At 37.0% G+C, this 130,895-nt stretch overlaps 1 protein-coding gene across 1 annotated transcript; it reads left to right on the forward strand.

The window, feature by feature from the left end:
- The first annotated feature begins 724 nt into the window (after positions 1-724).
- Positions 725-113,404, forward strand: BMT2 (base methyltransferase of 25S rRNA 2 homolog). Its single transcript, XM_010374626.2, has 5 exons — positions 725-1,038; positions 17,311-17,452; positions 37,019-37,189; positions 103,035-103,149; positions 110,201-113,404. Exons 1-5 carry the CDS (start codon positions 879-881, stop codon positions 110,828-110,830), a joined length of 1,218 nt encoding a protein of 405 aa, XP_010372928.1. The 5' UTR covers positions 725-878; the 3' UTR covers positions 110,831-113,404.
- The last annotated feature ends 17,491 nt before the right edge of the window (positions 113,405-130,895 follow it).

Here is a 130,895-nt window from a genome sequence, read left to right on the forward strand (position 1 = left end):
AGGTGGGAACTGAACAATGACATCACTTGGACTTGGGAAGGGGAACATCAGACACTGGGGCCTATCATGGGGAGGGGGGAGGGGGAGGGATTGCATTGGGGAGTTATACATGATATAAATGATTAATTGATGGGTGCTGACGAGTTGATGGGTGCAGCACACCAACATGGCACAAGTATACATATGTAACAAACCTGCACGTTATGCACATGTACCCTAGAACTTAAAGTGTAATAAAAAAATAAAAAAAATAAAAAAAAAAAGAAAGCTTGTGTGCTTGAGTTCCCTGAAGTGTAACGTCATCTCACAGCGCACGTAACTAAAGGGAACCTACATGTGACAAGGTGCAGCCGAGGTTCAAGCAGAGTACCCTGGCCGCATCGCAACTGATTATAAAGCGTAGGGGGGTGGAAATAATGGAAGACATCAGAAAGCCGGGCGGTAAAAAAGCCCAAACTAAGCAAGCTGAGACGCGCACGCGCGTTGCTCACCGCTCGTCTCCCGAAGCCGGGCCACAGCGCCTGCGCACAGAATCCGGTGAGGGTCGTGGGAGAGACGAGCAACCAGGCCTAGCGCTCCCACTGCCTCAGCCTCCCTACCCCCGCAAGCTCCGCCTCCTCCAGCTGCTCGCCTTCCCAAACAACCGGGTTCGCCGCCGGCGCTTTCTGCCCATTGGCCCTTAACCTTTTCCGTTTCCGCCCAGCCCTCAAAATCCACCAATCAGCTTGCACTTTTGGGTGAGGTTCCACCTCCAAAGCTGTCGCTCCGGCTCCTCTGCCTCCTCCGGCTGCTGCCTCCGCTGCTCCCTCCTCCTACCCCACCTCCTCTATCAGGGGAGCGTCTGCGGGGGCTTGAGGGGCGGCGGCGGCGGCTGCGATATGGAGCTAGGGGCCGGAGGCCGAAGTACTGCTCGTGGGCAGAGGGCCGGGCCCCCGAACACTCCGCCGCCCCGGGAGCAGGAGCGGAAACTGGAACAGGAGAAGCTCTCCGGTGTGGTGAAAAGCGTCCACCGGCGGCTCCGCAAGAAGTACCGAGAAGGTAAACAGCGCGCTGAGCGAGGGGGGAAGGGGAGGCCTCATCAACCCCAACCCCTTGTCACCTCTTTCCTCCTCCAAAGAGGCCACCATTAAAACCTAAGGGATCTGCACGTCCCCCAAGCCGCTGCTGCTCTCCCGGGCCTGGTCTGAGCCCCCTAGTCCGCATCAGACGCGCTCCTCCCCGCCCCCTTTTCTTCGAGGGCCCTTCGGGAGAGTTCTAGGCCTGTAAAGGAATTGAGTCCCCACCCCCTCCAAGCCCCTGTCCCCAGCCGGGGTGCTGAGGTTGTTGTCACGATACACACAAACACATACACGCTCACGGAGGACGTGGGGGTCGCTTTTTCCAAGAGACGCCGAGGTAAAACAAGACAGGTAAAAATCCCTTTGTAAAAGATGGAAAGAAACCTGAGTTGTCCCTCCTTTACGCTTGACCTGCCAGCTGTCCATTTGCTTCCTCATCAGACCCCCTTCCTAGTACTTCATTCCTACAACCATGCAGAGCCTTCCTCGCGTTGGTTTCCAGGGCTGCGAAGTCAGCAGGCCTTTGAGCTGACTGAACTTAACATTGTTAAAAGGGGGACGGGCTACACCCGTGGCCCCCCCTCCCGTTTCTTAAATACTTGGTCTTACTGTTTATTTAGACGGGTGAGGAAGAGATCTGGACAGGTTCTGAAAATACCGTTTAGATTGGAAGCCCCCTGAAGACACGTGCCGATGAAGCCCACCTTCGGCTTCCATGGATGGGGTTCCGGTGAGAACCTCCTCTATGGAAGCTCATAGAGGAAGAAGCCTTAGTGGCTTTTGCCTGTACCTGAAGAGTGTTTATAGTTGGAGTCTACAGTTATCCTTGATATCTTTAAATATAGGCTTTTGTACACAGCTATTTTATAAGATTTTGACAGTGAAAATTCTGTGTTTTCATAGGCTCAGGACAGAGACTTCTCCTAAGTACCGAAATGAAGAAAGCTTTCCACTGGTTCTCATTTTAGCTTAATTGCAAACTGAAAAGTCAGCAGTCTTCTGGTGTTAGTCTTATACTTAGTTAATAATTTAGGATTAGAAGGAAAATTATGGCAGTGAAGGAACACAGACGGGTGAGATCATGTTACTGTTGATTTTTACACACGTTTCAGCTACTCTAGAAAGTTAAAACTAAGTATCCTTTGTTCTTTTGAATGTAGTTGATATGTTTCGTTTTTCAAACTTTAAAGGTTTCTTTCCTTAGTAAATCAAGCTTAGCTTTTAATAGAGGCTGCTTAAATAATCATCCCCAAATGCGGCTTGTAGTTATTGTTTAACAGATAGCAATAGAAAGAGTCTTATCAGACCTACTTAAGAGGTTGAAATATGTTTTTTGAAAGAATGCTACCCAAACCCACAATTTAGTCAATAAAATGAGTAGTTACCATAGCAACAACTGCATCATTCTTGATATTCAAAGAATGCTCTTACATAATGGCATTCACTGTAGATTTTATGTTATTTGGAGAAATTAGGAAATAAATGGACACACTTTCCTGCAATTTGTCCTGCTATTTTGTACAAATTTAAGTGCATCTTTTTAAAGAGAGAAATGACTAGCATAGAATTCCATTTCTATTTTTACCTTTTAATAATTTCATTATTCATTATTCATTTATTCATAAATGAATAAGTTCCACTCAAATTAACACACTAATGTGTCATCTCTTAAAGTGCTGTTTATATGTGCTTAGTTCCCACATGTTTAAACATGTTTTAAGCCTGAATATTAACCACAGGAACCCTTGTTTATAATGAGAATTGGAAGTTACCAGATCTAGAATAGATACATGGAGTTCGTAAGTGAATGATCTAGTATGCTTCTGGGGAGTTAAAGTCCTGGCAGTTTAAACATTTGAATGAGACTATTCTTTAGGCGTTTTAATACCCTGAATTTCACTAGTGATCTAGACTTCTCTAGGCTTTGCTCGAATGATATACAAAGCCCCATCAGTGAATTAGCAGAATAAGTGATCCTAATGAGCATGTTCCTTCTGCCTTTATTTCTGACATACAGGCTAAATATTAGTGGTAAAAAAAAGCCATCTGTGAAAAACACTGCGCACATAATAATACTAAGGAAATAATTTTTAGTGTTTTACTTTGAGGACTTAGTATTGTGCTAATGGTCCCCAATCTGTAAACATATTTTACAAGTTCATTTGCAAGTCAGCGGTTATCGTAATGTGAAGCGTGCTTAAGTGCTAGATCAGTCTCAGAGGCCTGTTGAATCAGTAACATACCTGAACTATAGCACCAATAACTATGGAAACTGTACTCCTTTTATCACAATTTCTCTACCAGCAAATGCAGTGAAAATTCCAGCTTAGGATCTTGGAGTTTTAGACTAGAAGGAACCTCTTAGCATTTAGCAATGATTCCCAAACATGGCAGATCAGCAGATTCAACTGGGTGCCTCTTAAAAAATTCCTGTATTCTACCTCAGATCTATAGTTTAAGATCTCTATTATTAGGAACTAGAAATTGTCAGCCAGATTTTAGAGTGGTGATCTAATAGTTTCTTCATTTTACAGATAAGTGAGCTGAGTCCTAAAAAGATTAAAATAACTTTCTTGATGCTTTGGTAGTTCATTGTTAATACTATACATATTTTCTGGGAATAATATAAGTTTCCCACCCCCAACTCCAAACCTAGTGTTAGTGACTCCAAATGTTAGAATAGGAGGGAAAATGGGAAGCAGGAAGTGGTCCTAGAATTTGCATTAGGGGAAAAGATATAAATTGATGGGAATGGATGATCCATAGGCTAGGTATGATTAGCTGAGTTGGGGCTATATGAGAGGAGGGTTTTCTGGGGAGAGATGGCAGGGAAGGAAGTAAGTTAAGAGTGGAATAAGGAGGCAAAACAGTCATTGAATATTAAGGACAGGAGCGAGAACTAGATAACGACTGGGAGGTTGGAGAACAGAGCCTTCTTTTCCCTTATCGCTATTAGTGGAATTGAAAATAAAACAGGAAAAAGAATGAAAATAACTTTTGTTGTTCTTTTTTGCTGTGATAAGAAAAGATTTTTTTCCACTGTTCTCCGTCCGTTTGCCCAACTGATGCTAGTTGATGATGATGAACAGGCTTGGGTTGGGGAAGGATGGACAGGGTTGTAAAGAGTAGCAGGTAGGCTTAATGCACTCTTTTCGTTTACCACTTTTTCACTCCCCACTTTACGGCCTGCCCTCTGTCACCACTTAAGAGACTCTGTGCCAGTTTGTCTAAAGGTAAAGTGAGAACTAGAGATAAAGGTGTGTTCCAGGCAGCACTCGTATCTGAAGCAGTTACTAAAATGAAATGATAGGCAGATGCCTAGCAGTGGTGATGCGAAGGAGTATTTCTGGTGTCTGCCATTGATGGTTAAGAGTTAGTCTTTTAAAGTGAGGTTATATAAATGGAAATATGCTTGCACATATAGGTGTTTTCTGTCTTTGCCATACATAATTTTTAAAATTTGACCTCCATGTAAACCAAAAATATTTTAAATGTAAAAGAGTTATAGACAGCCTTTTAATAAAAAACTAGTTTTGCTTTTCAAACAGGGACTTCATTATTTGATCAGATGAGCCTGACAAATATGTATCACATCAAGAACTGAAGTAGAGCCACGTGTGTTTTTGGTTGTCTTTGTAGGATTTTTTCCATAATGGTATTCACATGAACCCGTTCCTGTAATGATAGCTTTTATGCCTGGCATTTCTCTTTCTAAACTTAAAGCATTCATGTAAAAATTCCAAGAAAATGTAAAAGTCTGCAGTTGTCAGGAGTAAAAGTACACTTTTAATTCCATTTCATTTTAATTTTTTTAACCTATCTTATTAATATCTTTGGGACATTTTATCAAATTACTCAATTCCTTAATTTACTTGTTCTGCATACCAAACAGATTTAAAACAGTTTATCACATAAACACCTGCAGCTTATAAATCACAAAAAAAATAAAAGTATGTACTAAACAGTTAAAACAGGTATTCTTAAGGTCATGGAATTAGGGGGTGATCTTAACAGGTGAATTAGAATAGCAATGTAGGATAAACTGAAAAATATATTTGTGATTGACTATTCTGCAGCAAACACTTAAAATGAGAATTGTGGGGGAAGGGGAAAAACCTTTGTATTAGAATAATTTTAAACCAAAAAGTCTAAAAATAAGAGAATGAATGTAATGTTGGTGTTTTTCCAGAAACAAAATTTTAAATTTGTTTTAAAAATTAGAATGAGACTCCTTTTAATTGAACTTTTCTTATTTCTTTTTTTCCTCAGTGGACTTTAAACATAGCTGCTTTAAAATTTTGACCAACTCCAAGACCTTAAGAAACTTTGAACAGATTCTTTTCTCAAGTGAGGTTTTGCTGTTTTCTTTTTATGTTGTTCTTATACTTATTCTGATACAGAATCAGAAAGCTTTTTGTGATAGAATATTTGCCTGATCAGTGAAATAAATAAGGTGAAGATTGTCCGCAGAAGGTCCTGTTGAGTTTGCACTAGGAGGGTTTGAACTGCCATTCCCAGTAGAAGAAAAAATAATGAAGAGTTCAGTAATCAGTAATACTAAAAGATAAAGGGACCATTTATATAGTCAGTTCAGTGAACTACATGTAGGTATACAATGTACATTAGTATTTAGCTGTTTGATTTTGTTATTATTAGTGTTCTTTGTAACAGGTTATCGTTTTAGGGGCTTTTTGCAGTTGAAAAGATACACTAGAAATCAAAAGCATTGGTGCAGATTCCTTGTTTAATGGAAAATAAACCCACAAACATAGCGGTTCTTAGCCTTGGTTCCATATCAGTGTCATCTTTGGAACTTTGTGGAACACAGACATCTGTATATTTAAAAGCTCCCAGAGTACACAGTGGACAAAGAGGTTGAGAAACACAGCTATTGTAGTAGGAGGAATCTGGGAGAAAGGAGGCTTTTATACTAACCTGATCTAAAGTTAACAATAGCTTAAATAACAGTAGTGATGATGAAAATAGAAGAAGACAGACTTTGAAGATCAGAATAGGCAGTTTTAGTGAAAATAAAGAAGGGTCAAAGATGATGCCAATATTTCTTTCCTGGGAAAATGTAGATAGCTATTAGCATACGCTTTGGAAATGGTAGGGGTTGGGGGCAAGAGGAACAGGGTCGTCAGGCAGATTGGCTTGTTATAGGGGTAATGGTAATGATTTAGTTTGCAATGTATCCTTTGGAAGTTTAGGATTTGGAAGCCCTCTGTGGAGGTTGAAGCTTTGAGGCAAGTAAACTGCACAGTGGGGTTATAATATAGAACTGAGGACAGATCCTTGGAAGACACCAGTAGTTAAGAGTTTGGAAGAAGAAAGTGGAACCATCACAGAACACAGGGAATACTCCAGGGATCGGGTGTCTGCTGTGCTGGGTACCAACACAGTAGTAGAACTATATCTGCCGCCATTTATGCATCATTTACAGTAGAGTGAAGGTGATCATAGTGACAGCCTAAAGTCCTCAAGAAAAGGTAAAATAATGTTTACTATAATATTGCTTAAGAAAATATTGATTTGCTTTGATTTTCGAAGAATCCCAGTCTTTCAGAATCAAATCAGTATTTTCAGTTGGTTTTGGTGCATTTGTTTTCTTTAATAAGTATGTATCATGTTTGCAGCTTTAGAGCATCTAAGGCAATGGTTCTTAAAATGTTAGTGGACTCCAGAATCTTCCAGTGAACTTTTTAAAATGCTGATTCTTAGGTCCCCAGAAAGCAATTTGGTGGATCTGAAATTTGGGGCCCAGGAATCTGCATATTTAATGTCCCTCATGTGATTCTAATTCAGGTGATCATTAGAACACTTTCTGAGAAAACATTGAACTAAGATTTTTCTGTTGCAAAGAAAAGCAGGGTACTTTACTAAAGGATGTGCTTGTCCTGGGAGTTCAAATTGTTTTTCACATTCATTCCTTACTCATGTGTGCTTATGAAATACTTATTTCTGTCATAAAAATACAGTATACAGAGTAAAACATCAGTTGAGATAACTGAATGAGTTAATGATTTTTCAATAAGAGGGTAGTCTCGCTACACCTCTGTGTAAAGAGCTACTTGTTTTTAAGGCGCACATCAAGAAGTTATCTTTAAATTTCTGCATTGATAGTTTTGACACATTTTTATATTAGTTTTCCGTCTTTCGGTAGCCATTTCTATACTGTCTAAATAAGTCAGGCACATTTGTCATATATTTCCTGTTGTAATCATCTCTTCTTGCAGTATTCTTGTAAATTTACTAGAGCAATCTCATACATTGTCCACATTTGACAATTAAGTTGAGACTTTCCTGTTTTATCATACAGTACTTTTGGAGCTCCTGTTTTTACTAGTCCTGGCTAATTAGCAAAAGCAACAGGATCCCTACCCTCTTCAAGTAATGAAAATAATAGTAGAGGCGTTAACTATAGCTACTCTGTCTTTATGTCTTCAGGGTAGCATTAAGGATTGGATGACTCCTGGGCATTATCCTTGCCCCTCTTCCTTCTACACCAATTCAAGTAAAATTTTCTCAAATGTTCATCTTTAAATCAGAAGTAATGATGTACTGGAAGTTTAGCAGCATAATGTTTTCAACTTTAAATGTAGAGGATTGTGGCTTAGAGTCAGATCTTCAGGCCTCTTTTGAAATGACCTCTTCGTGGTTGGTCTTTTAGGCCTGTTTATTATAGTGTAAACTCTTGAAACAAAGATCTGGGTTTTTATTAATCATCACAATCCCATCCCCACAAACACAGTTGTGTACAGCACCTAGCACAGAATCCTACATAAGGTCCCTACATAAGTACCCCTCTTACCTTGTGCTTCCATAGCATGATTGTGCCTACCTTTATGGTGTTAATAACTTACCAATTCATTTGTCTATCTGCTAAACTTAGTTCCTTGAGTAAAACTCGGCCTTTTTTCTCTGTAGCCATAGTACACAGCACCAGGCCTTGTAGATTTAAGGCACACACACAAAAGAAGCTAATATAAATATTTCCAGACAGTTGAGTTTTATCTTTTTATATTCATAAGTTTAAAAATTTTGCTTGTGGATACCCATCTTTTCTAATTTATGCTCATGTCTTCTTAAATTGAGTATATTAGATTAATTTTACCCTTTTTTAAATAGTCCAAGTTATTCTGAATAGCATTCTGTTTTTCTATAAATATCCCTACAGTCATTATGGTATCATTATTTGTTCTCATAAGGATGTTGTAGTGGGTATAATGTATGTCTCTCTGTATGTTGGTAATAAAAATGGGAATAGTGAGCTGGGCACGGTGGCTCATGCCTGTAATCCCAGACTTTGGGAGACTGAGGTGGGTGAATCACGAGATCAAGAGAGAATGAGACCATCCTGGCTAACATGGTGAAACCCCGTCTCAACTAAAAATACAAAAATTAGCTAGGCGTGGTGGCACGTGCCCGTAGTCCCAGCTACTTGGGAGGCAGAGGTAGGAGAATCTCCTGAACCTGGAAGGCGGAGGGATGCAGTGAGCCGAGATCATACCACTGCACTCCAGGGGTGACAGAACGAGACTCCATTCTGAAAAAAGAAAAAAAAAAGTAATAGTTTTGTGTATTTATTTATATTTACAGATAAAAATTTTGCAACCCCAGTATATCAAGTCTCTTAAATTTGAAGTGAAATTTATACTGATTGTAAAATCTAACATCTGACAACCACTAAACTATACTGATTTATTGTGCTTTAAGTGTAGATACACTAATACCCATTGCTGTGGTTATTTTAGAATAGATGGTTAATCTTCATACATTTAGAGCAACATTTGAGTATTTCCATTTATATAGAAATTAGGATAAGACTTTTTAATTGAACATATGAAAATCAAGTTCCAAAAGGCTGTTCATAAATCCTTTTGTTTGAAAGTTGAACTAAGCAAGTGCTCTGTGTGGTCATAGACCCATCTGTGAAGTTCACTTTCACAAGGGAATAACATGTTGGTGACATGGGTTATGTTTTTTCTTGATTTCTTTCCATCTCCCTTATAGGATGTGTTCAGAGACTTGCATTTTGGAGTATTTTTATCATTGATATGTTTATAGTAAAAGGCTATTCCAAGAACAGAAGATATACCATGAGTCAGTGTTTGTAGATATTAAGTTTAATCCATACATTGTTTTGTTTTTGTTTTTTTAATTAAATTGGACTCTTAAGGTTGTCCCAACCCCCTTGCTCTCTATATGATTTTGCCAGGCTTTTAAACTCACAACCTTGCTATACACCGTTGGTTTTAAGCCATAGCTACCCGTTGGATTCATCTGGGGAATGTTAAAATAAATGACCAGTTGCCACTCCAGACCAGTTAAATGAAACTTCTGGGTGATTCCAATGTGCAACCAGAATTGGCAGCCAGAGTTGAGAACCACTGCCAGAAATCTAACAAATAATGCAGTTGCACAGACTAAATAACTGCATTTGACTGACAAAAGACCATTTGTTTGTGGTTAGTAGAGTCTGTGTACTTTCCTCTATTGCAAAGTTTTGCTCATATCCATAAAAGTTCATGAATTAAAAAGTTATGAAGAGAAGCAGAGTTTGTGGTTAGGAGCATGACTTTAGCTTTTGACTACCAGGTTTGTTGTGTAACCTTGGAAAAGTTACTTAATTGCTGTACTTCAGTTTCCTCATCTATAAAGTAAAATATATGTCTCAATGGATTGGTATTATAATTAAATGAGTTAATATTTGAAAAGCACTTAAAACAGCATTTGGCACATAGGAAACACACTAAGCTTGTAAAATGCAGAAATTTAAAAATAACAGCTCTTTTGTCTGTAGCTATACTGCTTCAATGCATTTAAGCACTATGACATTAAAGATTGAATGACTCCTGTAATTTTTACCTAGACTGTTCTGTAGTTTTCTTAGTATTAAAATGACTGTCTTTTTCTTTTTCTTTTTTTTTGTCCCTTTTGCTGTTTGTGTTTCTAAGTTTTTATATGAAAAGTCCCACATTTTTAGCATGTCAGATTATTGGTGGTATTTTCTTCCCACATTAGAGAAGTGACTATTCATAACATGTTGGCTATAAGATGCAGGTTTTCAAACTTTGTGTTTTCTGGTTACTTTTTGGTTCTTAATTGCCAAACACCTTGGATGTTTTTTATCCCACTTTTAGATGTGTCACTGTATCAGGTGCTCAAGTGCTGAGAAGACTGGTCCGTGTATGGCTTAACTATGTGAGACAATCTAAATTCCGACATTTTGTTTTAATGCCTTGAAATGGTAGCTGAACTTGTTTGCACTTAGTCATGATTTTCTTTGCTTACCTTGTGTTAGAGAAAATGACCGTTAAAGGTACTTTGAACTTGAATTTGGTAGTCTGGTCATCTACAGATAAGGCATCTTAGGTCCCGTATTTGGCAATATGCCTAAGTCAGAATCAAATAAATTGTTCTGAATTTCTAAAAGTTTAAGACTTTTGATACTCTTTTTTTTGCTTTTATAGAGAATTTGATGGCCGTCAAATTTAATGAAATATAATTTTAATTTTGTAACATATACCATGCTTGTAGCACATCATTTTAAAAAATTTTATTGAGGTGTGATTCATGTACAGTAAAGTATGTCTGTTTAAAGTATATAATTCCATAAGTTTTGACAATGCATGCATCTCTGTAAAACCATTACCACAATAAGGTATAAAACATTTTCGTCACTGCCAAAATTTCCTCATACTTCTTTGCAATCAGTCTCTCTCTATACTCTCAGTCCCACATGTCTTTTCACTATAGATTCACCTCCGTTTATTTTCATTTCTTAGCTATTGTGAGTAATGCTGCAATGAGTATAGGATTGCAGATATCTCTTTGACATACTGATTTCGTTTCCTTTGGATAAATACCCAGAAGTGGGACTGCTGAATCATATAGTAGTTTTAGGAACCTCTATACTGTTTTGGCTGTACTAATTTACATACCCAACGTAAATATACAGGATTCACTTTTCTTCACATCCTCTCCAACCCTTGTTATCTCTGATCTTTTTGACAATAGCCATCCTAACAGATGGGAGGTAGTATCTCATTCTGGTTTTAATTTGCATTTTCCTGATGATTAGTTATGTTGAGCACCCTTTTACATACCCATTGGCCATTTTTTGTGTTGTCTTTCGAAAAATATCTATTCAGGTCATTGCCCATTTTTTTGTCAGATTATTTGTTTTTTTGCTATTCAGTTGTATGAGTTTTTTTTATCTTTTGGATATTAACCCCTTATCAGGTATATGGTCTGTAAATATATTTGTATCTTAAAATGGCGTCACGCGTACACTTGCTAACTTTTTTATTTTCTGTGCTTTGTATGTTTTAAAAAGGAGAATTAGGATAGAGTTATTGAGAAAAAATAATATTTTTATATACATCAAGTATATAAAAATCAAGTGGTTCTGGCATGTAAAAATGCATGAACCTTAGCACCACCTATTCATTTTTTTCACATATAAGTAATTATGTATTTGGTAGTGTTACTGTTCATTTCTCCTTGAGCTAATACATTTTTCAAAAAGATCTGTGTACTGTTATTAAATAACTTAATGGATATGACTGGACTGTCAGCTACAGGTTTTTCTTTTGACAGTAACACAAAATGGAAAAGCCTTTTTTTATAAACTTAAAACAATGGTCTCTAGAAAAATGACGTTGAATTTATTGCTTTTCTGACCTTGGAACTCTTACTTTGAAAACAGTAACTATTTTGAAAATTTTAAATTGTGCTTTTGAGTCACTGCTACTTGCTGACAGCCATCAACTGTAGTTTGAATTTTATCTTAGAAACTAATTTGATTTGTTTATACTTTTGGCATTTATTTTTTGAGCATGAAGAAAATTTAAATATTTTGTCCTCCATTGACTGAGCACCCTAATTAACTTCTCTAATTTATACAAATTATAAATCAAAAGTAGTCTTTGCTTTTCCATTTATACTTTCTATTGGGAAAATCACACCTGGTTTTAATAGACAATATGTATAAATGAGTGACAAAGTACGATAAGGATGGCAAGTGGGAGAGGTGTAAGATGATAAAATGGGAGGCAGATAAACCCTCTTGAAGAAAATATGAATTCAGTTACATTTTGAAGGAAAAAAGTGCTGTAGCAGATGGCAGGAGAGAGGTTAATTCATAAAGAAAGAATAGTATCAACTCTAAATAAATAGTTTAGGGATTCCATTGGTTCACTTGAGTTTGAAACTGTTTTAGAGCTGCACTTCTGGATGTTATGTAGAGCAAAAATACTTTAAATTCATTTCCTTCTACTTGTTTTTTTACAAAGGCAGTTGCAGTGTAATAATATCTTAATCACAAAGTTATTAAAAATGGAACCCTTTTTAAATTAATGAATGTGCTATTCTTTCCTAGTTGCCGCTGTCTTTTTATTAGTAGCTCTTAATTTATTTTTTACTTGTGACATATGTTTTTGAAGGTGAGTTTAGTCAATGCAGTAGTTATGGTATAATCTTGATATAAGATTCAGAATAATTTGGTTCATTGATTATATTGAACTTGATTTGGCGACTTTAAGTTAGCATCACTCATGTTTAAAATTATGAATTTGTTTTTTTATATGGGTGTTTAAAAAAATTTAAATGTTATGGGATAACAATAAATAGAAGTCATGTTAATGTGACCGTTTTCTAGAATTTTGTAAGACAATTTAAGCTGTAGAACGTGTATTTTTAAATTGTGCTTTCTAGAAATAATTTGTGAATTCCCTGTAGTTAGTCAAAGTAAAATGTATGTACTCCATTGCAGATTTTGTTCTCCACGCCTCCCTTTCCCCTTGTACCTATCTGTCTTTTTCTCTTTCTCTCACTTTTACTTTAAAACACATGTATTTTTTTCTAGAACGCTTATAAGAAATTAGTAAGAAAATGGGTTATTAATCACAACAATTTTGAGTCATTCACAGATGCCATTATATTAAAATAAATCACAAGGCTAATTATTAATTCATTGAGAGTTCTGATTGAACTTGAAGACCTAAATGTTTCTTATACTATGTTGACTAGACCTTTCATGCAAACTTCAAGAAGTTCTAGCTCCTGATTTACCTTTTAATAATGAAAAAATATTGTCCTTTTAAATAGTATATCTTTTAATTATTAGTTGACCTAATAACCAAGTGATAACAAATCCTTAAAATTGAGTTTTAATATTTACATATGTAGTTTGAGTTGGTAGAGGAGTTTTAAATATGTATACTGGGCACTGGTGGACCCTAATTTTTTTGGATTTTAGAACCTGAATCATAGATTACTTTGAAAAACTTTGCTCAAAATTGAAATACCATTATTTTAAATACTATAAAAACAAAAAATGGGCCATTATGAAAATGCTTATCTCATTCTGTTTTAATAATTTCATTTATTTTTAAAATTACCTTAAGCTTTCAGAGGTATTTTGGGAAGTGGAATTTTCTCATAACTAAAGGCCAGCTATGTTTTTTGTTCAGTTTTGTAACCACCAGACTTTTAACAAAATGTGTACACAGTAGTCAGAGTTTGAAACATTTTTGTTTTATAAATAATATGAAATAAAAGTTTTGGGTCCAGGATGCCTTACATAGGATATAGGGAACATATCAGGTTCATATCTCTTTTATAGCATTTACCACATTTTCTTTACATGTCTTCTCCCCTTTTTTTTGATACCAATGCCTGCTCATTAACTTTAATTATTTTCTGTAGCATTTAATATAGAGTATTTTTTAAAGAAAATCTGTTCAAAGAAGGAAAAGTATATACAATTGCGTCATCTACTGTCAGTTATATATTTAAGTATACTTGACTTTATGAATCACATCAGTTTTCAGTGTCAACACACTTTGTGAGAGTCTGCAGACTCTTCAGTGTTAATGAAAACATTAAATTGAAGTTGTCTGTGGTTCATCTGAGTTGCATTAGCCTACCAAGTTTGAATTCTTCCTTAGAACTTCAGCTAGGTAGGTAGACATAAAATTTCATAAAGTGGTATTTCAGAGAATTGTGTTGAGTGTGAAAAACTCGAGGTCTTCTAAAAAGTTGTAGGGTAGTAGGTTTCTGTATATTTTCAGTTCTTTGCATCTTATAGCTAGTAGAATAATTATAGAGTAAATTGAGTTTCAAAGTATATGGTGACATGGCAGAGACTCTTAAGAATTTGTAACACTTTTGTTGCCTCACATTGTACACCCTTTGTCCTCACCCATGGTAGATAGACACTTTGAGCTCAGAGTCAACAGCCCTTACATAGACCCACTTTAAATGAGTGCTGCTTTTTGTGCTCTGCCTTTCTCCCACACTGCTGGAGCCCACTGAGATTGTCCCCTTATTCAGCGGCTAAGTGCAGACTAGCAGTGCAGATTGTTAATAATTCTCAGTTAATAGGGGATAAGAACTTAGAGATAAATGGCGTGGCCTCCCATTCTTTAGGTGCACAATTCTGGACACATTCAGTATGCTTTTCAGTTTGCCAATAGCAGCAAACTCAGTAATGCATCCTTGTATTAGTTTTTTCTCCTTCCCATCTTTCTGTCTACTTCCTCACTCATATTTCCTAGGATTCTCACCCAAATAAACTACATGGACCCAGTTCTTTGTCTTAAGTTGTACTTTTTTTTTTTTTTTTTTTTTTTGATACAGAGTTTAGCTCTTGTCGCCCAGGTTGGAGTGCAATGGTGTGATCTCGGCTTACTGCAACCTCTGCCTCCCAGGTTCAAGCAATTCTCCTGCCTCAGCCTCCCGAATAGTTGGGATTACAGGCATACACCACCACACCCGGCTAATTTTGTGTTTTTTAGTAGAGGCAGGGTTTTACCATGTTTGTCAGGCTGGTCTCAAACTCCTGACCTCAGGTAATCTTCCCACCTTGGCCTCCCAAAGTGCTGGGATTACAGGCGTGAGCCACCACACCCAGCCAAGTTGTACATTCTGTAGACTCCAAGAAGTCTTGCGGAAAGGAAAAGAAAATGTGTTTGTGTTAGGCATAGCTTTTCCCAGGTATATGTTATCATAGAATTTTTGTTTGAATGACTCCTATTAACAGCACATGTAATACATTTATGTATTTATTTATAATGTGTATATTCTATAGGACAGTGAAACTTAAAAGTTCGAAAAAATGCCTTCTAGACTTAACGATCCAACATAATTATTGTATAATTAAAATTATACAATACCTTAATGAATGATTTAGTTTCAAATTTGGTGGATAAAGTCGGAAATAGTGTTATGAACCATCATGGGTTTATGAGTGTCATTAATTAATTAAAATATTGTTTCAGACACCTCGCTTTCTGAAGTTCTATTTAGAGACTTGATAAATAACTACATCTGAAAGATGTCGCTAAAACTGAGGAAAGCAGTAGTGTGTTTAGATTAATATTCCAATACAGCAGGCAGACCCTTAAACTGTTTCTTAAATAAACTTTGGTATGTGGTATTCTCACAGGAGCATTTGTGTATACCTTCTACTTGAACAGTGAATCTGCCTCAAACTTCACCCTTCTTTCTTTTTCCTTGGACTTGTGTTTTATTAATAGTTATTTTATCACATAAGGTCATTTTAAAATGAAACTGCTGGAAAAAAACATAGGAATTCAGGTCAAACTGCTAAAAAAAGAACATTGGCCATTATATTAAAATAAATCATAATTTATTACGATTTAACATGATCGAACTTGAATACCTAAACATTTCTAAAACTGAGGAATTTTTATTTGAGAATTTAGAAAACTTGTGCCTGCTTTTTTTAAGTTAATAGTTATTGCCAGTCTGATATGTAACAAATTGAGAGTCTAGTCGCTACCCAAATGTTAGTGATTAATGGAAATATTTGTATACGAGTACATAGCCCCCTCAAAAATAATTCTCTCAGGTTTAAAATCAGTATTCAGACCAAGACTCAGACTGATGTATAGCCATCTTAACAATGTGTGAGAGGGTTTGTTTGTATCCTTACTCTTCTTTCTTGATCAAATTAGAGGGCTAATAGTTTGGTTTTCAACTCAGTACTTATTAGACTAGACCCTAAAATACCCAGTAAATGGGATTAATTGAAAGTTTTTCAAATTTGAATAGTTAAGTATTTATTATTACATTTGAACTATTTTAATTCCTTTTCTGTTTAAAAAAAAAAACTTTCAGTGTAAGAATTCAATAATCTTAAGTGGAGGAAGAATTTTAGTATAATTATCTCCCACATTTGGCTGTTCTATTTATAGTTTTAAGTTTAATCTGTCCCCAAATAATGGCCTACATTTCATTATGGGGCATGAGAACCTAACTTCTATGTCCAAGGACAGTGAATGAAACTACCCTGATAAATTTTGTTTACTCTTTTACCATTACACTTGCATTAACGTCCTTTATTTAGTGATAACATTTTCCTACCTTTATCAGTCATCACAGTGATGTTTCCAATTTCATATTGTGATGACTGATTTAATTTTATTTTAAAAAATGTAGTAGCTGAATGGATAATATAGTCAGCTTATAGTTTTTATATAGGACATTTTTTAAGGCTTACAAGCTTTGGAGAGGCTTCCAAAGTAATTTCCTGCAAGGCAATTTTTGACATTTTTGACCTAGAATTACAAATTTTTAAACTACATTATGCCTAGAGCAAGTCCAAGTGTGTAAATAGAAATATTTATTTGATTGCTTAATTTACATTGTCATCTTACCTACCAACCCCTTTTTAATAAATGTAGAAATACAAGAAGATAACAGTCAATAGAAACACAAGAAAATAACAGTCAAGAAGCAGGTTTATGTGTTTATACTCAGCTCCTGCAAGGTCATATTGCCCAACAGTGACAGGAAAATTAATTCTTGAGTAACTCAGCTGTAATTGTTTCTTACCAGCATGTCTTTGGATTATTAACTGATAACTCATATATACAGTATCTGCTTATATTTTGTCAATTTTTCCAGCTTCACAAATCTGTTATCAATCATTCATTTATTTATTAAATAATAATAATTAAAATGATGCATCCCTTTACATAAAGGAACTTTTAAACATTTTTATTTTTATGTAAATATATATTTTTATTTAAGTATTATTTATACAATATTTAAACATGTAAACATTTATTTAAACATATTTTAAATGTTTAAAATTTTATGAAGTTTTACTTTATAATTTTGCTTATATTTATCTTTAAATAATTTCGGATTGTGCTGAAAATTATTTCAAGAGTCTGACATGTTTCATGTAAACTTAATTCCTTTATCTGTTTGTTTTTAGTGGGAGATTTTGATAAGATCTGGCGAGAACACTGTGAGGATGAAGAAACTCTTTGTGAATATGCTGTTGCAATGAAAAATTTGGCAGATAATCATTGGGCAAAAACTTGTGAGGGTGAAGGTCGTATTGAATGGTGTTGCAGGTAAGTACTTTTATGAATTAACGTTTTTGGTTTCTAATGTATTGTTGTAACTTTTTTTTTTTTTTTTTTTTTGAGACGGAGTCTTACTCTGTCACCCAGGCTGGAGTGTGTGGCGTGATCTCGGCTCACTGCAACCTCCACCTACCGGGTTCAAGCAATTCTTCTGCCACAGCCTGCAGAGTAGCTGGGATTATAGGCGCCCACCACCGCGCCCTGCTAACTTTTGTATTTTTAGTAGAGATGGGGTTTCACCATCTTGGCCAGGCTGGTCTCAAACTCCTGACCTCGTGACCTGCCCGCCTGGGCCTCCCAAAGTGCTGACATTACAGACGTGAGCCACCACACCTGGCGGAAACTCTTAAATCCAAGTGATGCTGTGTATATTCATAGTACCAAAATAGAATACCAGAAACACTATGAAAGAGATCCTGTCTTTTAAAACAACTTTTCTCCCTTTTGCTTCACTTTCCCTATGTCTATTTCATTCACCTTTTTAAATAAAAATGTTTTTGGCATATTTGTTCTAACTTCTAAAAAATATGGCTTTAAATGCATTTAATACATACAATACGTTTAAATATAATGATTTAATATTTGACTCCTTAATAAGTTATGGTGTAAAACTTTCTTTAGATAATTATATTTAGATTCAAGTAAAAGTTCTATAAAGTCTTAAAACATCTTAAAATGTTTATAATCTTGAATTTCTGATGTATGATTCAGGGTATTCCAGCATTTATATTGACTTTGGATAATGTTTATTTTCTCATAATATAGATTCTAATGTTAAAAATATCAGAAAATGAAATAATGCTGATACTAGTTCTCTCAATGTGGTAAAATTATAAGAAAGGATAAGTATATTGACTAAACTTAAACATGATTTCCCTGAAAAACTACTTATTGGGTACTATGCTTATTGGGTGGTGAAATAATCTATATACCAAACCCCTGTGACATGCAATTTACCTATATAACAAACCTGCAAATGTAACCCCCCTGGACCAAAAAAAAACAAAAACAAAAACTAGAGACTAAATAAATAAACATGAATTCCCAAAAATAAAGCATTGTCTTTCTCATGGACAGTAAGTTTATGATAACTTCTGGTTTACATTTTCTTTCAATTTTTATTCAAAAATTTTTACATCTCATTTTAAAACTGTAATAATGCATTCATTCAACAAATAATTCAGAGAAAAATATGTATTTAACTTAGTTATTTTATTTAATAAATAATATTTAGTAATTGTCTACTTTGTACCAGTCATCATATTATAGACACTAGGAGTACAATAAAACTAACAAAATCCTTGCTCTCATAGAGCTTACATGCTAGTGGGGGTGAGTGGCCAGAAACAGTATGTTGGTTAAATTTATGCTAGTGCAGACAGTGGTGAGCGCCATGAGAAAAATAAAGCAAGGAAAACTAAAACAGTTTTAAGTAAGGTAGGGGAAGAGGGTTTCACTGTTGTGATGTGTGCCAGTGATATAAAGGAAATGAGAGAGTAAGCCAGCCCTACCAAGTCTAAAGATCTTGAAGTAGAGGCATGCTAGCATGTTTCAGAAATAGCCAGGAGAAAAGTGTGGCCAGAGCAAAATGACAGAGGAAGAGAGGTAGAAAATAAAGTAATGAGCAGCTAGATTTTGTAGGGTCTTGTGAACCATTTTAAAGACAATGACTTTTACTCTGACATGGGAAGTCATTGGCTGTTTTGACAAAATAAGTGATAGGATTTTATTAACCTTCTGCAAGGTGTCAAGAATTCTTAAGAATTAATTTCTGTGTTAAGAATAGACTATAAGAAGAGCAAGGGTGTCAGTAAGGGAACCCAGTTAGAAAACTACTTCAATAATCATGGCATGAAATTATAGTTAAACAGTTGGTGAACGAGATAGTGAGTTGACAGGACAGTGTACCAGGATTAATGCTCAAATAAGTATAATGACTCAGAGAGGAGCCAGGGAGGTGATGGGGCACACATTTTAGTGATTATGATGATATGTAAGAGAATTGAAAATATAAGGTGTAGTGAGAAAGTGGTATCATCAGTGGATTATGGAGTCAAAGAATAATGGAGTTAAGGAACTAAAGAAAGGTGCCAGAATAATAGGAAATGGGATGATTGGGGTTAAATGTTTTTATTTGAGTTTCTAGAGAGAAAATGGTTATAAATCTGACCGTTCTACAAAATATACATTTTCTCCCTCAAGAAACACAAAATGAGGCATACTACTGAACCAAATAGTTCCCCGAAACAGAAAGTGGCAGTGTAATCCAATCAGGAAATCAGTAGTGTTGCTGTTTAAGATTATCATTGTTGGATTTTAGCAGTAGTGCTTTTAAATTACTATTACATTACAGCAGGCAGGCCCTCAAACTATATCTCTTAAATGAACTTTGATATGTGGTATTCTCAAAGGAACATTTGCGTTTACCTTCTGCTTAAACAGTGAATCTGCCTCAAACTTCTGTCTTCTTCCTTTTTCCTTGGATTTGTGTTTTATCAGTAGTTATATTATCACATGAGGTCATTTTTTATGTAAACTGCTGAAAAAATCATTAGGAATTTAGGTCATACTGTTAAAAAAAGAACAGTGGCAAGATATGGTTAAATTTATTATTTTTTTTTACTATCAGAAGTAATACTAAGAGAAGTTATGTAATGTCTTTGAACATAAAACTAGGTTGGGGGAAAAGACTTTGAAACAATATTACATTTTGAAACTTGAGTTTTATGTAATTATGAGCTATATGCAGTTTTTTTCTCATTTTGGTAATTCTAAAAGCAATGTCAGTTTGAAAGCTAAAGTGGGCTTTAAAAAGGGTTGCACAAAAGTTTGTTTCTTGTTGTACTTAAAACTTATGGGAATATGTTATATGAGGTAAGCCTTACTGACATCCTGCTAAGGACAGAATAATAAAATTTTATACGTAATATGAAGCATTAAAAGCCAGGAAAAAAATGCAATATACAGGTATATCTTTACCTTCAGTAAAGGAATTTGCCCTTTTTAGCTCTTTTAAATACAGAGAAACATATACTATAAACACACTATTTCCTGAACTATTTGAAAGTAAATTGCAGATAACATTACATTTTATCTGTAAATCTATTAGCATACATCTCCTAAGAATTAGGAAATTTTTCTACATAACCACAACGCCATCGTCATATTAAGACAGTTAACAGTAATCTTCTAATTTTCTAAAATATTTACTTCATAAGATCAGATTTTTCTCACTGTCTTCAAAATATATTTTAAAATATATATATATATATTTTTTTTTTTTTCTAAATCCAATCAAGTCTCATACATTGGTGGTTACAATTCTTTAGGTTCTAGGGGTTTTTTTGTTTGTTTTTTTTGATAACATTGAGGTTTTAGACAAATGTCAGTTAATTTGTAGAATATCCACATTCTGCGTTTTGCAGTTATTGGTTCAAGTTGGTTAATAGTGTTCAATATTCTATATATATTTACTGATTTTTTTTTTCTTGGCTTTTTAATCTACCAATTACCAATAAAGATGTTTTTAAGATACCGTTTTTCTTAGTTTTTCTGTGGCTCCTTAGGGATTTAATTTTCTGTTGAAGTTCTCTGTTTTTATCCATTTGGGTTGTCTTTTTCTCTATTTTAAAAAAATAAATTTATAATAGTTATTTTAAAGTTTTTGTCTGCTTATTCTAACATGTCTTATCTGTGGGTCTGTTTCTTTTGGCTATTTTTTTCTTTTGCTTATGGATCATTTTTTCCTGCTTTATGTGTGGCAATTCTTTTTTTATACTGGCATTGTGTTTAGAAGAGATTGGCATAAATACCATTTTTCTCCAGAGAGGCTTGCTTTTTTTGCTCTGACAGGAAGCTGGAATGAAAGACTGAATACTTTGATACCATCAGGAGTTGAGCTGTATTGGAACTGGATGACCGCTTTAGATGGTTTCAATTCACTTCTGGTTTCAAGTGCTTTGATAGTGAATGAATCCTGTTCTGTGTATATTACAGGTGCAACCCTCTTGCAGGACATAAACCTAATCTTTTTCTGCTTTTTAGTCCCACTTGCAGCCTCCAGTGCTGTTGCTGCCTTCACATACTCATAAATAGACCTGTGGAGGAAATCAGGAGGAGAATGGGGAGAATTATCTCTACATTTGAATTTCTTAAAGATTTCAATCTGTCACACAGCCAAGCAGTTGTTAAAAGCTCTGCCGTTTCCCTTTAATCCATCAGAGTATTTCTTCCCTAGAAGGCTTGATTCTCTGCAGCCCAGGTACCATTTCAGCAAATGCCTCAGTTCCTGTGATCCCTTCTCATTTTGGAAGGACTTGTACTTGTCTGTTATTTAGTTCCTTTAGACCCCTTTGCATTCTCATCTCTCATGATTTCTTTTTAATATGTTGTTTTTTAAATTCTATCATATGAGCTGCTCTGATAATCTGTATCCTAATTCCAAACTAGTTTTGTGTCCTGCATTCAGGTTTATCTGATTGTTTTCTCATGGTACCAATTATTTATTTCCTCAGTCTCATTTATTTCCTGTAAACTGAAAGTTGGGTCTGAAGGATTGATTCAGGTTAGATATTTTTGCAAAAATATCTATTAGATGAAGCTTTATACATCATTTTGTGTCATATTAGTAGATTTTTATTGTGAGGTGTACCGCCGTTGGAGATACTGAATGTTGTCATTTGGTTAAGGTGGTGTCTACTCAATCTTTCCATTGTAAACTTATCCCTTTACAATTAACGAGTAATATGTAGAGTGGTATTTTGGCTTGTGGAGCAATCCTCTTTCCTAACAGTCTTTCAACAAACAGTTTTACTTCCATTTGTTAAATAATATTTCATTTGGGGTTACAAAATAATTATTTTAAAAATTGTATTTTTTCTTGACATTTATTAGCTGGCATTCTTTTGTAAATAAAAGTTTTCCTTTATAAACAGTGAATGATGATTACATGTTATCCAGAAAAGCAGAATAAAAAAATATATGTAATTCTGTTTAATTACCAGTTTTCACAAAAGCAATTGGAATAATAGTCAATTACAATTAGGATAAGTGGGTTGTGGGTTTTGTTTTTTTTTTTTGGAATGTCACAGTAACATCTTGGATTTTTATTCCATTTTTCATTGTTAGTCTTTTTTGGGGGGTAGGGTGCTCAAATAACTTCATATTAGGCAGCAGGAGCCCAGTTAATGTTTGCTTCTGTGTTTTACATCACCTGTGAGCACTTTTTTGCTCTCTAGTACAAAGATAAGTCTTTGCTTCTCCTCTTTGAGACCTGGAATCAAACTCTTTCTTCAAGGAGTCCTAGTTTCATTTAGTGGGAAATGGCATTTGAAAAGTAACATCTGGGCACTAGATGCGCACAGGGTGTGCTTTAGTCTGCATCTTTTTGGTAAAGAGAATTAGAAAAATATATAATATGTTATAATATATAGTGTTATATATAAATATTCGATCAACTTCATAATTTGTATTTTCCACTTCAATTTAATATACAAGATTTTTGCTTAACAACTTTGTTTTATGTTTATATTTATTTTTGCTTAACTTCTCTGTTTTTTATTTCTCTTCTGTTACCCAGAAGGACTTGGTTCTGAATTACAGTAATACATTAGCCTTTTCCTACAATTTACATAAAATGATTTAAAAATTGCAGTACTGATCTTCTAAAAATAAAATAACTGAAATTTAAGATTTCTTTGCAGTTCTTTTGTCTTTAGAACATATCCCACCAAGGATCAGAATATATGCTTAAAAATTGCTTGAAATTGTTCTTTTCTGTATGGTTATAATACCAATTTTGCTATACAGTTGATTTCACTTTATTTTCAATTTTGGGGTTTTTTGTTCTTTAATTTTGGAGAATATAAAACATTTATATGGTTCAAAAGTCAAACTTTATAAAAAAGTATACTCAAAAAAGACTCCTTTTTATTTTCTTCATTTACACCTGCCTCTGTTACCAACAAAGCTGGTTCCCCCAAAGGTGGGGTCTTTCCCTGTTCATTGTCACGAAACCAGTACACAAAACCAAAAGTGAGTATCAAGTAGTGCAGGCTTTATTTGATAGCCATGGAATTGAGAAGCAGGAGCATGGCTCACAATTCAACTTCTCCACTAGTGAGAGGCTAGGTGGTTAAAATATAGGGTTTTCAAATGAAGGCATTGGACGTTAAAAGCAAGAGGATTAATATTCATGTCTTTTCTAGAAATGGGCAGTGAACGTTCTAGAAATGGAGTGCCACCGTCCTTTTTGTCCTTTTATGGCTTCTTCCAGTTGTTATGATCATTTGCCAACAGTCATGGAACTGGTGGGAGTACCATTTCATTTAGCATGGAAATGAGATTGTAATGAAACTTGAGGTCTTTTCATTAGGTCAGCTATCTTGGTTCTAACCAGTCTCAGCTGGTCTTGTTATTTCAAAGGGAACTTTTTATTACAGGTGTCCTGTTTCTTAAAGATAAGCAGAGTTGGGGCAGGGTCAGAATTCAACTATGTCATATAGGCATTACACCGGGTAACACCTCTTATGGGTAACCATTTTCATTTGTTTCGTTTTTATCCTACCAGTGTTTGTTTTTGCAAAAATAAACATTCATACCCATGTACATATGCATATGTACATATATCCACCTTTTCTTATCCCTGTAGGTGGTAGTGTGTTGTATACTGTTATATACTCTGTACCTTTTTCACTCAATATGAGAATCGCTGTATTTGGTAGAGGTCAGAAGTCTTCAGAGAAACGGAAACAATAGGATGTGTCTGTTAGTATGTATAGTAAGATTTATTATAAAGAATTAATGCATATGATTATCGAGTTTGACAAGTCCTAAGATCTGCAAGGTGAGTGGGCAAGGTGGCAGTCCATGAGAGCTGAAGGTATAGTTCCAGTCTAAAGGCCAGCAGCCTCTAGACCTAGGAAGAGCTGATGTTTCACTTTGAGTCTGAAGGCGGGAAAAAGCTGGTGTCCCAGTTCAAAGGCAGTCAGGCAGGAGGAATTCTCTTTAATCATTCACGAGAGAGTCAGCTTTTTTGTTCTATTCAGGCATCAACTGATTGAATGAGGCCCTCTCACATTAAGGAAAGGCAGTGTGCTTTATTTACATTCTAACAATGTAAATGTTAATGTCGTCCAAAAACACCCTCAAGGAAACACCCAAGATAATGTCTGACAACTGATACCTAAAATTAACCATCGCAGGTATACAGATATATTCCTCATTTTCATAACTTGTTTACAAGCTTTTGCTGTTACAAATGGTGCTGTAATGAATAACCTTGTGTATGTGCATTTTGTATTTTTGTCATTGTATATTTGTAGATTCCTAGGTGTGGAATTGCAGAAATGGAGACTAAATGCATATGTGATTTTATTAGATGTGCTGCCAAATTGCCCTGTGTAGAGGTTATATCATTCTGCAGTTTCACCAGCAAATAAATAAATAAATAAATAAATAAATAAATAAATAAATAAATAAATAAATAAGAATACCCATTTCTCTATAACTTCACCAACATAGGATGTGGCTCAGCTATTGAATTTTTGTCTGATAGATTGGAATTGGTATCTCTAGCTTGAGTTTATGTTACATTTCTCTTATGAATGAGGTCAAGTACCTTTTTGTATATTTTAGAATCGTTTGCCTTTTTTCTGTGAATTATGTGATCATGTTTTTGATAGTTTTCTGTGTTGACTTTTGATTTCTAATTTTTCTTGATTTTTTAGAGCTCTTTATATCATTTATAGATACGTGTGCCCTTTGTCTTTGACTCTCTTTTGCCATACAGAAAGTTTTTGCTTTTATATAGTTAGATGTATCAGTCTTTTGTTTTATTGCTTCCAGATTTTGATTGTCTTAGAAAAGCTTTCCTAATTACCAGACTATAGGAATTCATATAATAATTTGTTATTCACTCATGTTTTCTTCTAGTACTTAAGGGATTTCTCTTTTATTACATTAGATCTCTGATCTGTTTAAAAGTCAAATTTGGTATTTCTTGTGAAGTGTTAATCTAATTTTTTTCTACCAAAGTTATCCATTTCCCCAACATTTATTAAAAACTTTACCTTTTCTTCAGTAATTTGACATGACACTTACATGATGTACTAAGTTTCCCCACATAGTTGGTTCTGTTTTAGCTTTTCTGTCATATTCCCTTGTATATATCATTGATCCGTGCCTAATACCACCATTTTAATCATAAAGACTTATAATGCTGTTTTGTAGCATCTTCTTCCCATACCCTCCTCTCACACTATTCTTTTTCAGGGATTTCTTGGTTTTTCTTGCTTTTGCTTTTTTCCACATGTACTTTAGGATCAACTGGTCCAACTACATTTTAAAAAATTGCTTTTATTGAGATTACATTAATTTTTCATAAATTGGGAACAACAGGTATCTCATTAATGTTGAATCATCCTATCCATTAAAAAGATATGTCAGCCAGGTGTGGTGGCTCATGCCTATAATCCCAGCCCTTTGGGAGGCCGAGGTGGGCAGATTACGAGGTCAAGGGATTAAGACCATCCTGGCCAACATTGTGAATCCCCGTCTCTACTAAAAATACAAAAATTAGCTGGGCATGGTGGTGTGTGCCTGTAGTCCTAGCTACTTGGGAGGCTGAGGCAGGAGAATCACTTGAACCCAGGAGGTGGAGGAGGTTGCAGTGAGCCGAGATCACACCACTGCACTCCAGCTTGGCAACAGAGCAAGAGTCCGTCTAAAAAAAAAAAAAAAAAAGATATGGCTTTCCTTTTGTTCTAGTCTACTTTAGTCAAAAGTAGCAGACTACTTTTGCAAAGTAGTGTTTTGAGGTTTTCTGTATAGTGGTTATGCACATTTCTTGTTGTGCTTACTCCTAGGTATTTTATCATTTTTATTGCTGTTGTAAATGTCCCCTTCCCTTCTGTTATACAGCTATGCACTGCATAATGACATCTCTATCAACAGTGGAAATATATATGTACTATATACAATGGTAGTTCCATAAGATTATAATATCATAATTTTACTCTACCTTTTCTATGTTTAGATACACAAATACTTAACCATTGTGTTACAGTGGCCTACAGTATTCAGTACGGTAACATGCTGTAGACATGTAGTAAGCTATACCATCTATGTTTAAGTATACTCTGGTGATTTCACGATAATGAAGTCACCTTAATGATGCATTTCTTGGAACATATCCCCATTGTTAAGCAACACATGATTATATTCTAACAGGCTATTGTTGTGTGTGTGTGTATATATATACAGATGATTTTCATTTTTTAGTGTTTTACATCCTACCATTTTATTGAATTTTCTTACTGTTTATATGAGTTTATGATTGATTCTCTTGGGTTGTCAAGGTATATCTGTTATGTCATCTATAAATACACCAAGTTTTATTTCTTCCTCTCTTATTCATTTGACTAAATCTTTTTCTCTTGTCTATTACATAGCTGTGCTTTATTCATTTTGCAGTAATGTACGTGGTGTATCCTCATTAAGTTGCTGGCTTTTTGGCTTTTATATATATATATATATATATATATATATATACACACACACACACACACGCACGCACACACACACTCACACACATGTATTTCTAATATTAAGGAAGTGTTTACCAACTTTACCAACTTGTATTTTATTGAGTGTTTATATTAGGAATGGGTGTTGGATTTTGTTGAATGACCTTTCAACATCTATGGAGAAGAATAAATGTGTTTTCTTCTTAGATTTATGAATATAGTGAATTATATTAGTGGATTTTCTTATGTTAAACCATCCTTGCATTCCTGAAATACGTATCACTTAGTCATGTTTAATTCTGTTTGCTAAAATTTAATTTCATGTTTTTATTGATATTTATAAGTGATATTGGTCTTTATTTTTGTAATCTTTATCAGATCAGATAAGTATCATTGTAATTTTGCTCCCTGAAAATGAATTTGGAAAAATGTTTTTGTTTCTATGGTTTGGAACAGTTTAAGTACTTTTGGGGTTGTCTCACATGCATCAGTGGAATTTTGATTTATAGAGGTGACTGAGGGAAAACATGGAGTGATCAGTGCCATTGAAATGATTATTTATTACTTATATTTCCTGAGAGAAGGGGACATACCACACTATGCAGGGCTACGAAGGAAGCACCAGATTTTGTCAGGAGTCAGAAGCAGGAGCTAAAGGAAAGCCTAGACCAGAGCCATTATTGACCTTTTATGGAAAAGACAAGGCAGGGCAGAGTAAACGGTTTAGGATTGGCTAGATTGAGTAATTTCAGTAGGCTTTGGGGACTAGGGGCTGTCCGTTGTTGTCTGGTATGTGGTCTTGAGTTGATTTAATAGTGGGGAATTATTGGCTTGTGTATAAAAGTTAGGTAGTGGTTGGCTTGCATATGAGACATGTTTTCTGAAGTAAGTTTACCGCCTTAAGGAATTAGCTGGTCCTGAGAGGGCAGTCTCTCTCTCTGTGTATAAGCACACCCTCCAACTCCCCTCCCAAAATATCAAAACATGAAAGATAAAGTAAAAGACATGATTAATACAGGGGTTATCTGGTTTTTGAAGGCTTATACTGGTGCTTTTTGGTAAGATTAACTCTGATAACTATTTCATCTTTGGATTTTTGTTTAAACTTTTTATTTCTACACAGTCAAGTTTAAGAAATTTTCCTATTCTATATATTTGGTGTATTTTTCTAGAAAAAAAATTGCTCAAGTTGTGCAAGTTTTTGTGTATTTGTTGGCACTCTTTTGTTCCTTTCCTTTGCTTTATTTTTCTAATCCTTTGAGTTCAATGTTTATTTCATTTAATTTTATTTTTTGTTTTGATATTAAAGCGTCTCAGTTTTCATCAGATTGCTATTTTAGTTGCATTCGTTAGCTTCTGACTTGTGCTTTCATTAATTTTTTTTAGATTTTTTTGATTTTATTAGTATTTGCCCTCTGACCCAAGTTATTTACTTTTTAAAAAAATAGCAGATAGAATGGATTTCCTTTTTTTTGGTTAATTCTAGTTTTATTGCATTGCAATTGTATAATTTTGTCTGTATTTTTTCATTATGGTTTTTACTGTGGTTTTCTTCATGACTTAATACACATATATGGTCATTTTTGTGACTATTCCATGTGTAGTTAAAAAGAAGCTGTTCTCTCTGAATGCAGAGTTATCTTCTAGCAATAAGGTAAACTTTATTATGTTTTTTAGGGTGTCCGTAACCTTTTCATTCTCTTGATTGAAAGTGTAATGTTCCCTGTTGTGGTGTTTGTCTGTTTCTCCATATATCTCATGGAATTTCTTCTTTGTAAAGATGGCTGCTATGATAAGTGGTACATAACTATTTATAATAGTTATATCTTTACTCGGAATTGAAGTAAATTATATGCCTTTAGCATTTTAAAATACTCCCCCCCTTTTTTTAGTGATTTAATGCTTTTTATTCCCTACTTCTTCACCAACATTTCCTAATCATCTCATAGATGAAGTTCATCTTCCAGTAGATTCTTTAAAAACAACTTGGAATTATGGTGTTCTCTGAGTTCACCCATCTTACAAACTGGTTTTGTATAATTTTGTTACAAAATATGTAGTTTGGATGGATATAAAATCCTTGACTCACACTTTCTTTCCTTCAGCTTCTGAAAAAATGTTACTCTACTTAGTCTTACTTTTGTATCTTGTTCCCCTTTCTCCTCTGGGTCCTTTTTCTCTCTTGCTCTCTGCTGAACCTTTTGAGAGTCAGTTACAGAAATTACCAGACTTTTATTCCCGAATACTTCGATGTGTATCATGTAAGAACATTCTTCTTTGTAATCATAATACAACTATCACACTACAGAAATTTAATATTAATATAATGCTAACTAATAATGTAATCTGTAATCAGATTTCCCCAGTTTTCACAATAGTGTCCTTTATACCTGGATTTTTTTTATTTCAATCCAGGATCCCATCAGGGATAACTCATTGCACTTAGTTGTTAAACCTTTTTGGTCTTTAATCTAGAAAAATTCTTCATTTTTTTCTTTTGTTTTTTGTCTTTTTATGACTTTTTTTTTTGAGACAGATTCACTGTTGTTGCCCAGTCTGGAGTGCAATGATGCAATCTTGGCTCACTGCAGCCTTTGCCTCCTGGGTTCAAGCAATTCTCCTGACTCAGCCTCCCGAGTAGCTGGGATTACAGGCACCCGCTACCACACCCAGCTAATTTTTATATTTTAGAAGAGGTGGGGTTTTACTATGTTGGTCAGATAGGTCTTGAACTCCTGACCTCAGGTGATCTGCCTGCCTCGGCCTCCCAAAGTGCTGGGATTACAGGTGTGAGCCACCGTGCCCGGCTGATACGGCCATTTTTTAAAAGTCAGCATTTTATAGGTTGCCTCTCAATTTGGATATGTATAGTTTATTTGTGATTAGATATAAGTTAAGTGTATCATTAGCAAGTGTTTTGCATAGATGATGTTGTGTCCCTCTCAGTGTAATACATCAGGAGATACATGATATATTTATCCCAAGGTTGGTTTGTTTTTCTCTTTTAAGTAGACTTTATTTTTTAGAGCAGTGGGTTTACAACATGATTGACCAGAAACCCACAATAAAATTGACCAGAAAGTACAGAAAGTTACCATATACAACCCACTCCATCCCAAACATGCATAGCCTCCCTGTCAACATCCAGCACTAGAGTGGTACATTTGTTACAGTTTTTAAACTTACATTGATAGATCATTATCACCCAAAGTCCATAGTTTACCATAGGGTTCATTCTTGATGTTGTACATTCTGTGGTTTTTGAAGAACGTGTAATGACATGTATCTTCCATTATAGTAGCATACAGAATAGTTTAACTGCTCTAAAAATCCTTTGTGCTGTCCTTTTCACCCCTCCGCAACCACCAACTTTTTTTTTTTCTTTTTTTTGAGATGGAGTTTTACTCTTGTTGCCCAGGCTGGAGTGCAATGGCATGATCTCAGCTCACCGCAACTTCTGCCTGCTGCAACCTCCACCTCCTGGTTCGAACAGTTTTCCTGCCTCAGCCTCCCAAGTAGCTGGGATTACAAGCATGTGCCACCATGTCTGACTAATTTTGTATTTTTAGTAGACACAGGTTTCTCCATGTTGGTCAGGCTGGTCTCAAACTCCTAACCTCAGATGATCCACCCGCCTCGGCCTCCCAAAGTGCTGGGATTACAGGCGTGAGCCACCACTCCCGGCCTGCAACCACCAACTTTTTTACTGACCTCATAGATTGCCTTTTCCAGAATGTCATATAGTTGGAATCATAAAGTTTGTTGCTTTTTCTGATTGGCTTCTTTTACTTAGTAATTAGCATGTAAGGTTCTTCTGTATCTTTTTATGGCTTGATAGCTCATTTCTTTGTAGTGCTGAATAATACTCTGTTGTCTAGATGTATCACAGTTTATCCATCCACCTATGGAAGGACATCTTGGTTGCTTCCAAGTTTTGACAATTATGAATAAAGCTGCTGTAAAAAGTGTAACATTTTGCATTCTCATCAGCACTTGATAAGCGTTCTTGTTGCTTCCAATCTGTGTATCTTCTTTGATGAGATGTCTGTTCAGGTCTTTTGCCTGGTGTTTGAATTTATTTAGAGTTTTAAGAGTTCTTTCTATATTTTGGATGACAGTTCTTTATTGTATATGTCAGCAGTCCTCAACCTTTTTGGCACTCGGGACTGGTTTTGTGGAAGACAGTTTTTCCATCGACTGGAGTTGGGGCAGGTGGTTTTGGGGTGATTCAAGCGCATTACATTTATCGTGCACTTTATTTCTATTATTATTACATTGTAATATATAATGAAATAATTGTACAATTCATCATAATGTAGAATCAGTGAGAGCCCTGAGCTTGTTTTCCTGCAATTAGACGTTCCCATCTGGGGGTTTTATGGGATACCGTGACAGATCATCAGGCCTTAGATTCTCCTAAGGAGTGTGCAACCTAGATCTCTCACATGCACATTTCACAATAAGGGTTCGTGCTTCTATGAGAATCTAATGCTGTCACTGATCTGACAGGATACAGAGCTTAGGCAGTAATGTGAGTGATGGGGAGCAGCTGTAAATACAGATGAAGCTTAACTAACTCACCTGCCATTCACCTCCTGCTGTGCATCCCAATCTAACAGGCCACAGACCAGTATTCAGGGTTGGGGACCCCCGATATATATGATTTGCAAATATTTTCTCAGTGTCCGTGGCTTCTCTTTTCATTCTCTTGACAATGTCTTTCACAAAGCAAAAAGTTTTAATTTAGTGACATTCAGCTTATCAATTTTTTCTTTTATGGATCATGCCTTTGGTGTCATGTCTAAAAAGTCATCACCATACCCAATGCCATCTAGGTTTTCTCCTGTGTTACCTTTTAGAAAGTTTATAGTTTTGCATTTTGCATTTATGATGCATTTCAAGATAATTTTTGTGAAATGTATAAGGTCTATATCTAGATTTACTTTTCTTCTTTTTTGCATGTGGATGTCTAGTTCTAGCATGACTTGTTGAAAAAATTTTTTCTCCATTGTATTGCCTTTGCTCCTTTTTCAAAGATCAGTTGACTATAGTTTTGTGGGTCTATGTTTACACTCTCTAATTCTGTTCCATTGATGTATTTGTCTTTTCTTTCACCATTGCCACATTGTCGTGATTACTGTAGCTTTATAGTAAGTCTTGAAGTTGGTAGTGTTAGTCCTTCAGTTTGTTTTTCTCTGTCAATATTGTGTTGCCTATATTGATTTTAGGTACTATGGAATATTATTCACAACTTTACTGATTCATAAGGTACACAGATATTTGGCTGAACATTATTTCTGGGTGTGTCTGCGAGTATGTTTCCAAATGAGATTGACATTTGAATCTGTAGACTGAGTAAAGCAGATTGCTCTCTCTATTGTGAGGCCTTTTTTGAGGCCTTCCCTCTGGCTGGCACTTCGGTTCTTAGGCCTTTGAACTTGGACTACAACTTATAAAATGGTTCTCAAGCCTTTTTGGACTTGGACCAGAACTTATAAAATAGTTCTCAAGCCTTTGTACTTGGATTGGAACTATACCATGAGCTTTCCTGGTTTTACAGCTTAGGCATAGCAGATTGTGGGACATTTCAGTCAGCATAATCACAGGAGCCAATTCCTTATTATAAATCTCTTTTTAGATATCTATTTATATGTGTATATATATATGTACAGATATAATACATTTATCCTATTGGGTTTTTTCCTCTGAATATATGAATGGTTTATGCACTACAATTACAGTATTGAGTATTCTGAATTTAACTATGTATGTACCTTTACCAGTGAGTTTTGTATTATACTTTCAGATGATTTCTTATTGTGTGTTAGCATCTTTTTCTTTCAAGTTGAAAAATTCTCCTTAGCATTTCTGGTAAGGTAGGTCTGGTATGAAGTCCTTCATGTTTTGTTTGTCTACATATTTCTCGTTTGTGTTTGAAGAATAGCTTTGCTGGGTATAGTATTCTCAGTTGAAAGTTGTTTCCTTTTTTTTTTTCCTTCATATTCATTGAATATGTCATCTCATTCCCTCTTGGCCTGTAAGATTTCTACTGAGAAGTGTGCTGCCAGATGTATTGGAGCTCCTTCATTTGTTACCTGTTTCTTTTCTCTTACTGCTTTTAGGATCCTTTCTTTGTCCTTAACCTGTAAGAGTTTGATTTTATGCCTTGAAGGTAGTCTTATTTGGGTTGAATCTGCTTGGTGTTCTTTGATGTTATAACTGCATATTTGTATCATTCTCTAGGTTTGGAAAACTTATTATTTCTTTCAATAAACTTTCTACCCCAATCTCTTTCTGTATTTCCCCTTTAAGGCCAATAACTCTTAGATTTGCCCTTTTGAGGCTATTTTCCAGACTTTTAAGCTTACTTCATTCTTTTTCACTCCTGTTTTCTTTTTCTCCCCTGAGTCTGTATTTTGAAATAGCCTATCTTTGAGCTAATTCTTTCTTCTGGTTGATCCATTCTGTTTACATAGTAATACATATTTTTGTTCATTAATTGAATATTTCAGCTTCAGGATTTCTGTAGGATTCTTTAAATTATATTAATCTCTTTGTTAAATTTCCCTGAAAGATGTATGAATTCCTTCTCTGTTTTTTTGAAGTTTGTTGAGATTCCTCAAAAAGCTGTTTGGAATTCCCTGAGAAGTCATATATCTGTACTACTCCAGGATTGGTCACTGGTGCCTCATTTAGTCTCTTTGGTGAGGTCATCTTCTCTTGACTGTTCTTGATGCTTGTGGATGTTTTTCAGTGTCTGGGCATAGAAGAGTTAGATACTTCTTCCAGTCTTTGTAGTCTGGACTTGTTAGTATCCATCATTTTTCAGAGGGCCTTCTAAGCTTTCAGAGCTAAAGTAGTATCTAAGCCTGTGGTCACTGTAACCATTTCAGCCCTAGAGGGCACTCTAAGCCCAGGTATGCTGCACCTTCTGCACATTCCTGAATTCCCAGTCCTAATGGACTTAAAGATAAGGGAGAAGTTGCTGGGTTCCCAGGCAAAATCCCTCTTCTTCCTCCAAGTGGAATGAGTGTCTCTTTATGCTGGGCTGGCCGGAGTTGGGGAAGAGGTGACACAGAAAATCATGTGGCCACCACAGCTGGCCTCATGCTGGGTCATTTTTGAACTGCCGTTGATGTTTACTGAAGGCCCAAGGCCACTTTAGTCAGCAGGTGATTAATCCTGCGGGGACTTGGGTCCATCCCCCCAGGGCAGAGGATTCCCTTCTGTCCCAGGGTGAGTCTAGAAGTGCCATATGGCACAAGAGCCTGGAATCGGGGCCTTAGGATTCTGACTGATGCTTTGTTTTACTGTGGCTGGGCTGGTGTCTGGGTTGCAAGGCAAAGTCTCCTATACCCTTCCTCTCCTTCCCCCAAGTGGAAGAAGTCTCTACACTGCACTGCCTAGAATTGGGGGAGGGGTGATGCAGGCATTCCCATGGCCACCACAGCTGGTGTCACACTTGGTTGTAGTACCCTGGGCCCACAGCCTCTGCTGAGACCAGCACAGCACTGGGGCTTACCCAAAGATTACAGTTGCTGTGGTGTGGCTGCCACTGACATTTATTGGGAGCCCAAGGCCACTTTATTCAGCCAGTAGTGAAGCCGACTAGGACTCAGATTTCTCCCACTGGGGCAGGAGATATCTGTCTGTCTGTTCAAGGATGGTCTAAATGCCCCCTGTGGGCACCAATAGATTTCTGTCCAGTGCTGTGTTCCACTGTGATAGGGCAATGTGGAGTTCCAGTGCAAAGTCCCACAATTTCATTCTCCCTCCCCAAAGCACAAAGTTTATCTCTCTGGGGTGTGCTGCCTGGGCTTGGGAGAGGGATGGTATAGACGGTTCAAGACTGTTCTTCCTATCCTCTTCAATGCATCTTTTCTTGTTAGGCTAAAACCAGGTACTGTGATCTCTTAACTGATTTAGTTCTTATGAAGGTGCTTTTTTGTGTGAATAGTTACTCAGTTTGATATTCTTGCAGGTCTGGGTGGTGATTGTTGGAAGATTCTGTTTGGCCACCTTTTCATACATTTCTCTGTTTTATGCAGTCCTCATCTAACTCTGTACTTTGGCCTCCAATGCCAATTCAGTCTCAGATTTTTATTTTTTCAATAACAGGTAAAATGCAGTGTTATTTTTTATTTCCTTGTTATGCCATAGGTATGAACGGTAAGTGCTTTCATTTGCTCTCTTTATTGATCTGTATTTTTTTTTTTGAGGGTATATGGAGATAATTGGAATTTAGATGGTTGTCATTATTCTATGAGAACCTAGAATTTTAGCCCTTTAAGTATTTTATTGCCAAATTTCTTAGTAGCTGTTAAGTTAGACCACATAAAATTGCAATTTTTGTAGCTCAAGAACTTTTGAATATCACCAGTTTTATATGGTTCTACCTGATAGAAACATAAGCTTTTTAGTATAATTTCAAGTTGATAAAGTCTACATTTTTATCAACTTTACTGAGGTATAATTTATATACAATAAAATGCATCCATCTAGTGTACAGTTAGTGGGTATTTACAATTGTCTACACTTACGTAACCACCACCACTATTAAGATATAGAACATTTTTCTCCAGAAAGCTCCCTTGTACCCCTTTGCACTCATCCCCACACCCTACCCCAGGCAGCCTCTAAACTGCTCTCTGTCATTAGATTAGATTTGTAAAGACCGCATTTTAAAACTGACCTATGGATCTTGCATGATTTGAAGCTTGCACACCTTGACTCTCCTTCCTCTCTATATGTCCACTAGGCTCAGGGCTTTTTCTTTTGAGAATAGGTCCACTCATCTTCTGCCTAGTACTTTAAACTTCATGTACCTTGAACTAAGGTACACATCTGAAGATTCATTCTGCTTTTCTCTTTCATGTCTTTGCTTATGCTGTCCTTTCTGCCTAGAAAGTTTCCACTCAACTTTACTTTCCTGGCTTATTCCTACTTACCTTTCTAAAATCAATTTATATTGCTGATTTTAGATTGGGCTAGGTACTTCATTTATAGAAATAACTATCTTTGTTTATCTGTTTATCTCTATCAGTCATGTTTTTTATTGTTATATATAATAATTATTTGTGTCCTTTACTGAGGTAGCTTCTTGAGGTTAAGAATTATGCCTTCTGCAATTTGGCCATCATGCACCTCTACACATGATACATACTTAATAAATGTTTAATTCATGCTGAATAAGTTTCACCTTCTGCATATAGAGTTAAAACTAAATCTACATAGTATAAGTTAAAGAAGTCTTACATAATAGGAACTAAGAAAAACTGAAGTTGAACTAATGGGTTCCTGTAAGCGTGAAGGAGAAATGGGCATAGTTCCCTTGGACCATAGTTGCACTTGCTGAAACCAGTTTTGCGTGAATTCTTTGCTCTTCAATTCTTCTCTTGCCATGTATTTTTGGAACTTCACCAAACAATGTCTGTGGAGAATGATAAAGTAGCTTTGTGTAAAGTGTGAGCTATATGTAGTAAATTAAGTACAAAGAAGAAGAAAAATGAGCTCTCTATATATACACACAAATATATATACAGATATATACACATACATACACACACACACACACACACACACTCATCCTGACTTTGTTATCATAAACCAAGAGGGACCTCAAGAACAGCTGTTGGGTTATCTGTCTACTACTAGCAAAGCCAGCTCGAAATTAACTGTGACTACTATTCCTTCTGGATGTTGTCACTGCATGGTAGACTTATGTAAGCTTTGCTGGAGGAAGTTTTAGTCAAGAGAGAAGTTCAGTGAAACATGTACAGGCACATCTGTAATCCTGAAAAAACATGTTTTTTATTTACTAAACATAATTTGTGATCATTCTTTATTGTATAGTAATTTTTAAAATTTTGAAAGTGCTACAAGGTGCTCAAACTTATCTCAGTTTGACATTTTCAAAGCAGAAATCTTAAATTTGAAAGTTTCCCATCTTGATTAATAAAAGCCAATTTTTTCTGTCTTATTTTATAGTCATACACAGTATGTTAAAATACAGCCTTATTTTTACTTGTAGTGTATGCAGAGAATATTTCCAAAATGGTGGGAAGAGAAAAGCACTTGAGAAAGATGAAAAAAGAGCTGTACTTGCCACTAAGACCACTCCAGCCTTAAATATGCATGAGTCTTCTAAACTTGAAGGTCATTTAACCAACCTCAGCTTTACAAACCCTGAATTTATAACTGAGTAAGTATACTTTTTCTACTTTGATTATCCTGGATAACTGTATTAATGTAAAATAATGCAGTGGTTCATACTAAACAATGAGCAGTTTACTTGCTCCTCCAGTAGTTACATGATAGGCTGAGAAATGCAGATAGGTAATATTATTAAATTAAAAACTAGCATAAAATTGTAAGAGCTATCTGGAAAACTAGTGGTTCTGTAGCATGTGTTGTTCTAACTAGAAAATGAAAAAGAATAGTTCCATAAATATGATTATATAATTACATATTATGTTAATTATATATATTACATATATGTTATGGCTATATGTGTATATATAACATAATTGTTATATAATAGTATTATATAGTTATAATGTACAGTGTAATATATAATTATATAACAATATGTAATTCTTATGTAATTATCAAAACAAAGAATCAAAACAGAAAAATCCAATTAAACAATTTAAAGTGGCTGTCCACTAAGAATTTACGAATAAGGAAAAATAATGGAAGGTTATTAATAAAACCAATTGCCATTGTTTTATTGTTGATAAGCAAATCTGCCTGCTAGTAAGATTGTATGCATATAGGCACAAATTTTGTAAGTATATGACGATTATAATCCAGTTAATTATTAGTACAGGCATACCTCATTTATTGTGCTTTGCTTTATTGTACTTCGCAGATACTACATTTTTTACAAATTGAAGGTTTGTGGCAACCCTGAGTCAAGCAAGTCCTTTTGCACCATTTTCCCAATAGCATATACTCACTGTGGCTCTGTGATATGATTTAACTGTGTCCCCACCCAAATCTCATCTTGAGTTGTAGCTCCAATAATCTCGTGTGTTGTGGGAGGGACCTGGTGGGAAATAATTGAATCATGGGGGTGGTTTCCCCCATACTGTTCCCATGGTAGTGAATAAGGCTCATGAGATCTGATGGTTTTATAAGGGGTTTCCCCTTTTGCTTGGCTCTCATTCTCTCTTGCCTGCTACCATGTAAGATATGCCTTTCTCCTTCCACCATGATTGTGAGGCCTCCCCAGCAACAAGGAGCTGTGAGTCCATTAAACCTCTTTTTCTTTATAAATTACCCAGGCTCGGGCATGTCTTTGTCAGCAGCATGAAAATGCACTAGTACACTGTCACGTTTTGGTAATTCTCACAATATTTCAAACTTTTTCATTATTATGATGTCTGTTTTGGTGATTTGTGATCAGTGATCTTTGATGTTACTGTTGAGATTGTTTAGGGGCACCATGTAGGACAGTGAACTTATCATCCATATAAAACAGTGAACTTATTCAATAAATGTCATGTGTGTTCTAACTGCTCCATGGATCTACTGTTTCCCAGTCTCTCTCCCCTCTTCTCTCTCCCCACTCCTTCTTCTCCTGCTCCCGCCCTTCCCTCCCTCTTCCCCCTCACCCCCAGGCCTCTCTATTCCATAAGACACTAGGGAAATTTGGCCAGTTAATAAACCTACAATGACTTTCAAGTATTCAAGTAAAAAGAGGCACATGTCTCTGACTCTAAATCAAAAGCTAGAAGTGATTAAACTTAGGTAGGCATGTCAAAAGTTGATATAGGCTGAAAGCTAGGCCTTTTCTGCCAAAGAGTTAACCAAATTGTGAATTCAAAAGAAAAGTCATTTTCCTTTATTTATTTATTTGTTTTATTTTATTTTATTTTATTTTATTTTATTTTATTTTATTTGAGACAGAGTCTTGCTCTGTCGCCCAGGCTGGAGTGCAGTGGCGCGATCTTGGCTCACCGCAAGCTCTGCCTTCCAGGTTCATGCCATTCTCCTGCTTCAGCCTCCCGAGTAGCTGGGACTACAGATGCTCGCCACCACGCCCAGCCAATTTTTGTATTTTTGGTAGAAACGGGGTTTCACCATGTTGGCCAGGATGGTCTGGATCTCTTGACCTCGTGATCTGCCTGCCTCGGCCTCCCATAGTGAAGGAAAAGTTATTTTTAAAATTAAAAGTGCTATTCAGTGAACATGGAAATGAGAAGAAAGTAAAACAACTTTATTGCTGATGTGGAGAAAGTTTGAGTGGTCTGGATACAAGATGAAACCAACCACAGCATTTCCTTAAGCCAATACCTAATCCAGAGCAAGGGTCTAATTCTCTTCAATTCTTTGAAGGCTAAGAGAGGTGAGGAAGCTTCAGAAGAAAGTTTGAAGTTAGCAGAGGTTGGTTCATGAGGTCTAAGAAGCCATCTCCATGACATAAAGTGCAAGGTAAAGCAGCAAGTGGTGATTTAGAAGCTGCAGCAAGTTATCCAGAAGATCTACCAAAGACCATTCATGGAGGTGGCTATAGTAAACAACTGATTTTTAATGTAGATTTAAAAGCCTTCTATTGGAAGAAGAAGATACCTTTTAGGACTTTCTTGGCTAGAGATCAGAAGTCAATACCTGACTTCAGAGCTTCAAAGGACAGGCAGCCTCTCTTGTTAGGGGCTAATGCAGCGGGTGACTTTACATTGAAGCCAGTGTTCATTTACTGTTTAAAAATCCTAAGGCTCTTAAGAATTACGCTGAAGCTACCCTGCCTGTGCTCTAAATGGAACAAAGTCTAGATGACAGCACATCTGTTTAAAGGACAGTTTACTGAATATTTAAAGCCTACTGTTGAGACCTGCTGCTCAGAAAAAAATATTCCTTTCTTTTTTTTTTTTTTTTTGAGACGGAGTCTCGCTCTGTCGCCCAGGCTGGAGTGCAGTGGCGCGATCTCGGCTCACTGCAAGCTCCGCCTCTTGGGTTCACGCCATTCTCCTGCCACAGCCTCCGAGTAGCTGGGACTACAGGTGCGCACCACCACGCCTGGCTAATTTTTTGCATTTTTAGTAGAGACAGCGTTTCACCGTGTTAGCCAGGATGGTCTTGATCTCCTGACCTCGTGATCTGCCTGCCTTGGCCTCCCAAAGTGCTGGGATTACAGGCGTGAGCCACCACGCCCGGCAAAATATTCCTTTCAAAATATTACTGCCCTTTGATAATGTACCAGGTCATCCAAGAACTCTGACAATATGTACAAAGAGATGAATGTTGTTTTCATGCCTGCTAATACAACATCCATTCTGCAGCACATGGAACAAGGAGTAATTCAGACTTTCAGGTCATATTATTTTATTTTTTTATTTTTGGAGACAGGGGTCTCACTGTGTTGCCCAGGCTGTAGTGGAGTGGCATGATCACAGCTCACAGGAGCCTTGAACTCCTGGGCTCAAGTGACCCTCCTACCTCAGCCTCCCCAGTAGCTGGCACCACAAGCGTGCACCACCATGCCCAGCTTTTTTTCATTTTTTGTAGAGTATTGCCCAAGCAGGTCTCAAATTTCTGGGCTGAAGCAATCCTCCCGTCTTAGCCTCCCAAAGTGCTGGGATTACAGGCGTGAGTCACTGAGCCTAGCTCAAGTTATGTTATTTAAGAAATACATTTTATAAAGGCTGTAGCTGTCATAGCAATTTCTCTGATGGATCTGGGCAAAGTCCATTAAAACCTTCTGGAAAGGACTCACCATTCTAGATGCCATTAAGAACATTTGTGATTCATGGGAGCAGGTCAGAATATTAACGTGAATATGAGTTTGGAAGAAGTTTATTCCAAGCCTCATGGATGAAATAACTGCAGATGTGGTGGGGGAAAAAAGTAATAGAACTAAAATTAGAAGTGGAGCCTGAAGATGGGACTGAATTGTTGCAATTTCATGATAAAACTTGAATGGATGAGGAGTTGTTTCTTATGGATGAGCAAAGGAAGTGTTTTTTTGAGATGGCATCTACTGGTGAAGATGCTGTGAACCCTGTTAGAATGACAAAGGATTTTGAATATTATATAAAAGTTGATAAAGCAGTGGTTGGGTTTGAGAGGACTAACCAATTTTAAAAGAAATTATTTGAGTAAAATGCTGTCAAGCAGCATCACATGCTGAGGCTCCAGAAAAATAATTCATGATAGGTACAGTCAATGTATGTGGCAAACTTTAGTGTTGTCTTATTTTTAGAAATTCTGATAGCACCCCAGCTTTCAGCAACCATCGTGCTGATCAATCAGCAGCCATGAGTATCAAGGCAAAGCTTCCACCAGTAAAAAGATTACAACTTGCTGGAGGCTTAAATGATCACTAGCATTTTTTAGCCATAAAGTATTTTAAAATTAAGGTATGAACACTGTTTTTTAGACAATGCTATTGCACGCTTAATAGACTACAGTGTAGTGGAACATAACTTATATGCACTGGAAAACCAAAACAATTGTGTAACTTGCTTTATTGCAGTAGTCTAGAACCAAAGCTGTAGTATCTCTGAGGTACTTAACTGCAATATTAAAATTGTTCCTATACCCTTTTACCCTATTGGTTTGTAGTATCAAGTGTATTTTATTAATTACTTGAAAATGCTAAACTTGAATAGTTTTAGAAATATTCTTGATAGACACAGAAAATAATTATGAAAGTAAGATACTCTTAAGCGGTTCCAAAACTATAGATAACAACAAGCATTACTTTTGGTTACTTTGATTTTAAATCATGTTGAAAATATTATCTAGTTTTAAGCAATTACATTTAAAAATCGAAATATCTTTAATTACTTCTGTAGGGAAGCATAAGGCATCTTTACCTTTATTCAGAGGTTACTACAAAGCCTATAATGTGTAATGACTTACTAAACATCCTTTAACTCACATGTTACTGACATTCTTAAACATTAATATTTTAAGTGTTGGCCAGTTAGAGAAATTATATAGTTATACTTCTATCAAACACAGATATGTATGGAAAATACCAGCTTTAGATTTCTGTATATTTCTTTTTTACAGCTCTGTTATATTGTTGAGATTCCCTTATTTATTGAGTCATTGTTACTGTATTTTCCTTTGATTCTTTAAGCATGATTTCCTTAAATTTGTTGAATATTTTTAAGATTGGGCATATTGATTGACTCATGCCTGTAATCCCAGCACTTTGGAAGGCCAAGACAGGTGGATTGCTTTAGGCCAGGAGTTCAAGACCAACCTGGACAACATGACAAAACCTGTCTCTAAAAAAAATAACAAAAAAGCCAGGTGTGCTGGCATGTGCCTGTGGTCCCAGCTACTCGGGAGGCTAAGGCAGAAGGATCACTTGAGCCTGGAAGGTGGAGGTTGCAGTGAGTAGAGATCACACCACTCACTGTACTCCAGCCTGGGTGACAGAGTGAGACCCTGTCTTAAGAAAAAAAAGTATATATAAATAATATATATATAAAATATATATAATATATAATGTATATTATATATGTATGTATGTATACTTTTTTAAATTTTTATAATATATGTGTGTGTGTGTGTGTGTGTGTGTGTGTGTGTGTGTGTATATTTTGTAATCACTGCCTTAAAGTTTTTGTCTGTTTAATCCAACATTTGGGCTCACTCAGAGTCAATTTCCATTTACTGCTTTTTTCCCCCTGAGTATGGACTATGCTTTTCTGGGTTTTTTTGCATGTCTCATAATTTTTGGTTAAAAAGTATATACACTGTCATGGATTTTTTTCCCCCACAAGGGTTAGTGGTAGTGGTTGTTTCTCAGTAATTTGCGTAGACTTAATCTGTGGAATCTGTCTCCCTTATTATGCTTAGTTTTTTTTTTTTTCAGAGGTGGAGAGGATTGTTATTTTTTATTTTTTAGGCTGATTTCCTAGGGGTTGCACCAGTATCTGCGTAATTTAGTAGCCAAACAATGATAGATCAGAGGTTGCGCTCAAAACACCTCAGTCAGTAAGGCTTCCACCCTCTTCCAGTAGAATGTGTCTTGATGGGGGAGTGCATTAAACGTTTAGGTGCTTTTCAAATCTGCCTCAACTTTTACTTTCTTCTAGGCCCTTTTGGGTTTTCTCTGCATATTCACATAGCCTGCCCATCAGCCATGGCTTTGTGGGGAGCTTATCTCACTCCTTTCTACCTATCTCATTTCTAGGATCTTTGTTAAATTTCTAACTAGTCCTCCATTCTGCAGCTCAACCCAACCACAACTGCAGTCTGAGACTAGCATAGCTACTGACTTTCCATGCTTGTTTCTTCCAAGTTTGCTGCTTTTACTGACACTGCTCTGTGTAGGTTTTATACCCTTTGCTCCAAATCAAGTTAGCCACCTCTAGCAGTAAAGCTGCTATTTTTTAACAGCCAGTCCTGTCCTGGAGGAAGTTTCATACCAGCTAAGCAGGGGTTGGGGGTGGTGAGAGCAGCTCCAGGCAAAGATAGGACAGATCCTTACTGTTCCTAAACTAGGTTCAGCTGGTTTTTATGAATAAACAGTTTTCATCTTATTTGCCTTTTTTGAGCCCTGAAGTAGTTGTTTTTGATGATTTTATCCAGTTTTATAGTTGTTTCTTGAATCGTGGAGGGGATTAACTTAGTATTGAAATGTAGCATTCAAATGATTTAGCCCTGGATGGCTTGGTTTAGATTTTGTTCGTTATAAAAACTCTGAACTCCTTAATATAGCATCAGCTCCCATTGTGTGTGTGTGTGTGTGTGTGTGTTCTCATTCTTCCTTCTCCTCCCACTATTCTTGCAGCCTGTATTCTGGTTACATGGACCTATTTTAAATTCCTCTAGTGTGGTACATGTTTGTTCTCACTTTCTGGCAATTGCAAATGGGATACATTCTAATTCTGATAAATTGTTGTATTTTATATTAGACTATATTTGAAGCATGTTCTCTTCCAGAACTTTCTAGAACTTACCAAAAGAATTGATACTCTTTGATACCAGTATTGAACTTTCTTTATAACTCTGTTGTGGTATTTACATTGTGTTAAAATTCACTGTTGAACATTTTTCTAACTACAAATGAAATTGGGGTATGAAAAATTTGCCATAGAACAGATATTATAGACATAGAAAAAAGATCACTCAAACCTGGTTACATTTAGGTACATTTCTTTATATTCTTTTTACTAGACATTGTTATTTACACAAAAGACGCTATGTTGCATAAAGTATTTTGTAAACTTCTCTTCCCAAGCCACTAGAATGCCGTTTTGCATAATATTTCATCATGAAAATCTACCACTCTATGTGTCTAAATATAAAATGATCTGAAATACCAAGTAATACTCCATTTTTCCAAAGAGAAATCTTTCCCTCAAACATACATACCCCACATACCACTTTTAAATATGTAGATGAAATAAGGGTCAGATATTTACTGGTTTAGTCACAGATATTGTCATATAGGAAGATGTGAATCCCTTACTATCAAAATCTATTCAACTTTTTAGTTTAGATAGCAAGTTCAGCTATCAAGAGTTACCTTCTTTTCAGGCTTATCTCCAAATATCTTTCAAGTCATTTGATATCTGGGTTCAGATAGCAAGAATTCACATTGTAAAGAGATATTTTTTTACACTTAGATTTCATGCATATCAAATTTTTGTTACTACTGGAGTCACCTTTAAGTCATCTATATCTCAGAATTTAGATATGGCACTTTTTGAATATGTGTATAACATGATTACTGGAAATTTTATCCCAAACCCCATTTACGCATTCCCCTAACACTAGGAAAGCTGTGTGTCTACTTCTCTTTCATTGTGTACACATATATTTGTAATTATCACAAAATACTTACTTTGCTGACTTTTTAAAAGCATTTATAATTTTTCAAAATATTCAAATATACTACCATATTTGGCCATAAAACACACCTTAACCAATTTAAAAAGACAGATCATTTTACAAAGTGTGCCTTCTCTCACACTACAACGGAATTAAACTAGAAATCAGTAACAGAGAACTGAAGAGTCCCAAAATATTTGTAGATCTAACATCACACCTCTAAATAGCACAAGAGTCAGATAGGAAGCCTCAAAAGAATTAGAAAATGTTTTTGAACTAACTGAAAATGAAAATACATCTCATCAAATTTGTAGTATGTTCTGACAGCAGTACTTAGAGGGAAATATGTAGCATTGAATGCACATGTTAGAAAAGAAGGTGTAAAATCAATATTATAAGCATCTATCTTTGGAAACTAGAAAAGTAACAGCAAATTATCTAAATAAGCAGAAGAAAAGAAAAATTAGAACAGAAATTAATGAAATTGAAAACAGGAAAACAATAGAGAAAATCAGTGAAACCAAAAGGTTTCATTTGAAAAGATCAACAAAATTGATAGACCTGTAGCCAAGCTAACCAACAAAAAAAGGAGATAAGACACAAATTACTAATGCCAGAAATGAAAGAGAGCTCATCATTACTGATTCCATCAATAGTAAAAGAATAAAAAGGAATGTTATGAACAATTCTATGACTACATATTTGATAACTTGGATGAAATGGACTGGTTCCTTGAAAGATACAGTCTACTGAAACTCAGACAAGGAGATGTAGATAATATGGAAAGCCTATATCTGTTACAGAAATTGAAGAAATAATTAACTGCCTTTTAAAACAGGCAGCACCAGGCCCAGATGGTTTCACTGGTGAAATCTACCAAGCATTTAAGGAAGGAAAAATACCAGTTCTCTACAGTCTGTTCCTGAAAACAGAATCAGAGGGAACACTTTCTAACTCATTCTGTGAGGCCAGCAGAATGAAGTTTAAGACACTGAACCAGTTTCCCCATTCCAAATCTGAATTAACATTTTCTTATTCCTGACTGATTGTATAAACATGATTATTAGATAATGACTGAATCTGTATTTGGGGGTTAAGTTACACTTTGGTTGCTGGTGATGGAAACAAACCTAAGGCCAGTAGGAAATTGGAGAATTTATCTAGTTGCCTGATGACATGGCTTTTTAATATCATCTTTTTAAAAACTAATAATATGGTCTTATATTATTTTATTTTTTTGGAGACAGAGTCTCACTCTGTATCCCAGGCTAGAGTACAAGTGGCACATTCTAGGCTTACTACAACCTCTGCCTCCCAGGTCCGGGTTCAAGCAGTTCTTCTGCCTCAGCCTCCCAAGTAGATGGGATTACAGGTGCACACCACCATGCCCAGCTAATTTTTTGTATTTTTAGTAGAGATGGGGTTTCACCATGTTGGCCCAGGCTAGTCTTGAACTCCTGATCTGCCTGCCTTGGCCTCCCAAAGTGCTGGGATTACACGAGTGAGCCACCGCGCCCGGCCCAGTGTGATCTTTTAAAGAAAACATCCAATAATTGCTACTGGAAAGCTGTACTTCAATGTATAATTACCAAATTGGTACTAAATGTCTTTGCTTCTGTGCGGGGGCAGGGAGATATGGTGGAACCAAGTTTATGAAGTGATTTCTTACAGGTAAGCAACCAAGCTACAATGTGTGAAGTCCTTTCAGGCCAGTGTTAGTTTTCCCCAAAACAGTCTTCGTTGTTCAAAGTAAAAAAATTGAGAGGGCTGAATAGCATAGAGACTTTGTAGGGCTCAAACATAAGCTGATGCTCTCTTTTTTGAAGGACAGTATGGTAGAATCTTGCTTTATATGAATTGTTCTTTCATTGGACGTTTAGGTTGTTTCCTTGCTCACAGCTGTTTTATTTCAGCAATAAAATCTTTGGGCTTGAGTTTGCATGTATTTGGGATGGATTCCCAGAAGTGGATTTTTAGGTTGAAGAGTATAAATGGCCTCTTGTACATATTACTGAATTCCTTTTCCAGAAAGATAACACTAATTCTGTTATCTCTAGCAGTATAAATGCCCATTTTGTCAAAACTCACTAGCATTAAGTATTTTCATTTTTTCACTCTTTATTAACATGATAGAATAAAATGGCATTCCATCTGATATGATTTGGCTGTATCCCCACCCAAATGTCATCTTGAATTGTAGTTCCCATAATCCTCACATGTCATAGGAGGGACCTGGTGGGAGGTAATTAAATCATGGGGGTGGTTACCCCCATGCCATTGTTCTCATTATACTAAGTGAGTTTTCACAAGATCTCATAGTTTTATAAGGGGCTTTTCCCCCTTTTGCTCAGCACTTCTCCTTGCTGCCACCTGGTGAGGAAGGACATGTTTGCTTCCCCTTCCACCATGATTGTGAATTTCCTGAGGCTTTCCCAGCCATGCTGAACTATGAGTCAATTAAACCTCTTTCCTTTATAAGTTATCCAGTCTTGGGTATGTCTTTATTAGTAGTGTGATAACAGGCTAATACAGTAAATTGGTACCACAGAAAGTGGAGTGTTGCTATAAAGATACCCAAAAACATGGGAGCAACTTTGAAACTGGGTAGCAGGCAGACCTCGGAACAGTTTGGAGGGCTCGGAAGAAGACAGGAAAATGTGGGAATTCTTGGAACTTCCTAGAGACTTGAAGGGCTCAGAAGATAAGAAGATGTGGGAAAGTTTGGAACTTCCTAGAGACTTGTCAAATGGCTTTGATCAAAATGCTGGTAGTGATATGGACAATGAAGTCCAGGCTGAGGCTGAGGTGGTCTCAGCTGGAGATGGGGAACTTGTTGGAAACGAAGGAAGGGCCACTCATCTTATGCAAAGAGACTAGCAGCATTTTGCCTCTGCCCCAGAGGTCTGTGGAACTTTGGACTTGAGAGAGATGATTTAAGGTATCTGGTGGTAGAAATGTCTAAGTGGCAAAGTGCTCAAGAGGAAGCGGAGCATAAAAGTTTGGAAAATTTGCAGCCTGGTGATGCGATAGAAAATAAAAACCCGAGGCCGGGCGCGGTGGCTCAAGCCTGTAATCCCAGCACTTTTGGGAGGCCGAGACGGGCGGATCACGAGGTCAGGAGATCAAGACCATCCTGGCTAACACGGTGAAACTCCGTCTCTACTAAAAAAATACAAAAATCTAGCCGGGCGAGGTGGCGGGCGCCTGTAGTCCCAGCTACTCCGGAGGCTGAGGCAGGAGAATGGCATAAACCCGGGAGGCGGAGCTTCCAGTGAGCTGAGATCCGGCCACTGCACTCCAGCCTGGGCGACAGAGCAAGACTCCGTCTCAAAAAAAAAAAAAAAAAAAGAAAAGAAAAGAAAAACCCGTTTTCTGGGGATAAATTCAAGCTGGCTACAGAAATTTGCATAGGTAACGAGGAGCCGAATGTGAATCACCAAGACAATGGGGAAAATGCCTCCAGGGCACATCAGAGACCTTCACAGCAGCCCCTCTCATCACAGGCCCAGAAACCTAGGAGGGAAAAATGGTTTCATGGGCTGATCCCAGGACCCCCCTGCCCTGTGCAGCCTCGAGACAAGGTGCCCTGTGTCCCAGCTGGTTCAACTCCAGCTGTGGCTAAAACAGGCCAATGTACAGCTCAGGCCATTGCTTTAGAGGGTGTAAATCCCAAGACTTGATGGTTTCCACGTGATGTTGAGCCTGTGAGTGCATACAAAGTGTGTGAATAGAAGAATTGAGGTTTGGGAACCTCTGCCTAGATTTCAGAGGATGTATGGAAACATCTGAATGTCCAGGCAGAAGTTTGCTACAGGGGTGGAACCCTCATGGAGAACCTCTGCTAGGGCAGTGTGGAAGGGAAATGTGGTCTTGGAGCCCCCACACAGAGTCCTTACTGGGGCACTGCCTAGCAGAGTTGTAGGAAGAGAGACACCATCCTCCAGATCCTAGAATGGGTAGATCTACCAGCAACTTGCCTCGTGCACCTGGAAAAGCCGCAGACACTCAACACCAGCCTGTGAAAGCAGCCAGGAGAGGGGCTGTACCCTGCAAAGCCACAGGGGTGGAGCTGCTCAAGGCCATGGGAGGCCACCTCTTGCATCAGCATGACCTGGATGTGAGACATGGAGTCCAAGGAGATCATTTTGGACCTTGGAGGTTTAATGACTGCCCTATTGGATTTCGGACTTATATGGAACCTGTAGCCCCTTTGTTTTGGCCAATTTCTCCCATTTGGAATGGGTGTGTTTACCCAGTGCCTGTACCTCCATTGTATCTCCATTGTAACCAACTTGCTTTTAATTTTATAGGCTCATAGGCAGAAGGAACTTGCCTTGTCTCGGATGAGACTTTGAACTTGGACTTTTGGGTTAATAATGGAATGAGTTAAGACTTTGAGGAACTGTAGGGAAGGCATGATGGTGTCTTGAAATGTGAGGACATGACATTTGGGAGGGGCTGGGGTAAAATGATGTGGTCTGGCATTGTCCCCACCCAAATCTCATCTTGAATTCTAGTTCCCGTAATCCCCACGTATTGTGGGAAGGACCTAGTGGGAGGTAATTGAATAATGGGGCAGTTACCCCCATGCTGCTGTTCTCATGATAGTGAGTGAGTTCTCACAAGATCTGATGGTTTTATTAATGGGCTTATAAAACCCCTTACTCTGCACTTCTCCTTGCTGCCGCCATGTGAAGGACGTGTTTGCTTCTCCTTCTGCCATGAGTGTGTTTCCTGAGGCCTCCCCAGCCATGCTGAATTGTGAGTCAGTTAAACCTATTTCCTTTATAAATTGACCCATCTCAGGTATGTCTTTGTTAGCAGCATGAGAACAGACTAATACACCATTGTATTGTGTACATTTCTAACAGATACATAAAATACAACAAGGAAAAGCAAATTTGTAAAATAGAAGGAAAATAGTGTGAAATTGGGAAAGTAAAATGCATTCTGTGAAATTCTAGTACTTGCCATGGCAGAAGTATGGCATGCATGTGATCATCATACTTTCCAAAATCTATGATAAACATAGGTAATTTGTCATAGGATCATTCCTACAGAGCCTGGACTTGGCCTCAGAATGCTTTATGCACAGCACTCTAAGAAGCATTACCAGTAGTCACTTTGAGAAAAGAAACTCATCCTCATCTGCCATTTATGTCCATTATCCTTGCTATAAATAGGAATACAGTTTTGACTTTAAGTTTCTTGGCAACTAAGTTATAGCTGTGAATAGGATCATTTCTTCATTTCCTTTTTTGCTGTTTTTTAGAATTATCTGTTTGGGGATATTAAGTGTTTACCAGTTTGAGTTCTTTAGTACTCAAGATATACTTGATACATGTAGTTATTGGAGGAGGGGCTTTAACACATGCTTCTCAGGTGAAAGAATGAAAGAGACAAAAGGAAAGAAGGATGGAAAGAATGGAAGGACATATTTAGAATAGCAGGGTCATGTTTTTATAACAATCTACTTGAGATTGTTAACTGGAAGAAACGAAGAGGAGAAGCAGTAGTGGCAGTCAGTCAAAGGAAAGAGTACAAAACATGGTAGATGGTCACTGCCAATCCAAGACTCTTACTATAGGCCTTACCTCCATTCTGCCTTAAGATATAAAATATTGGACATATTCTTAAAAGATTTGTGACAAAGAGGTAATGTAATGCATGACAATAGGAAATTATCTAATAAAAAGGTCTGAATTAGATATTAATGCTTTTTTGCTAGTTCAGTTTATAACAGTTTAAATGTGATTTTTTAATATCCTTTTTAATGTTCTGTGGCTTAGGAGTTTTTTTTTTTTTTAAGTTAGCAGTTCGTTTCTGTTCAGTTTTAACATTCTTTTTATTTTCTTGGACTTTTTAATATTGGAGGTGATCCTAGTGAGCAAAAGATGTTGTACTAGTAGTAAAGGAGGAAGGTAAATGTCCTTTTCTTAAAAAAAAATAAATAAAGATGTTACAGTAGTAAAGGAGGAAGTTAAATTTGTTGTTGTTGTTTGTTTGTTTTTTGAGACGAAGTCTTGCTCTGTTGCCAGTCTGGAGTGCAATGGCGTGATCTTGGCTCACTGCAACCTCCGACTCCCTGATACAAGCAATTCTCCTGCCTCAGCCTGCCAAGTAGCTGGGATTACAGGCATGTGCCACCACGCCCAGCTAATTTTTTTATATTTAGTAGAGATGGGGTTTCACCATGTTGGCCAGGATGGTCTCAATCTCCTGACCTCATGATCCGCCCACCTCAGCCTCCCAAAATGCTGAGATTACAGGTGTAAGCCACCACACCTGGCAGTTAAATGTCTTTTTAACATAATGTCTTTGGATCCTTAGGGTGTCACTTTTCCAGCCAGAAACTCCTATGGCTGGTGGCGCCTTTGCCCAAGTTTTGCTTGAGCCCACTGGGCTCATTTTGCTGAATCAGCCTGGCAGGCTGTTACCAGCTTATGCTGCCGGTCCAGATCCCGTGCCTGCCAAGGGCAAGCCAGGTGCAAACTGGCAAGGAGTGCGTTGAGTGAGCAATGGGCCACTGCACACAGCCAGGCATGCCGGCTGCTGTGGCGGGGCAGGCAGCTCCAGACAAGCCTGCTGCTGGATCCAGTGTACCACAGGCAGCTTCCACTGTGAGCACCCACGTCTGAACAAGGGGAATGCAGTGGTGCCTGGAAGCATGAAGACACCAGAAACCACAGAGCCCTAAGGAGGGTTTCATAGCCTTGGCTCAGGAAGCCCATCGGTCTGAGCTCCCCAAAGGGCCGCAGCTCTTCCCTCCTTGTTGCCTGCAACGTGTCAAGCCGGGTAGGAGGCCATTTCAGCCCCCTATTTTGTTACAGCTCTTTGAGTCCTGTCATTGGGTGGGTTCTTTTCCCATATCCAGGAAAAATGAGGTACACAGACAGCTAGAGGGTGGGCAGGGTAGAGAGGAGCTTTACTGAGTGATAGAACAGCTCTCAGGAGACCCAAAGTGGTAGCTTCTCTGCAGGCAGGTTGTCCTGACAAGTGTCCAGCTCTCAGCAGAGAGGAGACCCAGAGTTGGTAACTTGTTTCTGTAGGCAGGCAGTCCTGAGTATAACCCTCACTGGAGGGGAGACCCGGAGTCAGTAGCTCTTATTTGCAGGCATGCCATCCCAATGAGTCGAGGAGACCTGAATTGGGTAGCTCCTTCCCACAGCTGGTAGTCCCAATGTCTGTTTGAGTCTAGCTGAGTCAAGGGACGGCCTGTACTGAATGGGCCATTGGCAGGCCCAGAAAAAGCACAATAAGCTCTCATTATGGGTGGCAGACTCCACCTGGAACTGACAACTCAGCCCCCTGGCTGAGTCGAGTCTTCAAGCTATCCCTGGCTTGAAGGTGGAGCGTCATGTCATCCACGACACCCAGGCTATTCATGCCAAGGAGTGCCTGTGCCAAGCTGCCCTTACGCCGCCCTTGGCCTCCCTCCTATGCTCGTCGGTGCCCAAAGTCTGGAGGGGGCCAGGGTGTCAGGGCACTGGAGTGTCAGCACTGTACATGCACACCCAGCCAGGTTGCAACAACACCCGAACTCGGCCCACAACTTTGCTCTGAAATTGGAGTGGGTGGCAGGAGCAGGCCCTTCTGAGCCTGCAGGGCAGTGGAGCTTCCCACGCCCCCAAGAGCGCCGGGATACCCGGGTCTGCAGCCCCAGGAGGGCACAGCTTTCCCTTCCTACTTGGAAGGGCAAGGATCTTCCACCTGTTCCCAGGTCCTGCCAGCTTCATGGAGTGTGTAGCTCTGGCCACACCTCCCCTGCTGCAGCCAGTGTCTTTGCAGCAGCCACTCCAGACGGGCTGCCGCTGCCATCAGTAATATACACATACAAAATTGTAAGTATTTCAATGATGGTTTTTAATAGTTTTACTTCTAGTTTGAAATCTATTATATATTAATCAAATATATATACACAGATGTATTTAAACCTGAAAGTTAAATCCTACATGTATTTTGCTGAAATCTTAATTGGATAAGTTTATAATTACAAATACCAGATGTCTCTGGAGGCTTAGTATTTAATATTAAGATATTAAGTCCTGTGTAAAAAATGCATAATATAGTTTTTATGCAGAAAGAATGCTTATTATCAGCGTCAGAATTGTTAAGTTTCCCTCCATAGATTTTCTAGACTTAAAAACTTATATTAAAGTTTATTAATAAGTGGAATGCAAATAATCTATGCTTATCAGTTGCTTCTTTACAGTTTCTTACCTAATTTTTAGCACTGGCTCAGGGAATAACTTTGGGGAAATATCTAACATTCTAAGTCTCTTTTTTCTTCTATAAAAAAATGTATGATCACAGCCAACAGACACATGAAAAAATGCTCATCACCACTCGCCATCAGAGAAATGCAAATCAAAACCACAATGAGTTACCATCTCACACCAGTTAGAATGGCAATCATTAAAAAGTCAGGAAACAACAGGTGCTGGAGAGGATGTGGAGAAATAGGAACACTTTTACACTGTTGGTGGGATTGTAAACTAGTTCAACCATTATGGAAAACAGTATGGCGATTCCTCAAGGATCTAGAACTAGATGTACCATATGACCCAGCCATCCCATTACTGGATATATACCCAAAGGATTATAAATCATGCTGCTATAAAGACACATGCACACGTATGTTTATTGCGGCACTATTCACAATAGCAAAGACTTGGAATCAACCCAAATGTCCATCAGTGACAGACTGGATTAAGAAAATGTGGCACATATACACCATGGAATACTATGCAGCCATAAAAAAGGATGAGTTCGTGTCCTTTGTAGGGACATGGATGCAGCTGGAAACCATCATTCTCAGCAAACTATCGCAAGAACAGAAAACCAAACACCGCATGTTCTCACTCATAGGTGGGAACTGAACAATGAGATCACTTGGACTCGGGAAGGGGAACATCACACACCGGGGCCTATCATGGGGAGTGGGGAGGAGGGAGGGATTGCACTGGGAGTTATATCTGATGTAAATGACGAGTTGATGGGTGCTGACGAGTTGATGGGTGCAGCACACCAACATGGCACAAGTATACATATATAACAAACCTGCATGCTATGCACATGTACCCTAGAACTTAAAGTATAATAATAATAATAAAAAGACAAAACAAAACAAAAATGTATGATCATCTAGCTGGCTTTTTGGGGGGAAGAACTATGTTTAAAAACCCCAAAGCTCTACGTTTTCTGATCATGACCCAAAGCTCTAGACATTGAGAATGAAAATAGTGATTATAAGGTTCAAATCATCATTTGAGTAACAGCTCAGTAGGCAAATTCTTTTTAGAAGAATGTCATGATCCAGATTTTTATAATATGACTGTATAAATGAAAATGATGATTGCAGAATATTTTCTACTGAAAGAAATTGTCTGGAGAAATTCATAAAGTAAAAGTACCTTAGAGGTATAGCATTCAAAAAGTATTCAAAGAGATTCATAAAAGTAAAGTACCTTAGAGGTACAGCATTCAAAAAATTTATCCTGTTTTGAAGATTCTTAATGTAGTTCTGTATATTATGTCCGTAACTAGTAAAGATTTACTATCTAAAACAAGTTGTTTTATTATTTTAGTAACTAGAATTGAATCTAATTTAATTAAAAAGGTTAACTAGACTTATATGTAAAATTGTAGAAAGATAATTGAGTTTTTACTGTTTAGTTTTAACTAACACATGACTATTTTCAAATGAGTTTTAAGCTAAAACCCTTACCAGAGCAAGTATCTGTGAATGTTACTCACTTTATGGGCATGGCAGATGCATGTTCTACAGGTTAAGCATTCCAAATCCGAAAATTCAGAATCAAAAATGCCCCAAAATCTCAAACTCTTGAAGCTCCAATATGATACTTGAAGGAAGTGTTCATTGGAGCATTTCAGATAAATACAATGCAAGTTATATATAATGCAAGTTTCAGATAAATATATGCAAATAAATACAATGCAAATATATTCCAAAACCCAAAACACTTCGGTCCTAAGCATTTCAGATAAGTACTCAGCCTGTATTAGCTTATTTTGTGGCGATAATGGCAATTTAGTGGTTACCAACAATCAACTTCTGTATTCTCCTATCTTCCTTCTATCACTGCAATGTTATCTTCTTTTAAAAATCTTCATCTTAATTCTTGTGCTATAAAAGCCTGTTTTTTAAAAATAAGTCCCATCTATTTGTTTCATAATAACAGTATTTTCCCTTTCTCTGTGTCTCTCTTAATTGTTGGTCCTGGATTCTCTACTCTTCACACTCAGCACATGGCAGCCGCACATGGTGGCTTAATTAACTCCTATAGCTTTATTTCCACATATATGCTGATTGTTCCAGATCTCTGTCTTCAGTTCAGACCTCCGATTTGACCTGCATATATCTAGTTGCCACTAGACCTCTCTGTGTTTGTGCCAGTGAGATATCCTTGTGTCATAAGTGAGCTCATTTTCTCTCCTTTCCTACCTCCTGAATCACTCGCATTGATTCCTCTTCCAGAGTTCCCTATTTCTAATTAAATCCATATACACACCCAAGCCAGAAACTTTTAAGATTTACTTTTGACCCCTTCCACTGTTTTTCTTCCCACATCTGGTTAATCATCAAGTCCTACCATCAATTCTAAATTCTCAATTTTACATTAGTCTGTCTACCTCTATCTCATCTCTTACTAAGGGTATTGCAGTTAGTCTCTTTTTCCCGTCGTACTCCCATCTGTTCTTCACAGTTCAACTTGAGAGTTCTTTGGAAACACAAACCCGAAATGCCAGCTCTTTTACTAAAACTTTTTAGTGATGTCACTTTGCCTTTGAGATAAAATTCAAGTTCCTTAATATAACATAAAAAGTCCTTTATGATAGACCTTTGCCTCCCTCATTTCTCAGTACATTTTAAACTATATAACTCAGTAATATTGAACTTCATTTTGCTTCTGCAAAATTCCAGCTCATGCCTAGTGCTTGCCTTCTGCCTAGAACATCCTTTTACAACCCATTACTTATTCCCTTTACCAGGATAATTTCCTGTTTGTCCTTAGACATAGTGTTAAATATTAAACTTTCTGATAGAGAACTTCCTTTACTCCTAGAGTTGTTATCATCAACAGGCTGCATACTTCTCTAGCACAGCACATCTCAGTGTGCTTTGTGGATCCCTAGGAGTCTGAGAAGCCCTTTCATAGAGTGGGGGGAGGAAGAGAATGGTCTGTGAATTCAAAGAATTTTTATATTCATACTAAAACATTATTTGCCTTTTTAATTGTGTTGCAGTTTGTACTGATAGTTCAAAAGCAATGGTGGATAAAATTGCTAGCACCTTGGCACAAATCAGGGCAGTGGCACCAAACTGTAGTGATAGTCATTGCATTCTTCATACATTAGCAATTTCTTTTAAAGCCAGTTTTACTTAAAAATGCCATGGATGAAGCAGTAAAAATTAATTTTACTAAACTAAACTCTTGAGTAACTGTGTTATGTGATGAAATGGGAAGTGCGCAAAAAGTACTTTTTCTACATGCTGAAACATGATGGCATGACAAGTATCCAGCCATTTTCTGTTTAGCCATTGTGTCAGGCTGTTCTCACATTGCTATCTATAAAGAAATATCTGAGACCAGGTAATCTATAAGGAAAGAGGTTTAATTGGCTCATGGTTCTGCAGGCTATATAAGAAGCATAACATCAACATTGCTCAGCTACTGGGAAGGCCTCAGGGAGCGTTTATTCACAGCAGAAGGTGAAGCAGGAACTTGCGTGTCACATGGTAAAGCAAGAGCAAGGTTGGGGGACTTGGGGGAGTTGCCACACACTTAAACAACCAGGTCTCATAAGAACTCACTGTTGCGATGATAGCATTAATCCATGAGGGATCTGTCCCGGTGATGTAGACACCTCCTACCAGGCCCCACCTCTAGCATTGGGGATTACAATTCAATGTGAGATTTGAATGGGGACAAATATCCAAATTATGCCAGCATACACCAGAAATTTACCAAAAAAATGTGATTGCCGTTCTTACTGATAAATTTTTTGTTTTGAAAACCGTCGTTCTTTTACAGAAATTATGTTCACATATGATGGTTTTATCATTGCTATTTTCGATGAATTAATAAATTTTTAAAAAATATTTTACCTATACGTTCTAATATGGTAAATAGCAATACATTTAACCCACATAAACAAATGCTTTTTGGGGCATTTGGTAATTTTTAAGAGTACAAAAGGGTTCTGAGACCAAAACGTTTGAAAACCCATGCTCTAACACATTGTATTTTTCTTATTCTAACTTTTCTTACATGTTACTATAATTATTTATGGTCTGTCTTTCCTGTTAGAACACACCATAAACTCTCTGGGGGTAAGGTCCACATCTGCCTTGTGGATAACTTTACTCCTAGAAAACTGGCAGCACATACTAAGCCCTCAGTAAATACTTGTTAAATTAGTTCAGCAAACATGTGCTGTTAACATAGGTTAGTCATAAAGGATTACAAAGATAAATAGAGCATGTTTCTTACTCTTTTGCACCCTCTTACATTTACAATGATCTTATAGTCCAGTGGACCATGAATGCAACTAGCAAGAGAGTGTTATAAATGGAGTAAAAGGGAATGAGGGAATGTGCTGTGAAGGCAGAGGAATTAATGATAATTTTTATGGGAAGATCTGATGAATTAATCACAGCTAATATTTGACATGAGCCTTGAAGGATGACTAGCAAAGGAATGAGGGCTTAACAGAAGGAAAAGATTAACAAAGACTTGTAAGTACATAAATATGTTGTATTTTCAGAAAACAGTGATTTGTACAGCTGACTGACTTTTAGATAATAAAGAACTTTGAATATTATGCCAAGCAATTCATCCTGTGTTTCTGCAGTAGAGGTGAAGCCATCTTAACATCTTACGAAACAATATATTTTTAAGAGGAGGTCTCTGCATCCACATGGTATTATAGGGGTTGAAAGATACTCTTTAACAGAGAAACTAATTACAATAGTAATAGATGAGACTGTGAACTCTGGGTAGAGCCAGAGAGAAGGTGAGTACAAGAGATTTTACGGAGTTGTAATACCTGGTTGAGGTAGGGAAATACAAAAGTTGTGCTGAACTTAGCATTATCTCACAGAGTGGAAGACATATTATGGTGTAGAGGACATATTATGGGGTAAAAAATGAGGAAGAGTTTTAAGGAATGGAAAGATTAGTATGGTTTTGGATAAATTGAATTTGTACATATTTCTAGGACTCCTATGCCAGAACCTTGCATGTTGTTGAAAATATGAGTCTGGACCTAAGAAACAAGTTCAAAAATCAGAAAATAGATATAGAAGTCTCAGCTGCAGTCCAGGTGCAGTGGTGCATGCCTGTAATTCTAGCACTTTTGGAAGGTTGAGACAGGCAGATCGCTTGAGGCCAGGAGTTTGAGGCCAGCCTGGGCACCATGGCAAAACTTCACCTCTAAAAATGATACAAAAAATAGGCAAGCATGGTGGCATGTGCCTGTAGTCCCAGTTACTTGGGACACTGAGGTGGGAGGATCACTTGAGCTCAGGAGCTGTGGTGAGCTAAGAATGCACTACTGCACTCCAGCCTGAGTGACAGAGCAAGACCCTGTTTCAAAAAAATAGTCTCTACTACATTTGGCACTATTTTGATTGGTGGAACCACATGTCATCTGGAACATAACCAGAATCAGTCTGGAGAAAGGTGATAGAATAGAAAAAGAGAAACTTCAATTGTGGAACTTTAGAGAAGGCTTACCTATAATGGTGATGAAGCCACAGTGAATGTAACAGTTCAGAAAGACAATCATCAGTGGGATACAGATTAAGAGGATGTTCTTGGATTTAATGGTTAAGTCATCATTGACCTTGAGAGAGATTTGTGCAATGTTAAGGGTGACATCTAAATTTCAATGATTTGAAGTTCAAGTGGGAGGTTTATAAAGATGATACTCATAAGAGAAGTGTGATAGGGAAAGGTCAAGGGGTAATGCCTTGAGGGAAATTCAGATCAGTTCTACCTAACTGACTATAGCACATATTTTTATTTTGTATGTGTAAGTCTATAGAGAAAAATATTAATCTTTTGAATATCTAAGATGAATTTATTTTTAATGCTAATATACAGTATTAACAAAATTAGGGGATGGAGAAAGCTTAGAAGAAGAAAAAAGATAGAGACTATTGGAATTAAAAAGTTACTCAGTCTGAAAAGCTGTAACTGAAAAGCAGAAGAATGTTCTGCTTCTGCTTATCCATGACAGTATTAAGTAGCTTCAAGCAACCAGAATGTTACTCACACAACCAGTGGGTTTGATCACTTGCTCATTATCAACCCAGTGACCACAACTAAAGATCAAGGGAATCTTGTTACTTATTACAAGTAAGGAGAACACCAAGGAGAGTTCCCAAAGCAGTGCCTCTCTGAGCTGGGGCTGGGTCAGGTTTTATAAGCACAGGGTAATGAGGTGAGATATGATTGGATCTTGCAGTCAGGTGACGACAGAGGCATCATCTGACTGAATCCTGCCATGAGGGATACCAGAACTCAATCTGATTGGATCACAGATACTGCCGTGCAACGTCCATTTCTTTCCTTGGTCTAAGCACTTAGATTCCTCCTGTGATTGCATGCTTGGTTGATCTGGGCTTATCAGGTTATGTGACCTAAGGGTCCATGGCCACTGAAGAATAGCTCACAGCTTTGTTACATAAAGTTGAGCCAGATTGGTTTTATGTGGTTATGACAATACATAGAATGATACAGTTTCAGTCATTCAGAAAAATATTTGCTGAGTGTTACTGTATTTCTAGCTGCCTGTGCTAGGTAACATGGAAAGTAATAAAAGAAGGGTAAGGTTTTTTTAAAACATCAAGATTAAGACAGATAAATATATGTAAAGTTACGGGTGGCTAAGTTTATATTTAATTCAACTTCATATTTCTGTATTATTACTCTTGGTTGCTTTATTTTTATTTTAAATTCAGGTGGTACTTGTTACAAGGATATGTTGCATGATGCTGAGGTTTGGGCTTCTGTTGATACCATCACTCAGATAAGTGAATAGAGTACCTAATGGGAAGGTTTTTATCCCTTGCCCTCCTACCTCCCTCCCGTATGTTTGGAGTCCCCAGTGCCTTTTTCTCATCTTTATGTCCCTATGTACCCAGTGTTCAGCTCCCACTTACAAGTGAGAACATGCAGTTTTGGTTTTCTGTTTCTGTGTCAATTCACTTAGGATAATGGCCTCCAGCTGCATCATGTTGCTGCAGAGGACATGATTTTGTTCTTGTTTATGTCTGCATAGTATTCTATGGTACATATGTATCACATTTTCTTTATCTAGTCCACTATTGATGGACACCTAGGTTGATTTTGTGTCTTTGCTATTGTAGATAGTGCTGTAATAAGAGTACAGCTGTCTTTTTGGTAGAACAGTTTATTTTCCTTTGGGTATATATACTTAGTAATGGGATTGCTGGGTCAAATGGTAGTTCTAGTTTTAGTTTTCTGAGAAACGCCAAACTACTTTTCATGTAGGCTAAACTAATTCACATTCCCACCAGCAATATGTAAGTGTTCCCTTTTCTCTGTATCCCTGCCAACATCTGTTTTTTGGCTTTTTGAGATAGGCATTCTGACTGATATGAGACGGTGTCTCATTGTGGTTTTGATTTGCATTTCTGATGATTAGTGATGTGGAACATTTTTTTCAATGTTTGTTAGCCACAGGTATGTCTTCTATTAAATATCTATTCATGTCCTTAGCCCACTTTTTAATGGGGTAATTTGTTTTTTGCTTGTTAAGTTTCTTATACATTGTAGATACTACACGTTTGTCAGATCCATAGTTTGCAAATGTTTTCTCCCGTTCTCTAGATTGTCTGTTTATTGAGTTTCTTTTGCGGTGCAGAAGCTCTTTAATTAGGTTCCACTTGTCAGTTTTTGTTTTTGTAGCAATTGCTTTGTAGGATTTAATCATAAATTCTTTGCCTAGGCCAATGTCTGCTACAGTATTTCCTAGATTTTATTCTAGCATTTTTATAGTTTGTGGTCTTCATGTAAGCCTTTAACCCATCTTGCGTTAATTTTTCTGTATGCTGAGATGTAAGGGTCCAGTTTCATTCTTCTGCATGTGGGTAGCCATATTCCCCAGCACCATTTATTAAATAGGGACTTCTTTCCCCATTGCTTATTTTTGTTGACTTTTTTGAAAATCAGCTCATTGTGTGTGGCTTTATTTCTGGGTTCTTTATTCTGTTCCATTAGCCTACGTATCTATGTTTGTACCAGTGCCATGTGAATACTGTAGGCTTGTATTGTAGTTTGCAATTGGGTAATGTGATGTCTCCAGCTTTTTAACTTTGGCTTAGGATTGCTTTGGCTATTTGGGCTCTTTTTTGGTTCCATGTGAATTTTAGAATAGTTTTCTTTTTTTAATTCTATGAAAAATAACATTGGTGATTTGATAGGAAGAGCATTGAATCTGTACATTGCCTTGGGCAGTATGGACATTTTAACAATACTGATTCATCCAGTTGATGAGCATGGGATGTTTTTCCATTTATTTGTATCACCTATAATTTTTTTTAGCAGAGTTTTGTAGTTCTCTTTGTCAGAGATCTTTTACCTCCTTGGTTGGATATATTCCTAGGGATGGGTGTGTGTGTGTGTGTGTGTGTGTGTGTGTGTGTGTGTGTGTGTGTGTGTGTGTATGTGTATGTATGCAGCTACTGTAAATAGGACTGCATTCTTGATTTGGTTCTTAGCTTGAATGTTACTGGTGTAGAATGGCAATTATAAATAATACAGAAATGCTACTGATTTTTTTAATTTCTTTTTTTTTTTTTAACTACTGATTTTTATACATTGATTTGTATCCTGAAACTTCACTCACTGTTGAGGAGCCTTTTGGTGGAGTCTGTAAAATTTTCTAAAGAATAGAATCATATCATCAGTGAAGAGAGATAATTGACTTTCTTCCTATTTGGATGCCTTTTATTTCTCTTTCTTGATTGCTCTGGCTAGGACGTCCTTATAATTTTATGCTAAACTATGTTGAATAGGAGTGATGAGAGTGGACATTCTTGTCTTGTTACAATTCTTAGGTAGAATGCTACCAGCTTTTGCCAGTTCAGCATGATGTTGGATGTGGATTTGTCATCGGTGACTGTTATTATTTTGAGGTATATTCTTTAGATTCCTAGTTTGTTGAGAATTTTTATCATGAAGGAATGCTGGATTTTTCTATTGCTTTTTCTGTATCTAGTGAGATGATCATATGGTTTTTAATTGTTTATGTGGTGAATGACTTTATTGATTTGCATGTGTTGAATCAATCTTGCAACCTAGGAATAAAGCCTACTTAATCATGAATTAACTTTTGGATGTGCTGCTGGATTTGGTTTGCTAGTATTTTATTAAGTATTTTTTCATCCACGTTCATCAAGGATATTCACCTGTAGTTTATTGTTGTTGTTTTTTCATTGTGTCTTTGCTAGATTTGGTGTCAGGGTGATACTGGTTTCACAGAATGAGTTAGGGAAGAGTTCCTCCTCCTCGATTTTTTTGGAGGGATAGTTCTAGGATTGATACCAGTTATTCTTTGTGCATCTGGTAGAATTTGGCTGTGAATTCCTCTGTCTGGGTTTTATTAATTACTGATTCAATTTCAGAACACATTATTGGTCTCTTCGGGGTTTCAATTTCTTCCCAATTTAATATTTGGACATTGTGTGTTTTTAGGAATTTCCTCTAGAATTTCTATTTTGTGTGCATAGAGGTGTTCGTAGTAGTCTCTAGGGATCTTTTGTATTTCTTTGGGATTGGTATAATGTCACCTTTGTCATTTCTGATTTTGCTTATTTGAATATTCTGGTTGTTTTCTTTTTTAGCTAGATAGTGGTCTCTCAATCTTGTTTATGCTGTTAAAGAACCAACTTTTCATTTCATTGATCATTTGTATGTTTTTTTGTTCTTAATTTCATTTACTTCTCTAATTTTAGTTTTTTTTTTTTTTTTCTGCTAGCATTGGCATCAGTTTGTGTTTTTCCAATTTATTTAGGTACAATAGTAGATTGTTAATTTGAGATCTTCCTATCTTCTTGGTGTGGCATTTAGCACTACAAACTTTTCTCTTAATGCTGCTTTTGCTGCATTGTAGAGGTTTTGGTATGTTGTGTTTATATTTTCATTTGTTTCAAATCATTTTTTGATTTATGCCTTAATTTCATTGTTTACCCAAAAGTCATTCAGGAGCAAGTTGTTTAGTTTCCATGTAATTGTGTGGTATTGAGAGTTCCTCTTGGTATTGATTTCTATTTTTATTCCACTGTGATATGAGAATATGCTTGATATGATTTTGACCTTTTTAAAATTTATTGAGACTTGCTTTATCACTGAGCATGTGGTCGATCTTAGACGATGTTCTGTGTATAGATGACAGAAGAATGTATTTTATGTGGTTATTGAGTGAAGTTATCTGTAGATGTCTGTTAGGTCCAGTTGGTCAAGTGTCAAATTTATGTCCAGAATTTTAGTTTTTTGCCTCAGTGATCTAAGCTGTGAATGACTGAAGTCCCCCACTATTACCCTGTGGCTTTCTGAGTCTTTTCCTGACTATGGAAGTAATTATTTTATGAATCTGCATTCTCCAACATTGTGTGTTATATTATTTAGGGTAGTTCAATCTTCTCGTGGAATTGAGCTCTTTATCCTTATGTAGTGCCCTTCTCTGTGCTTTGTTACCATTGGTTTAAATTCTGTTTTATCTGATACAAGAATAGGGACCCCTGTTTTATATATATATATATATATATATTCCATTTATGCAGTAGATCTTTCTGTATCCCTTTACTTTGAGACTGTGTGTTACTACATGTGAGATGGGTTCCTAAAGACAAGAAGATGGGTGGGTTTTTTTTTTAATCCAGTTTCCAACTTATGTCTTTCTAATGGAGCATTTAGGTCAGTTACATTCAAGGTTAATACCGATATGAGAGGTTGTGTTTCTTTCATAGTGTTACTAGTTGCTTTGTAGTCTCAATTACGTAGTTGCTTTATAGGATCTGTGGGCTATGTGCTTATGTATGCTTTTGTAGTAGTGAATATTGTTCTTTTTCCTTGTTTAGAACTCCCTTAAGTATCTCTTGTAGGGCCTATCTGTGATGGCAGTGAATTCTCTTAGCGACTGCTTGTCTGAAAAATACTTTATTTCTCCTTCATATATGAAGCTTAGTTTGGTGGGATATGAAATTCTTTGCTGGCATTTCTTTTCTTTTAAGAATGTTTTTTTAAAAAAGACAGAGAGCGGGAGCCCAATCTCTTGTGACTTGTAAGATTTCTCCTGAGAAATCTATTGTTAGCCAGATGGGTTTCCCTTTATAGGTAATCTAGCTGCCTTTGAGATTTTTTCTTTCGCTTTGACCTTGGATAGTCTAGTGACTATGTGCCTTGGGGATGGGCATCTTGTCTAGTATCTCACGGGACTTCGGATTTCTGCATCTGTATGTCGACCTCTCTACCAAGATGGGGAAATTTTCATGAATTATGTCCTCAAGTATGTTTTCCAAGTTGCTTGTTTTCTCTTCTTCTCCCTCAGGAATGCCAGTAAGTTGTAGATTTGATTGCTTTACATAATCCCTTATTTCCCCAAGGCTTTGTTTGTGTTTTTTTCTTACTATTTTTGTTTTTGACAGGGTTGATTTGAAGAACCAGTCTTTGAGCTCTGAAATTCTTTCTTCTGCTTTGTCTGGTCTGTTAAAGCTTCCAACTGTATTTTGAAATTCCTGTAGTGAATTTTTTAATTCCAGATGTTCTGTTTGATTCTTTCTTAATATGGTTATGTTATCTTTCAACTCCTGGATCATTTTTCTGTTTTCTGTTGAATTTCAACTTTCTCTTGAATCTCGTTGAGTTTTCTTGCCATCCATATTCTGAATGCTATATCATTTCAGTCATTTTATTCTGATTAGGATCCATTGCTAGGGAGCTCATGTGATCCTTTGGAGGTGATGGAACACTGGATTTCTATAATTGCCGAAGTTCTTGTGCTTGTTTCTTCTCATCCGAGGAAACTGGTGCTGCGTTTTTTGAATTTGCTATCATTGGGATGATTTTTTTTTTTTTATGCTTTATTTCTTTGAGGATATGACTGTGGTATATGTTGAATGTGATCATTTGACTTCATTTCTGGGTGCATTCAGAGGGCCAGGGCTGTATTACGGGTTCCTTGGTTGCAGATAGTTTCTACAATGTCTTTCTCAGATGTTGCTTGGTGTAGAGATGTACTCATGTTTGGTGGTGTAATTCAGGCTGCAGTCCCGTAGATGGCGCTTACGAGTAAGAGCCAGCAGGAGGCGACAGAGGCAAAAGAAGCACCTTTCCCCTGCCAGTGCCACTGGTCTTCAGCGGGAATGGAGCTGCTGGAAAGACCTGCACAGCACCTCTCTCAGCCCACACTTTCTGGTCCCCAGCATGTAGAGCTGCTGCCATATCCATTCGAGTGCACTAATGAGCAGGGCTGGGGGTGAGAGATTACCCCCCTCTCTGTGTTCATTGCTTGGCTTGCTGTTGCCCCTTTCAGTGGCTTGTGCTTCACTTGTGTTTCCTTTGACCCAAGGAAGGCTTTGGCAGGCCACATTCCTCCTTCTGTTGGGGCAGTCCACACTGAAGGTTAAATCTCCAGGGGACTGGACACTCCTTCCCTCCCTGTCTTTGGACTGGTGGGCTACTCTCCCACAACCAACCAAGGAAGCAGCCTGGGACACCCAGCAATGACCCATGCAGACTGGTTCTAGGTCACAAAACCGTCCCTGCCTGCAAGTCAAACCACGTAGGAGAAATATCAGCTTCAGCAACTCTCCTCCCATTCCGGTCTTGCAACAGGAGAGAGCCTAATTCCAGCAACTACTGCTGGGGCACTCCCCACACTCACTGCTTGATTCTGGCTGTGGGGGCCCTTTCTGTGCTCCAGAGCAAGCACTCCAATCTCTGGCTGATACTAAAATGTCTGTAGTGGCTGCTGTTGCCAGGTGGCCAAACAGTGACTGACTTTGTATGAGCCTGAATTTGAAATGGTGTCCTTCTCTCAGTCCTAGGTCTGGGAAAATGCCTGTAGCTTCCTGGTGTCTTCCCCTCTCTGTCTCTTAGCCTCTCCCCACACTGCCTCCCAGTTTTGGGAGAAACAGGGCACTCTTCCTTTGTCTGGGTTACACAGATAACTAGCAGAAAGCTGAGACACACAGGAAGACAGACGGCCCCTTTCACGTACTGGGGCTTTCATTCATGTAACCTGCCAAACACCTTCACGAGGATTGCTGGCCTACCTTCTCCTCCCCAGGTATAGGGTGTCCTTCACTAGTCAGGTGAATTCCCGTTTTCCTTCTTGAATTACAGATTGATCTTTACGCACTATTTTTGCTGTTTCCAAGTGGCTGGGGAATGCCGAAAGCCTCTAATCCACCATTTTAGGGGAAAAAAGATAAGACTCTTGGTTGCTTAATAGTAGACATAGTAGTTTGCAAGTGTAAGGTGTTCTTGAGCAGCAGTCCCCAACCCTTTTGGCACCAGAGACCAGTTTCGTGAAAGACAATTTTTCCATGGACGGAGTGAAGGATGGTTTCGGAGTGAAAGTATTCCACCTCAGATCATCAGGCATTAGATTCTCATAAGGAGCACACAATCTAGATCCCTTGCATATGCATTTCACAGTAGGGTTCATGCTCCTATGAGAATCTAATGCTGCTGCTGATCTAACAGAAGGCAGAGCTCAGGTGGTAATGCTCACTGGCCTCTCACCTCCTCCTGTGCAGCCCGGTTCCTAACAGGCCACAGATCCATACCAGTTTGCAGCCCAGAAGTTGGGGACCTGTGTTCTAAAGCAAAGCCATAATTTTTCATGTTTTGCTTTTAAATATTAACTGTATTTGGTAAACAAGCTAACTGATAGGCATTTTATTTAAATATAGTTCTTTCTTGCTGAGTTTAGAAAAGGTCTTGTGCTTTTTAGATTGTTATTCCATGTTTTATGATTTATCCATTCAGGAACATTATCCAAAAGTTTTGACACATATAAAATCCTATCATTACTATAGTAAGAAAATAATTTTACTTAGACTGTCAGCATACTAAGTGGCATTGTACCTATAGACACCATAACTTCTTCATGTATGGGTTGTTTTGTATCATAAATAATTCCCAAAAATTTTTATAAGAGTAATATGAAATACAGAAGTTGGACAGTTATAAGAAGCCTTTTAATTGCATTTCCTTGAGAAATAGAAAATTCCTAATTATGCCTCATGCTTTGAACAGAATTATTAACAATATATTTTCAGTAGTTATACATGTTCTTTAATATTCATAAAATTGAGTACACTATTGAATTTTTAGCTTTTCAGTTACATGTCCAGTGATTACGAAATTGAGAGGTTGAAAATTCACTGTTTTAAGCAAGCTTAATGCATTTTATCTTTGTCTCAACTGTATTAAGATTGACAACTAAGCTTCTTATCCCTGGCACTATTTTAATTTTCATTTCATTCCGGTTAGGATCCATTGCTAGGGAGCTAGTGCGGTCCTTTGGAGATGTTGAAACATTTGGCTATATTGTGTTTCAGTTTTCCAGTAATTTGTATCAAATGATGGACGGTACAAAGAAGTACAATTGACAATGGTATATGTAGGGGAAAACAAACCCCGGTTTTTAAATTCCTTCATCTGGTATTTAATGTCTTCCCCGCTTTGTTTACAATCTCATTCTTTTGAGAAAGTATAGCAGTAACCTTGTTTGAAAGCATCTTGAGAGGAGGAAAAAAAACAGGTAAGAAAAGCAGGGATTAGTGTGAAGTCTGCTACTAATTGGAAAACAAAGGAAATTTTTAAACACTTGCGAGTTCTAGTATTCAGGCCTGGGCAGAGTCTGTGTTTGGGACCTACAGTGGAGAATGGGGGTTGAGTCTTTTGGCTTTCTAAACCTTCTACCATGAAGCTTATGGGGCAGCTGCTATTTAAAGAGGTACAACAGAAACTCAAACTCTGTAAGAGCCCTCTTCTTGGGTTGCACCCCACTCCCTTCCTGACTTCTTTTGTTTTACCAGGCAACAGCTGTGTAGCCGCAGGCAGGTGGCCACTAGAACTCATGCCCTTTCTTCCCTGGCTCTTTTTCACTCTCCCTGTTTCCCTTGGCCTAGGGAGATTACCTAGCTGTGGGTCGGCCAAAGGCAGAGGTGGCTTCTTTAGTCGTAATGTTGCACAGAGTTCTGAGATGTTCCCTATTCCAAATTTTATAATATATTCCATAGTAAGCTTATTCTTACTATGTGGATAATAGCCAAATTCCTGGTATTGAGCAACTGTATATGGAAGAATATATAGACATTAAATCTCAAATCTTATTCATTTTTTAAATTACAGTCCTCATGTAGCGTTGTACATTTATTATATTGTGTATGGTTCACATTCTTTCTCAGTTCAGCTGTCTATATAGAAAAGCATATAAAAATAATTCATAAAGCATTTTATTTATATAGCAATTACCTAAATTATATTTTTGCTCTGTATATTTAAGGATAATAGCTTTGTCTTCTTTATCACTGTATTGTTGAAACCTATGGAATGCCTGGCATGTAAGTACTTAGTATATAAATAATCTAATATAGAATGTTAGAGGATAATTGCTTTATTTCTGGAGAATATCATGAGTTTTTTAGGTATTTTGTTTTAAGAGACAGGGTCTCACTCTGTTGCCCAGGCTGGAGTGATGTGGTGCAATCATAGCTTGTCATAGTGAACTCCTTCCTGGGCTCATGCAGTCCTTCCCCTCAACCTCCCAAGTAGCTAATATATATGAACGAATGAGATGGGACACCAGGCGCAGTGGCTCATGCCTGCAGTCCCAACACTTTGGGAGGCCTAGGCGGGTGGATCACAAGTTCAGGAGATGAGACCATCCTGGCCAACATGGTGAAGCCCCGTCTTCACTAAAAATAGAAAAATTAGCCGGGCGTGGTGGCAGGTGCCTGTAGTCCCAGCTACTCGGGAGGCTGAGGCAGGAGAATGGTGTGAACCCGGGAGGTGGAGCTTGCAGTGAGCCAAGATTGCACCACTGCACTCCAGCCTGGGTGACAGAGCGAGACTCCATCTCAAAAAAAATTAATGGGGCACGGTGGTACACACCTCTATCCTGGCTACTTGGGAGACTGAGGCGGGAGGATCCCTTAAGCCCGAGAGGTCAGGGTTGCAGTAAGCTGTGATTTTGCCACTGCACTCGAGCCTGGGTGACAGAGAGACCCTGTCTCAAAAAAGAAAAAGAAATATATAAATTTGTGAAGAATTTTAGCCATCTGGATTATTTTCCCACCTCAGTTCTCCAAAGCAGTAGTTTTGGACTTCAAAGAAGTATTGTTACCTGTGTTAATTTGACAGTGGTTAAAACACAGAACTTCCAGCTGTAAATATGAGTGTAGAGTAGTCAAGTACTTCAGAGTGAAGTCCATCTCACTCTCTAAGCCTTTAAGCAGTGTTTATTTAAGAATCATTCTTAAGGAAAAGCCTATCCCCCCAAAGATCTTTGTCCTGTTATGGATTAACTCCGGGTTGAATACAAATAGAATCCACAGTATCCTATCATTAAACTTTATCATAAAAACACAGGAGAACCCATGTCCAAATGCCAGATTTTTTTTTAACTTTTAAATTCAGGGGTACAAGTGCAGGTTTGTTACATAGGTAAACTTGTGTCATGGGGGTTTGTTATACAGATTATTTCGTCACCCAGCTATTAAGCCTAGTACCCATTAGTTATTTTTCCTGATCCTCTCCCTTTTCCCACCCTCCAATAGGCTTCAGTGTGGGTTGTGCCCCTCTGTGTCCATGTTTCCTCATTATTTAGCTCCCACCTGTAAGTGAGAACATGTGGTATCTAGTTTTCTGTTCTTGAGTTAGTTTGCTAAGGATAATGGCCACAATGGTCACTGTCCCTGCAGAGGACATGATCTCATTTTTTTATGGCTGCATAGTATTCCGTGGTGTATATGTACCACATTTTCTTTATCCAGTCTACTGTTGACAGGCATTTAGGTTGATTCCAGTCTTTGCTATTGTGAATAGTGCTGCAGTGAACATACATGTGCATGTGTCTTTATAACAGAATGATTTATATTTCTTTGGGTATATGCCCAGTAATGGGATGGAAAGTTATTTCTGTCTTTCGGTCGTTGAGGAATCACCACACTGTCTTCCACAACTAGTTTACACTCCCACCAGCAGTGTATAAGCATTCCTTTTTCTCCACAACTTTGCTAGCATCTGTTATTTTTTGACTTTTTAATAATAACTATTCTGACCAATGTGAGATGGTATCTCATTGTGGTTTTCATTTGCATTTCTCTAATAACAAGTGATATTGAGCTTTTCTTCATATGATTCTTGACTGAATGTATGTCATCTTTAGAAAAGTTTTCATGTCCTTTGCTCACTTTTTATTGGGTTTTTTTTTTTCTTGTGAATTTGTTTAAGTTCCTTGTAGATACTGGATACTAGACTTTGTCAGATACATAACTTACAAAAACGTTTTCCCATTCTGTAGGTTGTCTGTTCACTCTGTTGATAGTTACTTTTGCTGTGCAGAAGCTCTTTAGTTTAATTAGATTTCATTTGTCAATTTTTGCTTTTGTGCAACTGCTTTTTTAGCATCTTCATCATGAAATCTTTGCCTGTGCTTTTGTCCTGAATGGTATGGCCTAGGTTGTCTTTCAGGGTTTTTGTAGTTTTGAGTTTTACCGGTAAGTCTTTAATCCGTCTCGAGTTTATTTTTGTATATGGCTTAAGGAAGGGATCCAGTTTCAAACTTCTGAATATAGCTAACCATTTATCCTGGCACCATTTATTGAAAAGGGAATCCTTTCCCCATTGCTTGTTTCTTTGAGCTTTGTTGAAGATCAGATACTTGTAGGTGTGTGATTATATCTCTATTCTGTTCCATTGGCCTATATATCTTGTTTTTTTTTTTTGTTTTTTTGTTTTTTGTTTTTTGTTTTTTAAACCAGTGCCATGCTGTTTTGGGTACTGTAGCCCTGTAGCATAGTTTGAAGTCAAATGGTGTGATGCCAGATTTTCATCAGCTGTCATGGTGGCTGAGAACTTAAGAAAGAGTTAGAGAATTCTAACTTTTTTTTTCTTTTTTCTTTTTTTTTTTTTTTTTTGATGAGTCTCATGCTGTCACCCAGGCTAGAGTGCAGTGATGCGATCTCAGTTCACTACAACCTCCTCCTCCTGGGTTCAAGCGATTCTGCTGCCTCAGCCTCCAGAGTAGCTGAGATTACAGGTGTCTGCCAACACACCCTGCTAATTTTTGTGTCTTTAGTAGAGACAAGGTTTCACCATGTTGGCCAGGCTGGTCTCAAACTCCTAACCTCAGGTGATCCACCCACCTTGGCCTCCCAAAGTGCTGGGATTACAGGCATGAACCACCATATCCAGCCCAGGTTAGAGAATTCTAAAACCATTAATTCTTCACTTAATAACTGGCCCAAGAAGCATTTTAATTTTCTGTACCATTGTATTAGATTGTAAAGCTCCATGAAAACATGTTAGAACTATATTATTTTCTGCTATGTCTCAAGGCCTGCCACCAGTAGCCTTGCATATAATGCAATCCAATAATTGAGTGAATGAATAAATTCTCTGTGAGAAGGGACCATAGAGTTAATTTTAATCCAAATTTCCCATAGTGCCAATCTCATGATTAAGTTAACTCTAATGTTATAATATGGAGATGACAACATTGAAGTTAGAAACAGGGAAAATTAATAATCCTCTGTTTTCTTTTTACCCCTAGAAGATCTCTTCCATGTTTTGTTTGTCTCAAAACAAAAAACTGTCTCACTCCTGTCGCCCAGGCTAGAGTGCAGTGGCATGATCATAGCTCACCACAACCTCCACCCGCTGGGCTCAGACAATTCTCCTGCCTCAGCCTCCCAAGTAGCTGGGACTACAGGCATGTGCCACCATGCCTGCCTAATTTTTGTATTTTTTGTAGAGATGGGGTTTCACCACTGTTGCCCAGGCTGGTCTGGAACTCCTGAGCTCAAACGATCCACCCTGCCTCAGCCTCACAAAGTTCCTAGATTAAAGGCCTCAGCCGCCATACCTGGCCTCTTTTCAGTTGTTTACCATTTAGTACAGCGATGTGACCCAAAGTATTTAGAATAGGATGGAGTCATAAATACAACAGATTAAAACATTAATGGATGATCCCAAGGAGAAAAACAAAGGATTAAAATGTTAGGGAGTAGACTATTTAGGAAAAGGTTTTTTTAAAAAGGGGACTTTATATCTTCAGAAGACGTTGGTAATCTAATGGCTGTACTATTTAGTTCCTTATCCTAGTTTGCATAAGACAGTAAGTCCACTTTCAACTGACTTGTATTTAATGAAGAGGAGAGAATTTGTCAAGCATAGCAGATTAGAAACCTGAAGAAGACAGAAGGAGGATCAAATTTATTAATAACAAAATGTGACAGTGAGTCAAGGGACCAGCTGTTTTTAGAGAAAAGTGATAAATAATTCCAGAAACAGCCATATTTATTGTAGAAGCTGAGTCCTATATGTCTATAAAAATCACTAATGGTCATGATGAATGCTCCTATTATCAAGAAATTCTGTTGTCTTGAGATGGGGTCTGACAGTGTTGACCAGGCTGGGCTCAAGCAATCTTCCCACGTCAGCCTCTCAAGTAGCTGGGACTACAGGTGCATGCCACCACACTCAGCTCACTAAGTCATTTTTAAGAAGACTGGTAAGTCTGTATTAAATCATAAGAAATTTCTATTAAATATTAAATATATATTTAAGCACTAGATACTTTCCCTTTGTTAAAGAAACATGTCCTGCCACAAAATTGAGTTGTCAAAAACTACTGCAATATAGTTTTCCAACAAGTTATTTGTGCTATAAATAAGAGACGAGATAATTGAAGTAAATAATATTTTAAAATATTATTATAACTCATCTGTGTTGTAAACCCATATCTCAAGACATAATTACTTAGGGCAATGTCATGAGCAAATGTAAATCTGTATTTACATTAGCCTTCTTTATAATTTTTTCCAACTTTTGTCAGGATCTGAGTTAGTCATTTTTTGCTTCACTGTTGCAAAGAGTGTTTTTACTAGGAAGAGAAGTATCAAATCTGTTGACTTTTTTCTTGCATTTGCATTAGTTTTAGTTTTTTTGCAAAGAATCTTGATGAGCTACTCTTTTGTTAGACTTAGTTTAATTAAGTCAATAATTCACTGTATGCGCTTAACTAAGAGCAAGGAAACTCAATACAGTCACAATATGCAATAAGGGAACGAATAGCAGTGATGCCATTGTTATTCCCCCTTAACAAACAAAAAGCCCAACCATCAGATAACAGGGTTGTCTATGTAGGGTTGTGTATTAGGGTTCTCCAGAGGAACAGAACAGAATAGAATGGGTATACATATATAGTCGTGTGTCACTTAATAACAGGGATGCATTCTGAGAAATGTGTCATTCGTCAATCATTGTTGTGTGAACATCATAGAGTGTACTTTCACAAACCTAGATGGTATAGCCTATACATACCTATAGGCTATATGGTATAGTCATTTGCTCCTAGGCTACAAACCTGCAAAGCGTGTTTTGTATTGAATATTGAAGGCAGTTGTAACAATAGTATTTGTGTGTCTAAACATAGAAAAGGCACTGTAGAAATATGATTATAAAAGATTAAAAATGGTATACCTGTATAGTGCACTTACCATGAATGGAACTTACAGGACTAGAAGTTGCTCTGGGTGAGAGTGAGTGAGTGGTGAGTGAATGCGAAGGCCTATAGCATTACTCTATACTACTGTAGACTTTATAAACGCTGTGCATTTAAGCTATACTTTTTAAATTTTATTTTCAATAAAATCAGTTGTAGCTTACTGTGACTGTTTTGCTTTATAAACTTCTTAATATTTTTAACTTTTTGACTCCTTTGCAGTAACACTTAGCTGAAAACACACATTGTAAAAAATAATCTCTTCCTTTATATTCTTATTCTGTAAGCTTTTAAATTTTGGGTTTTTTTTTACTTTTTAAACTTTTTTGGTAAAAACTAAGACACAAACACATTCATTAGTCTAGACCTACACAGGGTCGGAACCATTAATACCGCTGTCTTCCACTTCCAAATTTTGTCCCACTGGCAGGTCATTACAGGCCAAGGAGCTCTCATCTCCCATGGCAACAATACTTATGGAACACTTCCTGAGGGACCTGCCTGAAGGAATATACGCTAATAGAACAAAAGTGTAGTAAATACATAACCAATAGTTAGTATCAGGTATTATGTACTGTACATAATTCTCTGTGCTTTTCTTTTCTATGACTGGCAATGCAGAATTGTTTTACACGAGCAACTCCACAAATGTGAGCAATGCATTGCACTACAATGTCACTAGGCAATAGGAAGTTTTCAGCTTCATTATGTTTTATGAGACCACCATCATATATGCCATCCGTTATTGACTGAAAACGTTGTTATGTGGCTCATAATTGTATATATAGAGAGAGAAACTTATTTTAAGGGACTGATTCACATGAATTGTGGGGGCTGACAGATCCAAAATCTACAGGGCAGGCTAGTAGGCTGGAGACCCATGGAAGAGTTGATATTGCAGCTTGAATCTGGAGGCTGCATTTCCTCTTCTGGGAGCAAACTCAGTATTTTTCTATTAAGGCCTTCAACTGATTGGATGAGGCCAACCCACATTGTAGAGAGTAGTCTGCTTTACTCAAAGTCTGCTAATTTAAGTGTTAATTTCATCTAAGTGCCTTCACAACAACATCTAAACAGGTATTTGATCAAATATCTGGGTACTATGGCCTAGTCAGGTTGCCGCATAAAATTAATCATCACAGGGTCTCAAGTGTCATTTCATGTATTAAATATCAATACAGCTTCATTTCTTTCAGAAATTAAAATCACAAATAAATAGAAGTTCTGATACTGGCTTCCCATACTTGTAAGTGATATTATATATTCTCTACTTTTAGGAACATAGTAATGGATACTCTGTACACATAGCCTTACTTGTTAAACCTCAAAGATGGATGTTTCATTAAGTATATACACTTTCACAAGTAAATCACTGACATATATTAAAATCACATTAGTCTGAATTTATGATTAACATCTAATCAAAAATTTATTTTTACTATAACTGGAAAAAGGATTTTTAGTAAATAATGTAAGAAGTATTTAAGCATTTAAGAATAACAACTTGATTTTTATTTTAAAAATTATAGACATTTAAAAAATATTCTTAATGATTTTACTATCAGAATTACTATTATCTTCTGTTTTCTTATATATTTTTACATTGCTGCTTTCAAAATCTGTATATTATTTTATATTCTATTTTTACTGTCAGGGTAAACATTCTGTATCTAGTGTGGTCTTCATGTTTATTTTTAATGGCTATATAATCAAGTTCATGCTTCATGTCTTTGTTTCTGTCATGTTATCCTTAAGAGAAAATTTATAGTGTCATTGCAGTTCAAAGACAATGAATATTTCATCGTTCTTACTATTTTCATTTTGCTTTAAAAGTAATTTAAAAGGTTGCCACTAATAGTATTCAGACTCCACACCACACAAGTTAGCCACATCCAAGGAGTAAGCCTTTCACATGGGTAGACGTTTATACTAACTTAAATAAGAGCAAATGGTGGTCCTGCCTCCTGACCCAGCCCTGGAGCAACAAAAAAAGACCATCATCATTTATTACCCAAAACTCATAGCATTGCTTCCTCTTTCCCCACCATATTGTGCATGGCAGGGGACACCTCACTCACCTACTTGCTGCTCTAGGAGGCCCAGTGTTTGCTCATCTCCTACTCTGACCCAGACAAGCTCATCTCACTGGGACGTCATAGGTTGCTGGCAGTGTGTGCATTTACAGGTTCAGGATATGTGTGACTCACACATTTGTACAGCCAGGTTGCTTCTTCGTGGGCTCTGGAAAGCCCCTCTGGACAGGCAGTTTGGGCCATTGCGTACAGTTGTTTAGTTTGTACAGCAATAGACTAACTTAACATTTTTATTTGAAGAAGCTGGGGGGACCTTTTCTTTTAAATTCTTCTTCTGTGATGCAAAGATAATGTAGATCAGCACAGCTCTGAAATTTCTTCATTTTGTCACTGGTGTGTGATGATTGTATAAATTTTATAGTTTTTGCAATTTATAACTTTAGATATATGTTTGTATTTGTTTTGTGATTTCTAATATAGATTAGTATTAATGGCTTTCAGTTTGCTTTTTACTTTCTTATTGTATTTGTTTATATTTTTACTCAAACCATTCTTTTGTGGTTTTATTTTAGCGCTGTAAAGATAAAAAGAACATTTTACTGCTGACTTCATTAGTTTTTTTCTTTAGCATAAAGCCTGTATATTAAATACTTTATGTTCAGATTATATGTAACTAAGCACCAGTTTGCCCGAGGTTTATGTGTATATGTGATTTAAGGAATGAATCTAACTTATCAGATAAGCTTATATATGGAGCTGAAGCTTTCTGTATTCTGTTCCTTTGTTCAGTTTTTATTTACTATATAGTTTTGAATTGTTTAATTTCTGATTTTTCCTCATTTTTTTTTTTTAGTTCAAAAAGAATTGTTTTAGGAGATACTCATTTAAATTGAATTCAATATGTAAATACATTTGGACGATAAATATTTTTACATCACTTTTCTTGTACAGGAACATTATTTGAGATCATCAAAATATTAATATTCCCTTATGTTTTCTATCTGTTATTTGCAAAAGCTGTTAATTTTGAATGCAACTTTTTCAAATACTTCAAAACTATAGCAAAAAAGATATGCAGAGGTCAGTGCTGCTAAGCTTCTTTACATCCTCAAAGAAGTAAATAAGATAAATAGGCTAGGCTTCTCATGCCTATAATCCCAGCACTTTGGGAGGCTGAGGCAGGTGGATCATCTGAGGTCAGGAGTTCGAGACCAGCCTGGCCAATATGGTGAAACCCCATCTCTACTAAAAATACAAAAATTAGCTGGGCGTGGTGGCTCAATGCCTGTAGTCCTAGCTACTCAGGTGGCTGAGGCACGACAACCGCTTGAACCCAGGAAGCAGAGGTTGCCACAAGCCAAAATCACGCCACTGCACCCCAGCCTGGGCAACAAAGTGACACTCGGTCTCAAAAAAAAATAAAAATAAAAATAAAAATTTTAAAAAGTAAATGAAAAATAAGCTTTTCTTTTTTAAAAAGTCTATAATTCAGGTATTAATTTCTACTGCCATTGTGATTTTTCTTCATTTTGTAACAGTCCAATCAAAATGACATTCATTTAACCGAATTTCCGAGTTAGTTGTATACTCGTTTATATTCATAGCTTCAAAGAAACAACATAAAGTTCAGCGTTTTTTATTAGCAAATGTGCCCACATATATACACACACGAAACACAAATCTCAGTCTTTTCTCATGTCACTCTCTAACCACAGAAGTAAAAATTCTGAATAAACTCCTAAAACTATTAGTGGCTAATAGAAAGTAAAAGTTTTTTTTTTTAATCCCCCCCAAGCATGGTGAGGTAGGCAGGATTCTGAAGATGTCTCCACTTTCAAAATTTTTATCCCTTGTTAATTCAGTCAAATGCTAATCTAGGTACTCCCGAAATGGTTTTGCAGAATCAATTGACTTAAAATAGATTATTTGGGTAAACTTAATCTAATCACCTAAGTCCTTAAAAGCCAAGAACTTTCTTCAGATTTAGCAGAAGAGGAGAGGAAAAGAGGATGTCAGGGAGATTTGAAGCATAAGAAGGATTCAATGTGCTATTGGCTTTGAAAATGGAGGGGACAGTGATCTAAGAAATATGGGTGGCCTCCAGAAGCTGAGAATGACTCCCAGCAGACAGCCAGCAAGGAAACAGGGACCTCAGTCATACATCCGTGCAAAACTAGATTCTGCCAAAATCCTGAATGAGGCTTGAAGTAGATTCTACCCCACATAGTCCCTAGATAAGAACCCAGACTTTGGTTTCAGCTTTATTAGAATCTAAAAAGAGTACCAGCCCTGCCTGCCAGCACTTTCGACCTATGGAATTGGGTGTCGTTTTAAAGTTAAGTTTGTGGTAGTTTGTTACCCAGCAATAAAACGTAATACCTATGGTTGTTTTCAAAGTGATATATAACATTCATAGTATATATTTCCATTGCATATTAATCTTATGCATGGAAAACGGTTAAGATGTATCCAAACTGCCATTTCCTTCTATATTAGAAAGCATAAGTATTAAAAGCTCAGGCTGCTAAATATTTTAATCCCATCTGAAATCACTTATTAGCTATATGATCTTTGGTGTATTAAGACTTAGTCTCCATCTATAAAATGATAGTAGTAGTACCTACTGATAGGAACTTTGCATTGCTGCTACAGTGGCCGCTGTCATTGTTATATGGTAGTGATATTCATGATGATAACAACACAAAGAATATTGTCAATAAGAGCAGGAATCTGTACATTTACGGGAGAAAAGCCATGGCTAAGATCTTTTTACTTAATTCTTTATACCTTTCTCTGAGCTCTGTGGAGTTTCTGGGTTATCCTTTTATTTTTTCCTAGATATTTTACTTAGAAACCAGATATACTTGCCTTTGTTAAGGCTCTATTCCCAGATCTCTGGTTTCAGTTTTCCAGAAAAGATCTGTAAGATAGTAGTATGTTCTTGAAAAGGGAGTTTGTCAGCAAAATAAATTTGGAGAAACATTGGACTAAAGAAATAGAGTTCCTTAACCATACAGCTATTAGATGGTTACATTCTTTGTGTAGCTTTTGAAAAAGAGAATATATTTCCCACATTCATTGACCTATTGACTAAAGAGCTTCTTGCATGACTATTTCATGGAATGCTCTTTGAGAAAATCTTTTTTCAGATATAAATCATTAATTCTATGAGCCAATACCTGTTCCTTTCTTTTCTTGTTAAAGCTTGTTAAGTATGGTATGATAGGCAGATTTTTTTTTAATCTACTTTGTGCAGGTTGTTTAGCCCATAAGTAACCTTTGATCACCACACTTACCTCTTGCAATGAGTTTTTTATTTCCTAATCACCAAAATACAGAGGAGAAGCTGTTGTCTGACTGTTACACATTGCAATCAAAACCAATAATCTTTAACCAGTCAGTATTTCAGGGATTTTTTTATGCATACAGAAATGAAATGGATTATATGAAAAATGCTAAGGATAAGTTGCCAAATAAATGAGAATAAGCCTAGTCTCATGCAGAGTCAGGAATTTTCTAACTATTTTTTTTCTGCTGTTCCTTGAATGACTGAGACAAGAGGAACTAATGATTTTATGTCATCTCAGGTATCTAGTAATAAATTTTACCCACTTCTCATCTGACAGCCCCAAAAGTAGACATTAGAAAAATTTCTCATGTGTATGACTGTCATGAATTCAAGAAATGACAATGCTATTTACATACTGACCTTCAACGCATTTTTTTTTTAATTTTCCCTGTTCTAAAAGATACGAGATAGAAACCTATTTTTCTCGTTCCCCTACTTCAAAGCAGCAGAGATGATAAATAAGGCCTGGATCATTGATTTCAAAGTATTTTAACCATAGAACCTTTTATTCAGAAGAAAGCTTTTATGGAAGCCCACCATATGAAGCAAAATTGCTGTTCTGGTTGAAGGGTATAAAAGGTGTAGCCTCCAGGTATATCTCCCATATCTGCCTTTGCTGGCCCTTCACTGACTCTAGAGAATACCTCCGGCTCTATAGAGAGCACTTTGAAAAAACAACAAAAAAGCTACTGTAAACTACATATTTAGGTAAATATTGCCAAGTTTTCTTATGTAACAAGCAAAAAAGCTTACTTAGAGTTACAGCTCTTTCTTAACATGTCTTGAGTAGTTCAAAATGCTGTTGTCAACACTGGCCACACACCAAACAGAAAATTATGTAGGAAACAAAAATCCTATATTTCCTTATTAAAATACATAACCAGCAGGGTGGGAATCAAGGGGGAGAGAGTAAAGAAATATGATCTTGAACTCTGTTTTGGAAAAGAAAAGACAATATTGACTTAAAAACCGCATATGAAATTTAAATTTAAGTAGAAAATTATCATTTGAACAGCTTATGTACATCATTATATATACCAAGGGTTTTTCCTCAATTCTTTTCCACTGAATAAAGGAAAAATTGTCAAATGAAGTTATAAGGGCTGTAAATTCTTAAGTTATAAAAATATTTTTAAATAATGCAGTTTTAAGATTCTCTGCATAACTTTGTCTAAAGAATCAGAAGTGAAAATTTACGGAATATAAATGAACATTTCAAAGTAACATTAAAATGTAGAGGCAGCATAACAGAAATAAACTTTTTAGCCAAGCTTTGTTTTCCAATCAGTGTGTTTTATCACTTTACAAAATGTAAATGAAGAAATGTAGGGCAGATATGCTGAAAAGAGAAACCAGCCTAACAGCATTTTAGTTCGCTGTCCTTTAGAGAGTCTTTTGCTTCTAGGTGACAGAGTCTCTTTACACTCTTGATTCCATGTTGAGGCAGTGAAAGAAACTCTGGTTCATTATCATTGGATGTTACAGTGCCAGGATTACACCAGTTTTTATTCTATATATGACACACTGAGAAAGGTTCTTGTTAGAGCTTTGCTGCTTTTAGATGTATATTAACCTGACATATTAGATTTTCATGAAATGTGGCTCCTAGTTTACTAGGCAGTAATTTTTAAATAATTTACAGCTGCAAGTTGATATAGAAAAACTAGAATTGGGCAAGAGAGTGGTATTTTATTCTGTCAAGGATTGACCAAAATTTTTGTAATTATTTTTTACTTTTATTATTTGAATAGATTTGAGGAGTACAAATGTTTTTGTGTTGCATGGATACATTGCGTAGTGAAGTCTGGGCTTTTAGTGTAAATGGTACCCAGTAGGTAGTTTCTCATCCCCCATTCCCCTCCCAACTTTTGGAGTCTCCAGTGTCTATTATTTCACTCTGTTTGCCACATTGACAATGTCAATGTGTTTGTCACATTGCTTAGTTCCCACTTACAAGTTAGAACATGTATTTGGCTTTCTGAGTCATTACACAAGTTAATGGCCTCCAGTTCCATCCATACTGCTGCAAAAGACATAATTTCATTTTTTATGGCTGCGTAGAATTCCATGATGTGTTATGTATATATATATGTATATACCACATTTTCTGTATATAGCCATCGATTGATGGACACAAGTTGATTCCATGACTTTGCTATTGTATATAGTGCTGTGATAACGTACGAGGGCAGGTGTCTTTATATATAATTTCTTTTCCTTTGGGTAGATACCTAATAGTGGGATTGCTAGATTGAATGGTAGTTACATTTTTAGTTCACCATTTTCCATAGAGGTGGCACTAACTTACATTCCTACCAATTGTGTGGTAGGAATCCTTGCCAACATCTGTTGTTATTTGACTTTTTAATAATGGCCTTTCTGACTGGCATTAGATGATATCTCACTGTGATTTCACATGATTAGAGTTGCCGAACATTTTTTCATGTATCTGTTGGAAACTTGTATGTCTTCTTTGGAAGAATGTCTGTTCATGCCCTTTGCCCACTTTTTAAATGGGGTTGTTATTTTTCTTCTTAGGTTGTTTGAATTCCCTTTAAATTCTGGATATTAGCCCTTTGTAGGATGCACAGATTGCAAATATTTTCTGCCATTCTATAGGTTGTGTGTTTACTCTGTTGATTACTTCTTTTGCTGTGCAGAAGCTTTTAAGTCCCATTCGTCTGTTTTTGTTGCTTGTGCTTTTGAAGTCGTGCCTAGACCAGTGTCCAGAAGAGTTTTTCCTGGATTTTTCTTCTAGGGCTTTTATAGTTTCAGGTCTTATATTTAAGTCTTTAATCAATCTTCAGTTATTTTTTGTGTATGGTAAGAGATATAGGTTCAGTGTCATTCTTCTGCATATGGCTATCCAATTTTCCCAGCATCATTGAATGAGTAGGTTTTTTCCCCATTGTATATTTTCGTTGACTTTGTAAAACATCAGTTGGTTGTAGGTATGTGGCTTTATTTCTGGGTTCTGTTTTGTTCCACTGATCTGTATGTCTATTTCATACTAATACTACACTGTTTTTGTTATTATAGCTTTATGGTGTAATTTGAAGTCGAGTAATATGATGATTCCAGCTTTGTTCTTTTTGCTTAAGGTTGTTTTGGCTAGTTGAGCTCCTTTTGGATTCCATATGAATTTTAAACTTGCTTTTTCTAATTCTGTGAAGATTGAGATTGCTTTGGGCTGTATAGTCATTTTTTTTTTTTTTTTTTTTTTTGAGAAGGAGTCTCACTCTGTCACCCAGGCTGGAGTGCAGTGGCCAGATCTCAGCTCACTGCAAACTCCGCCTCCTGGGTTTATGCCATTCTCCTGCCTCAGCCTCCCGAGTAGCTGGGACTACAGGCGCCCGCCACCTCGCCCGGCTAGTTTTTTTGTATTTTTTTAGTAGAGACGGGGTTTCACAGTGTTAGCCAGGATGGTCTCGATCTCCTGACCTCGTGATCCGCCCGCCTCGGCCTCCCAAAGTGCTGGGATTACAGGCTTGAGCCACCGTGCCCGGCCTGTATAGTCATTTTAACAATATTGATTCTTCCAATCCATAAGTATGGGATGTTTTCCATTTATTTGTGTCATCATCTACATTTTCTTTCATCAGTGTTTTGTAGTTCTCCTTGTAGAGACCTTTCACCTCCTTGGTTAAGTGTACTCCTAGGTATTTTATATTTTGTAACTATTGGAAATGGGACTGAGTTCTTGATTTGGTTCTCCATCTGATCATTATTGGTGGATAGAATTGCTACTGACTTTTATATGTTGATTTTGACTTTACTGAAGTCACTTATTAAACAAAAGGTTCTTTGAAAAGATAAACAAAATTGATAGACTGCTAGCTAGACTAACTGAGGGAAAAAAGGTGATTCACATAAGCAACAGTTAGAAATGACAAAAGTGACATTACAACTGATACCGCAAAAATACAAAAGATCATCAGAGACGCCTTGAGTCTTGCACAAACTACGTGCACAAACTAGAAACCCTAGAGGAAATGGATACATTCTTGGAAACATCCAGTGCCCTGCAACATTGAACCCTCAACAGACCAATAATTAATAGTGAAATTGAATTAGTAATAAAACCTCTCCCAACAACAACAACAAAAAGCCAAGGACCAGGTTCACAGCCAGTTCTACCAGATGTACAAAGAAGAACTGGTACCAGTCTTACTGAAACTGTTCCCAAAAATTGAGGTGTAGTGAATTCTTTCTAACTAACTTCTGTGAAGCCAATATCACCCGGATTCCAAAGTCAGGCAAGCACACACACAAAAAAAAAGACTACAGGCCAGTATCCATGGTGAATATAGATGCAGAAATCCTTAACAAAATGTTGTTTTGTATCAAAAATATAATATACCACGAATGAGTGAGTTTTAGTCCAGGGATGCAAAGATGGTTTATTTTTTGTTGTTGTTGTTGTTTTGAGACAGAGTTTCTCTCTTGTTACCAGGCTGGAGTGCCATGGCACGATCTTGGCTCACCGCAACCTCCGCCTCCCGGGTCCAAGCAATTCCCTCAGCCTCCCAAGTAGCTGGAATTACAGGCATGCACCACCACACCCGGCTAATTTTGTATTTTTAGTAAAGACGGGGTTTCTCCATGTTGGTCAGGCTGGTCTCGAACTCCTGACTTCAGGTGATCCGCCCATCTTGGCCTCCCAAAGTGCTGGGATTACAGGCATGAGCCACCACGCCCAGCTGCAAAGATGGTTTAACATATGCAGTCAATAAATGTCATTCATATAAAACGAATGTAAAACCATATGATCACTTCAATAGACACAGAAAAAGCATTTTATCAAATCTAGCATTCTTTCATAAAACCCCTCAACAAACTAGGCATTTCAGGAACATACCTCAAAATAATAAAAGCCATCTATAACAAACCCACCGCCAATATCATACTAAATGGGGAAAAGTTGAAAACACTCCCCTTAAGAACTGGAACAAGACAAAGATGCCCACTTTCACCACTACTATTCAACATAGTACTGGAAGTCCTAGCCAGAGCAGTCGAGCAACAGAAAGAAATAAAGGGCATCCAGATTGGAAAATAAGTCAAATTTTCTCTGTTCGCTGATGATGTCTTATACCTAGAAAACCCTAAAGAGTCCTCTAAAATTGTTAGTTAGAATGGTCTTTGGTGGTCATCTACTTCTACCCCCTCATTTCATGTTTGAAGAAACTGAGACCTAAAGAGGATAAGTAAAATTTGTAAGGTCACATACTGGTAAGATGTGGGTAAATATAGAGCTCTGTTGATTATCTGTCTCCAGAGCCTTTTTTTACTGTACCAAACTATTTTCTATTTCTGTGGAGGGAATTTACATTGTGATTTTTTTATATTAAAGCATAAGTTGGTTTGAAAAATACTTCCATACACATGTATGTTTATTTGTGGAAGTAGAATTGGATTTAATAATCTTGCAGAAACCAATGAAAGAACCATTTAAGATATTTTCTTTTTTTAAACTATTTTTAAAATCAAAGTGAGTTTTAAAGCAGTGTTAAGGGTAGGGGGAAAAAGTAGCACTGGATAAGTTTTGTTTTTTTTTAGAGTCTCGCTCTGTCACCCAGGCTGGAGTGCAGTAGCACAATCTCGGCTCACTGCAACCTCCGCCTCCCAGGTTCGAGCAATTCTCTTGCCTCAGCATCCCGAGTAGCAGGGATTACAGGCGTGCACCACCACACCTGGCTAATTTTGGTATTTTTAGTAGAGACAGGGTTTCACCATATTGGTCAGGCTGGTCTCGAACTCCCGACCTCGTGATCGCCCGCCTCGGCCTCCCGCATTGGAGAATTTTTAAAGAAATATAGTGAAATAAGTGACTGCACAACATTTCAAAAGGCACTTTTATAATGAGATTCAGAGAGTCTGTGGAAAGTCCATACCTACTTAGAAACATACACCTTTTCAGTTAAGTATGCTTTCTGACTGGAATGATAGTCACCCACCTCAATAGTCTTCTCCTTTACTCTCCACCATCCCCCCTCCATTTGATCCTGGGAAAAGCTTGCTTATTCTGCAGGCTCCAGAGCTCCGAGTTTCCCTTCCCTTCCCTTCCGTGAGTGTTCTACTCCCATAAGATTTTGTATACTCCTCTACTTAATGCAAACATTGCACTGTTTACATGTGTGTCTTCTTCATTGGACTAATTTCTTGAGTATCTGGACTCTCTTACTCAACTTTATATCTCAAGCTCTGAAACAGGCTAACAGATACAATAGGTATTCAATAATGTGTCAAATTATAGGTATGTATACATGTAAAACTATTTTTTAATGATAGTAAAGGTACTTGAATTTTTATAGATTTGAAATACTTTTTCACTAAATTCCAAATGAAAATAATGATTTCTAAACTGAGAAACAGTTTTAATAGCTATATATTATAATTATAGCTACTTGATATAAGCCTCTATTATTTATTGTCTTTCAGAAGAAAATTGTTTTAAGATACAGAGTCTCACTTTGTTGCCCAGGCTGGAGCTCAGTAGCATGATCATAGCTCACTATAGCCTCTAATTCCTGAGCTCAAGCGATCCTCCCACCTCAGTCTCTTGAGTAGCTAGGGATACAGGCATGCACTACCATGACCTGTAATGCTCATTTTTTTCTTTTTTAAATTTTTTGAAGAGACAGTGACTAGCTATGTGGTCTGGGCTGGTCTTGAACTTCTGGCCTTAAGCAGTCCTCCTGCCCTAGCCTCCCAAAAGCACTGGGATTACAAGCATGAGCCACAGCACCTGGCCTATACTCATATTTCTGTTTTTAGAACTTGGGTTTTTAGGTTGACAGTCCTTATAGTTGTAATATTTTCTTTTCTTTTTTTTTTTTTTTTTTTTTTTTTTTGAGACGGAGTTTCTCTCGTTGCCCAGGTTGGAGTGCAGTGGCACAATCTTGGCTCACCGCAACCTCCGCCTCCCGGGTTCAAGCAATTCTCCTGCCTCAGCCTCCTGAGTAGCTAGGATTACAGGCATGCACCACCACTAATTTTGTATTTTTAGTAGAGACAGGGTTTCTCCACGTTGGTCAGGCTGGTCTCAAACTCCTGGCCTCAGGTGATCCGCCTGCCTCAGCCTCCCAAAGTGCTGGGATTACAGGCATGAGCCACTGCGTCCTGCCTATAGTTGTAATATTTTCCACATAAAAAATTATAAATTATGATCTGAACACAGGTTTATCTTGTGTATGTTTGGTGGGTAGTGCTCTGTAAATAAAAGGTAATCTGAAATATTGTTTGGATAACAAAAAACTGGAATATTCAGGTCCTTTAATTGTAGTAAGAAAGAATAGTTCAATTAGGATTATCAAGAAAAATAAAGATCTTGTACTATTTGAGTATTTCTGCTGTTAAATCATTTATTCTTAATTTGCTAAGGCAGTTTTTTTGAAATCCAGGTATCTAACCACAAACTTTACCATTTAACTTGCAAATAAGACTTTTCCCCTAGGTAAAGTTACACTGTGAGAATTTGCATAAGAATTAGTGCTAGAATTTAGTCTTCATCAATGTTATTGATTCCATACATAAAAATTATCTTGATGTGAAAGTAGTTCTTATAGAATGACTTATTTTGGACTACATGATTACAAATCATGTAAGAACTTACCATAGTAAATCTAAGAGAAACCAGGGTAGCTATACATAGCATTAATGTAAAAAATTCTCTCTTGAGAAACAGTTATAAGCAGTAATTAAAATGGGAAAAATGAGTAATTCAGTTTAATTTTATTCATATTTATATTAGGTATTAACTAATTTGCAGAAAATTTCTAGAATGCTCATATTCCAAAAAGGATATAAGTGGCTTATAAAAACAGACACAGTTTTTTAAATGAGGAAAATAAAATATATGAATATGGAACCAGAAGTGAGATAAATATAAACAAAACCAGTGAAAATGCTGGTGTGCTTGTTAGAAGTTGGCCACATAGGTAGCTCATAATCACCATAGGTTCCCTAGAAAGTTGTTCCATTCCTTTAAAATAGTTTTCATTTGACAGCCTTTTCTGTGTGAAATGAACCTGTCCAGGTTTACTTCATTTGACACTTAACCCTTTATGGGGTCCATGAACAACAAGAGAAAAATCTTTTCATTCACCTTTTTTTAACTTATGCTTTAGGCTCAGGAGTACACTGCAGGTTTGTTATATAGGTAAACTCATGTCACAGATGACTTTGCCACCCAGATACTAAGCCTAATATCTAATAGTTATTTTTTCTGATCTTCTTCCTCCTCCCAACCTCTACCCTCAAGTAGGCCCCAGTGTCTGTTGTTTCTCTCTTTATATCCATATGTTCTCATCACTTATAAATGAGAACATGCACTATTTGGTTTTGTGTTTCTGCATTAGTTTGCTAAGTGTGATTACGAATACTGTAAGAACTTGTAAATCTAAGAGAAACCAGGATAGCTATACGTAGCATTAATGTAAAAGAATTGTTTCTCTCTTACCAAAAAAAAAAAAAAAAATTGTACAGATTATGTTGTCACCCAGGTACTAAACCTAGTACCCAACAGTTATTTTTTCTGATCTTCTCCCTCCTCCTGACCTCTGCCCTCAAAGTAGGCCCCAGTGTCTGTTGTTTCCTCTTTATGTCCATGTGTTCTCATCACTTATAAGTGAAAACATGCACTATTTGGTTTTCTGGTCCTGCAGTAGTTTGCTAAGTATGATGGCCTCCAGCTCCATCCATGTTCCTGCAATGGACATTATATATCGTTCTTTTTTGTGGCTGCAATACTATTCCATTTTCATTATCCAGTCTACCATTGATGGGCATTTAGGTTGATTCCATGTCTTTGCTGCTGTCAGTAGTGCTGCAGCGAGCATACACATGCATGTGTCTTTATGGTAAAACGATTTGTATTCCTTTGGGTATACAGCCAGTAATAGGATTGCTAGGTCAAATGGTATTTCTGCTTTAGCTATTTGAGAGATCACCACACTGCTTTCCACAATGGTTGAACTAACTTACACTCCTACCAGCAGTGTATAAGCATTTTCTTTTCTACACAGCCTCACCAGCATCTGTTACTGACTTTTTAATAATAACCATTATGATTGGTGTGAGATGGTATCTCACTGCGGTTTTTATTTGCATTCCTCTAATGATCTGTGATACTGAGCTTTTTTTAATATACTTATTGGCCACGTGTATGTATTCTGTTGAGAAGTGTCTGTTTATGTACTTTGCCCACTTTTTATAATGGGGTTGTTTTTTCTTGTAAACTTGTTTAGGTTCCTTATAGTTGCTGGATATTGGACCTTTGTCGATGCATCGTTTGTAAATATTTTCTTCTATTCTATAGCTTGTCTGTTTACTCTGTTGGTAGTTTCTTTTGCTGTGTGGAAGCTTTTAAGTTTAATCAGATCCCATTTGTCAAAGTTTGCTTTTGTTGCAATTGCTTTTGGCATCTTGGTCATGAAATCTTTGCATATTCCTATGTCCAGAATGGTGTTGCCCAGGTTGTCTTCCAAAGTTTTTATCGTTTTAAGGTTTACATTTACGTCTTCAGTCCATCTTGAGTTGATTTTTGTATATGGTGTAAAGAAGGGGTCTAGTTGCAATCTTCTGTGTAGGGCTAGCCACTGATCCCAGCACCATTTATTCAGTGTCCTTTCCCCATTGCTTGTTTTTGTCAGCTTTGTCAAAAATCAGATGGTCATAGGTGTGCAGCTTTATTCTGGGCTCTCTGTTCTCTCCCATTGGTCTATGTGTCTATCTACCAGTACTATGCTGTTTTGTTTACTGTAGCAGCCATGTAGTATCATTTGAAGTTGGATAATGTGATGACTTTGTTCTTTTTGCTTAGGATTGCCTTGGCAATTTGGGCACTTTTCTGGGGTTCCATATGATTTTTAAAATAGTTTTTTCTAGTTCTGTGAAGAATGTCATTGGTAGTTTGACAGGAATAGCATTGACTCTGTAAATTACTTTGGGCAATATGGTCATTTTAACAATATTGATTCTTCGCATCCATGAGCATGGAATGTTTTTCCATTTGTTTGTGTTGTCTCTGATTTCTTTGAGCAGTAATTCTCATTGTAAGAGATCATTCACTTTCCTGGTTAGCCATATTCCTAGGTATTTCATTTTTTGTGTGTGCCAGTTGTGAATGGCATTGCCTTCCTGGTGTATAGAAATGCTAGTGATTCCTGTACATTGAAACTTGTGTTTGATGAACACAAGTTCTGTGTCCTGAAACTTTGCTGGAGTTGTTTATCAGCAGAAGGTGCTTTTGGGCCAGGACCATGATGTTTTCTAAATGCAGGATCATCACGTCATCAGCAAACAGGAATGGTCTGACTTCCTCTCTATTATATTTGGATGCCCTTTATTTCTTTCTCTTGTCCGACTGCTCTGGCCAGGACTCCCAGTACTATGTTGAATAGGAGTGGTGAGAGGGCATCCTTGTCATGTGCTCGTTGTCAAGGGGAATGCTTCCAGCTTTTGCCTATTCAGTATGATGTTGGCTATGAGTATGTCATAGATGACTCATTGTTTTGAGGTATATTCCTTCAATGCCTAGTTTATTGAGAGTTTTTTTTTTAATACTTTATGTTCTAGGGTACATGTACACAATGTGCAGGTTTGTTACATATGTATACATGTGCCATGTTGGTGTGCTGCACCCATTAACTCATCATTTACGTTAGGTATATCTCCTAATGCTATCCCTCCCCCCTCCCCCCACCACACAACAGGCCCCAGTGTGTGATGTTCCCCTTCCTGTGTCCAAGTGTTCTCATTGTTCAATTCCCACCTATGAGTGAGAACATGCGGTGTTTGGTTTTCTGTTCTTGCAATAGTTTGCTGAGAATGATGGTTTCCAGCTACATCCATGTCCCTACAAAGGACACGAACGCATCCTTTTTTATGGCTGCATAGTATTCCATGGTGTATATGTGCCACATTTTCTTAATCCAGTCTGTCACTGATGGACATTTGGGTTGGTTCCAAGTCTTTGCTATTGTGGATAGTGCTGCAATAAACATACGTGTGCATGTGTCTTTATAGCAGCATGGTTTATAATCCTTTGAGTATATACCCAGCAATGGGATGGCTGGCTGAAATGGTATTTCTAGTTCTAGATCCTTGAGGAATCGCCACACTGCCTTCCACAATGGTTGAACTAGTTTACAGTCCCACCAACAGTGTAAAAGTGTTCCTATTTCTCTACACCCTCTCCAGCACCTCTTGTTTCCTTTTTAATGATTGCCATTCTAACTGGTGTGAGATGGTATCTCATTGTGGTTTTGATTTGCATTTCTCTGATGGCTAGTGAAGATGAGCATTTTTTCATGTGTCTGCTGGCTGTATAAATGTCTTCTTTTGAGAAGTGTCTGTTCATATCCTTTGCCCACTTTTTGATGGGGTTGTTTTGTTCTTGTAAATTTGAGTTCTTTGTAGGTTCTGGATATTGGCCCTTTGTCAGATGAGTAGATTGCAAACATGTTCTCCCATTCTGTAGGTTGCCTGTTCACTCTGATGGTAGTTTCTTTTGCTGTGCAGAAGCTCTTTAGTTTAATTAAATCCCATTTGTCAATTTTGGCTTTTGTTGCCATTGCTTTTGGTGTTTTAGACATGAAGTCCTTGCCCATGCCTATGTCCTGAATGGTATTGCCTAGGTTTTCTTCAAGGGTTTTTATGGTTTTAGGTCTTATATTTAAGTCTCTAATCCATCTTGAATTAATTTTTGTATAAGGTGTAAGGAAGGGATCCAGTTTCAGCTTTCTACTTATGGCTAGCCAATTTTCCCAGCACCATTTATTAAATAGGGAATCCTTTCCCCATTGCTTCTTTTTGTCAGGTTTGTCAAAGATCAGATGGTTGTAGATGTGTGGTATTATTTCTGAGGACTCTGTTCTGTTCCATTGGTCTATATCTCTGTTTTGGTACCAGTACCATGCTGTTTTGGTTACTGTAGCCTTGTAGTATAGTTTGAAGTCAGGTAGCATGATGCCTCCAGCTTTGTTCTTTTGGCTTAGGACTGTCTTGGCAATGTGGGCTCTTTTTTGGTTCCATATGAACTTTAAAGTAGTTTTTTCCAATTCTGTGAAGTAAGTCATTGTAGCTTAATGAGGATGGCATTGAATCTATAAATTACCATAGGCAGTATGGCCATTTTCACAATATTGATTCTTCCTATCCATGAGCATGGAATGTTCTTCCATTTGTTTGTGTCCTCTTTTATTTCATTGAGCAGTGGTTTGTAGTTCTCCTTGAAGAGGTCCTTCACATCCCTTGTAAGTTGTATTCCTAGGTATTTTATTCTCTTTGAAGCAATTGTGAATGGGAGTTCACTCATGATTTGACTCTGTTTGTCTCTTATTGGTGTATAAGAATGCTTGTGATTTTTGCACATTCATTTTGTATCCTGAGACTTTGCTGAAGTTGCTTATCAGCTTAAGGAGATTTTGGGCTGAGACGATGGGGTTTTCTAAATATACAGTCATGTCATCTGCAAACAGGAACAATTTGACTTCCTCTTTTCCTAACTGAATATCCTTTCTTTCTTTCTCTTGCCTGATTGCCCTGGCCAGAACTTCCAACACTATGTTGGATAGGAGTGGTGAGACAGGGAGTTTTTAACATGAAGGGATGTTGGACTTTATCAGAAGCCTTTTCTGCATCTATTGAGATGATCATGTGGTTTTTGTCTTTAGTTCTGTTTATGTGATGAGTCACATTTATTGATTTGCATATGTTGAACCAACTTGGCTTCCCCAGGATAAAGCCTGCTTGACTGTGGTGGATTGACTTTTCAGTGTGCTGCTGGATTCGGTTTGCAAGTATTTTGTTGAGGATTTTTGCATCAGTGTTCATCAAGGATATTTCTTTTTTTTGTTTTCTTTGCCAGGTTTGGTATCAGAATGAAGCTGGCTTCATGGAATGAGTTGGGGAAGAGTCCCTCCTCCTCAGTTTTTTGGAATAGTTTCAGTAGGAATGGTACCAGCTCTTTGTAGTATTCTACAGCTGTAGAATTCTGTGAATCCATCTGGGCCTGGGCATTTTTTGGTTGGTAGGCTGCTTATTACTGTAGAGCTCATGATTGGTCTGTTCAGGGAATCAGTTTCTTCCTGGTTCAGTCTTGGGAGGGGATATGTGTTCAGGAATTTATCTGTCTCTTCTAGGTTTTCTAGTTTCACTCACTTCAATTAAAATTTAGCAATTCCTTCTTTTATGAATGTAGGCAGCAAAACTAGTATCTATGACTTTATTAGAGAAATTACAGATGTTTGCATCATATTGTGGTTATATATCAGAATACTTATTCTCATCACTACTTTGAAATTGTGGTAGTCATTGCATTACTGAATCCTCATTATTTAATGTGTTACTAAAGAAACACTTGTTACTATATCATAGCTTTGTTTTTCTTGTAATAGTATAACTATTTCCGAATAACTAATTTTGTGATTTGATTTATTCATGCATTTCTGAAAGCATTTTGAAAAGGGATCTGTCTTCAGACTGCTTAAAGGGGTTAAGGGTCCAAAAATTATTTTAAAACCCTTGACTTAGACAAAGAAGGTGCACATGGTTGCGTGATACAATCTTTGAAGACTCAAATTTATTCATTAATTAGATGATTTAAATATTTGCTGAATTTAAGTTATAATTGTTTGGCAAAGAAGTTTTATTTGTTTGAAAACATTTAAGCAACTGAACATGCATTTTCAGGTTACTCGTGTTATAACAAGCACTTCTCTGTAGTTTTAGTTTTTTAATAATTTAATGAGGGACCGATTCTCAAGTTAGGTTCTCCTGCTATGTGCATTGCATATATTAATATGGAAGTAAAGTGTATCAGTTAAGATCACTTAAGATTGGCCCTCTAGCCTTTTTTTGGTGAAGAAAGTACAGTCTTTTAATAGATTATTCAAAGTCTCTTGTCTTTAGCATACTTAATGTATTCATGTAATACAGTACTTTCACATCAGTGAACAGTAACAAAACACTACTACTGTTTATTTACATACACTTTCGTAACTATTGGCTATGTTGTCACAAAGTGATTTTATGCTGACTACTTAGATGATTTTATCTGTTTACATATTTTACTTTAAAAGTTAAACTGGAATATGATTATATCTAGATATTCTAACCAATCTCCCAAACTGAAAACTTTTTTTAAATGATGGATAAATCTTCTTAGGTAAGAACTGATAAGGCCAAAATCCAAATAATGGCAAGAAACCAGAAAAGTAAGCAAAGCACAAAGCTTCTGTTGAGCTGAGAGCATTGGTCCAAACTGGCAAAACTGAGCTTTGGTTTTTACACTCCTCTGATAGAGTTGAATCTCCAAACAGCTGCTTTCTCAATTTGGTGAACCAGAAGTAAATCTGTTCCTTCATCCAAAGCAGACAGACCCCGAACAGGTTGAAACCATAGTATATCCCAAGCACAAATTCATAGTTCAAAAAACCTTGTATTTATTTAGTTGAAAGTGGCCCTAAACTGGTGGTGCTCCAGGTAGCTTGATACAGCAAAGACATTTCTACTCAAAGAATTTTCATAAATAATTTTTCAAGAAATGTAAATTGCTTATAGTAAAAATCATTACTAAGCATGTATGAAAACACGGTATGACCTAAAGTCAGCAGAGGCAGCAAGAACAGACCTATAAAGGCTTTGTATATTAGAATTATGAATTGCAATTTACAAAACAAGCTATTTTATGGTTCTGGGTCTTAGGTTTAAGTCTTTAATCCATCTTAATTTTTGTATAAGGTATAAGGAAGGTGTCCAGTTTCAGTTTTTTGCATATGGCTAGCCAGTTTTCCCAACACCATTTATTAAATAGGAAATCCTTTCCCCGTTGCTTGTTTTTGTCAGGTTTGTCAAAGATCGGATGGTTGTAGATGTGTTATTTCTGAGGCCTCTGTTCTGTTCCATTGGTCTGTATATCTGTTTTGGTACCAGTACCATGCTGCTTTGGTTACTGTAGCCTTATAGTGTAGTTTGAAGTCAGGTAGCGTGATGCTTCCAGCTTTGTTCTTTTTTCTTAGGATTGTCTTGGCTATACAGGCTCTTTTTTGGTTCCATATGAAATTTAAAGTAGTTTTTTCTAATTCGGTGAAGGAAGTCAATGTTAGCTTGATGGGGATAGCACTGAATCTATAAATTTGGACAGTATGGCCATTTTCATGATACTGATTCTTCCTATCCATGAGGATAGAATGTTTTTCCATTTGTTTGTGTCCTCTCTTATTTCCCTGAGCAGTGGTTTGTAGTTCTCCTTAAAGAGGTCCTTCACATCCCTTGTAAGTTGTATTCCTAGGTTTTTTATTTTCTTTGTAGCAATTGTGAATGGGAGTTCACTTATGATTTGGCTCTCTGTTTGTCTCTTATTGGTGTATAAGAATGCTTGTGATGTTTGCACATTGATTTTGTATCTTTTGTATCCTGAGACTTTGCTGAAGTTACTTGTCAGCTTAAGGAGATTTCTGGCTGAGACGATGGGTTATACAATCATGTCATCTGCAAACAGGGACAATTTGACTTCCTCTTTTCCTAATTGAATACCCTTTCTTTCTTTCTCTTGCCTGATTGCCCTGGCCACAACTTCCAATACTGTGTTGAATAGGAGTCGTGAGAGGGGGCATCCTTGTCTTGTGCCAGTTTTCAAAGGGAATGCTTCCAGTTTTTGCCCATTCAGTATGATATTGCCTGTGAGTTTGTCATAAATTGCTCTTATGATTTTGAGATATGTTCCATAAATACCTAGTTTATCGAGAGTTTGTAGCATGAAGGGGTGTTGAATTTTATCGAAGGCCTTTTCTGCATCTATTGAAATAATCATGTGGTTTTTGTCATTGGTTCTGTTAATGTGATGGATTACATTTATTGATTTGCATTTTTTGAGCCAGCCGTGCATCCCAGGGATGAAGCTATTTTAGAGAGAAGAATTGCTTGAAAATTTCTATGGGTAATAGAAACTTTAAAGACTAGCCATTTGGAAAGCCAAAATTATTTAACATAAACTCAGTATATGGAATGAATTGAAGGGGAATTATCAAACTAGGAAACATTATCATCCAGGTAACATTATTATCTTGTCTTGCCTCACACAGACAAGAAAATGTAAAATACAAAAAATAAAATGGTTAAAGACAGAGGATAAAAATGAAGTATAACTTACATCTTTATTGGAGTTGCAGAAGGAGAGGAGAGAATAGGAAAGCCAAACCTCACTTAAAAGAAATTCTAAAGCTATCTATCTTTCAGGCAGAAAAAAAGTGATCCCAAAGGGAAAGTCTAAGGTGAAAAACAGGATGAAGAACAAAAAAATAAAGTAAATATGTTGCTAAATCTAAACAGATATACACCAGTAATAATAATAGAATTAAAATACACAAAATGTCTAATTTGTGTGGTTAACAGAATTTTAAGTGTTCTCAAGGTTTTGTATGGTCTGGGTGAAGACAAAGGCAATGTAAAATTTTCAAGTTAGCAAAATCAAAAACATGGAATTACTGAGATTTAAAAAGGAAAAATCTAAAACCAGTTCTCAACTTTAGCTGTACAATACATTCACTTAGGGAGCTTTTGAAAATCATAATGCCCAGACTCCATTGTACCCCAATTAAATCAGAATCTCTGGGTGTTAAAACTTCCAGTGTGATTCCAAAGAAAGTATAGAATGTGAGAAAAGAAACATAGAATAGGTAAAGCAGATAGAAAGTGCAAAAGTAATATAATAGATACAGATCAAAATATTCCAATTAAAACATAGACTCTGCATATAAAAATCCAATTTATGCTCTTATGAGAGATACCCAAAACATGAGGCTTTAGAGTATCAGTGCTAGAGATAAAGGAGACATTTTTCATGATAAAAGCTGTGATTTAGTAGGAAAATATAACATTTTTAAAATGTGTACCTAATGGTATTGCATGCATATATGAAACAAATATTGAATAAATAATGAAATTCATTAACATTTTATATATAATGAAAATTGACAGACAAATCTACAGTTGTTTTGGGGAGATTTTTGATGGTTGTTTGATCCAGGATTCATCAAAGATTACATATAGCATCTAGTTAAATATCTATTGGACCGCATTAATACAGAAAACTCCCTATGATTAATGTTTCTGGTAAGCATGCTACATAGGTGATATTGGGCTCTCAGGGCATCTCAGGGGCAAATGTCAATTTGTCCCATTTTCAGTGATGTTTGATCTTTTGACTAAGGTGATGTCTACTAGATTCCTCCGTTGTAAAAGTACCTTTAATCTGTAATTTGTGGAGTGAATTATACATGAACACCAAGTGAAGTTTCTGTTTTCACCAGTGGCTTTAGCATCCGTTAATGGTCTTGCCTAAATCAAGTTGTTTTTATTACAGTGGTTGCGAAATGGTGACTAATTTCTATCGTGCTTAAATATATTGGTTGGCATTCTTTTGTAAAAGCTTCTTTCCCTTCTCCCCCTTTCTTATTTGTTTAAGTACCTGTAGACTCAGATTTTAAATCATTGTGTTAAAGTTCATTCTTATGATAGTGAAATCATCCCAAATTAGGCCAATGGAAATGCCTTTAAAGTAGTTTCTTTTACCTTTTCATAGTGTTTGAGCAGTGCTTTACTTTTTTGTACAATAAGATCATCCAGGCTTACCATATACTTTCTCTGCTTCAACCCTGGCATAAGCTATTCCTCTAAGTAGTACAGGTTCCTTTTAGTGAGAGAATGGTATTTAGAAACCGAATTCTGAGTATTAGATATTCTCTTCGTTACTGTGGTGTCACTGCTTGGACATCCTTTCTTATGAAACCTCTAATTCTAATCCATCACTGCAGGGTTTTTTCCATCCGTTCCCTCATTCTGAGCAACTTTAGTTTATTTGCCATTTGCTCAGCTCTTCAAGACACACAAAATTTCAAAATGACTATAGCAGCACCACTACAACAACAAACATAAAAATTTTTCATGATAAAACTTCAGGGTATTTTTTTAGACCTTTTTTTTGTCCTCAGAATATTACCCATCAAGATTATTATCTTCAGATTAGTATGTTCAAGTGGTATTGAATTACTGGTTTTCCTTCTGGGTTATTTGACATTTAACTAGATTCATTAGTTTATCTTCTTATTGCATTGTATTTTTCTCTAGTCTACTGATTTTATTTTTTGAATATGTAAAACATTAACAAGTTTCAAAAGTCAAAACTATAATGAAAGGTATACTCAGACATCCCATCTCATACTTAAAGCATCTTTTTTTCAAATATTCTGAGGTTTTATTAGTTTCTGGTTTATCCTTTCTAGGTTTCTTTTTGCAAAAATAAACATATATATGAAAATAACAAAATACCTTTAAATCAATTTGCAGAGATTATTCTGGTTTTTTTTTCTTAATGGTGGAAGATTGAGGAAACATTTTAAGACTATCAAATATTTGAACAACATGGTTAGCAAACTTGCCCACTTATAAACATAAACGTAAAATCCTGAAAATACATACACACAGTTCTCATTTGTAAATTCCCTGTCTGTGGATTACTTACCTTCCTAAAACTTACTTACTTGTAACCCCACAATCAATACTTGTGGTAAAAAATTTGACTCATTCTACACACAAACTTCCCAGCTGAGGTCCAACAAAGTGAGCTATGCCTTGTTTCTGCTCTCTCACACAAATACCCTTTTCACAGCCTATTTGGTGTTACATTTTTTGTTTGTGCTTTTTGTTGATGACTTTGCTTTTAAAACAACCCCCACATATGGTGTTGAAGTCTAGTGTTCCTAAGCACAAGAATGCTGTATAGTGCCTTACAAAGAAAATACATGTGTTATGTAAGCTTCCTTCAGGCATGAGTTATAGTACTATTGGCTACGAGTTCAATGTTAATGCATCAACAATATGTATTAAATATAGTGCTTTTAAACATAAATTCAAGGTATGTGTTGATGAAAATGTGACCAGAGACCTAATCCTGTAGTTTCCATAAGAGCCATTGTTCAGCATTCACTAATTCAACATTCATGGTCACTTTATAGAACCAAATGATCACAAGTAGTCAGAATTGACTATATATACACACAGACATATAAAACAAATCCTTCAGATTATGAAAAGAATTACATATAGAAACCAAATTAAGGCCTTCCAAAGAATGCAAGATTGATTTGACACTGTACAATTAATGAATTTTTTTCTACCACATAGTCATAGCTGCACAAATATATAGAATGCATTTGATAAAATTCCACATGGATTTGTGTCAAAAAAAGAAAAACCACCCTAGCTAAGCATAAAAATGATTTCAAGAAGTCCTGGCCGGAGCAATCAGGCAAGAGACATAAAAGGAACAAATACGAGCAGAGGAAGTCCAACTATCTCTGTTTGCAGATGACATGATTCTATATCTAGAAAACCCCCTAGTCTCTGCTAAAAGCTCCTAGATCTGATGATCAGCTTCAGCAAAGTTTCAGGATACAAAATACATGTGCAAAAATCAGTAGCATTCACATACATCAACAACATTCAAGTTGAGAGCCAAATCAAGAACACAATCCCATCCACAATTGCCACAAAAAGAATAAAATACCTAGGAATACAGCTAATCAGGGAGGTGAAAAATCTCTGCAACAAGAATTGCAAAACAATACTCAAATCAGAGATTACAAAAATAAATGGAAAACATTTCATGCTCATGGATAGGAAGAATCATTATTGTTGAAATGGCCATACTGTCAAAGCAATTTACAGATCCAGTGCTATTTTCATCAAAATACCAATGAACATTCTTCACATAATTAAAAAAAACTATTTTAAAATTCATGTGGAACCAGAAAAGAGCCCAGATCACCAAGGCAATTCTAAGCAAAAATAACAAAGCTGGAGGCATCACATGTTACCCAACTTCAAATGATACTACAAGGCTACAGTAAGCAAAACATCATGCTACTGGTACCAAAACAGACACACAGACCAATGGACAGAATAGAGAAACCAGAAATAAAACCTACAACCATCTGATCTTCGATAAAGTTGACAAAAGCAATGGGGACAGGACTCGCTATTCAATAAATGGTGCTAGGATAACTAACCATATACAGAAGATTGAAACTGGACCTCTTTCTTATACCATACACAAAAATAAACTCAAGATGTGTTAAAAATACTTAAATATACAACTAGAAAAACCTTGGAAGATAACCTAGGAAATACCATTCTGGACATAAAACCTGGGAAAGATTATGACAAAGAAGCCAAAAGTAATTGCACAAAAACATTGACAAGTGGGACCTACTTAAACTAAAGAGCTTCTGCACAGCAACAGAAACTATCAACAGAATAAACAGACAATCTACAGAACAGGAGAAAATATAACTATGCATCTGACAAAGGTCCAATATCCAGCATCTATAAAGAACTTAAACAAATTTACAGGCAGAAAACAACCCCATTAAAAAGTGGGCAAAGGACATGAACAGACACTTCTCAAAAAAAGACAAACGTGTCCAAGAAGCATATGAAAAAATGGTCAACATCACTAAACGTTAGAGAAATGCAAATCAAAACCACAATGAGACACCATCTCACAGGCATCAGAATGGCTATTATTAAAATGTCAGAAAATAACAGCTGCTGGCAAGGTTGCTGAGAAAGGGGAATGCTAATACACTGCTGGTGGGAATGTAAATGAGTTCAGCCATTGTGGAAAGCAGTGTAGCAATTCCTCAAAGAACTTAAAATTACCACAAGACTCAACAATCCCATTATTGGGTATATACCCAAGGGACTATAAATCATTCTACAGTAAAGACACGTGCACACACATGTTCATCACAGCACAGTTCACAATAGCAAAGACATGGAATCAACCTAAGTGCCCCACAACAGTAGACTGGATAAAGAAAACGTGGTACATATACACCATAGAATACCATGCAGCCATAAAAAAAGAATGGAATCATGTCCTTTGTAGCAACATGGATGGAGCTGGAGGTCATTATCCTAAGCAGATTCAGGAACAGAAAACCACATACCTCACATTCTCACTTATTACTGGGAGCTAAGTGATGAGAACACGTGGACCCAAAGATGGAAACAACATACACTGGGGATTACTTAAGGGTGGAGACAGAGAAGGGAAGAGGATAAAAAACCTACCCATTGGGAACTACCTTTATTACCTGGGTGACAAAATAATCAGTACACCAAACTCCCTGTACACCAAACTCCTGAGACACGTAGTTTACCTATGTAACCTGTACATGTACCCCTGGACCTAAAAATTTATAAAAAAGGAACTTCAACTTTATCAAGGGTAGTATATAAAACCTATACCAGTTATTAATGGTGAAACACTGGAATATTCCTTCTGATCTAGGATTAATAGCATCCATCCACTTGCCCACTTCTATCTACCAACATATTGGAAGTTTTGGGCAGAGTGGTAAGGGGGAAAAAAATGGATGGGTAGGTGGGTGAAACACAAATGTCATTTTTCACAGTTTAGGAACTTAGGTACCTAGAGTACACAAAATAATATACAGATAAGCAATCGAGATAAATTTAGTAAAGCTGCTGGATCTAAAAAAGATATGCATAGTAGCCACCGCTCCTTCACAGAGAATACATGCCAACACCCCCCATGGAGGCCTAAAACCACAGATATTACTGAATCCTATATACACACTATGTTTTTATATATACATAGCCATGATAAAGTTTAATTTATAAGTTAGGCACAATAAGAATAACAATAAAATAGAACAATTATAACAAAATACTATAAAAATTATGTGAGTATGTTATCTCAAAGTATCTTACTGTACTTCACTTACCCTTATGATGTGAGATGATAAAATGCCTATACAATGAGATGAAGTTAGGTGAATGACATAGGCATTGTGACATAGCATTAGGCTACTGTTGACCTTCTGACCATATATCAGGAGGAGGAGGATCATCTGCTTTCAGTAATCCTAAATCATGAAGCCATGCCTATGTCCATTGTTAGATATCAGGATCATAAGATATCCTGTTAATGGCTAATGTAAAAAGTGTGGATACTTTGGACAAATGGATATGATTCATGTCCTGGGTCTGACGGTGTGAGATTTTACCATGCTACTCAGAATGTCACGCAATTTAAATCTTATGAATTGGCTTATTTCTGGAATTTTCTGTTGAATATTTTCAGACCATGGTTAACTACGGGTAACTGAAACCACAAAAGGTAAAACAGCAGATAAGGGGGGACTGTTGTATCCAAGTCAATTGCATCTGTGTAACCAACAATAAAAAATGAAATTAAAAAAAAAAAGTGAAGTGTTCCATGGGAAAAAAGATAATAAAAGCATCAAAAACTAGGAAATACCAAGGAATATAACTCCAACAAAAGATAGGGAACTTTTTAGAGAAAATGATCAAAACTATTGACAGTTTTTTTAAGTAAATGGATAACTATTCATGTTCATGGATTTGAAGATTGAATATTGTAAAGATGTTAATTCTCCTTAAGTGATCTTTAGACTTAATGCCATACTAATAAAAGTCTTAAGTATATACTATACAGCAGTAAAAGTGAATTATAGAAGCACAAACAACTCAAAAATATAACATCAAATGAAAGCAGCAAATCACAAAACGTAGTGTAAAACTAAACTCTGTAGACATAGGTACTTAAGTCTCTAGTACTCAGTCATAGGTACTTAAGACTTTAAAGGAAATTAAGGGAATAAATAATGATAAGTGACTAAAATAACGAATAGTGACTACCTAAAATAAGGATAGTGACTACCATTTTGGAAGGGTGTGGGGGATGTCATCAGGGAAGATCATGTTTCCAGGGTGCAGGCGTTATGTCTTGACCTGAGTGGTAATTACGTGGTCACTCACTGAGTGACTATTCTTTAAACTGTGTATATTTTATGCAAATAAAAAAATAAGGAGCTAAGCCAAATAATTTGAAATAGACTAAGTATATTACTGAGAATTGATCAGTTATTAAGCTCATCCATGATATGATTAAGTTATTGGTGATTGTTCCATAATGTTGAAGTAACTTGAATGGTTTAGGTTACTTCATTGAGATAGAAAATTCAATTTATAAGAAGTATATATTTTTTAAGACTCTCAGAAATGTTTTGCTACTCAGTTTACTAGAATTTATACTACAGAATTAGCATGTACCAAATTCTGCTTTTACTATACTTGGGAAAACCATTAGTGGAAGAAATACAAATTTTTTATATAACATAGTAATAGTGAGCAATGATACCTACCACTTTTTAAGCACTTACCATGTAGTAGGCATAGGGTCAAGTATGAAATGTATTATCTTATTAATTCTGGAAAAAAGTCTAAGGGTGAGTACCACTATTATCCCCGTATTACATGTTAAGGGTCAGAGTCAGGTTATGATGTTAGCCTTTCTGATTCGAGAACTCCTTAACCATAGCCCAGTAAGGATTAGAATGACTGTCTAGTAGTGTGTATAGTATTACATATTGTTACAGATTCTCATTTGGTTTTTACTCTCACTCTATCATGAGGGTAGAGTAGAGTTTTCCAAGAGACTACATAGCATGTGATATTGCAACAGCCTGAATGCAAAAGCAGATATTAGAATTCATTCACTTTCAATTAAGCCAGACATTAGAGACTTGAAAAAATATATTTTTTTAAAATGGGGGGTGGGTGGTGGGGCCTGGCCCGTGCCTCTAATCCCAGTACTTTGGGAAGCTGAGGCTGGAGGATCACTTGAGCTCAGGAGTTCAAGACCAGCCTGGGCAGCATAGCAAGACCTTGTCTCAATTTTTAAAAAATTAAACAAGTAAATATATATAAAACAAGGCTGTACTTTTTTACTGTCCTTTTTAAGTCTAATAAATGAATATATTTTAAGACTTGTTCATCTTAACTTCAAATATGATCATTATTAATAGATAAAACTCACAGAAATGAAAGTTCACTGGGGGCCTCAGTAATTTTTAAATGTGTAAAAGGGTCCTGAGACTAACAAGTTAAAAAACCGATAATCTATGTGATTTATTAAATTCTCATGTTTGATTTTGTTCTTATAAAATATGTGTTTTTAGGTTGCTACAAGCCTCAGGAAAAATCAGATTACTTGATGTTGGCAGCTGCTTTAACCCATTTCTGAAGTTTGAAGAATTTCTAACTGTTGGCATAGACATTGTACCTGCTGTAGAGGTATGCATAGTTTTGTTTCAGAGTTCAATATTTTACATGTATATTTACAAAAGAAAAGCACTGTCTTTGCATCCCTAAAATAGCAAATGTATTTCCTGTGTACCCATTAAGAAGAGATTTCTATTCTAAACTAAATATATTTTGTGAAAAATTGAGCATTTAACCAAATTTTGTCTTTATTTTCTTTATCATCTAAATAGCCATAATCTAGAACCATGTTAGAGTAAAATCTTAGCAATTAAGAAACTTCACCTGGGCATGGTGGATCACGCCTGTAATCCCAGCACTTTAGGAGGTCAAGATGGGCGGATTACCTGAGGTCAGGAGTTTGAGACCAGCCTGGCCAATGTGGTGAAACCTAAAAAATAAAAAAATTAACTGGGCATGGTGGCGGGCACCTGTAATCACAGCTACTCAGGAGGCGGAGGCAGGAGAATCGCTTGAACCTGGGAGGCAGAGGTGGCAGTGAGCCTAGATCGCGTCACTGCACTCCAGCCTGGGTGACACAGTGAGACTCCATCTAACAATAAAAAGAAACTTCAGTAGATTACAGAATTCCACATAGCTGTAGTGTTTGGGTTTTGCATTTTGTTGTATTTGGTTTATTATTTTCTTTTAATGCATCTCTTTCTGAAATATATAGTGTTGTAGAGCCATTATGGAATCGTAGAAAGAGGCAAGGGCTTTTGCATCAGCCAGAACTTTATTAAATCCAGCTTGTTTGTACTTGAGTCAATGAAACTACTTAACACTTGGCCTGGTACATTGTAGGAACTCAGTAAATGATAGATTCTATCGTTTCTTTTGAGAACATTTCCTATGGGTCAATTATTATGACACTATCATTTCAATTCAGTGAAGCAGGATCACCTCCTTATCAGCTTGAACTTTTTTTTAAGACGGAGTTTCAATCTTGTTGCCCAGGCTTGAGTGCAGTGGTGTGATCACTCACTGCAACCTATGCCTCCCGGGTTCCAGACATTCTCCTGCCTCAGCCTCCCAAATAGCTGGATTACAGGTATGCACCACCATGCCCAGCTAACTTTGTATTTTTAGTAGAGACAGGGTTTCACCATGTTGGTCAGGCTGGTCTCGAACTCCTGAGCTCAGGTGATCCACCTGCCTCAACCTCCCAAAGTGCTGGGATTGCAGGCATGAACTACTGCACCCAGCCAGCTTGAACATTCTTATACCTTAATCATGTGATGCCAAGAGTTTGTGTTAAAGGCATTTTTTAAAGATAGATGACTCTAAAGTAGGCACATTATATCAGAAAAAGACTTTTTTCCAGAATAACATTAATTCGTTATGTTTACCATTTTACTCTTGATAGAACTGCAGACACAAAAATTTTTTTTAAATGCATTTAAATATTAAATATTTATAAAATGCATTTTAATGTTATTTTTAAAGTATGGATTAGAGTATTAATATATCAGTTATTAGGGATTATTTTCCCCTCTACTGCTGTATTCCCAGTACCTAGAAGAGTGCCTAGTATATTTAATACTTTTTTAAATAAAAGAATAGAATATTTCCAACCTAGTTTTGAACGTCTCCATCACCTTTTTCTAGTCTCTGATCCTCAGTTTTCTCATCTGTATAATGGGGTTAGTAGTGGACCACATTTCATAGGATGTTGTAATGTTTTCTTGGGAAAAAAAAAGTATTTAAAGCACCAAGCATAGTACCTCTTATGTAGTGCCTGCTAAATAAATGTATGTTGTTACTACTGGTAAGTTCCTGCATGAAGATTTAACTTTCTTTAGTTATGTATCATTTTGATGAGCATGATTAAATTGGTATAACACTGAGGAACAAGCAAGTCCTAAAACCATTCCTGTTATTTCTACTTTCGTTTTCTCTATGCTAAAATCACTGTTCTTAGCTTACCACTGCAGAGAATTTCTGTGCCATCAGGCACTAGTTTTAAAGCCCAAGTGCCTTCATGCATAGATTCTCTTCGCTTCCTTCCTCAAGACATACATGAGAGATGTTCTTCAGGGACTGCTGAGACATCATGACCATTTGATCTGATCCTTAAGCTTAATATTAAATCTATCTATGGATAGGGTTATAAACACTGAATTGTATAGTCACCAGAGAAGACAAAAGAACTACTATAAATAACTTAAGTATAGAATCAGAGTTTCACAGTTCAGAATCCTATAATTTTAAAACAGAGTAAAGGGACTTACTCTTCCAGCCAAGATGGGATAACATAGACCAGCTTTATCCTCTTCCACTTGAAGCAACAAAAATGTGGACAAAATATTTGAAATAATTCGACATTGCACATCAGGTAATGAAGGACAGTGATCTCTGAGAGATGGAAAACAAATGAGACAAGCGCTACAGTTACTCTAGGATATTGCCTTGAGAGAGTTTCCAGGATGTAGCACAGCGGGAAACCCTAGCAGAGTTCAGGTGATTCCGTGACTTGTGAAGATGGAGTTGTGAGTCCTCGGAGACCGAGGCAGCTCGTGTTTCTAGAATGGTCTACTGAAAATAAGAAAGCCATAGAAGGAAAACTCCAGAGGCCTGCAAAAGGTCCCCTTTGAATACTCAGCTGAGTACAGATCAGCACACATGTATATGAGAAAACTACATGAGACTGTACTGTCCGAAAGGATTAGAGGTTACAGTGGCCAGCACTCACACAGGGAAGTATTAATATGGTACCTGTTCCCATCAGCCATACTGGAACATTCAAGATTCACAGACATTTAATAGAGTACACAGAGAAGGGTCTTACCTCAGTAATGGAGAATAATTTGCCTTAGACTAAACACTAGTGCTCTAGTCCCATGTAACAAATCTTAAAAGCAAGACCCAGAAAGTTCAGATTGTCTCCAGGTATCTTAACTACATCCCAGAACACAGTTCAGAAATATTTATAGCAATCCATAGTTATGTAGAACCCACCAAGGTAAAATTCACCACGTCTAGCATCCAAAAACAATTGTAGCCATGCAGAGCAGCAAGAAAATAGGACCCACAGTGAGGAGATAAATCAGCCAACAACGACCAACCCTAAACTGACACAGAAACAAGGACATTAAAATAGAGATAATACCCGTTTGGGAAAATTCCTTAAGCTAAACATTTACACAGTTTATATTCTTCCATTATACATGTTATGCTTCAATACAGTGTTATTATTTTAAAAATATCAAAACTGTATAAAAAGCTAAGAAGAAACAGTCTGAAGTACTGTCTCTTCTAGAGACAGTACTACAATGTGTGATGTGAAAATGCATACCGGATAGGATTAATGCATATTAGATGTTGCAGAAGGAAAGGTAAATTGAAGATATAACAATAGCACCTATCCAAAATGAAACAAAATTTTTAAAATAGAAGAGCATCAGTGATACAAATCTAAGCGGCTAAATATAAACATAATTGGAATCCCCCAAAAAGGTGGGGTTAAAAAAATAATGGCCAAAAACTTTCCAATTTGATGAAAGCTTTAAACTCACAAATTCAGAGAAGCCCAACAAACTCCAAACAAAAGAAACATGAAGAAAAATTACACCAAGGAACATCAAATCAAACTTCTAAAACTAGTGATAAAGTCTTAAAAGCTCCCAGAAATTGTAAAGACACCTTAAAGTACTGAAATAAAAAGTCACCTAGAATTTTATACCCAGCCAAAATATCTTTCAAAAATGATGAAATCGATTTTCTTCAGATATCTAAAAGCTGAAATAATTCAATATTAGCAAGCTTGTATTATAAGAAATGTTAAGTTGGAAGTGCTTTAGCCAGGTAGAAATATGGCTCTACACAAAGGTATGAAGAGGTAACTATACAGCTAAAAAGATTTTCTCTTCTTGTTTAAACTCTTTAAAGATAAATAAAAATAGATATTTGTGTGTATATACTAGCAGCAACCAATCAGAAATTTAAATTAAAAACAGTACCATTTACTCTAGCATCAAAAATATGAAATATTTATTTTATATGTGAACATATATAAAATATGTAGCTCATAAATCTGACAAAAGTAGAAAAATCCAAATGCTGCAAACCACAAATTAGGAGAAAGTAAAGATGACCTAGGCTGGGTGCAGTGGCTCACACCTGTAACCCCAGCATTTTGGGAGGCCTAGGTAAGTGGATTGCTGGTGTCCAAAAGGTCGAGACCATCCTGGGCAATGTGGCAAAAACCTGTCTCTACAAAAAAAAAAAAAAAAAATTAGCCAGATGTGGTGGCACTGGCCTGTAGTCTCAGCTACTCAGGAGCCTGAGGTAGGAAGATTGCTCGAGCCCAGAGGGTGGAGGTTGCAGTGAGCTAAGATCACACCACTGCACTCCAGCCTGGGTGACAGAGTGAGACCCTATCTGTATAGAATCAGTGCAGTCCTCACCAAACTCTTGTGGGCTTTTTCGTAGAAATTAAAAAACTTATTCTAAAATTTGTGTGGAAATTGAAAGGACCTAGAATTAATACCTCAAAACAACTTTTAAAAAGGACGGTGTTGGAGAGTAACACTACCTGATTTCAAAATTATAAAGCTACAGTATTCAAGACACTGTGGTATTGATGTTCAAGAATATCAGTGAACTATAATAGATGGTTCACAAATAGGCCCAAACTTAGATACCTGATTTTTGCCCAAGATGGAGAGCATAGTCTTTTCCACAATGGTGTTGAAACAAAGGGGTATCCATATACAAAAGAAGAAACTTCAGACTATACCACACTCCATACAAAAAAAAAAAAATGAACTTGGCCAGGCACGGTGGATCATGCCTGTAATCCCAGCACTTTGGGAGGCCAAGGCGGGCGGATCACAAGGTCAGGAGTTCGAGACCAGCCTGGCCAATATGGTGAAACCCCGTCTCCACTAAAAATACAAAAATTAGCCAGGCGTGGTGGTGTGCGCCTGTAGTCCCAGCTACTCAGGAGTCTGAGGCGGGAGAATCACTTGAACCCAGGAGGCGGAGGTTGCAGTGAGCCAAGATCACACTGCTGCACTCCATCCTGGGCAACAGAGTGAGACTCCATCTGAAAAAAAAAAAAAAAAAAAAAAAAAAAAAAAAAAAAAAAAAAAAAAAAAAAACCTCAAAATGTATTATAGACCTAAATGAAAAAAACAAACTACAAAACTACTAAAGGAAAACATTTTGAAAAAAAGTCTTTATGACCGTGGGATAGGACAAGACTTCTTAGACCTGACTTTGAAAGCAACATCTAAGAAAGAACAAATTGATAAATTAGTCTTCATCAAAATTTAAAACTTCAGCTCTTCAAAGGACACTGTTAAAAGAATGAAAAGATAAGCCACATGAGACTAAGAAAATATTTTCAAGTCATATATCATAAAGGACTTGCATCAAGAATATATAAAGAACTCTCAAAACCCAGATATTTAAAATTTAAAGCAACCCAATTATTTTTAAATGGGCAAAATATTTGAACACTTTAACACAGAAGATATCTGGATGGCAGATAAATCCGGGAAAAGATGATAAACATCACTAACTCATTAGGAAAATGCAGATTAAAACTGCAACACCACTACACACCTATTACAATTACTAAAATGAAATAGACTAGCTATACGAAGAGTTGATAAGGATTTGGAGGAACTGGAACTCACATACTCCTGGTGGGAACGTGAAACTACATAACCACTTTTGAAATCAGTTGGGAGTTATTTAAAAATTAAACTTACTACATCACCTTCTGTATGATCTAGCCACCCAAGATATTTCCCCAAGACAAATTAAAGAATGTTGATTCAAACAATGAATGGGAATACTCACAGCAGCTTGAATTGTAATAACCAAAAACTAGAAACAACCCAGATATCCATAAACAGATGTATATGGATAAGCCAACTGTAGTACATCCTTGATACAATGGGATACCATTCTGCAGTTTAAAAAGGAATAAACTATTAATACCTGCAAGAAAAATCTCAAAATGATTATTTATAGGAAATACAAACTTGACTGTAGTGATAGAAATCACATCAATGATTGCCTGCTGGCAGGGGAAGAGAAGGAAGGGACTATAAAGGGGCATAAGGAAAATTATGGGGTGTTGGATCTGTTCATTAACTCGACCATGCCCATGGTTTCATGAGTGTAAAAATACATCACAACTTACCAGACTTATGCTTTTGTGTCACTTATACATGAGTAAAGCTGCCTTTAAGAAAAAGGGAAGAAGGAAAGCATCTTTTTTTCTGGTACTAGAATGTTACATATCACTTTCCCTCATAAACAGTCCAGATGACTATGTGGCCAGCTTGTATATACACTAACATGAGTGAAGGATTAAGGTATTAGGTCATATCTTTGTCAATAACTATGGGTATATGATAGAGTAATTTTTGTCTAATTTTAAAATTGCTTTCTTCTGGTCCATTTCCATAGTTTTAAGATTTAGCACATTATATAATGTTGTTTATTCCTTTAGTTGTATTGTTTCCCATGGCCATTTGTCTAACTAAATTTAGTTTGTTCCAAACCAGGGATTAACTTTTTAACAAAATAAAAGTAATGTTGAGGGTTACTTTTTAAATGGTTAAAGTTAATGGTTTCAAATAACTTAAGTTTTGTAATCATTCTGCTTGTACAAATTTTATAATGCCTCTTTCATTATCCTCTAGTTTATTTGATTCATCTTTATTTCATGGTATTTCTTGTTCAGAGTTTTTATATTAGTTTGTTTTTGGTAACTGTAAATGTTAAACTGAATGTAAATAGAAGTGTCCTTCCTGTAAACTTCTACCCAAATTAAAATTTATGTAAGTCCTAACCCAAAATACACACATAAATTATTTCCCATTTTAAATTGTTAGGCAAAAATATATATTTAAATGATGATTAGCAAGTCTTTGGACTTAACTACTTTGAGATTTTTGTAAAAGTTGTGGTTGAATAAATCTGTTCAAGTTTAATATTTAAAAGGAAAAATGTATAATCAATGCTGGAATTATTACTATGATATGTGAAATGGTTTGCTGAAAAGTCTATGTATTAAAGTGGAAATAATCTTGAAGTTCTTAATATGCCTTGTTTTCTGTTTCTGCAGAGTGTCTATAAATGTGATTTCCTGAACTTACAGCTTCAGCAACCACTCCAGCTTGCACAGGATGCTATAGATGCTTTTTTGAAGCAGCTGAAAAACCCTATTGATTCTCTTCCTGGAGAACTTTTCCATGTGGTTGTTTTCTCTCTCCTCCTTTCTTATTTTCCATCTCCTTACCAGCGATGGATTTGCTGCAAGAAAGCCCATGAACTGTTAGTGTTAAATGGTTTATTACTTATCATCACACCTGATTCCTCCCATCAGAACCGTCATGCTATGATGATGAAAAGCTGGAAGATTGCTATAGAGTCTCTGGGCTTTAAACGCTTCAAGTACTCAAAATTTTCACATATGCATCTGATGGCATTTAGGAAAATCTCTCTAAAAACCACAAGTGACTTGGTTAGTAGGAACTACCCAGGAATGTTATATATTCCTCAAGATTTCAACAGTATAGAAGATGAGGAGTATTCTAATCCTTCCTGCTATGTTCGATCAGATATAGAAGATGAACAACTAGCATATGGTTTCACAGAACTCCCTGATGCTCCATATGACTCAGATTCTGGAGAAAGTCAAGCCAGCTCTATTCCTTTCTATGAGCTAGAGGACCCCATATTACTTTTAAGTTAATATAGAAGCAAAAGGCCCTTTCAGTCCAGGCTCCTAAACTAATTGCTTACACCAATTGGAAATACTAACATGAACTCAGTACTGAAAACCTGGTTTGCATAAAAGAAATGCAGAGGTTTACAGAGTTTGCTATTTTTTTCTACTTCTCAATTTTAAAATTTATTCTTATATAGAAAGCTTAAAGTTTCATGCAGAGTGACTCATGTCATAGCAGAAACTTCTGTTACTTTAGCATTTAGCACTATCATAGAAAGGTACCTTTTTCACTTTAGTGCTATTGTGGAAACAAGCATAATTTGCTCTATGTTTTCCTTTTCAACTTTTCAGTGTTGACTATAAACCATTGAATGGGAAACTTTAAGATGTAGAAAGCTGTAGATTGCACTTTGATGACTCACAAGTTAAATGTGATACAGAAAAATAGATCGGTTAGTTGTTTTGTGATGCACTTATCTTTTTCTTTTTTCTAACTAAAATTGTGATGTTACAGAAAGTCATTTTATGTTCCTTTATATTTCCTGAACTTTTTGTAATTGGTGATAATTCTTTTTCTTTCTTCCTTCTATTAAAAGCTCATTTGACAGCATCAGACATTGGGGGAGAGATTTCCCCCAAAGTATGTATTCTAATTTCATTAGCCCTATCCATTAAACACCATTGCCAAAGTAGTATTTTCATAACTTTCTTGTTGATTTGGGCCTTGGTGTGAAGTATATTTACCTGAGAGTTCACTTTTACTTTTCTTAAACTTAGGTTTCATTTACAAAATGTTTTATTTAAGCAAAGAACAATGTAATACTCAATAATGACCTAAAACACCTTTTTGAAAGGGTTTGCACTTGGAAGAGTTTATGTTCTGTTGAAACCAACTTTGATAGGGTCCTCACCTTTCTGTGAAGGAGGTGCCGCACTACAAGTTTCAAATTATATGGAAAAACTTAAAATTAACCCTCTGTTGGTGATCTCATAAAATGGTTTTGACCTTTTTGGTATCTTAATTTCTATCTAAACTCTATCAGAAAATTTTCTTTGAATATATCAATTAGTTGGCTGTGGGAATTTTCCCTTTCCACATTAATAAATGCCTTTCTGTGTTTCTGAATCAGAAGCAAATGATTAGGGAAAAATATATGTCCAAACAAGACAAGATTAGTTTAAACAGTTAAGAACATTTAGTCCACATTGTCTTGTCAGCCAGCAATTGTCACGGAAACTATCATTTTTAAGAGTGCCACTGTGTGGATTTTTTTTTTCAAGTGGTTATTACATTAAAATTACCTCATACTGAGGTTTTTGCACTGAAATATCACAGTTTCAGATTTCATGGTTAATGTTGTGCGTATGTTTGTATGTTTTTAAAGGAAACTTGCATTTTCAATAGTTGATCCTAAATTTCATAAACTGCACTTCTTTACTCTGGTAAAGCTGATGTTTTTGTGCTTATTGTGAATTGCCGTAGTACCTTTGAATGTCAAACTTTATTTAGAAATATAAAACTTATCCTTTATGATATAAATGGTTGAGTGTATGTACCCAGTATTTCAAATTAAATTTCACATGCTAAATTAATGAAAGTAACAAGATTGTGATTTTTTAAAGTCAGTTGATTAAATGCAATAAATATTGATTGCTCAAATATGCCACAAGTAACTCAACATTTTTCATTTACTTTCAATAGCATAAGATTGCTTAATATTTAGGATTGACTGTTGTTTCCAGTTAAGCACTACAGGATTATGCCTTGTAGCTTCCCCAAGAGAAGGGGGAAGAAAAAGCACTGTATTGATAATACAGAACTATTTTGAACAATTTTGGTAGTACCTTTTACCATACTGTTTGCTTTTTGACTTGGGTAAATATCTTAAGAGAAAAGAAAACAATACACCAAATGAAAATGCTTTGAAAGTAAATGAAAACAGCACTTTTGAAAGGCTGGTGTAGTATGACCCTGGAGTCAGCCTTTGTGTTATAGCTAAAATGTTGGTGCTATAAATTCTGATTGTTTACAGATGTTGATTCTGCTTATGCTCCAAAGTGTGCATGATGTATTTTATGTAGTACTCTGAGGAAGTCTCCTTATAAAACCTACTACCACTTAGTATAAATTTGTTTGAATTTATATCATTTGTTACTGTAAATTCAGCTTATTCAAATTAGGTTGGCACAGATTTAAACTGATACACATTCCACCAAAGCCAATTCAGTGTATAAGTATTGAAGTATAAGCAGTCATTGCAGCTTGATGCCAGATCATGTATGTAATAACAAGTGGAAGTTAATAGGGCCTTCTGATACTGTATGGGTACTCCTAAGAATTATTTCATTTTGGATATAAAGAAGTTATAAGGCCTCCTATCACATTCACAGCAGGTTCTTCAAAATAATTTGGTTGTTTCAAAAACAAATGGTAATCATTTGGTTGGATTCTTCAGGATCATGACTAGATCATGTGGTTTTACCATAGTTGCCAAGTGGTGGGAGGTAGCATACCTGAAAATGTACGTGTGTGTTTGTTGTATTTTTTCACATTTTGTGAACAAAGCACATTTATTAAAAATTTTAAATTTTCTAGTATTCTTTGTCTGTTACTTGTAAACCGAAAGTTCTGTGGTCTTTGATGTATCTCACTAAGTGATTTTGGCATTGGGAAGCAATTTAGAACTTGAGTGACTTGTACAATTTTCCAACTGGGTTTTGTTTTTGTTAAATCCCTTAATGTCATAAATTTATTTACTGAGATCCAGAGAACTCAAGTGACTTCCCATTGTCATGTTTTGTCATGTTTATGACAGAAGCAGGGCAACAGCATAAATTCTACTTCATTATGTGTCAACCATATCATATTCTTTTTTTTGAAAGTAAACTACATAATAATTTATCAGTTATTTCAGGGCAGCAGATGTCTTTCTCGTAATATGAAAGGTTTTTTGTTGTTGTTGTTTATTAAACAAATGTTTGAATTCTGCCATGTGCTATATGCTGGAAAAGCAGCAAGGATTGGAGTGATCATTGTCCCCTGCCCTCATGGAGCTTATGACCTAAGAGTGAAGACAAGCATGCTACGTGTACTTAATATCTGTATCCAAGAATGATTACCTGCTGATCCTATAGTTTTGCCCCTGCTTAAAATCCTTAATTCACAGAAGTAGAACAGGAAATAAGAAAAGCTTTAAACACAAAACTAGCAAATTACATATTGTGGATAAGAGATGTATTGTTCATTCCTCTAGAAAAGTATAACCTAAATATAAATTCTGATGTAAAAGCAGAAAAAAAAAATGGATTCAAGCTTTTTGTTCCATTTTCCCACACTTTCTGAGCACCATGCAGCAATGCTATTCCTCTGCAAGAGTCCACACACTAGGTCAGCAGAAATGTAAATCAAAGATTTGGTTCCTTCTTGGTTTTGTGAATTGCTTGTTAGATGGTAACAAAGGTAGAGAACATTCTGTGTTACAAAAAAAAAAAAAAAAAACCATAATACAAACATTTACTACAAGGAATGTCTGTATTATAATAACTATTCTTCAAAAAAATGAATTGCAATAACCATGATAGTATGATAGTTCATGTTAAAGTCATATCCATGAGCTACTGTGAATGCAAAGCTCCCCAAGTATATTAGTGGTGGCATATATATATATACTATATATACACACACACACACACACACACACACACACACACACTACAAAATCCAACGAACAAGCAAGGCTACAATAACAATTTTAAAGATCTCTAAGTGCATAAAAGGAGAGATATGCTGGTTTTTCTAAACGTTTTTCTCTGATGACAGAAATGCAAATCTCAACAATTGGAAAACCTTTTAAATTTACCTTAAACTTTGGTTTGTATGCTTTTTTCTAAATTTGTTTCAGAATCTCAGTAGTTTTCTGGCCAGGTGCAGTGGCTCACGCCTGTGATCCCAGCAGTTTGGGAGGCCGAGGTGGGTGGATTGCTTGAGGTCAAGAGTTCAAGACCAGGCTAGCTAACATGATGAAACTCCATGTCTACTAAAAATATAAAACTTAGCCAGGCATGGCGTGACTGTAATCCCAGCTACTCAGGAGGCTGAGGCACAAGAATCACTTAAACCTGGAAGGCGGAGGTTGCAGTGAGCTGAGATCACGCCACTGCACTCCAGCCTGGGTGACAGTGAGGCTCGGTCTCAAAAGAAAATAACCATCTCAGTAGTTTTTAAATTAGTATGCATCTATTTTTTTATGAGAATCTTGTTACATATGGCACTATTGAGTATGAACTTTTAGTAAATATAAGTTAAGCAGTTCAATTTATTTTGAATTTTATTTTCAACCATAACACCTTTGCTAAGTTATGAGAAAGCTAGTCTGCTTTTTGTGATAGTATAAAATATTTACTGTCAATGCTTGTTTTTAGTAATCAAAAATGATAGCTAAAACTATTTTGCATCATAAATCTTTAAGTTTGGGCCCATCAGTAGTATCAAAGATGGTACTTCTTTCTATGTTTTTTAAGTTAAAGGAAAACTACAAAAAATTAGACCATAGGCATTGACTACAGAATTGTTTCTTGAATTTGTCATTAATAATTTGAAAGCTGTAAAACAAATCTATTGTTGGATTGGAATGCCTATGTAAATCATAAAAATGGTAGGGAGCATTACCCCCAACAAAATGAAACAGTAAGTATTTTCTAGATCCAGCCCTGTTTGCAACTCTTTAGGGAGAAAATGTAAGAAAATATACTTGCATCCTTTTACTGCATATATCCAAGTAAATTATTCAGTAGTGTCCTGATGACAGTATTTCTTCCGTAGCTCTTTGAACTGGTATGGGAAATCAGCTACTGAGAAGAATATGTTTTGTGGTCACAGATACTTTATATGAAGCTATAATAGAATCCACATTTAAGTTGTTTACATTTACATTCATCCCTAGACCTACAAATCCTTTTTGCAGTTAGCTAATCCACTCTAGCTAAATCCGTTGTCTTCTACAAGGAGAAAGAATATGAACATGACCATGGCCAGTATTAATTTCCTTCTCCCTTAAACTCCTGTTCTATAATGCATCTCTGGATAAAAGAGTTTTTGCATTGACAGGCTAAAACATGAAAGAATAATGAAGTCAGGGAAAAAAATGGTGTCCAAATTGCCACAGATATTTCTAATAGAAATCCAAGAAATAACATGTTTCCTAAAGCTGGGCATGGATGAAACATTCCTTGGAAATAAATGGGTGATTACTGGAAAAAGGAAAAATCTTTGAGACTGTCTGCAAGAAGAAAGATGCTTAAGACAGAAAGAGGGCCTAACAGCTTAACTAACTGTATAACGAGCTTTATATTCTCTGGCCTCTCTGAATCATTACCACAGATTAAAGTACTGGAGTACAGTGTGATGGAAGTAGAACAGGGACCTGAGAATTTGAAAGTAAGAAAACATATTTTGATAGGAAAGTGGAATGGTCTGAAGCTTGTAACCAGAAAAGGTGAGGACAGGTGGGGGAAGGGGAGGGCAGAGGGGAAGACCCTGTGGGCCTAGGGAATGCTGCCAATTGGAATGAAGAGATACAGAATGGGAGTCAGGATGTCACAAATCATCCCTTTAGTCTTTGGGTTAAACTAAACTGAACTGCTAATACCAATTCTATAACTGAGAAAGTTCCAATGAATTATTTATAATAAAATGAACAGGCTGGGTGTAGTAGCTCACACCTGTAATCCCAGCACTTTGAGAGTCCAAGGTAGGTGGATCGCTTGAGCCCAAGAGTTCAAGACCGGCCTGGCAATATAGTGAGACCTCATCTCCACACAAAAATTTAAAAAATCAGCCAGGTGCAGTGGCGCACACTTGTAGTCCTCACTACTCGGGAGACTGAGGCACAAAGATCACCTGAGCCTGGGAGGCAGAGGTTGCAGTGAGCCAAGATTAGGCCAATGCACTCCAGCCTGGGCAACAGACTTAAGAGCTTGTCTGAGAAAAAAAGACAAACATTTTCCTCCCTAAAATTTATCAAATGGAAAGAAGCAACATTTTAACATCACGCTGTAGAAGACACTAAGTAAATATAGGTTAATAGTAATACTTCTGTGAGATACTTATGTAATACACATTCCCACAGAATGTGAAGCACGAAATTCAAAAGAAAGCAAGCACAGGTCTTGTGACAAATCACTTTATATAGAGTGTTACCTAAGACATTATGTACTTGGAGTTGTCTTGAGTAATAATGAATTTTCACTGATCTAGTAGGCCTTGTGGTTCCTTTTTTATAACTATGAGGACTATTTGTGGGAATAACTAGCTCAAGTTAGGGGTCATTTGTGGCAATAACATAGTTAACTAGTCTACAGCATTCAATCAATATTGATTCACTAATTGAGAATTTCTGTGCTATGGCGCTGGATTAGGTACTATAAGGAGCAGATGTCTGCTCTGCTCTTCAGGGGCTGACAATGGGAACTTAAATACACTAGCATTAATACAAGGCAAAAAATAAAAACAAACATTACAGAAAACATTCTTGCACTGCAGCATCTGGTGGTACATATAAAATGAAACCTGTTCACTTTTATGACAACTGTTCATAACCCATCTAGAGGCAATTTACTTTAATATGGATACCCCTTATCATAAAGGGGCCAAATGTAAATGATGCGGCCCCTCCCTACCTCTCCAACTTCCCACCATTCTCTCCTTGACCTTCTGTGGGGGAAACACACACACACATCATGTGCCCACCTTTGCACTAGCTAGTCCCTCTGCCTAGAATTTCTTCCTCCTCTATTTTATTTCCATGGCTAGTTCATTTTTGTTATTGAAATCTCTGCTTAAATGCCACATCCTCTGGGACACTGTCCTAGTTCACATAATCGAAAATAGTCTCTTCACAATACCATAAAGTCTCTGTGTAGCTCTAATTATCTGAAGTTTATCTTTGTCCATGTTCATCTGTGTATATGGGCAAAGCCCCTTTCTATCCTGTATCTTCAGCCTAAATAAGTACCTTGCATAAAGAAGGTGATTGAATACAACTTTCCAAATGGTTAATTTTACCTTCCAAAATGCAACTGTGATGATACAGGGCCACTGCTGATGCTTAGTTTATGAATCTTTTGGGGTGGTCTGGTCCTGTTTATATTAATTAATGTGTTCTCATAATTAAGATATAGCTCAATTTATACTTCAGGAAAGTCTAAATTGGTTTGTATAAACTGAAGCTTAGATCAATCCTAAGTAACCTGGAGCCATATAATTTCTCTTCTGTGTATTCCCACACATTCATTAAAATGAATTATATCTAAACCTAAAATGCTACTTTCTTACTATGTTCATCAGTACTCTCTCTTCAATGGCCAGCTCCCTCTCCTTGCTAGTAAAAGAATTTAAGTTTGTAAACCATCATTAGCTTTTACATCTTTAAAAGGAGTATTTACCTAAATGATCTCTTCAACCCCACAAGAGTAGTGGTACTCCAGAAGTTTCTTTATTCATATAAGGGATACATGATTTGTATACTTTCCACTGGCTTTTGTATCCAGAAAGATTTCCATCACTAACCCTATGAAAACTTATTGGGCAAAGTTCTTCTCAAGACCTGTTTGTTAATCCACAAAATTCACTTTGCAAGGTTATTGATAGGTTTAAAAATGATGTCTGTAAAGCAGATAACAATCTTGTCACATAGTAGGGATATGACATATAGTGACTATTATTTATTTTGGCAAAGTGCCTTTAATAGCCCCATTCCTTCTCTTCATTCAGTCTTGCCTGCTCTGCACACATTCACTATTTCATCTCCACCATGAACACCCAATTTGAAGTCTGATATCAACTCCTTAGAATCATATTGAGCAAGATAATCAGTGTTTTCTTATCTTCAATTTTTCTTCCCTATGAATTCCCAGAAAATGATGTAAGATACACACTTCACTACAACCTACCCTACAAGATTTCAATGGAAACTACAAAACAAGTCACAACACAAGATTGTCTTGTCTTTTTATCTATGAATTCACAAAGACGGGGGACCACTTATTCATTGTGTTTGAATCAACTATTAAGCCTGAGAGAGGGTTCCATAAATATCAAGCGTGGCTGTGTTACGCCACTCTTGCATTGCTATACTCAAGACTGGGTAATTTATAAGAAAGAGCTTTAATTGGCTCATGCTTCTGCAGGCTGTACAGGAAGCATAGTGCTGGCATCTGCTTCTGGAGAGGCCTCAGGAAGCTTTTACTTGTGGCAGAAGGCAAAGCAGGAGCAGGCACTTCACATGCTGAAGGCAGGAGCAAGGGAGAGTAGGGGAGGTGTCACGCACTTTAAACAACCAGATCTCGTGAGAATGAACTCGCTACCCAGAAGACAGCACCAAGCCATGAGGAATCCACTCCCATAACCCAAACACCTCCCACCAGGCCCCACCTCTAACACTGAGGATTACATTTCAACATGAGATTTTGGTGAGGACAATTATCCAAACTATAACAATGGCAGTTAATATGAACTAGGAGGATCACCAGCCTTAAGAGTCAGATGGGATTAGCAACATCACAGCATTAAATAGGAAGAAAACCCTCGAAACATTTTAATTCAGTTTCTAAAGCACTGACTTCATGAGCTGTATAAAAGCACACCTAATGTTGCTTCTATTATATTCTAAATTACTCAGCTGTAACCTCATCCAAGGAGAATACTTGTTGGAGGCACCAACTAAAGTTATTGATGGCATTACTGTATATGCAAGAACAGGGCCGGGCGCGGTGGCTCAAGCCTGTAATCCCAGCACTTTGGGAGGCCGAGACGGGCGGATCACGAGGTCAGGAGATCAAGACCATCCTGGCTAACATGGTGAAACCCCGTCTCTACTAAAAAAATACAAAAAACTAGCCGGGCGACCTGGCGGGCGCCTGTAGTCCCAGCTACTCGGGAGGCTGAGGCAGGAGAATGGCGTGAACCCGGGAGGCGGAGCTTGCAGTGAGCTGAGATCCGGCCACTGCACTCCAGCCTGGGCGACAGAGCGAGACTCCGTCTCAAAAAAAAAAAAAAAAAAAAAAAAAAAGAACAGATTGGAGACCTAGTATCCCCTTTTGACATGACAACAGCCTAAAAAATTACAACAGGAGCAACAGAAAAAGCAACATTTTTATAAAATACCATTTGGTTCTAAATAACGTTCTTTAATTATCTTGATAACTAACTAACATAAAGCAACTATTATGTATCCAGTATTGTGCTAAGTACTCTACAAACATTGCCTCACTATAAAGTAAGTACTATTATTACAATTTTACTAGTGAGGAAAGCGAATCTTTGAGATGTTAATCAACTGTCTAAATTTACAGAGTTAGGAAAGTGGTTCATCCAGGATTTAACTCAGGCCTCACTTCAAAGCTCATGTTCACTCAGCATATTATCTGAGTTACCTAATCAATTAAGCTATCTAAATTACTATATATTTTTGAAATTAGTTTCATAAACATTAGACACTGTATATAGTACTATGAGGATGCAAAGTTGAATAAGGTATCTATATAAATGTTTGCATTACTGTAAGGGATTATTTTAGTTACTGAGTCAGATACCAAGATTAATCAGACACATTATGCCTTCAAGAAGCTTCCAGTCTAGTAGGGAAGACAAAATATATACTTGAGAATTATAACATGGTTAGAAAAAGATGTCACAAAAGAAATTGAAGAATCAAATATTTTCTCCTTTAAAAAGGCACAAGAGCCAGGTTTGACAGCTTAATTTTTTCAAACTTGAATGATTTTTTTGAAGTCTGTTTTAAAGCATTGAAAAAGAAAACTTTTCAGCTACAGTTTTGTTTCTAAACTTGGAAAGCACACAGATGAAACCATAGGCTATGTTAATTTTCTTTTGCCACTCTAACAACCTTTCGTGGCTTAACACAACACAAATCTATTATCTTACAGTTCTGTAGGTCAGAAGTCCAAAATGGGTCTCAATGAGCTAAAATCAAGGCATCAACAAAGCTGCATTCTTTCCTAGATGCTCTAGGGGAGAATCTATTTCCTTGTCTTTTCTAGTAGAGGCTGCCTCCATTTTAAGGCTCATAGTACACTTCCTCTGTCTTCAAATCCAGTAAAGTCAACACAAGTCCTTCTCACATCACATCTCTGTGAACTCTTCTCTGTTGCTGCATCTCTTTCTCTAGTTGCAGCTGGAAAAGGTTTTCCCTTTTTAAGGACTTGTGCAATTCGATTGGGCCAATGTAGATAATCTAGAATAATCTCTTTAGCACAAATTTGTTAACTTAACTCATATGTGCAACGCCCCTTTTGCTATGTAAAGTAACTTATTCACAGATTTCACGAATTAGGACATCTTTGTGAGGCCATTAGTCTGCCTATTCACAGGCTAATTTCACTTATAACTGTTAATGCCAAACAACTAAATAAAATACTAAGAAGAAATCACAAAAAAGTAATATGACACAATTCACTACTGCCCAAGAGGATTCTTTTCCTTCCAAGAGTGAATTCAGGCAAGTAATAAATAATGTAAGTCATTATATCCATGAAATTAACATATAAGTTAAAGAGAAAACTCAAATGATCATCTGGATTCTGGAAAAAGCATTTATTTAACACTTTCATATAATAAACTTTAACTCAGATTAATAGAGGAAATCTTCCTTAGCATCACAAAAGGCATCTACCACAAACCTATAGAAAACCTCATGTTTGATTAACAAACACTAGTAGCCTTTCTTTAAAGACAGAAAGAAGAATCATGGTGCCCAATCTCACCATGACTATTCAATATTGAGCCAATAGACTTACCTAATTCAGTAAGATAAGATAAATAAATGAGGCACAATCACTGGAAAGGAAGAGACAAGACTCATTATCTATAGATGGTATCATTGACTAAAAAGTGTAAATGAAATGGCTGAAAAACTACTAGAACTGCAAGAAACTTCAATACAGTAGTTTTCCTAAAAATCAGCAAAACCCAATTAGCAAATACAATGGAAAAATCCTATTCAAGGTTGCAAAAACAAAACAACTATAAAAATGCTTATCAATAAGCAAAATATTTAAAAAGTTTTGAGACCTATTTAAAGAAAATACTAAGACTTTACTAAACAACAGAAGACTGCAGAGACTGCCAGCTTCCTGATGAGAAGACTAAACATCAAAAATATGTCTGTGCTTTGGGGAGATATCAAGATTTGGAAAATGTCAAATCTTCCCCCAAATTAACTTAGAACTCATTGCAGTCTCAATCAAAATTCAAATACAATTTTGTATGGATTTTATAAGCTAATTAAAATTTCATATGAAAGAAAAAATGGACAGGGATAACAAATAAATTTTTTGAAAAAGAATAAAAATGATGATATACAAGCAGACTAAAGGCCAGGTGTAGTGGTTCATACCTGTAATCCCAGCACATTGGGAGGCCAAGGTGGGAAGGACCCTCGAGTCTCGGAGTTTAAGACCATCCTGGACGACATAGAAAGATGCCGTATCTACCAAAAATAAATAATTAGCTGTGTATGATGGCATGCACCTGTGGTTCCAGCTATTTGGGTGACTGAGGCAGGAGGATTACTGGAGCCTGTGAGGTCAGAGATGCAGTGAGCCATAATCACGCTGCTGCACTCCAGTGTGGGCAACAGAGTGAGACTCTGTCTCTAAAGTTAAAAAAGAAAAAAAGCAGACTACAAAGCTACCATAATATAAATGATAGAAGTTAAATGCAAATACATTAAAAGAAGAGAATAAAAAGTTCAGAAACTGTTCAATGTACATATAGGAAGTTAGTATGACAAACATGACATTTCAAATCAGTAGAAAAATAATGGACAGTTCAATAGCATTGGTGGTAGACAATTCAATAAATAATAACCATGAACAAAAACGGGAACTGACAGTTCATATAAAAGGAAATATAAATGGCAAAAAAGAAAATCAGGAGCTCAACCTCACCAGTCATGAAAAAATGAGCAAATTAAAACAACAAGGAAATACTATTTTTCATCCACCAGCCTGACAAACCAAAAAATAAGATGTACTACTGATTACAGTTGTGGGGATGTGAATATTATCCTTCACAATTGGTAGAAATTTGCTATGAACCCAAAAAGCCTTTTTGGAGAATAATTTAGCAGCATAACCATTTTGAATAAGCACTTAACCCAGCAACTTCTACTCCATAAACATATCACCATGTGTGTAAATTTTACACATTCACTGAAGCACTGTTCTTAATAATTAAAAACTGGAAAGCCTAAATGTCCATCAACAGAAAAATAGTTATATAAATCTTGGTAAATTTATTCTACACAGTTTAAAAATGTTTTAAAAAGCACACACACACAGTGGGTCTCTGCATTTGTTTTGTGAATATCTCCGAGATACGTTGCTAAAAATGAAAAGAAAGTCAATAGCATTACTGAAGGAACATAACTACAACCAAACAAAAAACGAAATTATACATTTGTAAAAGAACTCTTATTTAACGCATAGATAAAAGCGATGATTCTCAAAATTTAGTAGGATTAAGAATGACCAAAGTGCAGCTTCCTAGTTCCTACTTCCAAGAGATTCCAATTCGGAAGGTCTGGGTTGATGCACAGGCACCTCCATTTTTAACTAGCTCCCTAGGTGGTTTGAAGCAAGGGCTTTACCAGGAACATTTTAAGAACTACTGATTTAGAAGGATATAGTATACTAAATGGTAATACTGTGTTCCTGTAGGTATGGGAATGGCTTTGGCAAAGTGCTGAACTCCCACTCTTTACTCTGCATAGTTTTACTTGTTTGAATTGCATGAATTAATGTAATCTGTACATTTTTAAATTAAAATAACAACAGAAAAATAAGTGAAAAACATGTGAAGTGTCTTTAGTCACTTGACAGATAAAATCTACGAGAATCCAAAGGAAGACACCATTTGCACCTGCGGCACTCAGGGAAAACTTCCTAGAGCAAGTGGCATTTGAAATGAGCTTTGAAGGAAAAGCTAAGGTTATAGGACAAATAAAGCAGAAAACATATTCTATGCAGAGAAATGGATGAGAACACAGAGAGGGGAAATGAGGGCCCTTAATTTAGGGCAGTAAAGAGAAATATTAGGAATAAGAAATACAATAGTAGTACATGAGGTATTTTTGGGAGTTCTTTGCTATCAAGCTGAAGAATCTGAACTCTATATAAACAGTGAACAATCACTGAAAGATTTTGAGCTTAAGAATTGTGTGACAGATGCTGCCATAAAAAACAATGAGATCATGTCTTTTGTGGGAATATGGATGGAGCTGCAGGCTATTATCCTTAGCAAACAACACAGGAACAGAAAACCTGTGTTACAGAATATGGCATGTTCTCACAATTGGAAGCTAAATGATGAGAACTTACCAGTGCAAAGATGGAAACGACAGTCATGGATCTACTTGAAGGTGGAGGGTGGGAGGAGGGAGAGGAGCAAGACAACTATTGGGTATTGGGCTTCATTCCTGGGTGATGAAATAATCTGTACAATAAACCCCCCATGACATGAATTTACCTATGTAACAAATCTTCACATGTACCCCCGAACCTAAAATAAAAGTTTTTTATTGTGTAATCATTACACTATAATAGAACAATATTTTAGGAAGGTTAATCTGATACCAGGATGCATTAAAGAGGCAGAAGGTGGAGGGGACACTATAGTGCATTCCAAAAGAAATGAGCACGAATTTTTATAGAGGCAGAAGAAAGAGAAGAAGGTGGAGCCCGGGTGATGAATAGAGAATACATAATGAATGAAAGAGAAAGATGAGAGGGGAAGGGTTTGTTTTCAGAGATACAGAATTTAGACAAGTTTAAAATGTGACCTCGGTTTCCCGAGAGCTTGAGGTATAACAGGCTTGGGAATCAGCTGCAGAAAAGTGAGAGTTAATATCAAGATCTAACTAAGAGAGCAAACAAAGGAAGAGAGGACCAAAATAGACTCCAGGGCGGGGGGTTGGGGAACCTATTTAAGAGAAAGTGGGATCCATTTTTTAAAACCTAGAACAAACAAAATGAAGAAAAAGTAGTCACAGATGTAGAATGAGAACTAGAATATAGATCTTCCAAACTAATAGAGAAAGGATGGTCAATCACACCACCACGCTCCCCAACTACCCTCACCAGTCTTGAGTTTTCACTTTGTTTCATTTCTCAATTGGTTAGAACAGTGGTTCTCAAACCTGGCATTTATCACAATCTTCTGGGAATGAGGACATCAAAGAATTCAGGTCTGGAGATTTTGTTTGAAATCTCAAAATCTGTCTATTTAAACATTTCCCTTACAGCTTATGGACCACTACTTCAGATATAATTTGCATTATAGTATTAAAGGAAAGGTGGTAAACACTAAAATCAAACACACTTAAAAATTATTACACAATTGAAGGAAAACTTAAAATCTTAGGATATGTGTGAGAGTTGGATAAGTAGGAGGAAAGGGGGAAGCAATATGGGCTAAATCTGTTTACATGTGAAAGTCAGAAGTTATTCTTTTGTCTTTGTTTTTATAATTAGATGTGACAAAGATAAAAGAATGGATATTACATTATGAGTATTTGTAGACTTCTCCCCTCTCCCTGCTTCCTAACAAGGTTCCTGGCCTCCCTGCTGAATGCTGGGTACTAAGGTGCCAGTCTGAAAAAATGAAAGAAGAGGAAAACTGAAAGAAGCCTGGCTCAATTAGCCTATATAAAAATGAAAATAGCTAACAACTGGGAACTTACTGTCAGGCTAAGATAATTGAGAACCTTACTGTAAGGTATTTACTATTCTAAATACCTAACATATATTAACTCATTTAATTCTCACAACAACACTCTGAATTAAATATTATTACTATTTCTATTTTACACATGGGAAACAGAGCCAGTAAGTGGCGCAGATGGATTCAAACTCAGGCAGTCAATAGCTCCAGAACTTTTGCCGGTCTTAATCACTACCCTATACACTTCAGATAATAAACAATGAACAGACCAGGCGCAGAACCTCACACCTGTAATCCCAGCACTTTGAGAGGCCAAGGCAGGTGGATCATGAGGTCAGGAGTTCGAGACTATCTTGGCCAACGCAGAGAAACTCCATCTCTACTAAAAATACAAAATTAGTCAGACATGGTGGTACACGCCTGTAGTCCCAGCTACTCGGGAGGCTGTGGCAGGAGAACTGCTTAAACCTGGGAGGCAGAGGTTGCAGTAGCTGAGATTGTGCCACTCGAGCATAGGCAACAGAACGAGACTCGGCCTCAAAATAAATAAATAAATAATGAACAGATAAGGAGTGAGGCAGAGAGAAAATAAACCAGTGGAACACATTGAAAAAGATACTTTTGAGAGTACATGGAGAACAGATAAGAGATATTAAAACTAAGTGTATTAATTAAAAATATGAATAGGAGGCACTTTTACAACTAATAAATTAGAAAATTTTTTATTTAAATGGTCAACATTTTGTAGACCAATTATACTTTGTTCCCATCCCACAATACATCTTGGGAATAGATAGCTGATAAGGCCTGACCCAGCAAACAACTGCCAGGGAATTCTGATGGAGAGTTGGGTGGTGAACCCTGTGATCAGGGAATGGGAAATGGACACCAGTCCACTTTCCAGCCCTGTGGTGAGTAGAGGTGCTGAGCAATACCACGTACACGGGGAGGGGCATGATGAAATCACAGAGACTATTTGGGAGTTGACCTGGGCAGCATTATAAGGTCAGTGCACAGCCCATACAACAGCCCTGAATGGCCCATGCAGAAGCCTGATGGGACACAAAGAATAACAGTAGATTACTAGGAATTAAGTAAGGTGGTCCCCCCCACCCCAGTGTATGTGGCTGTTCTCAATATCACCTCTCTTGGGATAAGGGTAGGAGAAGCCATGGGCATATACCATTTGGTTATTGCCAGCCAATGCCTTCAGCATCCCCCATTGCCCCCAGAGAGTCATGACCAATTTGCATTCACATGGGAAGAAAAACAATGGACTGTCTTGCCCAGGGATACCACCCTGGAGGTGATACATGTTTCCCATGAACTTTTAGGTCTTTTTCTGGCTGATAATCTGCACAGTCCCCACCTTACCCTCTCACTTGGCGAACAAAGGATTGGCGGTCAATGCATACAAAGACCAGAGGCCAGGTTTGCCAGTCTGGTTGTCATCTGGTTGGGTAAGACAAAAGTCTTTCAGTCTGCTCTTATGGATAAGGTGTAGGCCTACGCATGTCCTACCACACCAAAGCACTTGCAAATTTCCTTAGGCCTCCTAGAGTGTTGGTATCCTTTTATTCCTCATTTGGCCCAACTCCTTAGGCCCCTATACTGCTAGTCAAGATGGGTGCCCACTGGGACTGGTCCGTAAAGGAGGATGAGGCCTTTGAACAAGCTAAAGATGCAGTGAAACAAATACAAGCCTAGGACTTGCAGTGCAAGGGCAGCCTTGTGAACTGAACACAGCCAGTTACCCTGAGGGGTTTGGGTGGGGCCTGTGGTGAAGGCAAGGACATGTGTGCCTTTTGGATTCTGGTCGCAACTGTGGAAGGGGGCTTCAGCTAGCTAGAGTGCCACAACTCTGGGCTATGTATACTTTACAATAAGTGGAGGACATTACAAAGTGGGTCCTGGTGCTATTATGCACCCAGTACCCATACCAGGTTGACTAAATGGTACCTTCCAGAAGCTAAAGCCTGGGAATGCCCAAACACAGATTGTAGCCAAAAGGCATGCATACCTTAACAAAGAGGCATATTCATTAATAGCCCCTTGAGCACAGAGCTCCATTTGGTGCTCAGTACTGTCACCTATGTGACAACTGAATTGAAAGAGGCTGCTGAACCTCCACAGATTCCCTCCTTTGTACAGGAAGGACAGGGCCCAATTCTTGACCAGATCTGGTACACAGAAAGCTTGCTATGAGGCAATCCTTGCACGTGGACAGCTGCAGCCATCCAGCTGTCCACTGATAGGATCTGGCTTGATACAGGCCTGGGACATATTAACTAACGGGCTGAGCTGAGATCCACCTAGATGATCCTCCTCTATGAGCCAGACCCAATAGTCTTGTGTACCAACAGCTGGGCTGTCTTTAAGGGACTTGCTATGTGGCTACCACAAGGAGAAGCTCAGGATTGGATGGTAGCAGGCTGCCTGCTTTGGGGTGCTGGCATGTGGAAGGACATTCTCTGTTACATCCAGGGAATGCATGTAACAGTCTTCCATGTGGATGCCCACATGGCATCTACACCATCTGGAAATCAACATGAGAACAAGCTAGCCTGCATTTGTCTCTTCAAGTTAGTCCCCACAGATGTGGCCCAATGGCTACCCAAAAAGACAGGACATTGGGGACAGTGTTCCCTTTGGGCCATGGTGAAGAATTGGGGCCTGCCACTATGACATAAAGACATAGTACACCTCTGTCAGCAATGTCCCACCCATGCATAGGAATGCCCCAGGCCCTTGCCACATAATACTGGACAGATCCCCTGGGGCCAGAGTCCAGTACAATGGTGGCAGGCAGACTACATAGGGCATTTGTTTCTATCTAATGGCTGCTACTATGCCTTGACTCATGTGGACACCTGCACAGGGCTACCACAGTCATACCCAGCAAGCATGCTACCCAGAAAACTACCATAAAAGGACTAGAGCTGCTGGGTGTGGCCTATGGTGTCCCCACCAATATCAACAGTGACCAGGGCTTGCACTTTACCAGACATGAAGTGCAGGAATGGGCGGAGGCCCTGGATATCCACTGGCATTTCCACCTGCTATACAACCCTGCAGCCATGGGGCTGATTTAAAGGATGAATGAGCTGTTGAAGCAACAACTCCAGCAGGAGATGCACTCTGGCTCTGTGGACACACCACTTACCAGCAGTTGTCAGCACTCTGAATGAACATGGCGTCCTCATCACCAGTGCATATGTCCTTCTGATGCAAAAATGTGACACCACTGTCAGGATCCAGGTGGACAAGGTAAGGGACAGTACTCCTTTGTCCCAACCTGAGACTCAAGATAACCTGTGATTGCCCTTGCCACAGGACCTATCCACTGGGGAGCACATCATTACGTGGCCTTGGAAATGGCAAGCTAGTCCCCGATGCTTTGATTTTTCCACTCTGTGGGAGAAGGGCCTAGACGAAGCTGCACAGGTCACACCTATTTTGCACCCTGCTCCCCATCATATTTCTAAAATAATGAATCCTGGTCCTCCTCCTCGCTTGTGAAAGGGGATGATCATCCTCTCACTATGGAACATCATGATACTCCCATTGTCTTATTCTGGCCTCCCGCAATGTATCCCACAGACGGCCAATCCATTTGGTGATGTAAGCCAGGCCCCAGGCCACTGCCAAGGGTGGTGCTTTCTCAGAACAATACAACTTCCTGTGTCTTGTTGAATGGCTGTGATTGCCCTTCCTTGTACCCACTAAACATCTCATCTTCCACCCACAGATGGTGTACAGCAGACCCTCTTCACCAGCTGGGTACAGATGGTGGCCTCTCTCCAAAACAAAATAGACTGCTGGGCCTGTGAAGAGTTGCCCCTCCCCTCCACCATGGGCCTGCTGTAGTGAATCCAATATCAACTCCCAAGTTGGATTATTTTTTGTTTTAGTTTGTATTGCTGCTGCAGCAGTCTGGTAGCAATGCTTCTCCACATTACGTGGCCCCTGGGAAATAATGGAAGAATAGCGTGATAAGAATGTGAGGGCTGTTCCAGGGTAGCTGGGGTGGACTGCATGGTAGAAGTACCTGACAGCAGTACCTTAACTTAGCCATAACCTGAGAATGGCCCTGTATGGTAGAAGCACCTGAATGTGTGTTCCGAGTTCCCAGCTAAGGAATCCAGGAGTGGCCAACCCAGGCACTCATTCCTTATCTATGAGGAACATCTGAGCCCCTGGCCTGTCTAGTGAAACACAGGCCATACAAGGGATCAAGGCACTTTGCTTTGGGTTAAGTGAAGGTTGCCAGGTGAAGATGGTTAGGGGGAGGGTGCTAAGTGAAAATGCTATATAAACTACATGCTTTTTGCAAGAAGTTGCAGTTCTCCTGCCCAGCCTACTGCCTCTGGGTTGTGTGGTTCTCCAGCCCAGCACCCTCTCACTGGGCTGTGTGGTTCTCCTGTCCAGCCTGCCACCACTGGACCTCCCTCTTTGTAGGTTTCCTGCTAATAAAGCCCTATGTCCTGTTTGCTGGCTCTAGGTCTCTTCTTCAGTCTCTTGAACATGTTGCCATCCCTGTTTAGGTTAATAGGGGTTCAGCATGACATAAGTATAACATGAAAAAAACTTAGTGACATGACCAAATTTTAAAATATCTTCCTTAAAACACTCAATTATAAAATATAATGCAGAATGTCAAGACAGAATCAGCATATACAGAAATAACCCTTCCTACACTGAGTCGAGAAAAATAATAGAGAATATATTTAAAATAATTTAATATAAATATAGCTGCATTGAAATCAGAGTAATTCTCAGCAGAATAATGTGAGCACTATTTTAAATAAGGAAAGTAAGGAAAAACAGTCTCTGCAAGACATTAAAGCAAGAAGCATCAGGGATGACAGCAGAAAAGCTACTATGGAAAAGCAAGATACTCCTAACATCTGGAGATAGTCAACACCACGAAAGAGAGACAACAAATCCAACAAATAGAAGAATTTACAAGCTGATGAAACAGTAAAATGAGTATTCAGAACAGGGCTTAAAACATGTATATTTAATATCCTGAAAAGATAAAGATGGTAAATGCCATCAAACAAGAAAACAGGAGATAATAAAAGGCTAGTGGACATTTCAAGAAATGAAACGAGCGACCTGGGAAAATTTTAAAATGATAGTGTGAAAGGTGATATGCAAAATGGTGTCACTGGTTCAAGCTCTCAAATGGAGTCGGGAAGTCATTCTAAGAAGGACTGCCTGCACATCCCATAGACTTGAAGGAAGAAAAACACCAAACAAACCCAGAAACTTGTTTTGAACCTTTGAGCTGGGCCAAACCTCCATGTCCACAACATCCTGAAAAACAGCTGAATTTAATTCCTGAGC

This window comes from Rhinopithecus roxellana, chromosome 6 (assembly GCF_007565055.1).
Source record: "Rhinopithecus roxellana isolate Shanxi Qingling chromosome 6, ASM756505v1, whole genome shotgun sequence".
In the NCBI taxonomy this organism is placed as follows: Eukaryota; Metazoa; Chordata; class Mammalia; order Primates; family Cercopithecidae; genus Rhinopithecus; species Rhinopithecus roxellana.

What these genes read in the sequence shown, in the direction of transcription:
- BMT2 (XM_010374626.2), top strand. Translation starts at nt 879, where the DNA reads ATGGAGCTAGGGGCCGGAGGCCGAAGTACTGCTCGTGGGCAGAGGGCC. An exon ending in AACCCTGAATTTATAACTGA is followed by an intron (nt 37,190 to 103,034) that starts GTAAGTATACTT and finishes ATGTGTTTTTAG; the next exon opens with GTTGCTACAAGCCTCAGGAA. An exon ending in ACATTGTACCTGCTGTAGAG is followed by an intron (nt 103,150 to 110,200) that starts GTATGCATAGTT and finishes CTGTTTCTGCAG; the next exon opens with AGTGTCTATAAATGTGATTT.